This window comes from Saccopteryx bilineata, chromosome 3 (assembly GCF_036850765.1).
Source record: "Saccopteryx bilineata isolate mSacBil1 chromosome 3, mSacBil1_pri_phased_curated, whole genome shotgun sequence".
Taxonomy (NCBI): Eukaryota; Metazoa; Chordata; class Mammalia; order Chiroptera; family Emballonuridae; genus Saccopteryx; species Saccopteryx bilineata.
The window spans coordinates 308,586,463-308,715,974 of NC_089492.1; the positions used below are offsets into that span (position 1 = coordinate 308,586,463).

Consider the following 129,512-nt stretch of genomic DNA (forward strand, 5'->3'; position numbering starts at 1 on the left):
CAATCCTCAATAGTACATTCAAAGCAGGTAGACTTGTTTTTCTATGAATGACTTCTAGAAACAAGTATATTTCCCTTGTTGCTATATATTCTTCAACCTTTTAAAAATATAGAACCCCTTGCAGTGTGTGGAGGAGAGACTGCTCTATGCAGTGACGTCTGACCCGCCAAGGGGACTGGACCAGAGGAGAGATTGCTTATTGCAAATCTCCCTTGGAGACTGTCTGATTGTAATGGATGTCTATTCTGATGTAAACTAGCACCCTTCCCCTGCTTCCTGTCCCCATGCTGGTTCCTGGACAGTGTCCCGACCTGCTCAAACATGTAAAGTCATTTCCTGTCCCTGGTAGCTTTCATGTGCTGGTATCCGTGAAACCCGCCTCGCCCTCTGTAACTGGTTCCCCACTCTCGCAAAGCAGCACGGGATCCACTCCACCTTGCAGCCTCCAAGATGCACCTTCTGCATAAGTTTTCCTTCATAAACTCTATTACTTGCCAGACTGGAGCAGACAGCCTCTTTCTTTGGTCTCTCTCCACCCTCTGCTTACGGAGGTTGATATTCAGCCCTGGGGCCTTCCCCAGGGTCTGTGTGTCTTAGCCACACGGTTGTGACTTTCATATCCAATTTCTTTTTGGAACATATTTAAGTTGTCCCACCACTGCCACCACCACCACTGGTGCTCTGTGTTATAAGTAACACTTTGGGGGATAAAGTTTTTTTTTTCTAATTAGGTTTATTTCTATTTTTTTGGATTCCCAGATGTAAACCTCAAAGAAGAAAAGATCTTGACTTTGCTACCCAGAAGGAGGGGAGGATTACAGCAGCGCAGGAGGGATCCACCCCAGCCTCACCCACCAGCTCTGGGTCTTCTCGTTAACATTTTCCCCTGGTTGTTGACTTACTGGAATGACTTTGACTTCCTGTATAATGCAATGTCCTCCTGGAACTGTCACTGTGTCCCCTCTTCTATGTACTGTCTCTTCACATCTTTTGCCCACTTGCCTCCTGGGATCCAAGAGTGTGTTCCCTTTCTTGTCACTTTACATAATGAGATTATCAACGCTATTTCTGTCACATGAGGTACAATTTTTTTCAAGTCTATTCACTTTCAATTTGAGCGTGAGTTGTTTTTACACATAGATCTTTTAAATTTAAGGTTGTCAAGTCTGTATTCTTTTTTTTTTCTGAGGTTGGAAACGGGAGGTAGTCAGACAAATTCCTGCATGTGCCCGACTGGGATCCACCCGGCATGCCCACCAGGGGGCGATGCTCTGCCCATCTGGGGTGTTGCTCTGTTGCAACCAGAGCCATTCTAGTGCCTGAGGCAGAAGCCATAGAGCCATCCTCAGTGCCTGGGCCAAGTTTGCTCCAATGGAGCGTTGGCTGCGGGAGAGGAAGAGAAAGTCAGAGAGGAAGGAGAGGGGGAGGGGTGGAGAAGCAGATGGGGGCTTCTCCTGTGTGCCCTGGCTGGGAATCAAACCCGGGACTCCTGCACGCCAGGTGGACGCTCTATCACTGAGCCAACTGGCCAGGGCCAAGTCTGTATTCTTACTGTGGGGGGGGGGAGGAAAAAACTATTTTAAGTATTTTTAAAATTATGATGTTATCTGCATACAGAAGAATTCACCCTTTTCAGTGCATTTTTAGGATTCTGACAAATGCATATATTCTGTAACCACCACTCCAAAATTTCCTTGCAGTCTTTTTTACTTTAGGTATGTTAAATCATGAGAAAGCCTGACCAGGTGATTGTGCAGTGGACAGAGCGTTGGACTGGGATGTGGAGGATCCAAGTTCAAGACTCTGAGGTTGCCAGCTTGAGCATAGGCTCATCTGGTTTGAGCAAAAGCTCACCAGCTTGGACCCAAAGTCACTGGCTCAAGCAAGGGGTCACTCGCTCTGCTGTAGTGCCCCAGTCAAGGCACATGTGAGAAATCAATCAGTGAACAACTAATTGATGTTTCTCATCTCTCTTCCTTCCTGTCTGTCTGTCCCTATCTGTCCCTCTCTCTGACTCTCTCTGTCTCTGCCACAAAATAAATAAATAAATAAATAAATAAACCCGAGAAAGCTGAAAGGGTTGACATGCTGAATAGGCATTTTGTTTCCTCTAACTATCCTATGTTTTTAAATATTAAACCCAAATATAGAAAGTCTCTAGCAGAGACTGTTATTGTTATTGACACCATTAAGCAAACCAATATATACATCATGGAAGTACTGGGAGAGGAGAGAGAAAAGAACAGGAAAAAAATAAAGTAAGTAATGACTGAAAGCTTCCCAAGTTTATTACACTAACTTACACATCAAGGAAGCTCAATGAACTCAAATAGAGTAAACATAAAGAGACCCACAATCAGACACATTTTGTAAAAATGTTGAAAGTCAAAGACAAGGAGATAATCTTTTTTTTATTCTTTTTATTATTATTATTCATTTTAGAGGAGAGAGAAAGAGAGAAGGGGGGAGGAGCAGGAAGCTTCAACTCCCATATGTGCCTTGACCAGGCAAGCCCAGGGTTTTGAACCGGCGACCTCAGCATTCCAGGTCGAGGCTTTATCCACTGTGCCACCACAGGTCAGGCCAAGGAGATAATCTTGAAAACAGAAAGAGAAAGTGACTTTTCACTTGCAAAGAAACCTCAGTAAGATAGGATAGCTGACTTCTTAGCAAAAAAGATGGAGGCCAGGCCTGGCCAGGTAGCTCCATTTGTTAGAGCATTGTCCCAACACACCAACATTACAGGTTCAACTCCCAGGCAGGGCACATACAAGAATCAATAAATAAAAAAATAAAATAAAATAAAGAATGAAAGCCAGAAGGCAGTAGCATAACATATTCAAAGTGCTCAAAGAATAAAAGTGTCAACCAAGAATTCTGTATCCACCAAAGCTGTCTTACAAAAGTGAAGGCAAAATGAAGACATTCCCACATAATCAAAAATTGAGAAAATGTATTGCTAGCAAACCTGCCTTACACAAAATTGTAAAGGTAGTTCTTTAGGCTGAAAGCAATGTGATTCCAGACACTAATGCAAATCCACAGGAAAAGCTAGCAAAGATTATTACATCATTATAAAAGACAGTATGCAACAGTATGCATGCATAGTCTTTCTCCTTTATTCTTTTCATTGATTTCAAAAGCAACTGTAGAAAACAATATGTATATAATTTATTGTTAGGTCTACAAGATATAGAAGTATAATATATTTGTAATGTTTTTGCCCTTGACAACACAAAGAAGGTAAGTGATAGAAAAGCTGTATCGAGTTAAGAAAGTGACTACAGATGGTAAAGTTTTTTTTTCAGAGACAGAGAGAGAGTCAGAGAGAGGGATAGACAGGGACAGACAGACAGGAACAGAGAGATGAGAAGCATCAATCATTAGTTTTTTGTTGCATGTTGCAACACCTTAGTTGTTCATTGATTGCTTTCTCATATGTGCCTTGACCGCGGGCCTTCAGCAGACCGAGTAACCCCTTGCTTGAGCCAGCGACCTTGGGTTCAAGCTGGTAAGCTTTTGCTCAAACCAGATGAGCCTGCACTCAAGCTGGCGACCTCGGCGTCTCGAACCTGGGTCTTCCACATCCCAGTTCAACGCTCTATCCACTATACCACCGCCTGGTCAGGCCAGATGGTAAAGTATTAATGATAACACTGTATTGTTGGGTCTACAATATTAGTATGTATAACAATAACACCAGAGAAAGCAAGGAAAGGAAATAGAGCTGTATAGAAGTAACAATCCATTATCTCATTGGAATTAAGCTAGTATAAATCTGAACCTGATTCTGCTCAATTAAAATGTTTGTTATAAGCCCCAAGGAAACAACTAAAAGGCTAGAATATGTAAAGAACTCTGACAACTCAATAACAAAAAGACAACTCAATTTTGAAATGGAGAAAGAATTTGAATACATAGTTCCCAAAAAGTCCTGGGTTCAATTCCCAGTCAGGGCACACAGGAGACATAACCATCTGCTTCTCCAGTCCTTCCCCTCCCCCTTCTCTCTCTCTCCGCCCCTCCAGCAGCCATGACTCAAATGGTTCGAGCAATTTGGCCCAAACCCTGAGGACGGCTCCATTGCCTCAACTCAGGCTCTGATAACTTGGTTGCCAAGCAACAGAGCAGTGGCTCCAGATGGGCAGAGCATCACCTATAGGGGGCTAGCTGGGTGAATCCCAGTTGGGGCACATGCAGGAGTCTGTCTCTCTGCCTTCCTGCCTCTCACTTAATAATAATAATTTTTAAAAACATAGTTCCCAAAGAAGATACACAAATAGTAAAAAAAACATGAAAATTTTAACGCCATAAGTCATCAGGAAAATGTAAATCACAACTACAATGGGGAAGTAATTCACACTGGAATGACTAGAATAAAAAAATCAGATAGTAACAAGTGTTGGCGTGGACGTGGAGAAATCAACTCTTCAAACACAGCTGATAGGAATGTAAGACGTCGCAGCTGTTTTACAAAAGTCTGGCACTTCCTCAGACAGTTAAACAGAGTTACCATATGACTCAGCAATTCCGCTCCTATGTATATAACCAAGAGACACAAATACCAAGGTCCACAGAAAAGCTTGTAGACCTGTTCATAACAGCATTTTTCATAAAATCCCAGAAATGGACCCAACCCAATTTTAAACAACAAATGGATAAACAACATGTCGTATATCCATACAATGAAATGCTATTCAGCCTTAAAGAGGAACAAGGTACTAATATATGCTACAAACTAGATGAATCTTGAAGCCATGTTAAGTGAAAGAAGCCAGTCACAAAACACCACATATTATATAATTCCATGCAAATGAAATGTCCATAATAAGCAATTCTAGAGAGACAGAAAATATATTAGTGATTTCTTCGGTTGGGGGTCAGATGGGAAGATGGGATGGTGATAACTAAAGAATATAGGTTAATTTTTGAGATGGTAAAAATGTTTTAAATTTGACTGGTAACTGGCCCTGGCCGGTTGGCTCAGCGGTAGAGCGTCGGCCTGGCGTGCGGGGGACCCGGGTTCGATTCCCGGCCAGGGCACACAGGAGAAGCGCCCATTTGCTTCTCCACCTCCCCCCTCCTTCCTCTCTGTCTCTCTCTTCCCCTCCTGCAGCCAAGGCTCCATTGGAGCAAAGATGGCCCGGGTGCTGGGGATGGCTCCTTGGCCTCTGCCCCAGGTGCTGGAGTGGCTCTGGTCGCTACAGGGCGACGCCCCAGAGGGGCAGAGCATCGCCCCTGGTGGGCATGCTGGGTGGATCCCGGTCGGGCGCATGCGGGAGTCTGTCTGACTGTCTCTCCCCGTTTCCAGCTTCAGAAAAATACAAAAAAAAAAAAAAATTGACTGGTAACATTCTGGGTGGGGTAGCACCGTTAGTTGGCGTGTCATCCCAATGCACCAAGGCTGTGAGTTCCATCCCCGATCAGGGCACATGCAGAAGTCAACCAATGAGCGCATTAAAGGGTAGAACAACAAACCAATGTTTCCCTCTCTCTCTCCCCTCCTCTCTTTCTCTAAAAAATAAATAAATAAATAATTTTTAAATAAAAATTAATAAAATTGAGTGGTGAAGTTTGCACACATTTAAATATACAAAGAAACCTTGTATTGTACACTTTACTGTTAAAATAATCCAAATAGAAATTTGCTTGTTGGCCCTGGCTGGTTGGCTCAGTGGCAGAGTGTCAGCCTGGCGTGCAGAAGTCCTGGGTTCAATTCCCGGCCAAGGCAAACAGGAGAAGCACCCATCTGCTTCTCCACCCCTCCCCCTCTCCTTCCTCTCTGTCTCTCTCTTCCCCTCCCACAGCCAAGGCTCCATTGGAGCAAAAAGTTGGCCCAGGAGCTGATGATGGCTCCATGGCCTCTGCCTCAGGCGCTAGAATGACTCTGGTTGTAACAGAGCAACGCCCCAGATGGGCAGAGCATCGCCCCCTGGTGGGCATGCCGGGTGGATCCCGGTCGCACGCATGCGGAAGTCTGTCTGACTGCCTCCCCGTTTCCAACTTCAGAAAATAATAATAATAATAAAAAGAAATTTGCTTGCAATTGTATGGACTCTATAAATTATTTGTGAGGTATTGACATCTGTATAATATTTAATCACCCCAACCAAGAGCATAACCTGTTTTGCTTTATTCAGCTCATCTTAGAGGGCCTTCATTAGACTTTTTTTTGCAAAGAATTTTATACTTTCTCCTGACCTGTGGTAGCACAGCGGATAATGCATCGATCTGGAATACTCAGGTCATGAGTTCAAAACCCCGGACTTGCCGGGTCAAAGCACATATGGAAGTTGATGCTTCCTGCTCCTCCCCCCTTCTCTTTCTCTCTCCTCTCTAAAAAATAAATAAATAAATAAATAAATAAAAATTTTTAAAAACTCAAGCAAACTAGTTGATTGTCTTTTGTGTCCTGTCAGAGGAAAAATATATAAATATATATATATGAGCTATCAAGCCATGAAGAGGTATATTGCTAAGTGAACAAAGACCATCTGAAAAGGCTACATGCTGTATGATTCCAACTATGGGACACTCCGAAAAGGTAAAACTACAGGAACAGTAAAACGATGAGTGGTTGCCAGGGTCTGGGGGTAGGAGGGACAAGAGGCAGAGCAGAAAGGATGCTAAGGGCAGTGAAACTGCTCTGTATGATACTATAACGGCAGGTACTTGTCAGTAGACATTTTCCCAAACTCAGAATGTGCAACAGCAAGAGTGAGCCCTGATGTAAACTTTGAGTGATAATAATGTGTCAACATAGGTTCATCATGGTAACCAATGTGCTCCCTCTGTCGAGAGTGTTGACAATAGGGGACACTATGCATTTTGGGGGGCAGAGGGTATACGGGAAGTCTCTGTGTCTTCCTCTTCAGTTTGTTGTAAACCTAAAAATTACTCTTCAAAAATACTTTAATAGTAATAAGGATAGCTGCAGATGACATACAATAAGATGTGGAAGTGTCTCCTCTCAAATTTACGTGTTGAAAAGCCCTAAGCCCTAGGACCCTAGGATATGGCTGTATTTGTAAAGGAGGCCTTTAAAGAAATGGTTACGTTAAAACGAAGCCATTTATGGTGGGCCTTATTCCAAGGTGATTGGTGTTCTTATAAGAAGAGGGAATCTAGACACACAGAGAGACACCAGGAATGCCCAAGCACAGAAGAAGAGGACGCAGGGAGAGAGTGACCCTCTGCAAGCCAAGGACAGGGGCCCCAGAACCAACCCAGATGATACCTTCATCTCAGACTTCTGGCCTCCAAAAATGTAAGAAATACACTGCTCACAAAAATTAGGGGATCCCGGAACGTGCAGACACTCCAGTACTTTCGGCCTTTTGTATAGTGCCTTTTCACCAATGAAATAACGTTGGTTTTGCATCTCATTTGCATAATTGAACAACTTTCTTTGACTTATTGTTTGCTTTTCTGATGTTCTTGTTTACTAAAAAAAATCAAATGCTTCTTTTTTTTATCGCTTCATATTCATTTTGAAATATCCCCTAATTTTTTGTGAGCAGTATAATTCCTGTCGTTTAAACCACCCTGTCTGTGGTGCTTTGTTCTAACAGCCCTAGCAGGACCAGGGATGGAGGATGGGATAAGGAAGGGTGACTTAATAGTAATACCTTATTCTTAAATAGAGTTGTGGGCTAATGGGTGGTCTTTTCCTGCCTCAGTATTTACACATATTATTTCTTGTGCATCAGATATTACAAAATTGTCAAAACACTGGTTTTTAAGACAGAGCTGGTATTCTACTTCCTGTCACTCCTGTCCCCCAACCCCAGCAGCTTGACTTCTTGCCCACAAGACTTCCAGGAGTTGTGTTTGGGAAAAGAGGAAAGGAGGATTGAGAGGGGGCAGCTATTTGCCTCCCCACAGGAATTTCCAAAGCTCAACCTGCCAGCAGGCTTGCCGCATCTCTCACTGCTGGCTGCCTGGGGCTGCAGCAGACAAAGGCCATGAGGCTAGTACAGGAAAGACCTGGAGAATCAGGGAAGGAGTCGTGTTCAAGGTGAACCACTGACAATGGAAAAATCACTAACAAAATAAGCCATTCCATGCTTGACACATTTCATACCACTGACCTCAGCTCATATATCCTGGCAGAGAATGTATAACCCAGATCTAATCATTATGTGGAAATATCAAGTAAATTCAAGTGGGGAAATTTTATTTTTTTAAAAAGGGGAGGGCATGAGAGGGGGAATACTGTTTTTCCAAAATATCAATATCATAAAAATGGAAATGTTCGGGATTCAAGGAGACGTGACAACTACACGCAATACAGGGCTACAGGCTGGAACCTGAGCTGGGGGGAAAGTGCCGTGAGGACAAGATTTGGGTCAACTGACAAAACTGGAATATCACTCCTGGCCGGTGGCTCAGTTGGTTAGCGCGTCCTTCCCATACACCAAGGTTGTGGGTTTGATCCCTAGTCTGAGCATATACAGGAGTTAACCAATGAATACATAAGTAAGGGGAACAACAAACAAATCCATCTCTCTCTCTCTCTCTCAACAATCAATTAGGGGGTCAGTGACCCGCTAATTCCTGTCCTGGAACTTCATTTGACAAGACAGCTAGCAATCTGTTCATTTTACCTCTTTCTAACTCAGCAACTCTTGGGGAGTGTGAAAGGTGTAGGCGAGGGAGGGGGGCAAGCTCCAAACACTTATGCTCCTGCCCGTTGTAAATGCCACCACCGCCATGGGCCTCACCATCTCCTTCTCTATGCTCCTTCCTCTAGACAAGAAGCAAATACACATTTTGATGGCTGAATTGGATGCTGTTGGCAAGACAACCATTCTGTATAAACTGAAGTTAGGGGAGATGATTGCCACCGTTCCTACCATTGGCCTTAATGTGGGAACAGCAGAACATGAGAACATTTGTTTCACAGTATGGGATGTTGGTGGTCAAGATAAAATAAGAACTTATTATTCCAGAATATCCAGGATCTACTTTTTGTGGTAGATAGCAATGATCATCTTGAAAGAATTCAGGAAGGAGCTGAAGAGCTGGGGGGAAAAAAAATGCTTCAGGAAGATGAGTTGCAAGATGCAGTGTTGCCTGACCAAGTGGTGGCACAGTGGAAAGAGCACTGAACTGGGACACAGAGGACCCAGGTTCGAAACCCCGAGGTCACCAACTTGAGCGCAGGTTCACTAGCTTGAGCATGGGCTCACCTGCTTAAGCATGGGGTTGCTGGCGTGAGCGTGGGATCATAGACATGACCCCATGGTCACTGGCTTGAGCAAAGGGTCACTGGCTCGGCTGTAGTCCCCCGGTCAAAGCACATATGAAAAAGTAATCAATGAACAACTAAGATGCCACAATGAAGAATTGATGCTTCTCATCTCTCTACTTCCAGTCTGTCTGTCTCAATCTGTCCCTCTCTCTGTCTGTTTCTCTCTCTCTCTCTGTCTCTCTTACAAAATAAATAAATAAATAAAATAAAAAAAGATACAGTGTTGCTACTCTTTTGCAAACAAACAGGATTTTCCAATTCTAGGGCCATCAGTGAAACAACAGATAATTTAGATCCTCAGTCTCTTCATAACAGAACATGGTATGTTCAAGTCACTTATGCTACACAAGGAACTGGTCTGGATGAGGGACTTGACCAGCTGTCAAATGAACTTTTTTTTCGATTTTATTTATTCATTTTAGAGAGAGGAGACACTGATAGAGAGAGAGAGACAGAGAGAGAGAGAAAGGGGGAGGAGCAGGAAGCCTCAACTGTCATATATGCCTCTACCTGGCAAGCCAGCAACCTCAGCATTCCAGGTCAACGCTTTAACCACTGCGCCACCACAGGTCAGGCTGTCAAATGAACTTTTGAAACACAAAATAGCACTGGATATCTGACCAAAAACATGTTTGATCTAAGCTTGTTCCAACAAAATTAGTTTGCATCTTGGTTATTAAACAGTATCTGGGCTGATGTGGACAGAATATTACAGCATTTAAACTTATTTTGTTGCCAATTATTGTTTACCAAATAAAATGTTGCACTTTAGCAATATGTTTGTTTTTAAAGAAATTCTCAAGTTGAGGGGGGGTGTTCTTTTTAAATTTTACTTCTCTTAAGCCCAAATGCCTGAACTTGGGTATTGTGACACCTTTGAATCAATCCATTTTGAATGTTTTTTGAGCCTACAACAAATAATGTTTTAAAGTTATCCACTTGCTACTATACTGATACCTTTATCATTCCTGGGACAGTTTGCTGTTTTTTTTTCAAATGTTGTGTTTCAATTGTATTTTTTTCCCTTGCCAAAAAAGATTTTCTAATACTACTTGTACTAGCCAGGGAAATGCTCCAAAACACTACTGGAATCTGGTGCACTGAAGAAGTTATTAATTTCCCCCCAACACTCACAGACTGTCTTTTGTTATACTGTATCTTTTTGTGTGTTGCATGTTGCTTTTGGTATCAGCCTGACTCTGCTCAGTATACTGTAGTTCTGCTGATGTTTTACTGCTTATTGGCGAACATATCTTCATTAAGAGTTTTTGGAAAACCCGTCAAACTCAAATGAATAAGTTTTCTTCAAAACCCATTTGGACCTGTGGTGGCGCAGTGGATAAAGCGTCGACCTGGAATGCTGAGGTCGCCGATTCAAAACCCTGGGCTTACCTGGTCAAGGCACATATGAGAGTTGATGCTTCCTGCTCCTCCCTCCTCCTTCTCTCTCTCTCTCTCTCTCTCTCTCTCTTTCTCTCTCTCATTCTCTCTCCTCTCTAAAAATTAATAAAGGTAAAAAAAACCCGTTTGGAATTATTTCTAATAGAATGATAAAATTTGTAAACAAAGTCAATAAATAAAAAGTTTTAAAAAACTGGAATATCATCAGTAGATTAAAGAATTATGTAAATGTTACATTTGCTGAAGCCGATTACTGTGGTTACATAAGAGACTATCCCCACTCTTAGGAAATACACACTGAAGTATTTAGGGATAAAGAGCCATAATATGTATAAACCATTAAATGCTTTAAAGGGGGTGGGGTATGTATATATTGAGAAACAAAACCCACCTAAAACTGTGAAAAAATCTGCCTGCCATTCATCTCTGGACACAGATAAAGTTAGCTAGCTGCAAAGTCAACAGGAAACATCTCTCCCAGGAATAGGCTGTAAAGTGTTCTAACCCCCTTTAATGACCCCTGCTACCTTGCTCACTGAGAAACTCTGCTCTCTAAAATCATAGGCTTTTGGAAACTTTGCTGTTTGAAACTGTAGCCATAAGCATGAAGCATCCTACTCTTTGCCTGGAAGATCGAAGGCACTCTGACACAGACAAGAAGCTTCCATTTCCAGTCCCCATGCAGAGATAGGAACAACATACCACATTTACGATAACTTTGTAGTTTCCAAAGAAGCGAGATCCTGAGCTCACTTTGCAGTCTAGACCTGAGGTGGACTCATTTATACACATGCCTGCTTTGCTCTGAAGCTATCAAAAAACAATTTCACTTAAATTTCACCCAAGTTTCCCTCTTTCCCCAAATGCTCTATCTCCATCACAGCTCCTCCACTGGAGTGTGCTCTCCTCTATTGCAGTGGGTCAGTAAACCTGACTTGGTTTGTCCCTGGTGACTGGTTTATGATGGATGGGTGAGTGATGAATGGATGGTGGATGAATGAATGGATAAAGATAAAGCAATGAGAGTGAACTATTAACAATAGATAAATCTGGGTAAAGGATATATAAAATACAAAATATTATTTGTAGTTGTGCAAGTTATCTGTAAGTTTGAAATTACTTCCAAATAAAAAGTTTTGGGTTTTCTTCTCTCTCTCTTTTATTTATTTTTTCCATTAAAAGCTAAGTTGGTTTGGACCAGTGTTTAGCAAACTCTCTGCAGGCAAAGAAAAAAATGTTTGTTGTATTTTATGCTGTAATTTAGTACTTAGACACATTTTGATAACTATTTCCAACCATTTTCTATGAATGTATTTCACTTATTTTAAAATTGGCTATGCCCTATTTTAAAAAAGGTTATACCCTAGCCGAGTAGCTCAATTGCTTGGCGTGAGCTCCCCATGCACCAGGGTTTGGGGCTTGAACTCCTGTAGGGGCGCATGCAGGAGGAGTCAACCAAAGAATGTGCGGATGGGTGGGAAAGCAGGTCCATCTCTCTCTCTCTCTCTCTCTCTCTCTCTCTCTCTTCCTCTCTGAAATCAATGAGTTAAAAAAAAATTTTTTAATGGTTATGACCCACCCATGGAAATTCACCTGTAATTTGAAAAACTCTTGTCAGAAAGATCTGAGCGCCAGTTACAATATACAGGTAAATCTAAACGAGTATTAAATTCTGCGGCTTTGGGCAGGCGTGGGGGCGGGGGTGTTAACGGTTGACGCGTGACCGGACTACATTTCCCATAGTTCCTCGGGACGAGGGCCGCTGAGTTGGAGAGAAGGGGGGTCCGAACTCTGGAGACTGCTGGACTCAGTCGTTTTCGTGAAGGCCGTGGCCCTAAGCTTGCTGGGTAATGTAGGCAATGCCCACGTGGGGGCAGCTCCCCCCCCCCCCCCAACTTGCGACAGGACCTGTGTGAGGTACCTAATGGCTGCGGGACACGTGGTTCTGAGAAGGCTGTAGGGGGCCTGTCGCTCTGCCGCCTGGGATTTGTAGTCCTGACAAGCCCGTTTGGCTACCGGGTAGTTCTTCCCCAGGCTGGATCATTTCAGGCTTGCGCCATTGCTCCACCACTTCCGTGCAATCCATTAACATATCGACCCCAATCAGTTGCTGAGGCTTTCTCTGGTGCGAGTCCAAGGTGGAGAGCCGGCGGGGTTGGAGGGTGGGGAAAACATTGGCAAACAATGTTTTGGTAAGCCTGGGAGGGCTTCTTGGAGGAGGGGTAAGGGTTCATGTATGGCATGCAGACCTGAGTCAGGAATCAATCTAGAATGCTACGCATACAGGCAAGCTGACATGATGCATACCCAGTCCTTGTAAATGCCCTCCACTCGGACCTTTCTTTGGGTGTTCCCAAAGTGTTTGGGTGCCTCCAAAACTCTTTGTCCCTGGCCTGCTATGACAGACCTTAACCAGACAGCAGCATCTAGAGCACCCCCCAACCCCGGCTCTCCACCTTTTTATACCTACCGTCCACTTTTGTATCTCTGTTAGTAGTTAAATTTTCTAACCGCCCACCGGTTCCACAGTAATGGTGATTGATAAAGTAGGGAAGTAACTTTACTTTGTAAAATTTATAAAGCAGAGTTACAGCAAGTTAAAGCATATAAGAATAATTACTTACCAAGTACTTTATGTTGGATTTTTGCTAAGTTTGGCAGAATAAATCTTTATAAAACAACTTACTATAGTTAAATCTATCTTTTTATTTATACTTTGGTTGCTTCACTACCACCCACCATGAAAGCTGGAATGCCCACTTGTGGGCGGTAGGGACCAGGTTGACTACCACTGATCTAGAGTAATGAAAGGTGTGAAGAGGAAAGCCTTGAACTCTGTGGGAGCCCGAAGGAGGTTAGGGAGGAAGAGAAGCAGTTAGAGCCCTACCCTATAATGGTTTCCCAGTCTGACTGATCAGTTCAGGGTCAGGAGAGAAGCCTCATTCAAGTTTGCCCAGTAGAAAGTGGCCTAGGTGGGACTAGAACTTGGGGCATCTGGCTCCAGAGTCAAGGCATGTATAACCATTTAACTACCCAATTCACTTTCATTCCAGAACGTCAAGTTGGTGAGGGTGACCCCTGCTGGGCAATAGCAGATACTCATTAATGTCTGCCTAATCTGTCCTCTGGATGTCTATAACGTTCTGCTGCCCCACCCCTACCCTGGAAAGCAAGCTCAGGGGGAAGAATTTTGAGCAAGGTCTTCAGTCCCTTGATTGAAGTGTTCCAGACCAGAGGCCAACCCACTCTGCACTGTCAGCCTCTCATTAGGCACCTCCTATGGGAGCTGTGGGGCGGAGAAATGGGTCCTAAAGGTGTTAGAATCCATCCAAGTCCGAAAAGACTAGTGTGACAGGCTTTATTGAAAGGAAGAAAGGAACCCTGCCGGGCTGACTCGTAAGGAAGAGTCGCACGCCAGGCACAGCCTGGCACGTGCTTTTTAAGGGTTTTGGAGAGGGGGAGTAGGAAGGGCTGGGGGTTTTCAGTCATCCAGGACTTCTCGGCTTGTGATGTCAGACATTCCTTTGTGGTTGGTCATCTGCCACAAGCCTGAAACCAGACTTACTGGCAGGGTTAAAGAAATGAAACCTAAAAAAAAGGGAGGGAGCATGTGATGGTTCTCCTCCCCTTTTAGAGATGGCAGGGGTGACTGTCACTAGTTGATCCAATGGTGACACTTTAGGCTTTTGGAGCCACAGCTGAGGGAAGAAAAAGACAGGGTCACACTACGGTTTCTGGGTTCTATGATGATGTCAGGGTCAGGACCATGATGCCAGTATTGGGGGAGACACTGGGATGATTTCTGGGTGGCCTCACTGACCCAGGGAATAAAGGTATGAAAAAATGGTGGGGAAGGAAAGGTTTTATGCCGCTCATGTTCCACCATTTCCCAAATGTTCACATTCCTGGGCTCACATGAACATCCCAAGAGCCATACAAGATAGGGGTGATGTGCCTATGTTCTGATGAGGAAACGGGGCTCAAGGCAAGTTCAGGGCCTCATAGGCAGGGGGTAGAGAAGGGAACACTTGGAGGGAGCCCACACTTCCAGGCAGGATGGGTCTTCAAGTCTGTGTCTCAACACATGCTATTAGGGCTGGGGGAAGGAGAAGGGAGAGGGGTGGCGCCTGATGTTACATTTCAGTACCATCTGGTGAAACAAGTTTGCAACACAAAAAATTAAACGGGGTCTTTCTTGCAAGGCTTGTGAGAGCCTTTAGCTCCTTTGTGATTCCCAGATCTCTTCCATCAGAATCAAGTCCTGAGACAATGGGGGATGAAGGCATGAGCAGCGTGTGCACGTATGTACTCCTGACATGTGTGTGCAGCAGTGAAGGATCATGTGTACATATGCACAAGTGTTCTCCATCACTCTGATTCTGGGCCTCAAATAATACCCAAAAAAGAGGGGCAGGATAGACATCCAAAGGCCAGGTTCTTGCCTTTCCCAGCCTGCCACAGGGCGAGATAAATGTCAAAAGTGCTTCCATTGCCCGCTCAAGTCCGATTCCACAAGGCTTTATTGTCACTGGACCTAGCCTGATGCTCGCCACTCCCCCCAAAAACACAGGCAAGAATGGAGGGAGGGAGGGAGGGACGTTCTTGCACAGTGCACGGCTCTGGCAAAGGGTGGGTGGTGGGATGGAATGGAGAGGCAGGGGACCGGCCCCGCTAGAAAGGGAACTCGCAGACGTAGTAGAGACGCCGCTCGCAGTCGTGATCCCACCAGGAACCGTCGTCCGAGGCCTGCGCCACGCAGTTCTCCAGCGCGCCGCCGTTGGGCTGGTTGGGGCTGAGTGGGTGCAGCGCGGCACTGGGTTCGGTGCCAGGCTCGGGAAGGGGCGCGCGGTGCCAGGCGAAGAAGGACACGCGCTGGCCGTTCTCGAAGAGATAGAGGCCCTCGGCGCGTCGGTCGTGCACACCCAACCACACCGGCCAGTTGTAGGGAGCGAGCGCCGTGCGCAGGTAGCGAGTGAGCGCCTCCATCTGCTGGCGGTCTGCAGGCTGTGCGAGGCTCCCGCCCCGTGCCACGCACCGCGCCTGCGCCGCCGCCTGGGCCTCGAAGTCTCGCGAGAGCAGGAAGCACTTGTGGCCAAGGCGCAGCCCCTTCAGGCAGCCTGCGGGAGGGGTGAAGTTAAGTCCTCGGAGGGCGGGGTGGGGCGGGGTTAGGACCTCCGGGGGCGTGGAGAAGGCGGGGTAAGAGCCTTCGAGGTCGGGCTGGGAGGAGGCGGGGTCAGAATCCAGCAAGGAGGCGGAGTCAGGATCTCCGGGGTGGTGCCAGGCTGCGGGGACCAGATTGTAGGGGGCGTGGCGCGTGTAGCCGGGTCGGCTCTACAGCGTGGTGGGCAGTGTGCCTACCCCACCGCCCGCCTGCTCCTGGCACTCACCCTTCCCACTGCTCTAACCTCCTCATCAGCCAACACACCCCAAGTCTCCAGGAACCCCCTTGTCCGTGGTTCTCAGACCTCTCCGGGCGCCTTCCGCTCACCAGTCCCCCGCCTGACCCGGATCGTCCCGCTTTCCCCGCCCCGCACGGTGCGGACTCACCCTCTAAGCGGCCATGCTCGCGCTCCGCGCGGCTCTGCGCCTCTTGCAGGGTTTGCACAGCGTCGCGGGTGTCGCCCACCGCCTCCCGCAGTTGCCGCAGCCCCTTGGTCAGCTCAACCACGCGGGTGTCCAACACGTGCAGACGGACATGCAGCTGGTGCAGGCCTGCGTCCAGGCCGGCCAGACGGCCCACTGTGGACGGACAGGGCGCACCTTGGCTGGGGACCCTGAGGCGGGATCGGGAACCGGAGGACCTGGGGGGGACAGAGACCTAGGGCCTCTGGGAGCGGAGTTTGTGGAGTGGGAGGTCAGTGGCCCGGGGCTCCTGGGAGGCGAGGAGGGGACCCGGAGCTCATGGGAGTGTGGGCGCAATGGGCTGGACGGTGAGCAATTGATAGGTTCCTGGGCACTGAGAGTACAGTTCATTTCGGTGAAAATGATGGCTGAGGCCTGGGGGGTAGGATGGAGCTAATGATAACTCACGGATGTAAGTGATGGTGTCCTCCGGGGTGGGAGAAGGGCTGGGGCTGGGACTGGGGCTGGAGGAGGGGATTGGCGTTGCTTCCTCATCTTCCCCCTTATGGTCCTCATCAGTCTCCAAGACCCCTTTGTCTTCAGGGGTTCCCTCAGGGTTTTCATCCCCCCTGGCAGCAGGCAGCCCCAGGACCTCCTGTAAATGCTGAGGCCGGGGAGGGATGGTTACAGACAGCCTATCACCCCATTCTGACTCCCCAGATGCTCCAACCAACCCTCTCCAGCTGTAAGTTGGCTCACTGCCCTAACTCCCTTCTGTAAACCCAACACCCCCACCCTCTAAGCCTATCCAGTCACTCCTGCTTGCTCATTTCCCTAACCCAGGAATAACCACTCCCAAGCCCATAGTCACTGTGGCCTCCCCCCCACCAGTCCTAGCACCCTAACTCACCTTCAGCATCAGGGCCTCCCTCTCCTGCTCCTCCTCCTGGGCGCCTCCCCAGCCACCTTCCCACTCCCTCTCTCCCCGAGCCCCATGGCTGAAGCCCAGGAGCTGGGGGACCACCAGGGCCCCAAGGAGCCAGGCTGCCTGCATCGGGTGAGCTTATAGAACCCAAGGCTGCCAGACAAATGTCTCTGGGAAGAGGGTGTCTCTGGGGACTGGAATGTGTGCAGATCACCTCTCCCAGCTCCTCCCTGCCTGGTCCCTCTCCTCCCAACTCCTGGCTGTTCGTTGGTCTCCGTTCCTCGAAGTGCTTCTCTCCCCGCCTCTCTTGGCTCCCCTGAGGTCCTGCCTCTGTGGCCGGAAACCTCCAACGTTCCAAAGCCTGGATCCCGCCCTGGGTCTCCCCTCACACCCCCCTCTTCCCACTTTCCAGAGCTCGCTTCCGCCCTGTTCTTTCCTTCTGCCCAGGCCAAAAGTTCTGATGGTCAGGAAGAGCATGGAGCTAGCTCTCCAAGGGATCCTGGAGACACAGCCTCTGCCCAGGAATTCCCTCAGGGGGGTTTTGGGACTTGACCCTGCTCCCCTCTGTCTCCTGGCCACTCCTTAACAGGGGAGAAACTGCAGGGTCTCTCCACGGTTGTCATTACCCTATGGCCACCATTGCCCACACACCGTGCTGGAAGAGGCTTTCCCACAATTTCCATACTCTGGGGTGCCTTCTGCCCTGAGATCTTCCATCCTGCCCTCCATGCTCTTGCCCCAAGATGCAAGTGATTATGTGTGATACATATGAAGAGCATGCATATAACTGTGTGTGCAAACCCTAGGAGGCCAGGCTCTGGGATTCATTTGCCATACTTTTATGGAAGCCTGCAGGTTGAGCCTTTCATCAGATGACTGGGGACTCCAGACAGGCAGACAGATCATCTTACTGGGCGAGGGGCTAGTGCAGAGGAGAGAGAGGAGGATGGTTGAGTGGGGGGTTGGGTCAGGGAAGCTTTCTCCAGGAGGCGAAGTAGACTGATGCTGGGCTGGGTGCATACAGAGCTCTGAGCAGACAGCAAGGTTCATCTCCAGCCTGGACCACTGCAGTTGCCTCCTCCCCCTCTCCCCCCCTCCCTAGCCCCTCCAATCCATGCTGCTTGCCGCAGCCAGAGCAAAGCTTCCAAACTGTAAATCAGATCACGTCACTCCCCACTCCCCTGCTCCCCCAGCTTCCCATCACTGACTGAAGGGAAGCCAAACCCTGTCCTCTGCAAGGGCCAGGCCTGGCCTGGCCTGCAGGGGGCTGGGAAGGGTGGGCCCTTTGCATCTCTGCAAGCTCATCACCCCACTCCCCTGCCCACTAGGATGCAGCCATACTAGAGTGTGGGTAGCCTCTTGGCTATTTCTTGAATGCTGAGCTCCTTCCCACCTCATAGTTTTTGCATTAGTCTTTTTCTCCTTCAGAACAAGGGTCTGTGGCCCAGCCTCCTCTCTCCTTCCTGAAACCTCAGCTCAGATAGGCTTTCCCCCAATTCTCTTATCTAAAGTAGCTTTGCTTCCACAAGTTACTTTATTGAAACACCTCAGTTTTTCTTTTTTGGTTGTACACAAGACTGACATTGTCTTGTTTGTTTACTTGTTTGTGGTCTGTCTCTGGCCGGTGAAGGCAGGGATTCTTGTTCATTGCTGTATCCCCAGCGTTAGAACAGGAAACAGGACCAAACATAGTAGGTGCTCAGTCTGCTGATCGAGAAAGGAAATAGCTATTCATAGTGGGGTAACAGCTTAGCCGAAAGGCTGAAGGCTTGACTGTTGTGTTCAGGTGGCACCCTGAGTTCCTGAGGCAGAGGCATGGGGTGCAGCCTCTGCATTGTGGCAGCCAAGGTGGAGGTCGTGAGGGCAGTGGGAGAGAGGCTGCACTCAGGCGAGAGAAGCAAGAGGCCATGCCATGCCCACTCTATGCCAGACTCGTGACTCATGCAGGGCTTTCCTAGATTCGGCCTGACTGGTTGTGCCAGCCAGCATGGAACTCACGAGCCCGGGATGGCAGGGCCCCTCTTTAAGGGAGGAAACCAAGGCTCAGAGAGGGGACAGCATGGCCTGCTGGAGGTCACCAGAGGCAGCTAGCCAAGGCTTCTGGCTCCAAGCAAGAGCAGGGCATCTGCCCTCAGCTGTTGGGAGCCCCAGGAGTGGCCTTGGAAATCAATGTGCCCAGGCTTCCATTTTCCAAGAAAGCAGAGGACAGTGTGACCTTGGGCAGGCTGCTCACCACATCACAGTCTGGACCTGTCAGGTGCCCACTGGCATTCTGGGGACCGCACATCAGCAGCTAGAGGCCTCCAGACATAATACAGAGGCCTGGGAAGGCCTTGTAAACTGTAGAGGGGTGTACAGCTTCTCTCGCTGCTGGCACCAGCATGGGCAGCTGTTTTCTCTCAGGGCCCAGCTGCTCACCACCTGGACTGGTGGGTGTGCATCCAGAGGGGTCTCCTGGAGCTGGGCTGACATCTGTTCTAGCTCAGATGTACCCCAGAGCCTGCAGCTGGAGGGGCATTCCAGAGGCTACCTAGAACTGCCTTGTACAGGCACCTGTGCTCTGACTGGTGGCCCTGGAGGTGCTGTTGGATATGAGAGAAGGGTAGGAGCCTGGGCTATGGAGACACTGTCCCCGAGCACTATCTCAAGACCTGCCCTGTTTCTGTGGATGCTTCCATGGCACCAGCAAGCTGAGCTGGGAAGAAGGATATACAACCATGGTGTTCCCCATAGTGAACAAGAGCAGTATCAAGACTGAATTATCCTACCTGTCCCTGATCCCTGGTACCACCCGAGTGGCCTTAGACAAGTCGCTTAGCCTCTCTGAACCTCAGTTTCCCCCTCTGGAAAATGGGGGCGGTGAATGTTCTTATACAGCCAATGGGTTAGTGGAAGAAGTTGATGAGTAAATCCAGAACAGAGGATGGCACACAGGAAATGCTCAAGAAATGTCAGCAATAATTATCCTGTCGGGGAGCGATGGCCCCATGTTGTGCATCTAAATGGGCGTGTGCACACCTGGATGATGGACAATGAGGTGGGTGAGTGTAGTGGAGACACATGCACACATCTCCCTGCAGTGTGTGTCTTTCAGGGTTGTGTATGAGCGTGCACACTGGGGTGCGTGCTGTGTGTGGGGTTGCATAAGTATGTGTTCTGTGCTGCTCATATGTCTCATGCACAGGTGTGACATGTGCACGTTTTAGTTGAATGTGACTGTGGAAATGTACACTTAGGCATGTTAGTCCTGCATGCCGTGGGGAGTGCGTATATGTGGGGATGTCTGCACCTGCAGGGCCAGCTAGTGGCTATGCACCTGTGCCTTGGGGGAAGGGGTGTGTGTGTGTTGGGGGGACAGCACAGGAATCTATAGCTCTCAGAACCCAACTTGGGGATGCAGAGTTCAGCAACAAATACTTATTGTGCCCTACTGTGTGTAGGGAGGGTGGGAAGCGCTCTGGGAAGGGGCGGTCTTGGGTGTGAGAGTAGAAAGGGTACCCTTAAAGGGGCGGGGCCGCATCCTCGGGATTTGGGGGCAAGTAAGGGTGGAGTCCGAGTTGGGTTCTGGTGGCATAGAAGAGTGGTGGGGGAGGGCCAGGGGAAGGGGCGGAGCCGGCGGGGGGGGGATGGGCGAGTTTGGGGGCTCGGGGAGGGGCGATGTCTTCTCCGCCGGCTCTCGGAGGGAGGGGAGAGGGCGGAGGGAGGGGAGGGAGGGAGAGAGAGAGAGAGAGAGAGAGAGAGAAAGAGAGAGAGAGAGAGAGAGAGAGAGAGAGACAGGGTGAGGGAGAGACAGCGAGAGCGAGAGAGCGAGAAGGGAGACCGAGGAGGCGCGGAGCGGGCGGCGGCGGCGGCCTGAGGAAGAGGAGGAGGAAGAGCCAGCCGAGCCGCGGCGCCCGGAACCGGCCGGACCGAGCCCGGGGCAGGCTAGCCAGGAGGGGCGCGGCGGCCAAGGCTAAAGGGGGGCGCTCTGCGGATGGCCAGGCCCGGTCCGCGGGGGGGGTGAGGTCCTCGGCCCCCCCGCCCTCCCCCCCGGCCCCCGCCGGCCCCCTCCCCGGGCCCGCTCGCCCTCCGGGGCGGTGGGGCATGGCCTGAGGGTCCCCCGCTCCCGGGGGGGTGGGGGGTGGGGGGAGGGGGGAGGGGCTGCGGGCGCCGCCGACCGGGACTCAGCAGCCCCGCCAGGCAGGTAAGGGGGCCGAGAAGCCGGGGATTTGGGGGTGCCGCGGGGCCGGGGCTGCAGGAGGGGGCGGGGGCTCCCGGACGTCCTTGGCCGCGCGCCGGGCTCCGGGCCTGGGCGTGAGGTGGGGTGGGGGGTGGGGGGCCAGAAGGGGAGCGTTGCCCCGGGCGACGCCAAATTGGGTTATGCCCTGGTCTCCGATGCCCCGTCCCAGATCGCAGACTTGATGGCAGGATGCGCCCCCCTATTTTCTGCTAGCAGAACCCCCAGTCCGAATCCGCACCCGGCGCTTCACCGCCAAGGGCTCGGTCTCTGTACCCGCCTCCCGGCCCTGCCCGGCCACTCCCCCGCCTCGCCCACCTTGACCCACCGAGGCCCCTGGACCCCTTCTGCAACCACGCCGCGCGAGGCCCCTCCCCCAGGTCACCCCGGTGCCCAGTCCCCTCCAGCGGGGGTCTGGGCCTTGGCCTCCTCCGCCCCCTTCGACCCCCTTCAAGCTCCTGCTTCTCCTTTCTGGCTGCTCCAACCCGCTCCCACACCCTTCACAAGCTCCCCCCCATCTCCACCCTGTCGCCTCTCCCTTTTCCACCGGCCGGCGCGCCCCCTCGGCTCCCGCCCCCGAGTCCCGCTCCCGGGTGCCCCCGCCCCCTCTCCCGGCCCGGGGCTCTCCCCTGCCCCCCTCCAGCTCCTCCGCCCTAGGCTAGACTCCCTCTCCCCGCCTCTCTCCGCCTCCTTTCATTCTCCCGGGTCCGCTCTCAGCCACGCCAGCCGCCCCCCGTCCCCCCGCAGCCTCCCAGGGCACCCCCTTTCTTCCCTTCTCGCCCCCCCTTCGATTCCTCAGCCAGTCTCAGTGCCAGCTGCGTGCCAGCTATTCTTAGCTGCGGAGCGTTTGATTCATGCCGCCCCGGCGGAGTGTGCCCGCTCCCTCCTTCGGGCCGGAGGGGGAGGGGCCGAGCTGGTCCGCGGGGTTGGGGATAGCCGCCTGCGCGGGGGGCCCGGGCCAGCTTTGCTTCCATCCTAATGGCCCTTTAGTGCCTGATGTAGGCCGGGGGTCAGCCAGGGTCAGCCGAGGGGGAGTGGCTGTTGGCCCCACATTGTGAGGTGCGGTGTGGAGTCAAAGGGAGAGGAGGAGACCCGGTTTCCTCAAGGGCGAGGTGAGGCAGTGCTGCCCACTACCTGGAGGGGGAGGGGGCTTCGTAGCCCTGGGCCGGCATGGGGGAGGGGTGCGCCGGCGGTGGGCCGGTGGTGTTGCTGGCTCGCCCACAGCTCTTGGAAGTCTTCTCACACACACATTTTGCCTTCCCTCCCCCAACCCCCCAGTCTATCCCCACTCCCCCAAAGTCAGCAGTACCCTCCACTGCTTCCCATCTCCATGGCAACAGTGCAGGAGCTGGGCCTGGTGTGGGGGGGAGGGACCAGACCAGACCTTCTGGTTTCCGGTGCTGCGGTGGGAGTAGGGGAGAAGAGGAACCAGGCAGCCCCGTTTGGAACCCACCTTCCTAAGGCAGCCTCACTGAACAAGAGTGGGGATCCAGAGATGACTTCCCACCTTATTCCACCAGACCCTCACCCCACTTCTTGTCCCTCCCAGCCCCACAGTCTCCCTCAGAGTGGGACCACCAGTTCCCGGCCATGCTGATCCACCCACCCTCCAGGGCCGGTCCTCAAACATGCTCACAGGTCGTCTTTAGCCACCCCACACTGACACAGGTTACCACACTACTGTCACCTGGACAGCCCTCCCAGGGCCAGCCTCCCCAGCCACCTATACAACAACACACCCTCTTAAGATGCCCCTCACAACCTGCACAGGCCACCTCTTGTGGCTGCCTCAGGAACACCCTAGGCATGATGCTCTGACCCATGACACCACCATCCCAGTGCCTCGGCTCCCCTTAGGACACTGGGTTCTTGGCCCTCTGCACACACTGTCAGCCACGCTAAAGTGAAGTCACCAGCTCCACCCGCCCTGCTCCAGGCACCACATGGCCTCCTGCTCTTGCTGCCCCAGGCTCACGGCCCCTCCCTCTCCCTATTACTACATCTTACCCCCCCCTCCAGCTGTCCAGGAGGAGGAGGAAGAGAGGGCCTCCAGTGAGAGGCCAGGCTGGGGCCAGGAGGGCAGGGTGCCGGTGGGTCGTCCACCTGTCCGTCCTCAGCTAATTTTAGCTGCATTTTCCGTGGCTTGGCAAAGTGGGCCAGTAGCTCCCGCGGTGATTCTGCGGTTTCTGGGACACTGCCACGCTGGGTCAACGCAAAGTGGGGCGCAGGAGGGGCGGGGGCTGTGAGCAGGGCCAAGGGCAGGGAAGGAGACACGGTTGCCAGCAGCATTGCAGAGTTGGGGGTGTGTCCGTCCTCCTTCCTACCTGCCTCTGGCATCGTGGGGGCCGCTGCCCTTGACCACTGGGCCACTGAGTGTGCCTGTGGCCTTTGAGGGGTTGGATCTCCTAATCTGATAGCCTTCCTTGGCTCCGCTCAGCGACCTGTGATGCTGCCGTCCCCCATCGCCCCGTGGCCCCACGATGACCCACAGCCCCGCCTCAAGCGAGGACGAGGAACACCGCAGTGGCAGCGAGTGTCCCGAGGGGGGTTCAGAGTCCGACAGCTCCCCAGACGGGCCCGGGAGAGGCCTCCAGGGGACCCGGGGCCGGGGCAGCGGGGCACCTGGTAACCTGGCCTCTGCTGGAGGCCTCCAGGGTCGCTCCATGTCCGTCCCGGAGGACGCCCACTTCAGCATGATGGTCTTCAGGATTGGCATTCCGGACCTGCACCAGACAGTGAGTGGCCCTGTCACTGGACAGTGGGGGGACAGAGTCCCCAGCCCACACCAGGGACCTCTGCTGCTGTTGGTGTCCTCCTATGTGGCCCCCATTTCCAGACCCACACATGCTTCCCCAAATCCCCCCACCTACTCCCAGAATCACCCCCACCCCCTTCCCAAACCACCTCAGCTCCTCCCTGTCGCCTTGCCCCCCAGAAATGCCTGCGCTTCAATCCTGATGCCACCATCTGGACGGCCAAGCAGCAGGTGCTCTGTGCCCTGAGCGAGAGCCTGCAGGACGTGCTCAACTACGGCCTGTTCCAGCCCGCCACCTCAGGCCGTGATGCCAACTTCCTGGAGGAGGAGAGATTGCTAAGGGAGTACCCCCAGTCCTTCGAGAAGGGGGTGCCCTACCTGGAGGTGAGGCCCACAGCCTCCCCAGATGAAAGAAGGCGTGTCCCACCACACATTGGCCTCCTCCTGTTTTTTCTCCCAGCCAAGACCTTTCTTAGCAAGGATTCCGGATCTCTGGACCCCTAAGAACCACCTAAGAGTCAGAGAGGCCTGGCTTTAAATTACTGTCCATTCTCTGATCAGCAGTGTGGCCTTGGGAAGGCCACTTCCACACTCCAAGCTTCTCCTCATGTGTCAAATGGGAGAAGGATTCCTAGTAATAAGAAGTGTTCCAGAACATTCTCTAATGGAAGCCAGACTCCTTCACATGAGGGGTTACAGCCTGTACCCCCACAGCAGCCCTGCACCCCTCTGCCCACCCTGCCAAGGTTGGGGGCTGTTTCTACTCTGACCCTGAATCTCTACCTCTCCCCTGCCCCGCCCCTCGCCTCAGTTCCGGTACAAGACCCGAGTTTACAAACAGACCAACCTGGATGAGAAGCAGCTGGCCAAGCTGCACACGAAGGTGAGAGAGCCGTGCGGGCACCCACCCCTACATTGCACTGTCCCCCACTGGACACCCGCTCCCCAGCCTCTTCCCAACAGCCCTCCGTATTCCTCCACCCTTTCGATCCTCTGCCAGGGCCCCCATTTGGGGACATTTGAGATAACCCCAAGTGCCCCCCGCTCTCCCTGTCATAACCCCTCCTAACCTCCCTTTTTGTCCCACGTTCCTCAGCCCAAGTTCACACCGCTTCCTCCCAGCTCCCACTTTCTTCATCCTTGGACCCTCCTGTCCCCTCTCCTGGGTCCCGCAGAGCCACTCAGGGCCCTCTGCCCCCTTAGCCTAGACTCTGACATTCAGTGTCCCTCTGCCTGGGGCTGTTTCATAGCTACCCTGAAGTCCCCAATCCCATCGCCTAAATCTCTGTTGGATCCAACGGTGCCCCCACCCCAGCCACATACATCCTTCAGGCATCTGGCTTTCCAGGCCTGGGACCATGCGTCCCTGTGTCTCTCCTGGTCCTCTAAGAGCTAGGAGAAAGCCAGGGGAGCTGCTCTGGTCAGCAGTGAAGTGCAGGAGTCTTGTCACTTGGGAAAAAAAGGCCTCTTGGTCCCTCCTTCTCTCCCCCGACATGCATTGATCCTTGTCCTCCCCAAAATATTCCAACCCTTCAGACCTGTGCTGTCCACTGTGGGTGCCCCCGGCCACATACAGCTCCCGAGCACTTGCAGGGTGGCTGGTCCCCAAGTTTAGCCATGCTGTGGGTGTGAAATGCATGTCACATTTCAAAGACTTGGGATCCCTCCAAAAGCAAAATATCTCCTTAAGAAATTTCACATGGTTTACCTGTTGAAATGGTGGAGAGAGTGGGTTAAAAAGAGATAAAGTGAATTTCAACAGCATTGAGTGGCTACCAGGGACTTTCCATTGCCATGTGTGACTTGCTGTGTGTTTCACTGGACAGCGCGGCTCAAGACCCCAGCTTTTCCCCTTGCTCCCTAATCTGCCTGTCTTCTCTCTCTTGTCCATGGCTCAGACCGGGCTGAAGAAATTCCTAGAATATGTGCAGCTCGGAACATCCGACAAGGTGGCGCGGCTGCTGGACAAGGGGCTGGACCCCAATTATCATGACTCAGATTCAGGAGGTAGGGAGGAGGCCAGGGTCTTTGGGGGGGGCGCCCAGCATGTGGCCTGGGGCTGCATGTGACTGTCCTGTCTCGCCCCTCAGAGACCCCTCTGACGCTGGCTGCCCAGACGGAAGGCTCTGTAGATGTGATTCGAACCCTGTGCCTGGGTGGAGCCCACATCGACTTTCGAGCCCGGGATGGCATGACCGCCCTGCACAAGGCCGCATGTGCCCGACACTGCCTCGCTCTCACGGTGAGGCACCAGCTCTCCCGGACCCCCCACATACACAGATCAGAAACACCCCACATCACTGTTTCCCCACACAGACTGTGCTCTTCCTCCCTTCCATGGCTACTCCTCCCACTGACTCTGAGACCCCCTCGGACCCCTAGACGCAGCCATCCTCCCCAGCTCCTGATCAGCTACAGTTGATAGTCACACAGACCTTTCCCCGATGCCCAGGTAGATGACGTTACCCCTCAGGCAGCCAGATACCTAATGTCCCCCATTTCCTCTGACCCAGCTCAATGCCGACCCTACCACCATCTCTCTGAGGTGTAGACCCTTAAACTGCAAAGCTTCATGCTTTGCCCCCAGGTAGAGACCCTCCTCCATATACACCATGCAAACACCCCCCTCAACCTGTCTCCCCCAGACACTGGCCCGACGGCCCCCCATCTACCCTTCCCAACCTGGTGCTTACTCCCCCAACACTCCCCCTTCTCTCCCATGCAAATACACCCCCCTCTCCCAAACAGATGATCCTCGTGTACCCATAAAATGCATACACGGCGTCAGCTTGCAAAGTCTCATTTTAAAATACAATTCCCTTCTTTCCACCCCCTCCCAAAGGTACTGGATCCCTCTTCACACACAGGTCAGGATAGACTGCTCCCAAAGATATGTAGGTGTGGGTAAATACCCCAATTCACAGACACCCCAGCTTAACAAACCTTCCCTCCCTTCTCTTGAAGAATGTATTGCCAATGTATTGCCCTCCCCCTGACCCAGACCGGCACTGCTCAATCTCGTAGCCACTAACCCCCTGGGGATACATATATTTAAATTGCTTTAAATGAACTGATATAAAAACATGGGCTTCTCAGGCTCACAAGTCACCTCTGAGTGCTCAGTAGCACATGTGTCGCTGCCATGTTGGATGGTGCAGATGTGATGATGTCCATCGTCGCAGAACGTGCTGTTGGACAGTGCCACTACGGGCCATCGTCACGCAGGGCTGATGCCAGCACTGTTCTAATAGCACACGATGCCCCCAGTGTTCTGTGCCCGGAGCTGTTGGTTGAATGGGGCCACGCCCTGCCCCCAAGCCCCTGGCCCGTGAGGCTGGCCAAGCTTGCTCTTTCCCAGGCCTACTTCTGTGCTCCATTCTTGAGATCTTGGTCCCGCTCACACCTCCCACTTGGCCAGGGGCCTCCTGCAACCAGACTCAGTTCTGTCAGTTGTCCCCCCCAGCCATCTCACTGAGTAGGTGGCACTGAGTTTCCCTCAGTGGCTCATCCAGCATCAGCTGTGGGGGAGGGTGGGCTGACTGTCAGAGTGAAAGTGTCCTCTGCCATCTCTTCCCGATGCCCTCGCTGTCCAGAGGGGCTGGGCGAGGCCCGGACAGAGGAAGGGCCAGGCTCAAGGCAGCACAAGGGCATCAGGACAGAACTGAGACTGGCACTGGCTGCTGGAGGTCACCCAGTCCTCCCAGCCCCACCAGCTCTTCCGAAGGAGCCAGGGCTCCCGTGACTGTCCTCTGTCTTGTCTGACTTCCTAGGCACTCCTGGACCTTGGGGGCTCCCCCAACTACAAGGACCGCCGGGGGCTGACCCCTCTGTTCCACACGGCTATGGTGGGGGGCGACCCCCGCTGCTGTGAGCTGCTCCTATACAACAGGGCCCAGCTGGGCATCGCTGATGAGAACGGCTGGCAGGAGATCCACCAGGTGCTCCACCCTGGCCCGAAGGGTTTGGGGAGGGTGGGGGTGGGGGTGTATAAGGGGGCAGGGGGCAGTGACCCTGGTTCAACAGACTGGAGGGTATCACATAGGGTGGGGGTGAGGCTACATGGTCCCCAAAGAGGAAACGACGGGGCTGTCGACACTGAAACCCTGAGGGAACATGGGCTGGGGGGCTGCACTTCTTGGTCCCTGATGTGGGTGGCGATGGCCTCTTGAGGTTCTCGAGGGGCCTGGCCAGACACTGGCACCTTAGAATGACTTGTGAAACTGATGGCCGGGTCTTTTAAGAAGGAACGGGGGCTGCAAGGAGCAGGGCGGTAGGTGCAGGGCTCCCTGACCTCAAGGTGAAGGCCATAGACAGATGCCACTAGTGGAGGGTCTGACTGGCCCCCTCGGCTCCCTGTCCTCCCCAGGCCTGCCAGCGGGGTCACTCCCAGCACCTGGAACACCTGCTCTTCTACGGGGCTGAGCCCGGAGCCCAGAACGCCTCAGGAAACACAGCCCTGCACATCTGCGCCCTCTACAACAAGGTCTGCCCGGCCCTCCTCCTGCATCCCACACCCCAGCCTCCCTGTGCCTCCTGCTGATTCTGTTTCATTCATTCGTTCGTTCGTTCATTCATTTAACAAGTTACTGATCATCTTCCCTGTGCCAGGCCCGGAACTGGGCGCTGAGGACCAAGTAGTGAGCAAGCAAGACAGCCCCCCACACTGGGGGACATACCTGCTGAGTGCTCAGAGGGGGCTCCCAGGGAACACAGGTCCCTGCGGGAGCCCCCACGTGGGCTTGGGCTTGCGGCTGGGATGGAGGTGGCTCTGGAGGATGTGCCACCTGTGCTAAGGTGAGCAGGAGCCAGCTGCATAGAAAGAGGGGAGAAAGGGTGTTCCAGGCATGGGACATCCAAAGGGCAGTCGGGACCATTGCCTGACAGCAAAGTTGCTTTGAGGTTCTATCTCTCATGAGTCTCCATTCAGCTACCAGTGGAGCACCTGCTGGGCTGGGGATGGAGTGGTCACTGCAGGGGACACAGGAAAAGCCAAACCACAGCGCCCAAGGGGATAAGAATGTGTTGCAAGTTGTAGCAATTCAGCACCTCAGGAGTGGAGGTGGCCAGGACAGAGCTGGCTAGGGCCATCTCACGTTCCAACTCCAGCATTCTGTGGCGGCCAGTTGGGTTGGCAAGAGGTGGGACTTTCAGCCTGATGACCCCAGCCCCTTGCTGCATGTGTGACAGGCAATCCTCGGCAGGTCAGCGCACTCAGAGCTTCAGTCTCTCCGTTCACTTCCTGTCCTTGGAGGGGTACTGTGGGGACTTGGGGGGACAGGGCGTGGTCCACCACGGCTGGGCGTCAGCCCCTACTCCCCTCTTCCCTGTTCTGTCTTTCCGAACAGCCCCAGCCCCATCTGCCTCATCAGAACTTGCAGTGCTGGTGATGTGGCAGGTAGCCACATGCCGCCTCGTGGCAGCAAGCAGCCTGCCTGGCACCCGCAGGGGGAGAACTCAGTGTTTGTCAAACCCGACCAGTGATGGTGCCGTCACTGCTCCTCCATGCTTCTGTCTCTCCTGCTCCCCAGCACAGCCCTCGTGCCCCGAGTCTATGACTCTACCACCTACATGTGTGGCCTGTGGACAGCCCGGGGCCCCCCAAACAGGCCCTGTCCCCTCTCCGAGGCTCCATGCTCTCCCTGGAGTGGGAGTAACATCAACTGATTGAAGGGGATGAAAGATCATGTATATTAAGTGCTCATTCCTAGAAGGCAGCTATAATAATAATAATTACCATTATCATAACCACTATCAGCCAGGATCTCGTCAGGAGGTGGAAACCATACCATTAATTTGAACAGGGAAATTTTAATATGAAGAATTAATAACAAGAACAATTACTCTTAGCAAGTCAGATGAGCCAGTCCTTTCTTCTCCTTGAACTTCCCCTTTCTCGTCTGTGAAATGGGTCACCAACAAAGGACCAAGTAGGTGAATATTTGTTTGCTGTGGGCAAGGTGCTTAGCAAACAGATGCTTGATGCGTGAGACATCTTTTTCTACTTCTCTCATCTGCCCTCCCAGACTTTAAGTTTCCCAAGGCCCAGAACTAGGTCTGACATTTCCTCGCTCTCTGCCTCCGTGAGCTCCTGGCATGCCTGCCTAGCCCTGGTGGTGATGGTCAGGTCTGTGTCAAGGATGTGAGCCACTCAAGGCTGGAGGCTGAATCTGGTCAGTCCGCTGCCCCAAAGCCCCAACACGTGGTAAACCCAGAGGCATCTTTGTTGAGTGAGTGAGTGATGGGTTAGCCACCTTGGGACTTCCCCCATCCTGCCCGGCATCCAGCTCAGAACATTTAATAGATGTTTGCTTCTGGAGGGTTGAATGACTCAAGGAATGAATGAATGGATGACTTGAGTAAATCAATTTTGAATGATTCAGTGCCACATCCTTCATCTTCATCCTTTCCATAACTGTTTCCTGAGCATCTACTGTGCGCGGGGGATAGAGGATAAGTCAGGCACAGCATGGTGCCCGCCCAGAGAAAGGGGTCGGGAGTCACAGTCTGGCAAAGAGGCAGATGTGTAAACAAATAATTGCAGAGCTGAGAGGTTCAGTGCTAGGACACCAATAAACACAGGGTTCTCGGGGAGTAGGTTGGAGAGCTAGAGGAGCTGGTGCTGATGCTGTGACCGACCATGAGCTAGGCAGGCAAGGGGGTGGCTGGGGACATGCACACATGCAAAACACACCTGCCAGTGGTTAACAGTCCAGTTGGGGGACAGCATGTGCACACACAGGTACACACACTCACAAACATACCTAGGAGACTCACTGGGCTAATGTTGCTGTTCAGTGACTGACTTGGGCAATTGGAGTTGTGCCTTCACAAGAAATTGATAAGCACTAAGATTAGAAGACCAAGTTGGAGTCCTACCTGCTCCACTAAATGGCTGTGTGACTTTGGGCAAGTATTTGCCCTCTCTGTGCTTGTTCTGCAGGATGGACTCATACAAGCCTCCTTGCAGGATGTGTCATGTGGAGAGGGTCAGGCCAATGAGGTTCTTGGTGAATGCCAATTCAGTTGGTATCAGGAAAGCTAGAGAAGACTTGAGCCCGTGGTGGGAGCGGGGGCAGGTTGGGTTTGGGAAGACAAAAGGCAGACGGCCTTTCCTCATTCAGCACCTGTTTGTTGAACAGCTCCCATGGGCCTGGGACTATTCCGGGTGGTGAGTGCCACAGACAGAATCATGCCTTTATGAAACAGACAATGTAGTTGGGGAGGGAGGCTAAAGAAACAAATAACATAGACATGTAATTTCAGGGAGGCAGTGTTGTGAAGAAAATGAACTAATACTGGCTTAGAAGAATGCCAGGGACATGGCAGGTAGATAAATTGTAAAAAAAAAAAAAAAAAGAAAGCAAGGGAACAACAGCACAGGGGGTTATTTTTGACCAGGTGGTAAGAGAAGCCCTCACTGAAGAGGTAGCATTTGAGCAAAAGCCTGAGTGAAGTGAAAAATTGGGCTATGGGAAGATAGAGGAATGGAGAATTATAAGCAGCAGCAGCAGGTGCAAAGGCCCTGGGGCAGGGGTGTGCCTGTCAGACAAAGAAATCCACTGTGGCTGGAGCATGGGGAGCAAAGGGAGGTGGTAGAAAATTAATTTGGTGAGGCTGGGGGTAGTGGAGCAGCAGATCAGGTAGCACCTCCCAGGCCATGGGAAGGACCTTAGATTTGACCCAGAGTGAGTGACGCAGGTGAGGAATTGACTGGATGTGGGTGGCACTCCTACCCCACCAACCCGTCCTTCTGGCTCCAGCCAAGTGTCTGATTAAGAACATCAGCTCCAAAGGCAAGCAGACCTGGGTTTGAATGTAAACACTGGTGCACCAGCCCTGTGACCTTGATCTCCTTAGTTTCCTTGTCTAAAAAAATTGGAACAATAACTCCAATTTCATGTCATTGTTGGGCGAATCAATGAGCTGCCTCTAAAGTGCTGAATGCAGCATAGTAAGCCCTTCGTTAGGTTTAGATGGGCGGCTCTCAGCCAGGGCTCTTCTGCCCCCCAGGGGACATTTGTCACTGCTGACATTCTTGGGTGTCACGACTGGGATGGGACTGCTACTGGCATCTAGTGGTAGAGAGCAGGGATGCTGCTCCGGCCCCCTTCAGTGCTCACAGGATGGTGGAGAAAGTCCAGTGTAGGTTAGTGCCATCTAAGGCACAGGGGTAATTGTTAATGTCCCAGGAGCTATGTTTAATTTAAAAAAAAAGGCCTTGGCCGGTTGGCTCAGCGGTAGAGCGTCGGCCTGGCGTACGGGGGACCCGGGTTCGATTCCTGGCCAGGGCACATAGGAGAAGCGCCCATTTGCTTCTCCACCCCCCCCTCCTTCCTCTCTGTCTCTCTCTTCCCCTCCCGCAGCCAAGGCTCCATTGGAGCAAAGATGGCCTGGGCACTGGGGATGGCTCCTTGGCCTCTGCCCCAGGCGCTAGAGTGGCTCTGGTCACGGCAGAGCAACCCCCCAGAGGGGCAGAGCATCGCCCCCTGGTGGGCGTGCTGGGTGGATCCCGGTCGGGCGCATGCGGGAGTCTGTCTGACTGTCTCTCCCCGTTTCCAGCTTCAAAAAAATACAATAAATAAATAAAATTAAAAAAAAAGACAAAAGAAACAGGTGACATGAATTTTAATAGCACATTTTACTTAATGCACTGTATCCAAACTAGTATTATTTTGACATGTTATCAATGTAAGCATTATTAGAGATACTTATATTATTTCTTCATGCTAAGCGCCTGAAATCCCATGTGTGATTTCTTTTTGTATTTTTCTAAAGTGAGAAGGGAGGAAGCAGAGTCAGACTCCTGCACCCAGCATGCCCACCAGGGGGCGATGCTCTGCCCATCTGGGGCGTTGCTTCATTACAACTGGAGCCATTCTAGCACCTGAGGTGGAGGCCATCGAGCCATCCTCAGCACCGGGGCCAACTTTGCTCCAATGGAGCCTTAGTTGCGGGAGGAGAAGAGAGAGACAGAGAGGAAAGAGAGGGGGAAGGGTGGAGAAGCAGATGGGTGCTTCTCCTGTGTGCCCTGGTCGGGAATCAAACCTGGAACTTCCACACGCCAGGATGATGCTTTACCGCTGAGCCAACCAGCAAGGGCCCGTGTGTGTTGTAAGCACACAGCACATCTCGGGTTGGCCACACAGCGAGGGCTCAGGAGCCACCCTTGGCAAGAGTCCACTGTCGTGGGCAGGAAAGGCTGAGATCAGAGTGTTCCTGAAGTTCTGTTCATAATGCCTGTGTCCACTCATGGTGTCCTTGTTTTGTTTTGTTTTCTCTTTCATCCTATGTCACCCTCTGTGGCCCTCAGGAGACTTGTGCTAGGATCCTCCTGTATCGAGGGGCCAACAAGGACGTGAAGAACAACAACGGGCAGACGGCCTTCCAGGTCTGGGCTATCTGGGTGGTTGGGTCTGGTCAGGGAAGCGGGGAGGCGGCAAAGCACAGAGGGGTAAAGGAAGGCGGAGCAATTGTGTGTGGGAGAAAGGCAGGACCTGGGGGGACAGGGGTGGAGGGAACAGCCAGCCAGGGACCTCACAGGGCTTCCTGCCCCTCCCCCCATGCCTGGACCACCCCTCTCCCTGTTTCCCCTGCCCCCAGGTGGCAGTGATTGCTGGGAATTTTGAACTTGGAGAGCTGATCCGAAACCATCGAGAACAGGACGTGGGTGAGTGAATGAGGCGGGGCCCAGGGGAGAGCTGGGGTGCTTGGGGGGGGATTGGGGAGTCAGAGGATTTGATTTGGGGGCCAGGATGGGATTTAAAAAACCTTGGAGGACCTCGAATGTCTGAATAGTTGTAGGGGACGCAATGACAGGCCCCCACTCTGTCTTATCTCAGTCTCTCTCCCCTCTTGTCTCTCCCCACCATCTCTTGCCTGCATGCCCCCCCACCTGCCTCTGACTCCCCATCACTGTGTCCTCTCAGTGCCCTTCCAGGAGTCCCCCAAGTATGCGGCCCGGCGACGGGGACCCCCAAGTGCCGGGCTGACAGTGCCCCCTGCACTGCTGCGGGCCAACAGTGATACCAGCATGGCCCTGCCCGACTGGATGGTGTTTGCCGCCCCAGGGGCCTCATCCACTGGGGCCCCTGGCCCTACCTCAGTGCCCCAGGGCCAGTCACAGCCCTCGGCCCCCAGCACCAAGCTCAGCAGTGGGACCCTCCGAAGTGCCAGCAGCCCGCGAGGCGCCCGGGCTCGCTCCCCATCCCGAGGGAGGCACCCTGAGGAGGCCAAGAGGCAGCCCCGTGGACGGCCCAGGTAGAAGAGGGCTCAGCCCAGGTTCCACAAACAGAGCCCAATCCAGCCAGTCCCTTCCCCAGAGCCACAGCGCCTCAGGCCAGCTCAGCTGCCTACCACCCAACTTTCTGGTCCCCCGCTCCAGGCTTCCAGATCTCTCTCCTGACCCTCGAGGAAGGGAGGGTGTTGCTAGCCAGTCTCATACCTGTCCCAAGAGCACCAAAGTTCAACTGAGCTCCTGCTCCACGCCAGGGGTCTGGAAGTCACCCCAAAAGAAATGTTGGTTTTAACCCATGAGGACAGACAGAGAGACAGAGGTGGGGGGAGATATGAGGAGGCCAAACAGGGTGGGGGCCGCAAGGAACGTGGCGAAAGCTGTCCAAGCCTGAAGATGAAACCAGAGGAGAGGAGGCCGAGAGGGGAGCAGTGAGGCCTCTCAGAGCAGCGGGGAGGGTGGCAGGGGGCCTTCTGGGGTGAAGAGGCCAGGCTGGCTAAGGACAGGGAGAAGGGGAGCTGTGATCAGTGACAGCCAGTATGTCCTGAGGACCTGGGAGGGAGGAGGATCATGGGGAACTGGAAATGAGGTGGGGTGGGGGGACCAGGAGGAAGCTGGGAGTCACTGGAGGCTAGTGAGCAGAGGGGTGGTGAGGGCGGAGCCTAGCTTCAGGCAGCTGGGTCAGGTAGAGCAGTGGTCTTCAACCCCCGGGCGACAGACTGGTACCGGTCCGTAGGCCATTTGCTACCAGTCCACAGAGAAAGAATAAATAACTTACATTATTTTCATTTTACTTATATTTAAGTCTGAACGATGTTTTATTTTTAAAAAATGGCCTGACCTGTGGTGGCGCAGTGGATAAAGCGTCAACCTGGAAACGCTGAGGTTGCCGGTTCAAAACCCTGGGCTTGCCTGGTCAAGGCACATATGGGAGTTGATGCTTCCTGCTCCTCCCCCCTTCTCTCTCTCTCTCTCTCTCTCTCTCCCCTCTCTATAATGAATAAATAAAATCTTTAAAAAAAGAAAGAAAGAAAAAGAAAGCAAAGCTGATCACCGTACTCCTTTAAGCTTTGTTAAAAAAAAAAAAAAATGACCAGATTCCCTCTGTTACATCCATCTAAGATTCACTCTTGATGCTTGTCTCGGTCACATGATACATTTATCCATCCCACCCTAAAGGCCGGTCCGTAAAAATATTTTCTGACATTAAACCGGTCCGTGCCCAAAAAAGGTTGGGGACCACTGAGATAGAGTATGCAGGACTGTGGGCGGGCCGAGCTGGAAGCCAGGAAGCCAGAAGGGAGTTGGGGGGGGGCAGCAGCAGGCAGAGAGGGAGCCCCCAGATGTCCTCCTCCCTCAGGACTCTGAAGCTGGGAAACCCACTCAAACCCCCTCCCCTAACCCCAATGCTCCATCTCTTCCCCAACCTCCAAGGACCCCTGTTCCCCCAGAGGTGGCCCCTCCCTCCATTCCGCCCTGCCTCTCACACCCTCTGTGTATGCAGCTCCAGTGGGACGCCCCGAGAAGGGCCCACCGGAGGCACCGGGGGCTCAGGGGGGCCCGGGGGCTCCCTGGGCAGCCGCGGGAGGCGCAGGAAACTTTACTCAGCGGTGCCTGGACGCTCCTTCATGGCGGTGAAGTCTTACCAGGCTCAAGCGGAGGGGGAGATCTCCCTGAGCAAGGGCGAGAAGATCAAAGGTAAGAGGGTGAGCAGGGCATGCTGTGAGCCCGGCGGGAGGGCGGGCGGGTGAGCTGACCACTCAGGGAGAGGCAGTCGGGACCTACCGTTCTAGACTGTTCCGTGCACTCTGGAGGAGCGTAAGGTGTGACTGTGATGGTGCCACCAGGAGGCACAGGGACCCTGACACCGCACTAGGCATGGGAGCACTTTTGAGCATGGTGTCAAGTCATTCAGGGCCCCCTCTGCAGGAGGGTGTCATGACCCCACGCACAGCTGAAGGATCAGAGCCTCGGGCAGGTGGAGCCACTTGCCCGGGGTGCCCCAGCTGCGGCAGCCCGCAGTCTCTCCTGCCGCGTTGTGGGGAGCGCGAGGCCCAGCTGGCGCCTCCAGCTCCTGCCTCTGCTGGCTGGGTCCTCTCCATGAGAAACAGGCAGGACCTACGTTCTGGGCTCTGAGAGCTGGCCGATGTGGGAAGCCTAGCCCATGCTGAGGGCTCCTAAATGGGCACTGCTGTCCTAGGGGTTTGCCGCTCTTTGGTTTTCCTGTCTTTCTCTGGAGAATGGTGCCCGTAGCTGCCACAGGCAGACTTGATAGGCTGGTGACATATATTCTTGGACAGAGTGGCACTTTGGAGACAGGAAGCATGCTGTAGACATGGTCGTTAACACGAGGTGGGGGAGCAGTTCTTTGCCCAACTCTAAGCTACAGAGGAGCTGAGTAGAATATCAGTTGTGGGCCAGGGTGCTGGGGTTCAAATCCTGGCTCCACTGCCTAGTAGCTGAGTGACCTCAGACAAGGGAGTGGCTACCCTGGGCCTCAGTTTCCTTGCCTATAAAATGGGACCCCTGTGAAGATGAAAGGAATCACTTCACATAAAGCACTCAGAACAATGCTTCCCACATGACAAGCACAGCCATTGTTATCATAAGCAGACCCCCACTATGAGCACTTAGAGGAGAGAGACCCTAGCCACCTGGGGAAGCTGGGAGAGTCCTTCCATAGGAGACAGTTTGAGTGGGTCAGGGATCAGAGCATCAGGCAGCTTGCGTAATTGCATCTCTTAGTGGTCTGCCAATAGTCTGAGTTCCTGAAGGTCAGGTCACACGGCATTGGCCTCTGGGTCACCAGGGCCTAGTTTTGTTTTTTGTTTTGTTTTGTTTCTTGTTTATTTTATTTTATTTTATTTTTTGTATTTTTCTGAAGTTGGAAACGGGGAGGCAGTCAGACAGACTCCCACATGAGCCCGACCGGGATCCACCCGGCATGCCCACCAGGGGGTGATGCTCTGCCCATCTGGGGCGGTGCTCTGTTGCGACCAGAGCCATTCTAGCGCCTGAGGCAGAGGCCACGGAGCCATCCTCAGTGCCAGGGCAAACTATGCTCCAATGGAGCCTTGGCTGTGGGAGGGGAAGAGAGAGACAGAGAGGAAGGAGAGGGGGAGGGGTGGAGAAGCAGATGGGTGCTTCTCCTGTGTGCCCTGGCCAGGAATCGAACCCGGGACTCCTGCACGCCAGGCTGACGCTCTACCACTGAGCCAACCAGCCAGGGCCAATTTCTTGTTTATTTTGAGAGAGAGAAAGAGAGAGAGATAGAAACATTGAGCTGCTCCTGTATGTGCCCCAACTGGGGAATCGAACCAGCAACCTCTGCACTCTGGGATGACATTTCAGAGCTATCCAGCCAGGCTTTAACTTTTTTATTTTTAGAAAGACAGAGAGAAGAAGGGAGAGAGAGAGGAGAGGGAAGATAAACATTAGTTGTTCCACTCAGTCGTGCATTTTTTGGTTGCTTCCCATGTGTGCCCTGACGGGGGATTGAACCTGCAACCTTGTTGTTTCGGGATGACACTCTTAACCGACTGAACTAACCAGCCAGGGTAAATGAGGGCTCAGTTTAATGACAGAGCACACAGGAGGCCTCAAGACACATCTGCTGAGTGAATTAAAGAATGAATGAATGAATGACCAAATGCAAGAGCTAATGGTGGGGGCCACAGCAGTAGGCAGGGTGTGAGAGAGACAGACAGAAAGTGTGTGTGTGTGTGTGTGTGTGTGTGTGTGTGTGGATGCGGAGGATTTGGTCTGTGATTTAGAGGGTGAGAAAGAAGAAAGAGAGACTGAGGCCTGGGGTGAGGGACCTTCCAAACAGGCAGAGGGCCGTGAGATATCTTCCATTCATTTTTCTGAACTTCAAGCCCAATCCGTCTATGCAGGAAGAGGACACACTGCCCTGCCTTTAATATCCTTCCCTTTCATTAAAACAAACTTAATTGCCTCAAAGCACGCCCACATCTATGACAGCACTGAGTTTCGCCACATCCCAACAAGGTAGCAAGACTTTCTCTACTCTCAGGATCCAAGCCCAGTGCCTGAGCCTGGCCAATAAGACCCCCTCTCCCCTGCCCACCATCTACCCACCCACCCACCACATATCTTGCCACTTTTTCTTTACCCACAAGGTCCCAGGGACCACATCCTCCTCTCCATTCCTCAAATGCCCCAAGCCCTTTTCCAGCCAAGCTCTTTGCACATGCTGTTCCTTCTGTCTGGACAACCCTTCCTCCCTCTTATTGGATCCTAGGATCCTTCAGGTCTCAGCCTATAGGTCACATCCTCCAGGACGCTTCCTTGGTCCCCCTTAGCCATCCAATTTATATGCTTCCATCTGGCCTCTCTCTGATACCCTGCTTTTTTCCCTTGAGTACTAACCTCAATTTCCAATCATGAGGTCACTGGTAGACTTAGGCCTCTAGTGGGCACCAGTATGGAAGATCTGTGCGAGTAAGAACCACATCTGTTGTATCCAACAGCTCGGACTCATGACCAGCACTAAATAAATATTTGTTCAGTGAACAAATGACTGGTTCCAAGGCTACCCAGCTAGGCACGGCTGAGCCAGCCAAGAGCCCAGACTCCTTGTCATGGATGCTCCATGACCTTGAGCATCCCAGATCCTCTCAAGGCAGGTGGTTCATCGGATGGGCCCGACTCAAATCCTAGCATGACTCGAGCCATCTCTGGGCAAGGGACTTCTTGCTCTACTATAGCTTTAGCTTTCTCGCCTATAAAACGGGAAGTCGGTTGTTACCTATCAAGGTAGGCATGAGGATTGAGTGAGGGAGGTATGTGAGGGGCTGAGGGCGGACAGAGCTGTGAAAATGTTGGGGGACGGCAGACTGTGTGTTTGAACAAAGCGCTTGAACAAGGAGGCAGCAACCTTAGTGACTAAAAGCATGCACTCTAAAAATGGGCAGAACTGAATTCAAACTCAGGCTCTGTCGATTACAAGCGTATCACCTTAAGCAAATGACAGCAGATCTCCAGGCCTCGGTTTCCCCTCACTAAATTAGGGATAATAAAAGTCACTCCCTTGCCTGTCCAGGTGGTGGCGCGGTGGATAGAGAGTCAGACTGGGACACGGAGGACCCAGGTTTGAAACCCTGAGGTCGCCGGCTTGAGCTCAGGCTCATATGGTTTGAGCAAGGCTCACCAGCTTGAGCCCAGGGTTGCTGGCTTGAGCAAGGGGTCACTCACTCTGTTGTAGCCCCCCTCCCGTCAAGGCACATATAATAAAGCAATTAATGAACAACTAAGGTGCCGCAACAAAGAATTGATGCTTCTCATCTCTCTCCCTTCCAGTCTGTCTGTCCCTATCTGTCCCTCTCTCTGTCTCTGCCCCCCCCCAAAAAACAGGTTGCCCCTCTAAGGGCACTGGTCCAGAGTGAGAGCTGGATAAACAGGAGCTGTCCCTGCTGGCCATCTCTGAATGTCAGTGTCCCCAACACAGCAGCACCGAGCATGTCACAGGCTCTCACTAAACATGTGCTGATGGCTTAAGAGGTGGAGGTGGCAGGAAGGGTCCCCCAGTTATGTGTGGCCGAGAGAAGGAAAGAATTGATTCTAACCTCTTCTCCCTTCTAGAGCGTTGGTGGGGGGGAACAAAGAGAGGCTGAGGGTAGGGTCTGGGAGCAAATGACAAAAGATTAAGCAGCAAGGAGACCATGGGAGGTTATGGGGCAGTGCTGAGACTGCTCAGGAGGGTTTAGGGAAATTACAGAGCAATCCCCTGTCACTAGGGGAGATGAAGGTCAGTTGTGGATATGTCCCTAACCTGTGAGGCCTATGTCATGGAACACGGCCACCTTCTCCAGTGCCTCTGATGTCCCCACTGGATCCAAAAGACTAGAATGCAGGCATGATATGACTTGCTTCTTCCCCACCCCTCGCCCCTTCCTGGGACATGTCTGAAGGATACCCTGGGGCCAGGCCCTGTGCCAGGCTCAAGAATTGTGGAAAGTCTGTGCATCAGCGTGTTGGGAGCAGCGGCAGCGTGGAAACGTAGAAATGTTTCTGTGTTCCGGCTCCCCACCCAGTGCTTAGCATCGGGGAAGGAGGCTTCTGGGAAGGCCAGGTCAAAGGTCGCATTGGCTGGTTCCCCTCTGACTGCCTGGAAGAGGTGGCAAACCGCTCCCAGGAGGGAAAGCAAGGTAACGGGGAACTCGGACTATCTCCAGTTTACCCTAGGGTACTCACTCATGTCCTTGCCTTTCCCCCTCCCGATGGGGGTGAGGGGTGGGAGGAGGATGGGAAGGCTTGGGCCAGGGGTACTGGGAGGGGCTTGTGGTTTCCAGAGTGAGGGCCCAAGATCATCCCTTGTCCTCCTGCAGAAAGCCGCAGTGACAAGGCAAAGAGACTCTTCCGGCATTATACCGTGGGTTCCTACGACAGCTTTGATGCCCCAAGGTAAATGTCCTTACACACTCGGATGCCCCCCGCCTCCCTTTACACTCCACCTTTTAAATATTTCCACTACCTCTAAGCACCCTGTTACATCTGCCCCCTCTAAAGTTTGATCCAGGGGTTGGGGAAGGCAGACTTAGCTTCTGACCATACAGCCCAACCCCCAACCTGCCTTGGCAGTCTGTGAGACTGCTCAGCTCTGGGGTGGACAAGGCTGGGTAGGGGGGTGCCTGGGGGCCCCGGATCTCGTGTGTATGGCTGGCTGGAGGCCCTCGTCTCCTTCATGTGCCCATCTCTGTGCGGTCATGTGCAGTGGAAATGTATGCATCCCGGGCCTTGCACTGGGCGTGGGCAGAGCTGGGGCAGGCGGGGTGGGGGTGGGAAGAGGGGCACACTGACTCCTTTCCCCTCCCTGGCTGCTGGCTGACTTGCTTCTGAAGCTTGATGGATGGGATTGGCCCAGGGAGGTGAGAAGGGAGGGGAAGGGCGGGACGGGGTCAGGAATGGGAAGGAAGGGGTGCCTGGGGGTGTATAGATGTGTGCGTGTGCACGACCAGAACCGGTTTCCCATATGTGTGAACGTCTTACACAGGCGAGTGCCCTTGTATAGTTTCCCCGAGTGTGTTCTTGCCCATGTGTCTCTGTAGGTGCGCATGACACGTGTCCATGTGCATGTGTGACTGGAGGCCCTTAGATGTATAGCCCTGTGCAGATGCCTGTGACGGCCAGAGGGCCTGTCCTACTCTGTAAAGATAGGTGCATCTGTGGCTGTCATATACGGCTGCACGATAGTGGCTAATTGTGCAGCTGGCTCTGTACATCCATGTTTCCTTGAATCTGTATGTCTGAGAATGAGGGCAAGTGTTTCTTAGAGACAGCAGTGTGTCTGCTTACCGCATATGGACGGGTGGGTCTCTGCACACGTCTGTCACTCTCTATGCATGTCACTGTTTGTGCACATTAGCACATAAAATCATGTGCATGCATTTGCATCTGTCTGATTGATCTGGAATTTAGGAAGTGGGGTGTCGGGGGAAAGGGGGCACAAGAGGGGAGGACTCCAGGACTTGGGCTTCCAGAGGGCAAGGCTGTGGGGGAAGGGTGGTCATAACTGGGCATCAAAGATGACACCCTCCCCTGCTGCTCCTCCATCCAGGGAAGGGTCTCCTTGTTTGTAGCCTCCTTCCATTAAATGTGTCCAAACCTACGTGTCTGTGTTCTGGCCAGTGGGGATGGGTTGGGGTGGGGAGGAAGAGAAATGACAATGTGAGGAGGGTGGGGCGGGGGTGCCACCCTGCGCCCAGGTGTCCGAGGCGCTTGACCATTGTGCGTGTTCGCCTGGCACGTCTCGGCTCTGGGCACCGGGTGAGTACGGAGGTCCTCCCCACCCTGAATCTCCCCATCAGCCTTTGCTTCTTGTCTCTGACAATGTCTCTCTGGGGCTCTCCTTGGCCTTGGTCTGGGGGTCACTTGCTCCACCTGCTGTATGGATGGGGGTGGTCCCTCTGGCCCTCAGTTCTGTCCTGTCAAGTTCATATCCTCCCCTCCTTCTCCACGTCTTGTGCCCACTGGAATGTGCTTCGATGTATGTGGTGTGTCTGAGCTTCTCCTGCCTCACCCTTGCTCTGCCCGACCTTTCTGTGGCGGCCTGGCCTCTCCTGTGTTGTGCGTCTTGCATCCCTCCTGGCCTGCGCGGTACTGACACTTGTACCCCTCCCAGCCTGTACCGCCCTCTCGCCTCCTCTCCCGTGGCTCTCCAGTGAGTTGTACTGTGTGTATGTCCCTCTGCCTGGGGTGCTTTGGGGGGAGGGGTGTCTCTCTCTGAATGTCCTGGCTTTCCCTTTCCGGCCCTTCCAGATTATACTGGGGTGCTTTGTATGTCGGTCTGTGGTGGGGGGCTGTGTGTCCCCTCCTGGGGCCTCTCTCACCATGCTGTCCCTGCCCTAGAAGTGGGGCTCGGTCCGCGCGTGCCTGCACGCGGTTGCGAGGCATCTTGTGTGGTGTTGTGCGTCCCTCTCCCGCTCTCTCTTGCTCTGCACCTGCGCGGGAGGGCTTTAGAGGGGGGAGGGGGTTAAGGGGGGGCCCAGACCGGAAGTGCCTCCCCCTTCTCCTCCCCCCTGCGCCTCGCCCCTCCCCCTTCTCCCGCCAAGTGGGCCCCCGCGTTCCCCTCCCAGCCCCTCCCCCCTGCCCGGCCCCCTCCGCCGCCCGGCGCAGGACGCCAAGGGGTTAAGCCTCGCGCCCGCTGCCCGCCTCCGGAGCTGTCCGCGGTGCTGAAGCCGGCGCCGTCCGCGGTCCTTGCGCTCCCGCGGCGGCCCGACCCCGCGCCCCGCGCCCCGCTCCCCGCGCCTCCGCGCCCCCGCGCCCCCAGGCATGTGAGCCCCCTGCCCTGCCCTCCCTCCCGCGGGAGGGTGCGCGCCCCCTCCCCCTCCCGGCGCGGGTCAGCATGAGGCGGGGCCTGGGGGCCCGGACACGGGGGTTCGGCCGAGCGGGGACGGGGACGCGGCGGCGGCGGCGGGGGCGGCCGGCACCGGGACCCGGGCCGGGGCCGCGGCGGCGATGGCTTTGTCTGCGGTCGGCGGCGGCGGGGGTCTCGGGGGAGGCCCCAGTGGGGGCTCCCTGCCGCAGCCGCCCCCCGCGCTCTCCTCCAGCTGGCCGGCCCTGGGGCCCCGGCGGCGCAGCGTCTGGTACATCTACAGGTAACGGAGCGCGCCGCCCCTTTTCCCCACGGCCGGGCCTGGAGGCCCCGGCCGCTGTGACGACCCTTCCCGCCGTTGATCCCCCATCCCTGGGATTTCTCCCCATCCCCCACGCCGCTCCTTCCTCCACCCTTCTCCTCTATCCGGCTCTGAACGCTGAACCCCTTGTCAGGCCCCTCTCCCAGCCCTGCGCTCGTTCCTTTCCTCGGGCCCCGCTTCCCAGCAACCTCCCCCCACCCCAGCCCAGGAATCTTCACTCCTCGCAGGCCCTTCCGTGCCCCCTCAGCTCTTCCTCCAAGATCTTCCCTCCAGCGAGGCCCTCCAAATGGACCCCACCTTGGAGTTCGGAACCCATTCGCCCTTTCTGCCGTCCTTAGCGCCCCCACTCTGTGGAGCCCTCCCCTTGGGGAGGCACAGTGTCTCTCCCTCAGGCACCTACACCCGAGGCCCCTGCTCCTCTGATCCCGTATCCCCACGCCCCTTCACAGAGTTGGCAAGTCCCCCCATTCATACCCCTCTCTCCCATTCACAGTCATCCCCCCCCCCATCACACACGCATTCCGCCGCCCCCGGCCTCCTCTCCCCTCGCTTTTTCCGCTGCGTGTCACTGTGCGACTGTGCGTGTGTCGGTGTGGCTTGTAGATGTGCATGCGTGTGTGTGACTGCTTGCAGCTGTGTGTGTGTGGAAGAGAGAGAGAGAAACAGAGACAGAGAGAGAGAAGGATGGGGCAATGGTGGGCTCTCAGCCCACCTCCCAGCTGTGTCCATCTGTGTATCCCTGTTTGATGGTGTCTGTCTCTGTGTGTGACTTGGAGCCATAGAGAAGCTGTCTGGGGACTCGGTGTGTGCGTGTGTGCCTGTGTGTGTGTGTGTGTGTGTGTGTGTGTGTCCCAGGCACTGCGGCTGTTTCCCCACCCTCCCGTGCCAAGCCTGCCCCCTCCCCCACAGCCCCCTCACCGGTCCCTCTGTGTGTCTCTACTTCTATGTGCCCCTCTCCCTGCCCCCAGAGGTCTATGCCTGAGGGGCACGTGTGCTGAGCCATGGCTGAGCTCCTGCTTGGAGAGCTGCATCTGCTGTGTGTACCACTTCTCAGCATGGGAGGGGGCTGGCTTCCCGGCATGGGGGCCTCTGTGCCAGCCGTGGAGATGCCCGTGGAGATGGATACATAGGGAGGGGCTGAGTACTGGAGGGGGCGCCCTGTGCAGCAGCAGGCTCTGGGCTATGGGATCCTGGGTGTGTGAGAAGGACCTTCGGGTGGGGGTGGGAGGAGTGGACGCTGCTGCAGTCTCCGCATGTGGGATCTGGTGAACAAGAGCTGGCTGCTGAGCTCGGCAGCTGCTCAGGGTCACTGAGGGATGGCCTGGGGGGCAGCATTGTGTGTGTTCCTTCAGGGCAGGTAGTGGGCAGCACGGAGTGTGAATGGGGTGCTGCGTGGGTAGCAAGACTGAAGCAGGGGGTGGGGTTAGAGGGTCTGGGTGGGAGGGCGTCAGGATGAGAATGGAACCGGGGAGAGCGGGACATACTGGAGTGAGGGAAGATGAAGAACACCGGAGCATGGAGGGCGCGTGGAGTGTGCAAAGCAATGGGGTAAGGAGAGAATGCAGGAGAAGAAGCGAAGGAGATTTGGGGGTGGGGATTTAAGCCGTATGGACAGAGGGTGCAGGAAATGTAAATGAAATGCAGCTGCGATTAACAGAAAGCAGAAAGGGGTGTGATGAAGTGAGTTGAGGATGCAGAAGGAGAAAAGGGCTTTCACTGATGATGGGTGGGGGAAACCAGGGAGTATGGAGAGAACCTGGTGCTGTAGGGGACACAGTAGCATTCATGCACAGGTGCAGGAGGATGTGGACAGGATGTGCAAGGGAGGAGGTAGAGGTGGCATGAGAGAGGGAAGAGGTCACGGAAGTCTGAGGAGGACACTTTGGGAAAGGAGGTGTAGGGTGTGCCTACAAGAGCCAAGTGGGCAATCGGTGGCTTAGCCCCATGGTGTGATGAGGGCTTTAGGAAGTGAGGGCTGATGGTGGTGGCTTAGGGCAAAGTGGAGCTTCCAGATGACATGAAAGAGCAGGGAGCAAGGTGCAGAGAGGGGAGGGGACACACAAGTGAGGGAAAGGGAGAATAGAGTCGTAGGAAGCTGTGAGAGCAAGAGTGCAGGTGAGAAGCTCTAGGAGAGTGTGGTGTGATGAGGGAGACAGCACGTGTAGCTGGGGAGTAGGTGACAAAGTCACAGGGTGAGGAGGAGAAAGGAATGTGTACATGATGGGGACACTCGAGAAGAAGGGATGGGGTGCTGCGATGACCTGGGATGTTTGGACAGTATTGGGGTATATCGGTTGCCTGTGGGGGATTTAAATCTTAGCTTTGACGCTATTCTAGCTGGTGTGATTTTGAGCAAGTTATTTCTCTATGCCTCAGTTTCCTCATCTTTAAAATGGGAAAATAGCAGTCAACCCTTACCGCCCAGGGGTGTTGTGAGGACTTAATGAATAAATAAATGTAAAGTGGCTCAGTAAGTGTGACTCGTTGTTGTGGGGCTCTTGACATAACCTGAGATCAGTCTACGAACTGGAGGGTACTCATGGTGCTGGGTTTGGGGAGGTGCATATGTATTTGAGGTATTTAGATGCTGTGGAGTGAGTGGAGGGTGTTACTGCTGCAGTTGCCTAGGTATTTTCTTGGGGGTTGTTGAAGACTGTTATTCGCTCTGTGGCCTCAAGCAAATTGCTTAACTTTTCGGGGCCTCCATTTCCTGACTTGTAACGTGGAAACAGTACTCATACCTACTTCAGAGGCTGGCGGTGGAGACAGTTGAGTTACTTGGCTGTGAAGGCTTCAAGTACTGCTTCGCACATAGCAAGTGCTTCTTCTTGGCATGTAATGGATATGAGAGTTCTCCTGAATCATACTGGAGGATGGGGTACTTGGGGAAGGCTTCTTATTGGAGCGTAGGAATAATGTGGGGATAAAGAAGAGATTCCAGGGGCCGGAGGGAGATGTGGGGAAGGTAGGGGTTTATGGCATGAACTGAGGAAAGCGAACTCCTGTAAATGAGGAATAAAGGAGAACTGAAGGGCAATGCTGGCCGCTGGGGGCCCTAGAGACTTGGAAGGGACATCCGGATGACAAGGGCGAGAGGGCTTAGAGCAGGTTGTCAGGGTGTGCGTGCGCACCAGGGCGTCACAGAGTGCGTGGTCAGGAGCAGGCAGCTCTGACCTCTCAACCAGTTTCTGTTGGCCCTGTCCACTCACTGTTCAAGCCTTCTCGGCCTCCTTTTCCCCCTCCTATCCTGTTCTCTCTCACCTTCCACACTCCTTTCTACCTCTCCTTCCTCTTCACCACACCCCGTCTACCCAGCTACAAAGGTGGCTGGTCCCTGGGCTGAGCACAGTAAGATCAGGAAGACATGGTGGGTATGGTGTGGACATGCTTGCTGGACATGGTGCACTTTGAGCAAAGGCAGGTGCTGGGGTGAGTCTGCGTGTACACACGCATGCTGTTGAGCACACAGGTTACAATAAGGGGGGTGGGGCAGGGCTCACGTGCCCATGCATGCACAGAACACTGTCACCATGGTACAGCGGATGGATTTGATGGTGGAAGTCATGGGGGGTCATGGGAGTGTATAGGGTACTGTGTGGTGGGCCAGGAGAGGGGTGCCGAAATACAGTAGAAGCACGTTCGGTATTGTTGGCGTGTGCTGAGGGGTGACAGGGAGCCATGCTATGGGAATATACTGAGATCAAAGTAAGGGGGAGTTATTATTATAGGAGCATTCTGGGATGTGTGGGGCTGTTACTGAAACATGCTGGAGTATTTGTGGAGGGCTGTTTTGCCGAATCCGCGGGGGCAGGTAACTGGAGTGCACAGGGAGCACACGCGCTATTACCGGAGTCTGTTGGGACCAGTGGAGATTAGAGGAGTATGCTGAGGGGGGGTGCATGTGCGCTGGGGGTCGAGCACGTGACTACAGGGGGCTGGGTTGCAGCCGGCCATGCATTCTGCTTGTCTCGGTGTTCTTCGGTATTCTGTAGGGAGTGGGGCTGGAGCTAGGGTGCATGGATATTCCTGTTGCATACTGGGGTGCCTGCAATGGAACGCCTGCATAACATTGAGGAACACAGAGGTGATGTCAAGGTTTGGAGGCTGCAACTGAGCGAGCCCCAGCCGGTGGTGAGATATGTGGAATATGTTTGAGTTTACTGGGTATATGAGCATTACGTACATGTGCTAGCTGCCTTTTGTGGCCTTACTGAGAACCATTTCACTAGAACCATAGGATGCAGGAGATACACCAGGGAGTACAGAGGTCAGCACCGCCCACTAGACCTTTCAGCAGTGATGAAGTGTTCTGCATCTGTGCTGTCCAGCATGGTAGCCACTAGCCTCATGTGGCTACTGGGCATTTTGAAATGTAGCTAGTGGAACAGAGGGACTGAAATTTTTCCATTTAATTTTAAATAATTTGCATATAAATAGCCACATGCAGCTAGTGGCCACCATATTGGACAGTGCCGAATAAGCAATGCTACAATATGGTTGGGGACCTGGGGATGTGTTGCTGTAGTATATATATAGTCAAGGAGTTGAGAGGAGTATCCCTGAAGTGCATTGTTTCCTCGACTAGAAAGTTGACTGGAGACAGCAAAGGAATTCTCCTGAGTGCCTATGATGTGCCAGGCACTGTGCTGAATACTATAAGTACTTTGTTACCACAGCAACCTGTCAGGTAGAGCCTGCTATTAAAGATGAGAAAGCTGAGGAAGCTGAGACCCAAAAGGTTAAAGTCGTGGACTCAAGGTCAGAGATAGAAAGTGGTTAGCAGAGAGAGGTTCAAGCCAGGCTGTCTTGTGATCTAACAGTGTACCTCCCCGTCCCTCGAATGGTGCCTGGTGCACAGTGGGCTTGGTAACTGCTGCCTGAATGGATGGGTGGATGGATGCTCAAATGGATGAATGAGGAAAGAGTGAGTGGGAGAGCAGGCACTCCTGGCTCTGTGGGGGAGGCCTGTCAGGGCTGCTGTGAGCGAATGCTCGCTCTCGGAGTGGGTGAGGTAGATCCTAGGTGGGATGAATGGTCCTGGAGCAGGAGCTCAGGCCACTGGGGTGCCGGTGGGCCTGGCTCCATGTCTCATGATCCCTTCTCCACCTGCCCCGCCCCCACCCCTCCCTCCCCTCCCCGCCAGCGATTACATCATTAAAGAGAAGACAGTTCTGCTGCAGAAGAAGGACAGTGAGGGGTTTGGGTTCGTGCTCCGGGGGGCCAAGGGTGAGTGTCGGCCAGGTGGGGATGGGAGAATGGCTTTCTAACCCAGGGGGATGGATGGACAGGGAAAGGGACCCCAGCCCGCCCACCACCTCAACCCCAGGGTGCTGGTCCCTCAGCTATGATGAGGCCTCTGTGACTTGGGTCTGAGCCCCATCCCCTGCTCGGCCTCTCCACCCCCTCCCCTCCGACCCCGCCGGCTCCTCCCATCTGCAGCGCAGACCCCCATCGAGGAGTTCACCCCCACCCCAGCCTTCCCGGCGCTGCAGTATCTGGAGTCGGTGGACGAGGGTGGCGTGGCATGGCGCGCTGGCCTGCGCATGGGAGACTTCCTCATCGAGGTGAGACCTGGCCCCCAGCCCCAGGGGCCTCTCCAAGCTGCAACCTCCAGCCCACCTGCCACAGACACACCTCTCTGCCCTAGGGCCCTGGTGACAGGTCCCAAGGCCCCTTGTGATCCATGCCAGGATCCGGCTGCCCAAGTGGGAGGGAGGAGTAGCCCACAGTGCCCCTGACAGGGGACTCTGAAGCTGAAAGCACCCTCCCCTCACCTACGGGGTATGGTGTGGGGGTGTCTGTGCCACAGGTGAATGGGCAAAACGTGGTGAAGGTCGGCCACCGGCAAGTGGTGAACATGATCCGACAAGGGGGCAACACACTGATGGTCAAGGTGGTGATGGTCACCAGACACCCGGACATGGATGAGGCTGTCCATAAGAAAGGTGACCCACCTCCTACTGTGTGGCTAGGCCTAGCACATCATTGCTGCCAGAGCAAGACTCTTAGGAGCCCTCCCCACCACTGGCTTTCCTTTCCTCAAGACTGCTTGTCTGTGACTCTTCTGAGGAGAAACTGAGGCAGGGAGGGTTCACATGCCAGTGGTGGCCATTCTCTGAGTTCTGGGAGCATTGTGGTGGTCGTGGTGGGGAGGGGGGGTCATGGGGCTTTTCCCCATGTGCTGATGCTCGACCCCTACTGTGCCCTTGTCAGCACCCCAGCAAGCTAAGCGGCTCCCGCCCCCTGCCATCTCCCTGCGTTCCAAGTCCATGACCTCAGAGCTGGAGGAGATGGGTGAGCTTGTGGGGCTGCCGGGGCCCAGGCACGGAGATGGAGAGGGGCCGAGGGGGTGGGACCATCCTTGAGTTTGTTAGTGTTGTTAGTGACCAGGGGTCCTCGTCCTCATCCTGTCCCTGGTCCACGGGCCAGACCCTGGCCCACATGTGTGTTGCTGGGAAGGGGCGTCTGAGAGTCGGCTTTCCTCTGTCCTCTTGTGTTTGTTTCTCTGTCGGGGTCTCTCCGGTTCTGTATGTCCCCCTCTGCAGGTCCATTCACTTTCCAGCCCCTCTCCATCTGTCCCACCCCCTATTCTCCATCACCCACCACCAGCTCCCCCCAGCCCCACTAACAGAAAGGAAGGCCAACTCCCCCCCCCCTCCAGACAGAGTGGACCTGGGGGGTCAGGCAGCTGACCCTCCCTACCACCGGGCCATGGGGCAGGCGGGCGTTCCAGACAGGGGGACCCTCGCCTCCCCCTGAAGTCCTAACTCTTGGCTCCTCTACTGCCTCTCCCCCGGGCTAGTCTCCCCCTGGAAGAAGAAGAGTGGTGAGTGGGCACAGGACTGGAGGGAGGGCCCCTGTCCCAATCCCGCCGTTGGACTCATCCCTCCCTGCCCTGGCCCCTCACTCCCTGACTCACCCCTGCACACGCCCGCTGACCACGCCCACGGGCCACGCCCACGGGCCTAGCCCTCTCCACCTTGCCCGCAGGGGGCGCCCCTGGGCTACAACCTAATCCTTTGCCCACAGAGTATGATCAGCAGCCTGCGCCGGTGCCCAGCATGGAGAAAAAGCGGACCGTGTATCAGATGGCGCTCAGTAAGATGGCCCACCCCTGCTCCCCCGGCTGCCCAGGGCCCCTAACTCTACACCCCCTGCGGTGCCTGCCTCCTTCACTCTGTCCCTCTTCCTGGCTGCTCATCACCTCCTGTCCAGCGATGCCCCAGCCCGCAAATCTGAGCTCCCACCTCTTATGGACAGCTGTCCCATTCGCTGTCCTCACTCCTTCCCATCTCCGGGTCCTGCCTGTTGGGCTGGAGACTGTGTCTGGGTCTCCAGACCTGTGTCTGGGTGGGAAGGGATGGAGACAGGGGTGTCGTTCTCCGGTTCTCATGAACCAGCTGTGGGCTCCTGGCAGCTCTGTCTCTGCTCGGGCTGAGGCAGTCTTCATCTCACGGTGTCTCCGCCCCTCCCCTGCCCCCTCCCAGACAAACTGGACGAAATTCTGGCAGCCGCTCAGCAGACCATCAGTGCAAGCGAGAGTCCTGGGCCTGGGGGCCTGGCGTCCCTGGGCAAACACCGACCCAAAGGCTTCTTTGCCACTGAGGTAGGCAGCCCAGCCTGAGGAGCTGGGGTCCTGGAGAGGGAAACGTGCAGGGCGTGCACACCCACCTGGGGCCGCAATCCTATTTCTTGCACACCTTTCCGAGCTCCTGTGTTTCAGGCGGGTCATGGAGGGCACCACGCTTCTCGGGGTCTGCTCCTTTCCCCCCACTCTGGGGCCTCCTTTCCTCCTTGCCCCCCCCCACCAGATGTGTCTCTCTCTCCCCTCACTTTACTCTTCATTCCTGCTCCTCATGCTCGCTTAGTTTCTGTCTGTCTCTGCCCCGCCTCAAAGGCCTCGGGAAAGATAACCCTGAGTCAGGCTGGAGATCCCTGGCACAGGCCCTGCACATCATAATGGGTGCTCAACAAGTGGCAGTTACTGAAATATTAATTATGATCTCTGTCTCGGCCCTGCCTGCCTCTCCCTACGACAGAGGCTCACTGTAGCTGCTGTTGGTCATGTGTTAGACACTACATTTTATGTGGGTTATGCCCTTCATTTCTTAGAATCATCCTGTGAGGTACACAAGGCAGCCCACTGACAGAGGGGAAACTGAGGCACAGAGAGTGCACCAGGATTTCAACCCTGGATTCACTGTCCTGCCACAGCCCAGGTTTTTCTGGTGTGGCTGCTCCCTGGCTGTCATCCTCGCTGGGCTGGGCTCCTTCTTAGGGCTCCCAGCCCATTCAGCACCTTCTCTTCCGCCACCCTCCAGGGGTCGCACTCTGCCCTCCCTCTCTCTTAGCACTTCTTTCTCTGCGCAGGCCAAGCTCTCTCACCTCCAAACCCCTCTTCTCACAGGCAGTACCCACCACCTGGTGGCCAAAGGGCCATTTACTCTAAAACTATGTTCTTTGGTTTTTGGGGTGGCCATGGACCCCTTTGGCAGGTTAGCATGTTGCAGAGAATTATGCTTATAAAAGCATACAATTAAAAACATAAACAGAAAAAACTAGTTACAATGAAATGCAGTTATCAAAATATTTTTATAATTTTTATTGATTTTTCAAGAGAGAGAGGGAAGGGGAGAGAGAGAGAGAGAGAGAGAAACATTGATTTGCTGTTTCACTTATTTATGTATCCATTGGTTGATTCTTGTAAGTGCCCTGACCAGGGATCAAACCCACAATCTTGGTGTGTTAGGACAATGCTCTAACCGACTGAGCTACCCAGCAGGGTTAAAAAAATTTTTTTTTATTTATGATATAGTAATATCAGTGCCTTTTTGCCAACACATAACCAGCAAGATCTGGTGGTGGATCTTAAGTACTCTCATTTCAAAAACAGAAGCAGCATAAAACACTATTTTGAGAAATTGCAACTGCTGTGCTGGATGGGATATGGAAATATCTGTGATTTCTGTCACAGATATAGTCACAGGTCTTGCTAACACTAGCATGGTTTGTGGCCTACATTTTCAGTGAGGAAGTGTTGCATTTTAGTTGGAGGATAATGAAAATAAAGATGTAATTTTTCTCCTGTCCAAGTACACAGCTCCCTGAACTCTGTCCACCACTCCCCTAAAGGTTTGACTGCCTTACTCTATAGGGTCTAGTACTTTTACAAGAACCAGATGCAGGGGGGACATTTAGTATCCAGACTGCTAGAATTTCTTTCAGATTTAGAGGCGGAGGGTCCTTGGCCCCTTGTCAGGGCTTGCCAAAGTGCCCTCCATGCAGTAGGTCCTCACTTCACACCTGTTTTGGGTTGCTCAAGGAATTTGAAGTCCTTGAGGGTATAAGGGTCACTTTTCATGCCCACCTCCCCACCGAAGTCAGTGTAAAAATCACAGCATGGGGCCTGACCTGTGGTGGCGCAGTGGATAAAGCGTCAACCTGGAAATGCTGAGGTCGCCGGTTTGAAACCCTGGGCTTGCCTGATCAAGGCACATATGGAAGTTGATGCTTCCAGCTCCTCCCCCCTTCTCTCTCTCTGTCTCTCTCTCCTCTCTGTCCCTCTCTGTCTCTCTCCTCTCTAAAAATGAATAAATAAAATTAAAAAAAAAATTTTTTTTAAATCACAGCATGGGGCACTGTAGAACCACACAAACCTGCCTTCAAACCCCAACTTCTAACTTACTTGGACCACGGTACTTAATTTCTCTGCACCTCAGTTTTCTGTTCTGTAAAATGGGTCTAAAGCCAGTCCTGCTGGGTCTTATGAGGATTGCACGAGATCAATTCCTACCACAGTAGGCTCTTGACAGATGTGACCCCCCCCCAGGTCACAAAATAATAAACTGGAGACCACACTGTGACACATGCACCCCAGAGACTCCAAAGTAGCATCTCAGGCTCAGTCTCCAATAACAGATAAGGGCATTTATTTAGTGACTGTCTGGAGCACTGATGAAGTCCCAGGCAGCCAGGGTGCCAGCCCCTCCTCTGCATGAACCATGGTTACAGGATAGGCAAGATCCTGGTCTCCATAGAATTCACTATCTGAGCTCCAAAGACACCTGAAGATGAGCACAAGCACCAGCCAATAACAACACCAGCTGCCCGCCTGCCGCCACTCATCTGAGGTCTTCCTTGGGACCTCCCTCTCCTCCCAGTCCTGGAGGCCAGCCAGCATCCCCCCCTTGGACCTTCCCTGTCCTTCTCTCCCCCCTTGGGCCTGTCCCCGGCCTTCCCAGAATTCTCCCTCTTGTGTTGGGGCTCTCTCTTTCCTTTACCACCAGCCATCCTGACCTCTCTCACCCTGAGTCCTGACGTTTCTGCATCTTCTCTCCGTGCCTCTCCCCTTGGTGTGTGGTCTTGTCCTCTGCGTCTCCCTCTCCCACTTATCCCCTCTTCAGTCTCCAACTTGGACCCCCTGCACTAGACCAGAGGGGCAAGTGGGACGTGTGGGGGCTCAGTATGGCCCTGAGGCCTCTTTTCTCAGACCTGCACAGCAATGAACAAGGGAAAATATTGTATAAGACACCCCTGTTTAAGGAAGACAAACAATGAAGAAAAAATAAATAAAAAAACAGACACTACTGCTTATAAACCTAGAAATTGGGAAATATCAGCCCTCCCTAAATGACACACCTGTGCATAAAATCTACAGGGTTGAGGGGGACCCGCTAATGCCAACAGAGGGGCACAGACCTCAGGCCAATTTGCTGCAGACCAGGGCGCCTCCCAGGGCTCTGCTGTCCATCCATCTGTCCTCCCCTCTGCGTGGCTTTAGCTTTCTAGACAACTGTCTCTGCTCCCTGATCACTGACCCCCCCTCAGGGGTCCCCTGCCCATCTTCTCTCCCCCTCCCTTGTCTTTGTATGGGGACAGGTTTCAGCCTTTCTCTGGACTCAGTTTCTCTCTCTCTCTCTCTCTCTCTCTCTCTCTCTCTCTGGTTATTTTTATCTTTTTATCACACCTTCTTGGTTGCATTCACTGCCTCTGTCTTACCCAGCCCTCTCCATTTCAGGGCCTCTCAGGACCAACTTCCTCTCCTTGCTTCATCGAGTTCCTTCTCCTTCCCACCGAGGTCTCATTTCCCCTCCTGTCTCTCAATCTCTGTCTCTCCCCTCTCTGGATCTGCCTCTCTTTTTCAAACCCTTCTCTCGCTTTGTCTGTCTCTGTCTCTCCATCTGTTTCCCTCTCTGGTCTCTCTTCCCTGACCCCTTTCCAGGGGCTGTCTCTGCGCGAATTTCCCAGCCCATGGTCGGCCTCCAGCCCGTGTTCAGCACCAGGGCACATACTCTGTCACTGAGGCACCAGATCCACAGACAAACCCTCGAGGTAGCACAGGATGGGGCTGGACCTCCGGCCGGCTCGCTGGGGAGGAGTCTGCCTGGCAGCTGGTGACGTCACGCTCAACTGGCGCACCCTGAATGGCTGCCCCCTCCGCGCGCGGGAGTTGGTGCGGCCCGTTTGTTGATGGAGGTCAGCCTGCCCCACCTTGAGTCAGTCCGCCCCTCAGACAGTCACTTCGCGTCCTCCGTCAGTCTGACATCTCCTCTACCATTCTGACCCCTCACGAAGTCAAGCTAACTCATTATTTGATCTCTCTGACCCCTTTCCTGCCACTCCGACTCTCATCCTGTCAGTCTTAGACCTCCCCTGTCCCTCTGACTTCTCATACGATACAACCCCTCCCCCTCCATCCCCACGCCCCACTCAGGATGCTTCCTGCACCTTCTTTTCCTTCCCAGCTATCCTCTTGCCCGTCCTCCCCAACCTGGGCTCTACCCAGTCTCTTCTCCAGCTTCTGCCCCTCACTGGTCCCCACATCCTTCCTGGTGGTCACACCCCTTTTCTTAGCTCTTCATAATTCTTCTCCTTTCCTCTTACTTAACCTTAGCATTTCCTAGTCGCTCCGATCTGTTTCCAACAACTTCTTTGTAACCTCCTCCTTACTGACTGGCTGATCTAAGGTACTACCCTTCTCCTCTGACCCACAGCTGCTTTCTCCATCATCAAAATCAGTATAGCCCACCCTAACGCACAAGGGGGAGGATGCACAAGGACTTAGCACTGAAGACAGCAAAGCGGCCTGCACAGAAATGGTTCCCCACACTTTCCCTTTCTCACACTGCATCAGCACACCATCTCCCCTCTCTTGCAGGGTTCAGCTCCCTGATCCCACACAGGCCATGACAAGCTGCAGGACAGGGTGGAAAACCAAGCAGGATGTTCAGCTGAGGCTTAGGGAGAGAGGGCTTCAGGAGGATGTTTGAGAAAAGCATGCAGCAAAGTCGAGGAGAGTTGGCAGGCTGAGAATTCTGCTTGGAGATCAGAATGGGGGAGACCAGTCAAAATAGGCGTGCCTTCAGGAGACACTTCCTGCCGCCTTTGTGAGGCTGACCCCGGGCTCTTTCATGAGGATGTTCAGAGGGACAGGACCGGGCTTTTGCCTTCAGGATGCCCCCCGCCCCATCTTTTCGTGAGCTTGTATTACTTCCAATCCATCCTTCATTGTACAAGTATTTATTGAATTTATTGAATTTACTATATGCTATACCTGCTGCTGGGACCTGGGGGTGTAGGAGTGAGCCAGTCAAACAAAGTCGCTTCTGTGGAATTGGGTTCTGCTGTATATAAGAGAAACTTCCAAATAACAATGCTTGATGGCTCTTTCTGAGTCTTTCATTAATTTGACATGAGCTTTTAGAGCATCAGGCCCAGTTAAGGGACTGGAGACCCAGCAGGGAATAAGGCCAACAAAGTCACTCTCCTCAAGCAGTCATTCGTAACTCTCATGGGCCACTGGCAATTTTGCCTTCATGAGCCCCTAGCTCTTAAAGAAAAAAAGTTTATAAATCTATATTTTATTACTTTGTTGGCACAAAGATAAGTATTATCCAGATTGATTATGTTTTCCCCTTCTGTTTGTTTTTTTAATCAAGTGAGAGGCAGGGAGACAGATTCCTGCATGTACCCCCACTGGGATCCACCCAGCAACCCCTGTCTGGGACTGATGTTCTGCCCATCTGGGGCTGCTGCTCCGTTGCTTGGCAATTGAGCTATTTTAGCACCTGAGGCGAGACCATGGAACCATCCTGAGAACCCATGGCCAACTTGCTCATTCCAGTCATGGCTGCGGGAGGAGAAGAGAGAAGGGGAAGGAAGGGTGGAGAAACAGATGGTCGCTTCTCCTGTGTGCCCTGACCGGGAATCGAACCTGGGACTTCCACGTGCTCTACTTCTGAGCCAACCATCCAGGGCCTCCCCTTCTGATTTTAAAAGATTATTAAAACATTTTCCTTAAAGTATCATGGGCCCTCGACACTGTAGCCATGTTCCCTGGGACGGTAACATAGTGCCTTCAGGAACCTGACATCCTGGGCAAAGAGACAGATAATAAGCAAGTAAATGAGATGATTTCAGATGGAGAAATGTGCCAGGAAGAAAATAGGACAGAGACATGCAGTAGACAGTGACCAGCAGTGGATGGTGGAGTGGAGACCTTACAGATGAAAAGCACCTGTGATGATTAGGAGGAAAACATTGCTGGAGGTGTGCTGTAAGGGGGCTCCGGCGGGGACGTGGACCCAGGGAAAAAGACCCAGGACTTGCAAGTCTTCTAAAGCAGAGGTGGACCTTGGGAATTGGTACAGGGCAGGGAGACATGGTGGGACCAGAGTGGGCAAGAAGAAGATGCAGACTGGACTAGATCATACAGGGCATCTGAGCCTTGGTCCCTGTAATTGGTGCCTGAGATAGGGATCTTATGCCAACTAAGGAAGACCCTGTAATGGGGGGAGGGAGGGAGGATGGGCTGCAGAGGACAGCAAGCCTGGTCCTCACGGGAGTCCACCTTCAGCCTGATCCCTCAGCAAGCTCTGGAGTGTGAATCACAGTAGGGAGTTGATCCTGCCCTGGACCTCCATGTTGGCCAGTCATTGGCTGCAGGTGACTTCTAGAAATGGGGACATGTAGCTGCTTGGGCATGTCAGCTTTTTGGGGTGAGGATAATTCTACAGAGCAAAGGGCAGGTGACATACAGCAGCTGGGCATGGGCACAGCATCCCAGCCAAGGGGACATAGTGAGCAGCGGCAGTGTCCACCATGGTACAGCTTGAATACCAGAGTTGGGAATTCAGATGCCTTCCTAACTGATGTGGGATGTGGCTGCAGAATTTCAAGCAGGGCATTAGCATGACCTGAATTACTTTTTGAAAAGATCCCTTTGACCCTTGTGTGGGAAGCAGACCAGAAGTGGGTGGGGGGACAAGGGTGGCAGCAGGGAGACAAGGGAAGAGGCTACTGCAGCCATAACCTTTCCCTCTGAAGAATTCCCTTCCCCCTCCTCCAGGCACCTCTTTCTTCCTACAAAGGTTTGGAGGACTGGGGGCCGGCCATGTATAGAAGCCATGAATCTTCCTGCCCTGACTGTTCTTTCTCTGCTATCTTTTCTCTCTCCTCCCTGGCCACCACCCCAAAGTCGAGCTTCGATCCCCACCACCGCTCACAGCCAAGTTATGAACGTCCTTCTTATCTGCCACCAGGACCTGGGCTCATGCTCCGGCAAAAATCTATCGGTATGTCACTGGAAGAGTGGGTATAAGGGATGCCGGCTGGAAGGATGATAGTTTACAACAGAAACAAGGGGGCCTGGAACTGTTCCTTTCTACTTCCTTATGTGACCACAGTTCCATGAAGTCGGGCAAAGTGTTCAGGCTTTGCTCCTGGGCAAACATGGGTTTGAATCTTGGCTCGAGTTCATCCCAGCTGTGCGACCTGGGGCAGGTGGCTTTACTTCTCTGGTCCTAGGGCTCTGTGTCTAGAAAAGGGAGAGATTATTAGCCTTGCCCAGATGAAGTGAGTCGCCCCCACCACAGACCATTTCCTTCTCTCTTTACTGGACTCCATTCACTCATTGATGCATGCATTCATTCTACAAATGTTTATTGAGCTCTATCATATGCCAGGTTAGACTGTGGGGATATGTCAGTGAACAAAGCAGACTAAAGGGTCCTGTCCTCATGGAGCTTACATGAGGGGAAGACAGGCAATATAAGGATAAGAAACAAGAAAATTATACAGTATCGATAAATGTGGTAAGTGCTATGGAAAAAAATAGAGTGGGATAAGAGAGATCGCAAGTGCTAGGGGGCAGGTTTGGACTGAAACCTGGAGGTAAGGCATTCCAGACAGCAGAAGCAGCTGGTGCAAATGTCCTGAGGTAGGACTGAGCTGCCATTAGGTAAGATGGGGGAGTCCAAGAGCAGGAGGAGATCTGGAGCTCATTTGGGGGCCTGTTGAGTTTGAGATGCCAGTGAACCACTAAGTGGAGCTCGGGCGAGAGGACTGGGCCCGAGACAAGGGTGGGAGTCTTCAGCAGAGAAGGAAAGAATGAAGTCTGACACTGGTCAGGGGAGAGAGAGTAGCCAGAGGCTTGAGAAGAGTCAGGGACTGAGCCCTGACAGTTGATAAGTAGGCAAAAGACCACTCCTCCAATCTTCTCTGAGTCGTTTTGCTAATTGAATCTAGCTTTCCCTCAATTTCCAGTGTCCACAGTCTACTGGTGTGTGTCTTGCATCTGTGAGGTCTACCTGTACCTCGTCATTTGCCTAATGTCAGCCACCTATAAATCTAGATAACATTGCATACTTATCAATCAGCTCCCTCTCTTAAACATTTTAGCCTCAGCTTGAGCAGTTCTATGTGTGAAATCAGAGGCTCGATGTGCTAATTGCATTTCGTTTCTGCCTATACATGGAAAGAACTCTATAACTATGTGCATACACATGGTATCTCTTCCCTGCTCAAGCCACTTTTGCTCACTCCAAGCCACAGCTACAAGCCTGTACTGTGCCTCTGTGTGAATTAGAAATGGCGCCCCCTCCTGGCCTGGGGTGTAAGTTCAGCAGAATTTCTCCCCGGTCGGCTTTTCTCCCTTTGCTGTTTGCTGTTATGCAGTGCACACACAGCCTGTATTACGTATGAAGCTGATTTGGATTTACCATAACCACCGGGAAAGCTCTAGACTAATGCCCGTGAAGGTCTTCTTACATACATGGGTGCCATTATTACTATTATTATTTTACCGATATGTACTTTTATGGGATAGGGGAACAAGGAGAGCCCCCTCTCACTCCCACCCATCCCATTCCTGGATTTTCTGTGTCTCCCCAGGGGCTGCAGAAGATGATAGACCCTACCTAGCACCCCCAACCATGAAGTTCAGCCGCAGCCTGTCTGTGCCTGGCTCGGAGGACATTCCCCCACCTCCCACCACGTCCCCGCCGGAGCCCCCTTACAGCACACCTCCAGCGCCTTCCATCTCCGGCCGCCTCACCCCCTCCCCCCGGGGAGGGCACTACAACCCCGGCGGCCCCCTCCCCGCCTCCTCCCCCGCCTCCTTCGATGGGCCCACCCCTCCCGACACCCGGATAGGGGGCCGGGAGAAGAGCCTGTACCACAGCGGACCCCTGCCCCCGGCCCACCACCACCCGCCCCACCACCACCACCATCACGCCCCGCCCCCCCAGCCCCACCACCACCACGCCCACCCCCCTCACCCGCCGGAGATGGAGACGGGCGGCTCCCCCGACGACCCCCCACCCCGACTGGCTCTGGGGCCCCAGCCGAGCCTGCGCGGCTGGCGGGGCGGCGGGCCCAGCCCGACCCCGGGGGCCCCGTCCCCGTCGCACCACGGCAGCGTGGGCGGGGGCCCCTCCCAGGCCCCGGCGCTGCGCTACTTCCAGCTGCCCCCGCGGGCGGCCAGCGCGGCCATGTACGTGCCCGCCCGCTCCGGCCGCGGCCGCAAGGGCCCGCTGGTCAAGCAGACCAAAGTGGAAGGCGAGCCTCAGAAGGGCGGCGCGCTCTCGGCCGCGGCCTCGCCCACGTCGCCCGCCTCCCCGCAGCCGCCGCCCGCCGCGGCCGCCCCGGCGGAGAAGAACTCCATCCCCATCCCCACGATCATCATCAAGGCTCCGTCCACCAGTAGCAGCGGCCGCAGCAGCCAGGGCAGCAGCACCGAGGCCGAGCCCCCGCCCCAGCCCGAGGCCGCGGCCGGCTCCTCGGCGCCCAGCCCCGCGACGGCCATGTCGCCGGTGCCGCCGTCCCCGTCGCCGGTGCCCGCCCACAGCTCGCCCAGCGGCCCGGCCACCCTCGACTTCACCAGCCAGTTCGGGGCGGCCCTGGTGGGGGCGGCGCGCAGGGAAGGGGGCTGGCAGAACGAAGCCCGCCGGCGCTCCACGCTCTTCCTCTCCACCGACGCGGGGGACGAGGAGGGCGGCGACGGCGTGCTGGGCGCGGGGGCGCCCCCGGGCCCCCGGCTGCGACACTCCAAATCCATCGACGAGGGCATGTTCTCCGCCGAGCCCTACCTGCGGCTGGAGTCGGCCGGCGCCGGGAGCGGCGCCTACGGCGGCTACGGGGCCGCCGGCCGCGCCTACGGGAGCAGCGGGGGCAGCAGCGCCTTCACCAGCTTCCTGCCGCCGCGGCCCCTGGTCCACCCGCTGACCGGCAAGGCCCTGGACCCCGCCTCCCCGCTGGGGCTGGCGCTGGCGGCCCGCGAGCGCGCGCTGAAGGAGTCCTCGGAGGGCGGGGTCGCCCCGCAGCCCCCTCCCCGGCCCCCGTCGCCCCGCTACGAGGTCCCGCCGCCCACCCCGCACCACCACGAGCCGGTGCTGCGCCTCTGGGGGGCCGCCCCCCCGGACCCCGCCCGCCGCGAGCTGGGGTACCGGGCAGGGCTGGGCAGCCAGGAGAAGTCCCTGCCCGCCAGCCCGCCGGCCGCCCGGCGCTCCCTGCTGCACCGCCTGCCGCCGGCGGCTCCCGGGGTCGGGCCCCTCCTCCTGCAGCTGGGGCCGGAGCCGCCGGCCCCGCACCCCGGGGTGAGCAAGGCCTGGAGGGCCGGAGCCCCGGAGGAGCCCGAGCGGCTGCCCTTACACGTGCGGTTCCTCGAGAACTGCCAGCCCCGGGCCAGTGCGGCCGCCGGGAGGCCCCCGCCCGCCGAGGACGGCCCCGGGGTCCCGCCGCCCAGCCCGCGCCGGTCGGTGCCCCCCTCGCCCACCTCCCCGCGGGGCAGCGAGGAGAACGGCCTCCCTCTGCTGGTCCTGCCGCCCCCGGCCCCCTCGGTGGACGTGGAAGACGGCGAGTTCCTCTTCGTGGAGCCGCTGCCCCCACCCCTGGAGTTCTCCAACAGCTTCGAGAAGCCGGAGTCGCCCGTCACGCCGGGGCCCCCGCACCCGCTGCCGGACCCCCCGGCCCCGGCCGCCCCGCTGCCCCCTGTGCCGCCCCCCGCCGTTGCTGCCGCCCCGCCCACCCTGGACTCCACCGCATCCAGCTTGACTTCCTACGACAGCGAGGTGGCCACGCTGACCCAGGGGGCCCCCGCGGCTCCTGGGGACGCCCCGACGCCGGGCCCGCCGGCCCCGGCTGTCCCAGCTCCCCCCGCCCCGCAGCCTGGGCCAGACCCTCCGCCTGGCACGGACTCTGGTATTGAGGAGGTGGACAGTCGGAGCAGCAGTGACCACCCTCTGGAGACCATTAGCAGCGCATCCACGCTGAGCAGCCTGTCTGCCGAAGGTGGTGGCAGCGCAGGGGGTGGGGGCGCCGGGGGTGGGGGTGGGGCCGGGGCTGGGGCCAGTGTAGCCAGTGGGCCGGAGCTTCTGGACACGTATGTGGCCTACCTGGACGGCCAGGCCTTCGGTGGGAGCGGTACTACGGGCCCACCATACCCCCCACAGCTCATGACTCCTTCTAAGCTCCGGGGCCGGGCCCTGGGGGCCAGTGGAGGCCTGCGGCCCAGCCCTGGCGGGGGACTCCGCGACCCTGCTACGCCCACAAGCCCCACTGTCTCAGTGACGGGAGCGGGAACCGATGGGCTGTTGGCCCTGAGTGGTTGTTCAGGACCCTCGGCGGCAGGTGTGTCTGGGGGTCCAGTAGCTGTAGAGCCAGAAGGCCCACCAGTGCCCTTGCCGTCGGCTGCCTCCCTGCCTCGGAAGCTGCTGCCCTGGGAGGAGGGCCCGGGCCCACCGCCACCACCCCTGCCCGGGCCCCTGGCCCAGCCTCAGGCCTCAGCCTTGGCCACAGTAAAAGCCAGCATCATCAGTGAACTCAGCTCCAAGCTCCAACAGTTTGGGGGCTCCTCGGCAGCTGGTGGCGCTCTGCCCTGGGCCCGGGGAGGCAGCGGGGGAAGCGGGGACAGCCACCACGGGGGAGCCAGCTACGTCCCCGAGAGGACCTCCTCCCTGCAGCGGCAGAGGTGAGCAGGGGTGGGTGGTTGGCAGTGAAGACCAGAGGGACCATTGTTGTGGGCTGTGGGTACCGGAGTCGACCTTCCCCATAGCTGTGTCCCTTGAGGGTCCCAGGTGGTAGAAAGAAAACAGAAACCAGGCTGGCTTGGTGAAGTTTGCCCTAAAAGAAACATGTTTTCACAGATGCTTTTAACTTCCCTTTATCTCAGTAGCTTCTGTGGTCTCTTCCTATCACCATGACAACCCACATTCCATGATGAACAAAAAGAGTTATTAACAAAGGAGAGTGGAGCACAACTTGCTGATGTCTGTTTCCTTGGTGGGTTGTCAGTTCCCACGATCCCTGAAATCTGCAAATCCCTTGAACCCACTGTGGCTCAAGACAAGATGCTTTAGGGCACAGTGGTTAGGTGCATGCCTGGTTCTGGAGCCAGGCTTCTTGTGTTTCTGGTCCCAGCTCTCTCTGCACTTTCTAACTGGATGAACTTAGGCAGAAGAGTCCACCTCTCTGTAGAAGGGGGACAGCATAGTACCCACCTAAAAGGGTTTTTGAGGCCACTGTTGTAACATTAGCTGGGGAAATACGGTATGATGCTGAAATTTTCCAAAGTGGTTAGCTAGCCAGGAGCGCCAGAGAGTTCAAGTTCATTCAAGACCGAGTCTTAGGAAAAGTAGAGTCACATTCCAAGAGGATTTTTAATCCCCTTGTCCATCTGCAGAGCTCTAATTCTGATGTCCTTATAGCTGATATTCGAGTGTGGTTTTATCAGGCCTTTGAGATCTTATGGCAACTCGTTGAGTATTTTTAAGTATTCTGGGTAGCGAAAAGGATGCTGAATTTAGGCGACAGCTGAATCAAGGATTGATTTACCACCTACTGTGTGCTAGGTGCCCTTATGTTTCATAGGGGTCCCACAGTGGACAAGAGAGGCAAAACTTTGCCCTCAAAGAACTCATAGCCTAATGAGACCGAGGTAGAGGCCAGACAACAAAATAATTGCAGCTGTCCTAGGAAAAATACACCATAACAGGATGGTTAGAGAATATCTATCAACGACAAGATGCATGGAAATTGGAGGAGGGGAGAAAGGAAATCACGGAACTACTTGGGGGAATAGTGAGCTAGGCAGAGGGAACAGCCAGTTCAAAGGCCCTGAGGCTGAACTGTTCTGGAGGGAGCTAAAGGGATGAGGGGAACCTTTTTCTCCCCTTGTTTCTTCTCTCTTTCATCTCCCTCTCCTCATCTCTCTCTCTCTCTCTGTTCCCTGTCCCCTTCCATCTCTCTCCCCTGAACGCTCACCCTCTTTTTGTTCCTCTCCCACCGTCTCCCTGTCTTCCACTCTGCTGTGACTGGCCATAACCCAAAAGGCAGTATAGAATAGTGGTTAAGAGCTCAGACTTCGGTGCCATATAACCGGGCTCTGCCACTTCCTGGCTGTGTGTCCTTAGGCAAGTTACTTAACCTCTCTGTGCTGATGATGATGATGATGATGATAATAATAGTAACCTGCATCAGGGCTGTCATGGGGATTAAATTGAAATGCAATATGTAAAGCACTTAAAACAATGCCTGGCACACGTGAGCATCAGTAAGTGGTGGCAAATATTATTATTATCACTTAATGTCTCTTTTTCTTTCATCTCTCTTGACTGTCAACCCTCTCCCTGTCCTCTCATTTTTTGCTCCCTTCATTTCTGTTCTGACATCCATCTTACCCCTCCTCACTCCTCTCTCCCCATCTCTCTTCTCCATCTCTCTACCCCGGTCCCTGTCTTTCTTCCTCTCTCCTTATATCTTGACCTCTTCCTCTTTCTCACCCTGCCCTTGACTCCCAAACCCCTCTCCTCCACCCGGCCCCCTTGTCACATTCCAGACTCTCGGAAGACTCCCAGTCCTCGCTCCTCTCCAAACCCGTCAGCAGCCTGTTTCAGAACTGGTCCAAACCACCTCTGCCGCCACTCCCCACAGGAACTGGGGTCCCCCCTTCAGCTGCTGCGGCCCCAGGGGCCACTTCACCCTCAGCCTCCTCCTCCACGTCTACACGCCACCTCCAGGGTGTGGAGTTTGAGATGCGGCCACCTCTGCTCCGCAGGGCCCCCAGCCCCTCGCTGCTGCCCGCCTCGGAGCACAAGGTCAGCCCTGCGCCCCGGCCCTCGTCCCTGCCCATTCTGCCTTCTGGACCCCTCTATCCGGGCCTCTTTGACATCCGCAGCTCTCCCACTGGAGGGGCAGGAGGCTCTGCTGATCCCTTCGCCCCTGTCTTTGTGCCGCCACACCCGGGGATGTCCGGGGGGCTTGGTGGAGCCTTGTCAGGGGCCTCCCGCTCCCTCTCACCAACCCGCCTGCTTTCGCTGCCCCCGGACAAGCCGTTCGGAGCTAAACCTCTGGGGTTCTGGACCAAGTTCGACGTGGCTGATTGGCTGGAGTGGCTGGGCTTGGCTGAACACCGAGCCCGGTTCCTGGACCACGAGATCGATGGATCCCACCTGCCCGCCTTGACCAAGGAGGACTACGTCGATCTGGGTGTAACCAGGGTGGGCCACCGCATGAACATCGACCGGGCTCTCAAATTTTTCCTGGAGAGGTGATGGCTGGCTTGGACGGACCAGCCCGTCCACAGAACCCTTGAGCCCGCTGGCCTCTGGACCTCTGACCCCTGACCGTTATTCTCTTCCTGGGCCAGGGACTCTGCTGAAACTGCGCCCTGCCCTCATCTTCCAAGGCTGGAGGTCACCAGGTGGCCTGATCCCAGCCAGACATTTGCACCTCACAGGAGGGGGCAGCTAATACAAGACTGTGTGGAGCGGGAGGGGTGGGGTGGGATGGAAGAAATCGCAGAGGGGGACGGAGAAGGAGGGAAGGGTCGATTCTGGGGAAGGGGGAGACAGACAGAGCCATAGAGGGCCAGCCCGGAGCCTGACTGGACGGGGGTCATCCCCCAGGCCACAGGGGAAGGGGGTGCCCTTAGATTCCACCACCTGCCACCCTCTAACAACCCTTTCCCCCCTCTCCAGGCCCCTCTGTTCGCCCTGCCTTCCCCTCTCCCTAGCACACACAGCAGCACCCCCAGCCTCTTGCACGCTCCTTTGCACGCCTGCTTGCCTCTCTCCCCTTCCTGGGCTACAATTTTGCACAAATTTGCCCTCTCGCTGTCTTGCACACTCCGCCTTCGTTTCTGTCCCACGAGGCACTCTCAGCTCTGTTTCCCTTGCACACATCACATTTCTTTTCCCATGCTCCATGCCCCTTGCTCTCTCCAGCTCTTGCACACTCTTCCCCTGGTGTCCTCCCTGACACACCTCATTTCTGAAAATCTCTGGGCCCTTGCTGCAGACACACTTGGGACACCCTTTCCCTCACCCACTCACAGGCTCTGTGCACACATTTATTCTCTGGAATACCCTTGTCTTTGTTCAACCCTTGCACATCCACTATCCTGTGCACCTCCCTGACACACTTGCCTCTTTTTTAAGCACTTTCCCCTCTTACTCTTGAACCCCCACTTTCTTACTCTACCCACCTCTCTGTCAGTGACACTTCGTCCCCTCCTTACCCCACCCCCTCACTGTTACTTCTTATCACACTTGCTTCCCAGGAACTGTTTCTCAGATGCCCATTCCTCTCCTCTTTGCCAGGCTCCCACACTCTTACCCCCTCCTTTTCCAAATCTTTGTCCATCTCCATCACTCTTTGTGGACCTTCTTGCACACTCACTCTTGCACATGCATTCTCCTCAGCATGTCCACTGCTTTTTTGGAGCCTTTTTCTTTTAACGATGTTCTTGCACACGTGGCTTTGCTGCTCACTGATTCTTTAATTTGCTTGCTCTTGTCAGCTCCTGGGTGGCTTTCTCCATCTCCCGTGGGGAACTCTACTGCCTCTTGCCTCTTGCACACTCGGTTCACTGCATACTCTTGGCCTGGATTATTGTCTCTTTTCCTGGCAGCCGTGTTTTTGTCCCTGTGAAGGAACAGCTCTTGCAGCTGCTCTCACTCCGCCTGTTCTCATGTCTTTCCGCTCTTTTCTCTTTCTGGCAAGAGAAGACCCTATGCACACTCACTCCTTCCTCACCATGCTTCCTCCTCTCTTCCTAGTCCTTCCTTGGCCGTTTGTCCTTCCATTTTGCACGAAGACCCTCCCCCCCCCCCACACACACACACAACCCTTCAGTCTCTCCAAGAAACTCCTCCCTCCAGCATGGCTGTTCCTTCCTGCACGCTTCCTCCCTTCCTTTATTCCTGGGGCTTGGGAATTTTGAATCACCCCTTCCCCTGGGAAAGCCCCCTCCCCTACTGTGGGAAAAGGGGGGAGGGCATTGCCCTCAGGTCCCCCCATGTTCAGCTGCCAAAGAAGGGAGCTCCCCCTCCTTCCCCCAAGCCCATTCCCCCTCTGCTGCCCCCACCCCAAGGGGGGGGGCTCCGTCCATGGGGGGAGGGTGCTTGCAGCCCTCTCCCCTCACCACGTCAGGGATCTGCGGGGAACCTCGTGGGAGGGTCGTGGGAGGAGGGAGGGGTGGCAAGGAGGGGGCGGAGGTCGCGCTGGGCCCCTCCCCGCCCCCTCCCCCTTGTCGGATGCCCCCAGTCCGCAAGGGGCCTGCACGGCGCCTGTCTATCAAGGGCTTGTTCATTCCGGATGGGTGCCGCGGGGTTGGGGAGGGTGTAGGGGGTGGGAAGGGGGGGAGGAGAGGTCGGGTGGGAAGGGGGAAGGAACTAGATGGGGTTGCAGCGCGGGGCGGAGAGGAGAGACAAAGCAAAAAGAGTTACAATAGCAAAAGAAAAGACAAAAAAGAAAAAAAAAGAACCCTAACCACACACACACACACACAAATTCCAGGAAAAAAAAAAAAAAAACACCTGAAATAAAAGCCCGGAGAATTGTCTTCCAAGGGGGGTGGGAGGAGGAAGAGGAGGGGGACGGGTCAGGACGTCTGGTTCTCGTCGAGACGGGGATCGGCACGCGTTGAAAGCCCCGGTGCCCAGGTCTTCCCTCTCGCGGGCCTCAGTTCGTCCCTCAAGGAATTGGGACCCAGGCGTCCATTTGCAGGGATCGGGGTAAGATTAGGAAGGCGGGATTATATTATGGGGGTTTGTCCCATACCCCCTATCATCTCCCCTGACTCCCCACCAAGATTTTGCAGAGAGAAATGGCTTTTGTACCAGGTCATTCTTTATAATTAAACTCACAGTATCCACCCCCTCGAGCCGGCCCGCCTCCTTTCTGGGGAGGCAACCCCCCCTTTCCTCCCGGGTTGCGGGTGAGTTGCTTGAACCAGCTGGGCGGTGCGCAAGCGCAGCCGGAGCCCGTCCCTACTTGTCTTCCTCGGTCGGCTCCGCCCCCAGAGCCTCGAGCATGCGCCGTCGGACCAGGGAGCGGCGCAGGTGCAAGCGGTAATCGCCCAGCATCAGGTTGTCGTAGCGCACTAGGGGGTGCACGAGACCGCGGAGGCGGAGTCCGGAGCGCAGCAGGCGAGAGCGGGTCTGGAAGTCCTTGACCGTGATGAGCCACCTGCGAAGGGGCGGGACCATGAAGAGGGGGGTTGAAGACGGAAGTGTCCCTTCCCGCACGCTTCGCCCCTCCCTTTATTCCTGGGGCTTGAGAATTTTAAATTACCTCTTCCCCTGATGGTCCCAGTCTAGTCCCTGTTTGTTTACCGACTCTGGTCCTTCAAACTGTCACTCTGTCCCTAACCCCCTCTCCAGCCCAGCCCTCTCCCCGAGGTCAACCTGTACTTCGACCTTCCACTGGGTCATTCTAGGACTCGTCTCTCTCAGCCTGGTTTTGTCCTCTAATCGAGGTCTGTCCTTTCAAACCGCAGCTCCATGACCAGACCTTCACCCAGCAATTCCACATTCCCTCCCTTTCCAACTCTCTCCTTTTAGTGTGGCTATCAGGCCTGTATCTTGATCTCCGCCCCTCCTAGACCCTTCCTCAACTACACACCTATCATCTGAGCCCCGCCCCTACAATGCGCTCAGCCTAGGCTCCGCCCCCACACTTTGTTCTAGCCTGTCCCCGTCACCACCTGAGTCGCTCCAAGTCCCTTCACTCCAGCTCCTGCCTACTCTCTGATCTCACCTGGCCCTCCCCCCTTACCTCGCCCACTCTCGACTCCGCCCCTTTCCTGTTCCCATTCTCAGCCGCGTCATCCCGCCCTTACACCAACTGGTCCTTCAGGCCCCGCCCCCCACTACCTGAACTTCCCGGACCGGCCCACTTAGCCCCTCCTTCCTGACTCCGCCTCCTCCCCCTGCTCTCGCTAGACCCCACCCCTCATCACCCTCAGTCCCAGCCCCACCTCCGCCCCGTCCCTCTAGTCACTCAGGCTCCTCCCATTTTGGTCCCTCTAGGCCCCGCCCCGGCTTTCCGTCGCCTCACCCCTTCTGGTTGCTGCAGGTCCCACCCCCCGCCGCGGGCTCACCGGTTCTTGCGCCCCGCGGTCCCACAGATGACGTTCATGTTCTCAAAGCGGATGCTGCTCACGCGGCCGTTGTCCATGGCCTCGGGTAATTCGGCCTCCAAAGCCTCCAGCAGCTCCAGATGGGTAAGGTCCTCCTCAGGCTGGGGTAGTCCGAGAGAGAGCCTCAGCCCGTGACACCGGATTCACTCCAGGTTCACCGTAAACCCCACTTGCAGAACTTGCCTGAGTCCCAACTGGCATTTGAGAGGCAAGGATCACACCTGATCGAAGGGCCCTACCCCTCTTGTTAGAGCGGGGAGGACAGGTATCTCTCAGGTAGAAAAGCATCTACTCTCATTCAAGGCCATTCTCCAAAAATATCAATTCTCTACAGGCTAATATGTCAAAAATCAATGAACAGTGGGCTGAATGATTCACCAATTTGGCTGTTTTCCCAATCTACTGAAAACTTTTCCAGCAACTTGCATTGGATGGCAAGTTTTAGCAGCTCTTGAAGATCTAAGTCACACGCTTCTTTTATATTCATTTTAGGGCAGTGGTCCCCAACTCCCAGGTCCCGGACCCTTATCTGTCCGTGGGCCATTTGCTACCAGTCCGCAGAGAAAGAATAAATAACTTACCTTATTTCCATTTTATTTACATTTAAGTCTGAACGATGTTTTATTTTTTTTAAATGACCAGATTCCCTGTTACATTACATCTAAGACTCACTCTTGACGCTTGTCTCGGTCATGTGATACATTTATCCGTCCCACCCTAAAGGCTGGTCCGTGAAAATATTTTCTGACATTAAACCGGTCAGTGGCCCAAAAAAGGTTGGGGACCACTGTTTTAGGGGAATGTTCATTTGTCAAAAACTGAGGGTCACGGGGGTTGACTTTCTGTGAATCATTTAACATTCAGAGATATATAGTAATCACTATCATATTTTAGTGTATAAAATTGCTAAGTACCTAAAATGAGATCATAAAATTGGTCTTCTACAGAAGGCAAGCCTTCTATGTGTATAGGAGGGGAGGTTCCATGTTCAAAGCCATTAACATGAGGAGCCAATTGGGTGGAGATTTGTCCCTAAACAAAGATAGCAATCCTGTGTTAGGATAAAGTCACCCAGATCAGCTGAGGGAGAGCCTCTGAGCCCTGTGCCTGGCACGCAGTAAATGTCGCATTAATATCTACTCTTCTCACTTAACTTTTGCATGAGTGAGATCCTAATAGATACCTCCTCTGACTGGCTAGGGATCGCCAAATTATATGTATACTGAGTGACCAGTTAACTGAATTTATTAAAAACATGGGCTATTTCTTATGTTTTTGCTATATCTGTAAACTTGACAGAATTTCACAGTAGATGGATTAGCAGAACTCCCTTGTCCTCAGTCTCCCTTCTCTCTATTCCTCTGGGATCAGCAGTGATACACTTGATGAGTGACTATTTGACAAATTCACAATCAATATTCAGCAACCTGTCCTGGTGCCAAGCCCACAGCTAGTAAGCCCCAGGACCTGGATTTAGACTCTGTCCACCTGGCTCTGTGCCTGTGCCCTTTCCACCACCATACCCAATGCCACAGGGGTGGGGGCTACTCACCGAGGCCTCCATGCACAGGCAGAGGGGCTGGGCAGTGGGTGGCTTGGGAAATTTCCGGATGCATGGGAGCTCTCGGTCCAGCGCCTCATATTCCACAATGACCTGGCGCAGGTACTGCTTCCTGGGGAGAGAACGAGTGGGCAAGGACCTCCAAGGCCAGGGGTCACTGTCATTACCCTCCTGGGGCTGAAGTCGGAAATCATGGGGCCAAGGACTACTCACGAGGGTTTGCTGGGCCTGCCGAGGCTCCAAGCCTGAGTCTCTTCTAAGGTCTTGAGGTCCACAAGGAGGGCTCCTGGGGACAGAGAACCGGTGTCAGCTGCCCTGAGCACTCTTCACACATTATTCTGCCTAAATGGGCATCACCAAGTGCTATCCATGCCATCCCCAAAATAGCTCTTGTTATTAAGCTAACATCACTCAGCTCCAAACTCCACCCTTCTACACTGGGCTCTACCAACCCCATCTCAGCTCTGACAGCTCAGTTGCTATTAGAGTCCTATTAGGCTCTGCCTAAAGGTGGTGCTAGAGGGAGACAGCAAGGCAAGAGGAAGAGGAAGAAACTTGATTCTTTGCTTCCCAATGCAGTCGCCCTAGCCTCGCTTCTCTCAGCGTCAGCTCACTCCAGCAGCAGCACTTGAATCCAGTCTGTGGGTTTTGTCAACACTCTCAGAAACAGCCTCCTAATTGGAACTTGACTGATCCCAGCTCTCAAATCTGGCTGCTTCTAGACAACCCCACAGTTGGCTAACTGGTTCTTTATGATCAGCTGCTAATTGCCACACATAATCCATTTTTCCCTTCCTCTACAGTCCTAGAGTTTTACTTGCACATGGCTGCCCAGCTAGAGACAACAGTTCCCAGGCTCCCGTGCAGCAAGGTGTGGCCATATGACCAAGTTCTCACCCATAATGTTAGAGGGAGTGAGGGTGCATCTTTGGAGTCATTTGCTTAAAAAAGGGTTGTCTAGATGGGTTGCGGCCCTGGCCAGTTGGCTCAGTGGATAGAGCACCAGCCCTGCGTGAGGACATCCAGGTTTGATTTCCAGTCAGGGAACACATAAGAAGTGACCATCTTCTTCTCTTTCCCTCTCTCTCCCCCTTCTCTCTCTCTTCCTCTTTCACAGCCAATGGCTCAGTTGACTCAAGCATCGGCCCCAGACGAGGGTTGCCGAATGGATCCCGGTCGGGACACATGTGGGAGTCTGTACTCTATCTCCCTTCCTCTCACTTAAAAAAATATAGTTAGATAGATAGATAAACCGACAGACTGATTACCCCTTCCCTTTGCCCAGAATGTGGATGTGACAATAAACCATCTTCAACTATGCTAAAGATGGTCAGAGCCACAATACGAGGGAACCTTGGTCCCTGAGTCATCTCCTGTGGTGAGAGGTCCCATTGATCTGAAACACCTGCTTCCCATTACAAAGAGAAATAAACCATCTTAATGCCATTGTGTTGGGGGGTCTCTTTGTTACAGCAGCTGAACAGAGCGGAACACAGCCCCGGACAGCCAGGAGCTGGCTTAGCATCCTGCTGGAGTGCTGTCCTGTGGACAGAAACAATTTCACAGAACACCCTCACCAGCCAGGGCCACTCTGTGACCAAGATGGACCAAGATAAAAGTAAAACTACTCCAGAATCATGTCTCAACACAACAAAACGCGAACACTGCCCAGATCACAAAAATGACCAAATATCCCCCTCTTGGCCCAGAGCTGCTGCTGCTGCTTTTCCATCGCGTCAGCTCTATTCATTCCTCCTGCCTCGGGAAGTTGCCCTCACTTCCTGCCAGCATCTGATCCAGAGCAAAGCCCTGCTTCCTGGAACCCCCCGGCCCCCGAAGTCACCCAGCTCCTATAAAAAGTCCTCTCTGATATCCTCTTCCTCAGAAGTTGCACGTGTTACTGTCTCCCTCCTTACAAGTCAATAAATTCAGCAGCGTGCCTCTCTCTCTCTCTCTCTTTCCTCCTCTCTCTCCCCCCACCTCTCACACACAGACACAGAGATTGCAGCATTTGCCAGTTTTCATAGTGTTAGTACTCCCACTATGGCTAATTTCATGCTACCCACAGTTTTAACAACCAGTTTGCAAAACTCAACCATGGGCTGTGGGACGGTACAAGCTGTCTCCAGCACTCGGCTGCCACAACCATGCTCCCGGGGATCTCGGACTTCAGGGCACTGACATAGTTCCCAGGGGGTAGTTGTACGTCTCAGCATCCCATACTTACAAGCCATCAGAGGCTTCCTTATGCCTTCAGGATCGAGTCTCGCTGTTTGAAACACAACATTGCAGGGTCCACCCCAGACCCACTGGACCAGAATCTGCATTTTAACAAGATCCCCTGTGAGAAGTACCTATGCTGTGTGTGGTCACCCCTCCTGACCTCTCTGATCCATCTCCTCCAGCCTTGCTGGCCTCCCTTCCATCCCTTCAATACAATCATCTCCTCCTAGAATCCATCCACTTCACAATAATAATGACCACATGTTTACAGTTCCTTTTTAAAAACCAAACATTTTCAAAAATGCTTTCCATTGCATCCTCGCAACAACTTTCTGAGATAGTGTAGTGTAACAAATGATGGAATGAAAGCCCAAAGAGGTTAATTGGCTTATCCAAGGTCACAAAGCCCAAAGTGATAGAACCCGGATAAAAATCTAGGTGTCCGTATCCAAAGTCTGTGTTCCCAACCCCTCTGTGTGCTGCTGTGCTTCTCACCCCACTCTTGTCTAACCAACAGCTTCCTAACCTCTCTTTCTAGTCACACAATCAACAGAGCATATTGAAATATAGATCTGATCATATCGATGACTTCCTCCCAAGACTTCTCAATTGGAGCATCCCAATTATCTTTGAGGTAAATTAAGTCCCAAGTTCTCCCTGCAGCTCACAAAACCACACATAATCAACCCTACTATTGTCATAAATCTGACTGCGCATGGCTGCCCTCATTTGCTGTATTTCAGAACCACTGCCCTTCCGTGACTGGAACTCTCCATATCCCCTCCTGCTTCAGGACCTTGGTCTTAAAGCAAAAGAGAATATAGTCATCTGCAGAAGCTTCCCAGAATTATCTTCAACCCTAAGACTCAAGAGCACTTACGGCCACTGTAGGTTATTAATTATTTGTGAGATGACGTGTTTTGTGTCTGCCCTCCCTGCCGAAGAGCAGGCTCTGTCATTTCATTCATTAGCTCCCCAGGCAAAATGCTTGGGAGCTATAGACTTCCTAATGGACTAGGCCAAAGTTTGCAACCTGATAAACTAAAAAGGTTATTGGTTTCAAAATACCACAATGAAAACAGCAAAACTGAAAATGAACAAATGTTGATCTACAAAGCCAGCCAACTGGTCAACTCAATGCACTCAGCTTTTCTGGAGCTCTATACAGATTATATTGATGAAGTAAATGCCTCAGTCTAGTTAAAGATGGTGTCAGGTGAGGTCTTTAAAAGAAAGAATCCTTCACCCCGACCAGGTAGCTCTGTTGGCTGGAGCATTGTCCAGAAGCACAGAGGTTGTCGGTTTGGTTCCCAGTCAGGGCACATACAGGAACAAATCGATGCTCCTCTCTCTCTCTCTGTCTCTCTCTCAAATCAATAAAATAAGCATTAAAAAATAAATAGGAAACTTTTTTTTAAAGAGTCCTTCAAAGACACTAAATGAGAACTGAGGACAGAGACATGGTGTCTGTTTTGCCACTGGCCGTTTGTTATGCCTAGCATAGCACCTGGCACAAAGCAGGTGCCTACAGCAGACACCCAGTGGGAGGCCCCTTCAACCATTCCTATCTTTCTTCCCTCATTTGAGGGGATGGGGGTCCACTCTTCACCCATGCGACTCAAGGGAGATTCACTGAGCTCCAGTTTCCCTCCCGAAAATTCTATCCAGTTTAAATCAGTGCCTTCCAACCTCACTGTTCATCATAATTACCTGGTAAACATTAAAAATATACAGATGCTGAGAACCCAGTCCATGAGATTCAGGTTAAATTGGATCTGAAGCAGGATTAGGTGTAAATTTATAAAAATCTTTCCACCTTGGCTCAGTGGATAAAGCGTCAACCTGGCACATCAGAGGTCACAGCTTTGACCCTTGATCGGGACACATACAAGAAACAATCAATGAGCCTGACCTGTGGTGGCGCAGTGGATAAAGCGTCAACCTGGAAACACTGAGGTTGCCGGTTCAAAACCCTGGGCTTGCCTGGTCAAGGCACATATAGGAGTTGGTGCTTCCAGCTCCTCCCCCCTTCTCTCTCTCTGTCTCTTCTCTCTCTCTCTGTCCCTCCCTCTCCTCTCTAAAAATAAATAAATTAATTAATTAATTAAAAAAATTAAAAGAAACAATCAATGAATGCACAACTAAATGCAACAACTAAGTGGAACAAGTTGATGCCTCTCTCTCCCTCAAATCAATGGGGAAAATTTTTTTAATCCTCCCACCTGATGCGTAGTTGGGGTTGAGGACCACTGACTAAAATAATCATGATAATTTCTTTTCTTTTGCCAGCAATTGTGACAAGAGTGAGCACGTGACTGAGTGCTTGTCAATGAAATATGAGAAGATATCATTTGGGAGTTCTTAAGATGCAGATCTCTGGATGTAATGCCTGGAACTGTGGCAGCCATCCTGTGACCATGAGGTTAGCCAGTGTAAGGTTGGCCGAAGGAGGACACCCAAGTTCACGCTAAAAAAAGTTTATTAGGGGGTCATCTGCCAGGCTGACTCCTAAGGCAGAGGTCAGCACCTGGTTCTCTAACAGGTAGAGTTCAATAGGGGATTCAAGGGTGGGGGCTGGTAGTCATTAAGGAAAAATGTAGCTTTCAGCGATTTATGTAAGATTAACCGTAAGTAAGCTAGTTAATTTCCACACCCGGATTAGTCATCCTGATGCCCAGAGGGTAGTGACCTGAAACATCCAGTTTGTCATTGTCCCTTTGTCCACTTAAGGGAGGAGGGGCTCATGGCCCCCACCTGCAACCCTATCAGGCAGCAGGCAGAGGGAATATATCCTGAACCAAAAAGCATGAAAATAGAAACTGAGTTCTCAGTGACATCATTGAGTTGCTGACTCAACCAAACCCAAACCCCACCCCACCTGTGGCTTTCTTTTTGAATGAAATAATGAATGTCTTATTCTTTACACTACACTAAGTCTAGTTTTCTATGACCTGCTAGCCAAACACATTCTTACCAAGACATTATTCCATAAATGTTGAATGTGTGGATGAATGAATGCACTGTGCTAAAGTAGAATGCAAGCAGGGAGCCCTGGAGCATGAACCTGACGTTGTTGTCAGCAGGTGTCAGGACACAGAGGACCTCCAACACCAGGCTGAGCCTCTGGGACTCTATTTTTTGGGGTGATGAGGAATGAGGGAGAGCTGTGAGCAGGGGAGAGACAGAATCAGCGCTGTTGTCAGAAAGACTCCTCTGAAGCCATGTAGGAGATGGCTGGAGGGGAGAAACTGGAGACCGGGGAGTCAGGTGGAGAAAGGGTCCATATGGAAGAGGACAAGACCTAAAGTGGAGCTGTGAGGATGGAGAAGCAGGGGTAGGGCAGAGAGAGTGGGCAGGAAGATGGGGACTGATGGCTGTGGGAGGGAATTAGGGGTGCAGCACCTGGAATCTAGCCCAGTGGTTGGGTTGGCAGCAGGGCCACTAGAAGATGGGAAGCAGGGAGGAGGAGTGGCTTTGGGGGAAGATACTGAGCTCAGTGTGGGAGACAAAAAGGGTGTGAAGGACCAAGGCAAGGCATTTAGGGAGATAATGGCCTCAGAAGAGTAGTTAAGGCCCCAGAGGTTCATGGGAAATGTGGTTCTGGACCTGGAACATTGGCCAGGGGACTGCAGAGGCTCATGGGAAATGTAGTGTGAGGTCAAATGGTACTGTTCAGGAATCTGGTTAGCCTAAGAGTCTGGGTGGTTCTCTCTTAAGAAGGCCAGTGACTCATTTGAGGCTACAGTGGCACTCACTTGAGGACAGGGCTATGACACAATGCATGAAGACAATTTTCACACACATACACACAAACATACAGATGTACAGGGTTTATTACCTGCTTCCCTGTGCATAGCGGGGGTGCCCACGATGGAGCAGCACAGAGGCTCCACCTCTTGCTGCATCCTGGGAAGGCGGGTGGGGGTTGTCTCAGGAGGATGGGAAGAAGAGCTCTGCCTGGGCCACCCAACGCAGTTCCTTCCCCCCCCCTGCTGCCTCTTCTTCCTTGTTGAAGCCCAGGGGAACACACACGGGAAAACTAGGGCGCTTAGACCACGCTGAGGCCCAGGCCCCCCTAACCTCGGGGAACCTCTGTGTGCCCCGATTCCTTCTTTCCCACTTTCCTGTTTCTCCCTCCCTCTCTCCCTGTCTCTTTGAGTCTCTGTCCTCACCCCCCTCTCTCCCTCTCTCTTCCTCATCAGCTCCCTGTCTCTCTGGCCCCCTCCCTCTCTCCCTCTCTCTCAGTCTTGTTCCCCTGAGTTCTCCTAATCTCTCTCCCCATCGCTCCTCCATTCTTTCCCTTGATTTCTCTGCCCGCTTCCTCCCCACTTCTTTCCCCTTCCCTGGTTCCATCTCCCCAGTCTTCTCCCCTATCATTTTCCCCAGTATCCCTCTCCACCCCCATACCTCCCTCCACTCATAGTTGTCTGCCTCCCTCAAACCCCCTCACCCTCTCTCCCCATCTCCCCCCATTTTTCCTCTCTCATGGCTGCCTCTGCCCTGCCTCTTGGCTCCCCTCCCCTCGATCATCCCCTTTCTGTTCCCACTTGCCCTCCACTCATCCTGGTCTCCCACAGGAACTGGTTAGACACAGTCAAGATTCAAACGGAAACTGGATTCTCTATGGGGGAGGGAAAAGTGAGAAGGGGGTTTGGTTGCCATGGTTCCTATGGAAGGAGGGGGAGGGGCAGGGGACTCTGACTTCTGGGTCTGAGATTCTTGGGTCTGGATGGGAAGGACATGGGGTTTCTGAGCTCCAAATGAAGGAGTTTAGGGCTCTAACCACACAGTTGCCTGCTAGGCATCTTTTTATTATTATTATTTTTTAAATTTAATTTATTTATTTATTTTTGTATTTTTCTGAAGTAAGAAGCCAGGAGGCAGAGAGACAGACTCCTGCATGCGCCTGACCAAGATCCACCCAGCATGCCCACCAGGGGGCAATGCTCTGCCCATCTGGGGCGTTGCTCCGTTGCAACCAGCCCCATTCTAGCGCCTGAGGTCGAGGCCATAGAGCTATTCTCAGCAGCCAGGTCAACTCTGCTCCAATGGAGCCTTGACTGCTGGAGGGTAAGAGAGAGAGACTGTGTGTGATAGAGAGAGAAAGGAGAGGCGAAGGGGTAGGGAAGCAGATGGATATTTCTGCTGTGTGCCCTGGCCGAGAATTGAACCCTGGACTTCCACACACTGGGCCAACCTTCTACCACTGAGGCAGCCAACCAGGGCTAGGCACCCCTTTTTGTGTGTGTCTGCAAAGATCTTAGTGGGAAATGTGCCAGAGGAGGCTAGACTTTCTTTTATTTTTATTTTATTATTATTATTTTTTTTTGTATTTTTCTGAAGTTGGAAACGGGGAGGCAGACAGACTCCTGTATGCACCCGACCAAGATCTACCCAGCATGCCCACCAGGGGGCGATGCTCTGCCCATCTGGGACATTGCTCTGTTGCAACCAGAGCCATTCTAGTGCCTGAGGCAGAGGCCATAGAGCCATCCTCAGTGCCCGGTCCAACTTTGCTCCAATGAACCCTTGGCTGCGGGAGGGGAAGAGAGAGACAGAGAGGAAGGAGAGGGGAAGGGGTGGAGAAGCAGATGGGCGCTTCTCTTGTGTTCCCTGGCCAGGAATCGAACCCGGGACTCCTGCACACCAGGCCAACGCTCTACCACTGAGCCAACCGGCCAGGGCTGGACTTTCTTAGTTATCCTGTCTGTCCTCTCGGTATGTCTCTGTACCTGTATCTCTGGTTCTCTTTTCTCCACTTCCAGATGGTCACTGTCATGAACTGTCCATTATTTCTGCTTGACAAGCATCAGTTGCCTGCGCTCTAGGTAGTAGCACCCTGATTTTCAGAGTGATTTATTCAGGGGTGAGCTTAAAAATCAAGGAAACAGAGTCAACCCCTGGACTTCTGCTGAATTTGTTATTAAAGATCTTTATTTTCCCCCTGAGGTTGCCAGGCTGGTCAGAGTCTCAGTTAGAGTTGGGGGGGGGGGGGGCATCATGTTGCCATATGGTGAGACAACCTGCCTAAAAGCAAAGACCAAAGGAAAGCAGACACCAAAGACACAGTCAGATTCCTGATGATGATTGGAGTACCTGGGTCCAGCCATGCCTGAAACCCTCATCTACACAATTAGTTCCCCCTATGCTTACCTCATTTCTGTTTTTGTCATTGGCAATGAAAACAGTCTACATTTATGAATAAACTCATGTCCAGATTCAGTTCCTCTGTGGCCCTGGCTTCTTTTCTGCCTCTCCAAGTCTTTGTCTCCCATTAGGCTGTCCTCTGTTTCCAGTTGCCAAGTTTATCCCTATGGGACGGGGACCATCCTTCATTCCCATGACCACAGGCACATCTAGCCCCCAGAGCCCATCGTCAGTCCCCAGGCTCAATTCCTTCTGCCTCATGACTGCTTTACCTCCTCTTCAATTCTGTAGCCAGGACAGCCACTCAGGCTTTGTTCTCTCTGGCCTGAACCCTCTCCCCAGCCTCCCTCTTGCCCTCCCACCCCCATTCCTTTCCCCCACAGGGGGCTTTCTTCACCCAGAGCTGCCCCTGCCCCTCCCCTGCTTGCAGGCCTCCCATGGCTCCCCAGCGTTGCTGAACAACATTTCTGCCCCTCCACTCTTAGCTGTCTGAGACCTGCATGATCTGGCCCCGCCCTCCTCTCCCCTCTCACCCCTTCTAAAATTCTCTAGTCACCTTTTATGAATTATTTTATTTAACGAGTGTCTTCCAGCCATTCCTGTCTTTACTGCCCACATGCTGTGCCTTCCAGAATACCCTTCTATACTCTCCCTTTCCCACATCCTTTAATAAAAAGCTCCCTCCTCCAGCAAGCCTTCTCTAACTTCTCCCAAGTTGTGTTTTCTGTAATTTTCTCTGCATGTTCTTTATCTGTTCCTTTCCCAGACATCTGAATATTGTCCCCTCCGTGTGTCTTGTTCAGGGATTCGAACCTCTGCCTGCCTCCCCCACCAGACCACCAGCTCCTAACCTTCTCTGACTCTCCAGCATCACTCCCCTCAGGGAGGTGCAAAATGGTTAGGTTGAGTGAATAAATGAGTGACTATTTCCTTCTATCAATGTGACCCACACTCAGCAGCTCCAACCCTGTCGTTCTGTCCCTTTTGGTCCTCCAAGACAACACAGGGTGAAGAAGAGAACACGGGCCCTGGAGCCAAACAGACCAGCATTGAATGTCACGTCCAGGTTGCGCAGCCTTGGGCAAATGCCATCCCTTCTCTGAGCCTAGATTTAGTTGCCTTTTCTAAAGCTCTCTCCTTCTTCCCTCCTTGGAGGGGCCCTCCCTCCATCCCTCTCTTTTTCTCCTTCTAAAGTCTGCATCTCTATGTTTCCCTCTGTCTGTCTCCACTTCTCTCTGTGTCTTTGTTTTTCTTCCACTCTCTACCTGTCTGTCTTTGGAACCCAGCCTCATCTCGCTCTGTGTCTTAATTTGAATTTCTGTTTCATGGATCTCTAGTTTATGTCTTCCTTTGCCTGTTTCTTTCCCTATCTGCTCGTCTCTGTCCCTCTCTGTGTTCGTCTCCATGGCCCTCGTTCACCATCTCTGTTTCTTTCTCTATGTCTATCTCCTTCCCTGTCCCTCTGCCATAGCCCCACCAGCCTCCCTCTGTCACTTACCCCATCTCTCTCAGGCCATATCTGTCCCACTCCCTGGCCTGGCACTCAGCCTGGAACACAGATCCCTGAATCAGCATTTTCCTCCTATTCCAGAAATTATGTCAGCACCACAGTGGGGGGTGGGGCTGGTCGTAGCCCAGTCAGAGGCTGTGCCTCCTTACATCCTCATCCTCACAGGCCCTGGCCAACCTGGCCTACCTCTCTTCCCCATGTTTGTTCTCTCCAAGAGGAGCACCAGAAGGGAACCTGTGTTTATACACATATGTGCACGTATCTGCATTTATTTCCAGGTGCATCTGTGTATGGATCTATAGGTATCTGTGCAAACTCCTTCATTCACTCATGCATCTATGCATGTATGCATGCATTCGTCCATCCATCCATCCATCCTGCCATCTGTCTAGCCATCCATTCATCCACCCATCCATTTATTTGCCCATCTGTTCATCCATTCTTCCATCCATTCATCTATCTGCTCATTCATCCACTAATCCATTCATTCTTCCATCCACCCAACCATCCATCCATCCATCTGCCCACCCATCCTTCCATTCGTCCACTCATCCATCTCTCCATCCATCCTTTCATCCTTTTCTTTATCCATACATATCCACTCACCTAGCCAGCCAGTCAACTACTATCCACTCATCTATCCATCCATCTAAACTTCCATTCATCCAACCATCTACTCTTCCTTTCTTCTTTTCATCTATCCATTCCTACATCTTTCTCTCCATCCATCCATCCATCTATTCTTCCTTCCATCTGTCCACTTGTTTATCTATCCATTCATTCATCCATCCACTCCTCTATTTATCCATCCACCCATTCATCCATCCATTCACCCATCCATCTATTTATCCACTTACCTGTTCACTCATTTATTCATTAAACAAACCAATATTTATTCAGTGCCAACTGTGTGCCAGGCACCGCATCAGGCAGAGGGGACACAGCAGCAAACAAAACAAAGTGCTGCCCCCTAAAGCTCATGTGCTTGGCTGTCCCCTTCAGTGAGCCAAACTCCCTCCTCCCACAGGCCGTTCCTTCCCCCTGTAGCTGTTCACCTTCTTTCCCCCATCTTCACCTGGCTCATGTCTACTCACCTTTCTGAGTTCAGTGTAAATGTCACTTGCTCTGTGACCTCCTTCTCACACTCCCTGCACATGGCACTTCCCATTATGTCCCTTGTCCCAAGGCTGGGAATTTTGTCTGCCTTGTTCCCAGCTGCATCCCTGCTGCCTAGAACACTAACTGGCATATAGTAGATGCTCAGTAAGTATTTATCAAATGGCTGTGTGAATTGACTTGAATGAATATGGAAGACTCTCTCTGTCTCCTGGTTCCTTGTCCAGGGCTGTTCGCTACTCTACATTCCCAGTGGCGATGACAGGCAAGGTCCTCAAACTTCCTAGATGCAAACAATGTAATGACTGAATGGCAAGACTCTAGGTCCAGACCCATGTGGCTTTGAATCTCCACTTTGATGCTTCCCAGTTGTGTGACCTTTGGCAGGGCACTTTCCTTCTCTGAGCCTCGGTTTCCTTACTTGTAAAATGCAGTTAAAGAATACATAAGCAGGCCCTGGCCGGTTGGCTCAGTGGTAGAGCGTCGGCCTGGCGTGCAGGGGTCCCAGATTTGATTCCCGGCCAGGGCACACAGGAGAGGCGCCCATCTGCTTCTCCACCCCTCCCCCTCTCCTTCCTTTCTGTCTCTCTCTTCCCTTCCCGCAGCCGAGGCTCCATTGGAGCAAAGATGGCCTGGGCGCTGGGGATGGCTCTGTGGCCTCTGCCTCAGGCGCTAGAATGGCTCTGGATGCAACAGAGCGACGCCCCAGATGGGCAGAACATCGCCCCCTGGTGGGCATGCCGGGTGGATCCCGGTCGGGCGCATGCGGGAGTCTGTCTGACTGCCTCCCCGTTTCCAGCTTTGGAAAAATAGAAAGAAAAAAAGAAGAAGAATACATAAGCAAATGCAAATAATTGTGACAATACTACTAAATACTAACCATTTTTTACCTTGTATAAATTTAATTTAATCTTCAAAATAACTTAATGTCATAGAATCTGGGTTTTTAAAATATTATCCTCATTCATAACTTGGTGAGTTCAATTGTCAGCCTCAGGTGCTGAAGATAGCTCAGTTGATTCGAGCATCGACCCCAGACAGGGGTTGCCGGGTGGATCCCAGTCAGGGCACATGCAGGAGTCTGTCTCTCTATCTCTCCTTCTCTCACTTAAAAAAAAATCATTCTTGTTCACAATTAAGGAAACTGAGGCATTAAGAATATAAGTAATTCATCCAAGGCAATGCAGTGATGCCAGAACAGAGCTGGAATTTGAAATCTGGTGCTCTGCCCCCAAAGTCACACACATTGACTAAAGCTGCCCCTCTCGATGCTCGGACAGCCTTAGATTCTGAGTGTCTGGGAATGTACCACGGCGATCCAGCAAACCCATTTGTGCCCGTGTCTCTGAGTTCATGCATTGCGGCACACCTCCTTCCGTGTGTCTCTCCCTGTAGGACGGGGCTGCCTGTGGAAGCTGGGTGGGCCCCAGCTGGCTGCCAGGGTTGGGCTCTGAGCGTGGCATTTGGGGTGCCTGGACTGGTGTGTACACATTTGTGACTATCAGCTCCGGACCTCATTCATTTGTCTCCTCTGTGAAATGAGAATAACAGAACTGCACCCCGTCCTAGGGCCACAGTAAAGATTAAATGAGAAAACCCTTTTGTCGTACTTAGCCCAGTACCCAGAACAGTGAGTGGCGATTATCATTAACTGCTATTAATACACCAGTAACTGTTTCTTGCTGCTTTTAAGAAAGATTCATTAAGCACTTACTTGGTGCCAATGCTTTATTTATATTGACGGTTGTGTTCAAATCTCTGGATCCCTTAGGAAACAGGTTGATTGTCTATATTTTGTTGATGTGGAAAGTGGAGCTTATAGCAAAAGCGCAAAATGACAAAGGCACGAGCCAGCCCAGGCAGGATTCAAACCCAGGTCCCTGCCGGCACCTCCATACCGGGCTGAGACTCCCCGCCAGCGCTGAGGCTCCGCCTCCCCTCCCACCGCCAGCCCGCAGAGCTCCTTAGGTGGGAGGACTTGAAGTCCCGAGCCCTACGGAGAAGGGGGCTTGGCGGGCTGCGACTCCAGGGTCCTGGAGTCGGAGGGGGCGAGAGGGGTGGATTCCTGGGTCTGAGATAGGAGATTGGGTGGGAGCTCCGTATCCTAGGTCCTGAGAGATGGGGTCCTGGACTTCTCTGTTTGAGAGAAGAGGGGCTGAGGGCTGGCACCCCTGGATCCTAGGGGAGCAGAAGGTCGCGATGCCAGGTCTCTGGATCCTCTGAGGAAGCGCACTGGGTCTCTGACGCCTCGGTCTGGAGAAGTCTCTCTCCTTCCTCCCAGCGGCCGCGCGATTTCGGCTCTCAAGCCGCAGGTTCGGAGGGGAAGCGGGGGGGGGGGGGGGGGGGGGTGCAGGGGAGGAGCGGCGGACCTGCGCCAGGGGCGGGGGGAGGGGCCGAGCTGGCACCGCGGCGGGCGTGCGGGGCTGCTGCGGCGGCCGCGGTGGCGGCTCCGGTGAGTCCGCCCCCCTACCCCTCTGCCCCAGTCCCCGCCCCAGCCCGATCCAGGGGGGCAGCCCGGGCGCGTGGGGGCGGGGGGAGGTGCAGAGGCGCGCGGATCTCCCGCGGGGGAGTGGGAATGCTGCAGCGGAGGAGGGGCACGTGGTCCTGGAAGGGGGGTCCCGAAACACCTGGATGTACCCCAACCTCGCCCACCCATCCTCTGGGCGTGGGGATCGTTTACCCACTGCACAGCCCTTAAGGACTTGGGACGCTGCAGCCGCTCTGGGTACTAGACTTTATTCCTGTCCCCTGCAGTGCTTTGGGACCCCGGCATCCCCTAAACTGCCCCCCCCTCCGAAAAAATTCCCATCCTCTCTGCAGCCGGGAGAGGCACTAAGGACTTCAATTCCCAGTAGACCCTGCAGCGCCGGGCCTATAAAATCGGTGCAGTGCGAGCGCAAGGCCTGCCGGGAATTGTAGTCTCTAAGCTCAATGGGAGGTGGGGGCCCGAGGGTGGGAGGAGGTGGCTGGGCCTCCCCGGGGTCGCCTGGGGTCGAGCAGCTGGCCAGAGTAAGACTAGATGTGAGGTTCAGACTGAGGTTTTTCTCCTGGCCACGGTCCTCAGATCCGGCACCCCCTCTCACCACCTGGCGCGCGCGTGGGGACGGGTCCACAGCCCCTTGTCTGCCCTCCAACCCCCATGGGCTGCCGCCAGCCGCCGCCTCGGCTGCCACCCAGGACACGGCAAAGATAAGCGCAGGTGAGTCTGATCGTGCCTGTCTCAGAGTCCTGGCCTTCTGAAGACCCCCCACGACACCTGTCCATCTGTGAGCCCAGGGTTGTCTGTCCGTGGTTTTCCCTGCACTCTCCTTCTAGTCCATCTCTGATGTCTGGCTCCAACCATGTGTCGCTATTTCCCGTTTCCCCACCTCTTTCTTCTCATTCCTTTTATTTATGTTTCCCCCCTCCAACCTTCCTTCTAGACCCATGCCTGTCTGCCCAGCCCTCCTGTGTATCCATTTGTCCCTCTGTGCTCTCTGCCCATTATCTGTCTCTCTATTATTTCTGCACCCATCCATTCTCCTGTTTGCTGTTTCTGTCTCGGAGATATTGCTGCCCACAATTTGCCTGGCCCTCATCACTGCCCTTCTGTCTGCCCATCTCCCACACTCCTGTGAATTACACACCAGCCTATTCTCTCTTTTTATTTCACACCAGCCTGTTCTTTATAGCTGGCCATCCCAAGTCTCAGTCCGACTTCTGTCTGTCTCTTTATTCTTCCCTCTCTTCTGAGCCCAGTTTGCTCTTCCCATTATCTCCATCTCCCCTTCCCTTGTCTCTCCCTCCCTCAACTTGGTCTCTGTCCCTGCATCCTGCAGCTCCATTCATCCCCAGCCACCGCCACACATAACCACATCTCTTCTCTCTCTACTTCCATCTATCCCTCTCTTTTAGTCCCTCTCCCTGTCTATGTCGATCTGGCCTCCTCTCCATCGTTTGGACCTGCCAAGCCCTTTCCCATCCTGGGCCGTTGCTCATGCTGTTCCTGATGCTTTTAATGCTTTTCCCGACTCCAGCCCCCCTGGGCAGCTCCATCTCACCCTTCAGGTCTCTGAGATCCCCCACACACACCCCATGACCTGCTGCCTCTCGGTTCCTTTGTGGCACACCCTCCCACTATTTTTTAAAGCACTGCTCACAGTCTGAGAGTGTTTTGTTGTTTATGTGTTTGCGGATCTGTCTACTCTTTGTCCCTCTTGGTGGATTGTGACACCAGGAAGTTAGGGAATGCATGGGGTTCATTCCCTACTGGGGCTGCTGCAGCTGGCATAGCCCTTGGCATGGAGTTGGCGCTCAGTGAATATTGGCTGAAAGCATGAATGATGAATGACTGTCCCTTTGTCCATCCCTAAATTCGGTCTGTTCACCTCTGCACCCCTAATCTTTGTCTCCTTGTCTGTTCACCCCTTTATTTGTGCATCCTTAATGTGTGCTCCCTGTGGCCTTCCTAGTCTCTCCCTCCTGGTCCATTTGTCCCTATTCTCTGTCCTCTTATCTATTCACCACATCCCTGTCCCCTTGTTTGTCCAATCCCTGTTACTGTCTTCCTGTTTGTCCACCCCTAATTCCAGTCCTCTTATCCATCTGCCCCCAATTTCTTTTTCCTTGTTCATCCCTTCTTAATCTTTGTCCCCTTGTCCACAAACTCCCAATACCTGTCCCCCTGCCCATCCTTCCTTTTCTCTTTCTCTTTCTACACTTTATCCATTCTCTCTCCCCCATCTTGTTCCCCATCTGGACCCTTGCCTGACCCTTCCCATGCGCAGGGCCCTCCGGTCACCATGTCGGGAGACTACGAGGATGACCTCTGTCGACGGGCACTCATCCTGGTCTCAGACCTCTGTGCCCGGGTTCGAGACACTGACACCAGCGACAGGTGCCAGGAATTCAACGACCTGCGAATTCGAGGCTATCCCCGGGGCCCAGATGCAGGTCAGCACCCCCAGCTGTCTCGGCCAGCCCCCTGCGCCCTCTACAGCCAGGACAGAGATTCAGAACAAACCCGCCCAGCTTTCTGCTCCCTGTGGGACCGGTCCCTCCTAGAGTCTTGCCTCCATCTTACCTGCTGCTGCTCCTCCAAAATTCTGACCTAAGGAAAAGGAGTTGTGTGGTCCATTTGCCCCTACCTTTTGGATTTTTGCCCTGTGAAGCCTCCTCCACCACTCCCCCATACCGCTACCACACATTCTCCACAGACATCTTTGTGATTCTCACATAGTGCTTAGAAGCTCAGGCTCTTGAGTCAGACTGACTTGTCTGGGTTCAAATCCCATCTCCCCTACCTACTAGTTGGATGGCTTTAGGCAGTGACTCTTCTGTGCCTCAGTTTCTTCATCTGGACAATGGAGATAATGAAAGTGACTACCTCGTGGGACAGCTGAGAGACTCAAATGATATAACACATGGGAAGAGCTTAGAATAAGCCAGGCACACAGTGGGCATTTCATAAATGTTGGGATGTACTTATTAAGCACCAACTGTGTACCAGGCCACATGCAAGGTCCTCCACCTGTTTCATTGACAACTCATAGGAACCCTTGTGGTACATATTATCCCCATTTGCAGTGAGGGAAACTGAGGCTCAGAAGGGTGAGTTAACTTGCCCAAGGTCACCCAGCTAGGAAGCAGCAGGGTTCTAAGAGTGAGGCAGTATTGTGAGTGTCACTGTCCAGATGAGGAACCTTGCAGAAGCATGTGCTGGGAAGTTGGATGACAGTCACACTTGCTGAGCACTGGGCAGGGCTTGGCATCTCATGTGCAGGATGTCTAGGGGACAGGAATAAGGAGTGAGGCCCAGAGGACTGTGGTACCTTACTCAGGGTCTTACAGCCTGTAGGCAGAAAAGCCAGAACATGACCTCAGGAAGGCAAAACTACCTTCAGGGCCAATGACTTCCTAGAAGGATTCACAGAATTCAGAAAAGCAGTTATAGTCGCCGTTACAGTTTATTACAGCAAAAGCCCAAAGATTAAAATCAGTAAGGGGAAGCCTGACCTGTGGTGGTGCAGTGGATAAAGCATGACCTGGAAATGCTGAAGTCGCCGGTTTGAAATCCCGGGCTTGCCTGGTCAAGGCACATATAGGAGTTGATACTTTTCGCTCCTTTCCCCTTCTCTGTCTCTTGTCCCCCCCCCCCCAAAGTGAATAAAGGCTTTAAAGTTTTTTTTTTTTAATCAGGAAGGGGAATAGACACATTGGGTAGGGTCCAGGAGAGACCAGGCCTGAGCTCCTAATTTTCCTCTCCTGGTGTAGTCACACGGACAGCACTTAATTCTCCCTGCAGTGATTTGTGACAACACACAGATTATTACCCACTACGATGCTCACCCAAGTCTTGGTGTCCAGGGTTTTTACTTGAGGCTCATTCATGTAGACATGGCTGACTGCCCATGTGGCTAACCTTGTTCTCCAGCCCAACCAGGGGTCAGCTGATACCACGTGGCCCAAGGACCCCACCATCCATCACATTGTTACACGGACTACCTGGTGTGACTCAGAGTTTCTCAGGTGAACAAAAACACTCAGGCACGATGTTCCAAAGGCTTAGAGGGTCCCTCAAAGGCCAACCTTTCTCTGGGCAAGGTGAATCTTACAGAATACCCTAAGGGGGGGTAAGACTCTCAGGGTTCTGCCCCTCCCTGCTGGATGACCCTGCGGAGTCACTTGCTCTCTTTTAAAGCCTCAGTTTCTTCATCTGTGAAACAGGATAAATCATCTGTAGGTTACACAGTGTAGTGAGGATGAACGCTGTGGGCTGCTGACTTATGTAGAGTCATTGGGCAATTCAGGACTGACAGGAATTCCCTCGCCACTAGGAGTCCCCTGAAGTGACACGACATTGCCATTGCACTCAGCGATCCTTGCTGCCAGGGCCTTGGTTACTTGCTCCCCTTGCCCCTTGATCCTCAGTCAGTGTGGATTAGGAATTTCCCCTCTGTTCTACCTCGATGAGACCCAAGATTCAATGTCAAATAAACGCCCAAAGACATTCCTTGAAGGTTTTTTCTGACAACATTACTCCTGGCACCAATTACAGAATGGGTTAGAACCTTTGGATCAAGAACTGTACTTTGTCTGAAAGGCACATCAGCACATAGTTGGCATTCAGAATGCGGTGGCGGTGGTGGTGGAAACACGTTTGAACTACCATTTACTGGGACATGTTGAGGTGTGGTAGCATAATGGTGGAAACAGCGGCTCTGGAGCCAGGCACCCCAGAGAGGCAGGACTGGATTTTCCTATCTGGCAAATGGCAAATGGAAGGCTCAGAGTGGTTAAGATATCTTCCCGAGGCCACACGACAAGCTAGGATTTGAACCCTGACCAGCCTAACGGTGCCATGCACTCTTCTTTCTTTAACCATCTCTAAGCATGTTGGGGGACTTTGGTCCTATTTCAGATGGTGTATCCTCTTATAGAGAGACGTTTTGTGCTAGCAGAAAAGAGAATAAAATCTGGAGACAGACAGCTGAGTTCAAATCCCAGACCTGTCACTTATTACCTATGCAGCTTTATACAAGACCCTCAGCCCCTCTGTGCCTCAGTTTCCTCATCTTTCAAATGGCTATATAGAAATACCCACTTCATAGGGTCATGGAGTTTAAATAATATATGTAAACCGCTTTGGGCAAGGCATGGCAAAAGCTAAGGATTATTTTTTAAATTATTTTTAAAAGCTTAGCTCTTCAGTTTCTTCATCTGTGAAACAGGATAAATCATCTGTAGGTTACACAGTGTAGTGAGGATGAACGCTGTGGGCTGCTGACTTATGTAGAGTCATTGGGCAATTCAGGACTGACAGGAATTTCCTCGCCACTGGGAGTCCCCTGAAGTGACACGACATAGCCAGCAGTGGGAGGGTAAATTGTGACCCTCCACCCCTGACCTCTGTCTTCACTCCCTCCAGACATCTCTGTGAGCCTGCTGTCAGTCATCGTGACATTCTGTGGCATCGTCCTCCTGGGTGTCTCCCTCTTCGTGTCCTGGAAGCTGTGCTGGGTGCCCTGGCGGGACAAGGGAGGCTCGGCAGTGGGCGGTGGCCCCCTGCGCAAAGACCTAGGCCCTGGGGTTGGGCTGGCAGGCTTGGTGGGCGGTGGTGGGCACCACCTGGGGGCTGGCCTGGGCGGCCATCCTCTGCTGGGGGGCCCACATCACCATGCCCACACTGCCCACCACCCGCCCTTCGCGGAGCTGCTGGAGCCAGGCAGCCTGGGGGGCTCGGACCCCCCTGAGCCCTCCTACTTGGACATGGACTCGTATCCAGAGGCTGCGGCAGCTGCAGTAGCTGCTGGGGTCAAACCGAGCCAGACATCTCCTGAGCTGCCCTCTGAGGGAGGGGCAGGCTCTGGACTGCTTCTGCTGCCCCCCAGTGGTGGGGGTTTGCCCAGTGCCCAGTCACATCAGCAGGTCACAAGCCTGGCACCCACCACCAGGTGAGACAGGCTGCTGGGCTAGGGTTCACTCTGAACACCTGCTACTCCTCTGTGTCTGTTTCCCCTCTATGGTTCTCCTCAGCTCTGGAGGAGGAAGAGTCCTGAGTCCTGGGGCAGTGGGGGGCTTAGGGTGTGGACCCCGTGGATCCTGGGGATAAAAGAAGCTGGGGTTCCAGACACCTAGGTCTGAAAGAGGAGGAGGAGGAGACTAGAGTCCTTGGACCTAAGGAAGGAGGAGGCTGGAGGTCTGTGCTCCTGGATCCAGAGGAAAATGGAGGCTGGAAACAGGACTCCAGAGTCAGGGAGGTGGAATGAGGGTTAGGCCACCCAGGCCCTGAGGCAAAAGGCGGTTTACAAAGCCTGACTGCTGGAAACAGAGATGAGCAGGCAGACCCTCTACCTTCATGTCACTCACAGTCTAAGGGAAGCAGGTCCCCAAATCAGCCACCTCGGTCCAGCCAGCCGGGCCAGTGCTGCGTAAAGCAGCTTAGAGAACTGCGCTGCAGGATGTGATGTATCATACTGATTGACTTGTGGGTGTTGAATCATCGTTGCATCCTTGGGGTGACTCCCACTTGGTCATGGTGTATAATTTTTTTTAATGTATGTTGAATCTGGTTTGCTAATGGTTTTTTTTTTTTGTTTTTTTTTTGAGAATTTCTGTATCTGCATTCATCAAGGATGTTGACCTGTAATTTTCTTTTCTTTCTTTTTATTTTTTTGACAAAAAAGAAAAGACAAGTTAGGGAGATCTGGAGGAGAGATAAGGGTTGAGGAGGTCTGGGCAGTGGGCTCCCCAGGGGTCCACAAGGAAGTTATTCTGAGTGACCAGCTTGAGTTTCAGAGAAGGTGCCTGGAGGCTGCTGCCCAAGCAGGGCTGGGATGGAGCTAGCTTAGCGAAGGCAATAACCCCTTCCCCAATACGGCCGGGGAAACGGAGGCTCACAGGGTACAAATGGTTTGCTCCAGGTCACAGTGAGCAAAGGTGGGAGTTTGGGGCCCCCTGGCTGTGGGGTTTGGGGAAGAGAGGGGGAGCCATCCACCACAGCTAGGTCTTCCCCACCCCCTGCAGGTACCCAGCTCTGCCCCGGCCTCTCACCCAGCAGACCCTGACCCCCCAGCCGGACCCAGGCAGTGAGGAGCGGCCCCCTGCCCTACCCTTACCCCTTCCGGGCGGCGAAGAGAAGGCCAAGCTCATTGGACAGATCAAACCAGAGCTGTACCAGGGGACTGGACCCGGCAGCTGGCGGGGCAGCGGGGCCCCGGGCTCTGGAGACGGGGGCACGGGAGCGCCCTGTGGCCGCATCAGCTTTGCCCTGCGGTACCTCTATGGCTCCGACCAGCTGGTGGTGCGGATCCTGCAGGCCCTGGACCTCCCTGCCAAGGACTCCAACGGTTTCTCCGACCCCTATGTCAAGATCTACCTGCTGCCTGACCGCAAGAAAAAATTTCAGACCAAGGTCTGGGACAGCGGGCTGGACACTGGGTCCCCTGGAGGAGAGGTTGGGAGTCTGGGCCCCCGGGGCTGAGGGAGGGAGGGTCCTGGATTGTTGGGACAGGGGGCTAGCTGTCAAGGCTCCTCAGTCCTGGGGAGGAAGGGACGATGGGCATGGTGTCTGTCTCTCTCCCCCGCCCCCTCTCTCAGGTGCACAGGAAGACCCTGAACCCTGTGTTCAATGAGACGTTTCAGTTCTCGGTGCCCCTGGCAGAGCTGGCCCAGCGCAAGCTGCACTTCAGCGTCTATGACTTCGACCGCTTCTCTCGGCACGACCTCATCGGCCAGGTGGTGCTGGACAACCTCCTGGAGCTGGCCGAGCAGCCCCCGGACCGCCCGCTGTGGCGGGACATCATGGAGGGCGGCTCGGTCAGTGGGGCCTGCACCCCTCTTGGTTTGCAACCTCCTTGCCTTTGGGATTCATCACCTTCTCACTTCTGGGCCCCCCGAGTTTTCTTTTGAATTTTATTTGATTGCAAAATATTACAAGTGAGCAAGAAAGAATAGAGAACAGACCCCCAGGGCTATCACACTTTGTCAAAACAGTAACATCAGGCCTGGGCCCCAGGTTTCCTCAGTGCTGACCCCCTTGACGTCTGATGCTAACAGACAAGAAAGCTGTAATGGACAACCATGTACCCACCAGGCAGCTTTATCAGAACTTCGTGCCGTGACCCTGTGGCTTCTGCCCTCTGACCCCGGGCCCCTGACCCTCCAACGTCCTGACCTTAGAGTTCTGGCTTCTGTTTTTCCGACTTTCCTCCCCTTCCGACTTCCTGACTTGCCGCTTCCCAGACCTCCCGAACCTCCAGGCCCGCTGGTCTCGGACATGTTACATTTCCAACCTTGAGCTTCGAACTCTCTCATGTAATATCATCCTGTCTCTTCACAGTCTCCCCCTGAATCCTGACAGCCGGATCCCCCAGGCCTTAGACACTCTGGGACCCTCATGTCCTGACACCCCCAATTCCCCAAGATTCAGATGGTAGGGCCCCCACGTGCCCCACTGCCCCCCTTCCTCATTTCTCATGCTCCTCACCTTCTGGAATCTCACTCTCCTGTATGCCAACCACCCCCCAGCCCCGCTTTTAGGTCCTTGTTGGGTATCTTGACCTGAACCTCAGCCCTCTGCTCCAACCTAGGGATTTCCAACATCGCAGCCCTGCCAATCCGGGGAAAGCCGCGTGTGTCGGGGGCTGGGGGGGGGGTGAGCTTGTCCGCCTACCAGGAGAGGGCTGGCTGCCCACATGATGGTCATGGTCGAGGTCCTTTCTTTCTCTGAGCCTCAGTTTCCCAATATGTACCAGGACACAGTTGCCCCGGTGGCCGTGGCTCTGCCTGAGGTCCCCTTTGTGGGGCTCTTCGTGGTCCACTTGCTCGGTCCAAGCCCAGCCTCTGAGAACCGAGTGCCTGATTCTCGGGTCCTTGTTCCCAGGGCCGCCCTCTGTCCCGCCGGCCCTCGCTCCTCGTCATAACCTGAGGCAGCCCACATGAAAGCCCTCTCCCCGCATCCCTCTTTGTCTCCTAAGTCTGTCACCCGTCATTTTCTCTCCTTGTTATTACCCCGGGCCTTGGCTCATTCATCTATTCATTTATCCCTTCAACCACTGAGTTCTCTCTGCAGGATTGGTACCGGGGGACCCCAGACTGCCCTCGGGAGCCCCAGGTCTAGGCGGTCACACAGTTCACTGTCGGGGGCCAGCAGTAGGAGGGACGGAAGGAGCATCCGCTCAGGGCTGCGGGGGATCTGGGGGCTTGTGGGAGGAGGTGAAGGCTGATCGAGGCTTGAAGATTAAGAGGAGAGGAGAGTCTGGGGCAAGGCCTGGAGGGGGTGAGTGCGGAGTCCAGGACCAAGGCCCACGCCGGCGTGGTTGGGAGGCCAGGGGCCCAGAAGAGGCCACAGGGATGGGCAGGGCCGGCCACTGTCCTGGCTGTCTCCGGCCACTGCCCTGTCTGTGTGTCAGCACGGAAGGCTCTGTCTCCTGGGTCTGGCTGTGTCCCTTGCCCGCCCCAAAGCTGACTTCTCTGGGTCTCTTCTTGGTCTCTGTCTTACTGTCTCTGGATCCCTGTCCCTTTCTCTGGGTAGGTCTCTCTCTCTCTCTCTCTCTCTCTCTCTCTCTCTCTGGGGTTGGCACCTCCTCACCAAGTCTCTGTCCCTTTCTCCCCTGCTCAGGACTCTGTATTCGCCCTATGCAGTCTCTGCTCCCCCCTCTGGTTCTAGGCCTCTGACACTCTCCGGGACTCCATCTTTCCGAGCCTCTGTTCTTCTCACTTTAGAACTCTGTGGGTCTGTCTTTCTAACTGTCTCAGTGTTTTGGTCTCTGTCTCAGTCTATTTTTCACAGTAATCTTTTTCTCTCTGTGTCCCTCTCCTGCTCTCCCCCCCACCCCCCACTCTCGCCTCTTCCCGTCTTTCCTGCAGAACAAACAGGCTTTGACGGTGGCAGGCAGCTGTGGCTGGGGAGTTACCAGGTTTGGCCCAGAGTCAGATTGTTAAGTGGATCAGAAACCTGAGTCCTGGATGTTGGGGAGGAGCACGCTGGAGGCTCTGGGTGGGAAAGAAGTCAGAGAGAGATGGGGAGACTGAGGCAGGGTGTCGCTGAGCCCCTGTCCCCAACTGCAGGAAAAGGCAGATCTTGGGGAGCTCAATTTCTCACTCTGCTACCTCCCCACGGCCGGGCGCCTCACCGTGACCATCATCAAAGCCTCTAACCTCAAAGCCATGGACCTCACTGGCTTCTCGGGTGGGTCCTGAGAAGGCGCTGAGATCTGAGGGTGGAGGGGACTGGGGGAGAAAAGGCTGGGGACCCAGATCCTTGGGGGAGGACAGGGGAGAGGGGTCCAAGGGAGGAAGTCGTGGTTCAGTGCTGTCCATGCCCACCCCTAGACCCTTATGTGAAGGCCTCTCTAATCAGCGAGGGACGGCGTCTCAAGAAGCGGAAAACCTCCATCAAAAAGAATACGCTGAACCCCACCTACAACGAGGCTCTGGTGTTCGACGTGGCCCCAGAGAGCGTGGAGAACGTGGGGCTCAGCATCGCCGTGGTAGACTACGATTGGTGAGAGGCGAGGCCTGGGCGCATGGGCAGGAGGATGGTGGGGGGGCGCACCGGGTTCGCCCCCGCCCTACCAAGATGATCATAGCCCACCCCACCCCCAGCATCGGGCACAACGAGGTGATCGGCGTATGCCGCGTGGGCCCTGATGCTGCCGACCCCCACGGCCGCGAGCACTGGGCAGAGATGCTGGCCAACCCCCGCAAGCCCGTGGAGCACTGGCATCAGCTGGTGGAGGTGAGTGGAAGGCGGGGCCACCCAATGCCACTCCCTCCACCCTTCCCCCACCCTCCTTTTCACCCCTGCTTCACCGGATGGACATATCACGTCCTGTTGGGCTTCAGAATAATATTGTCTAGATTCGAATCCCTGTTCTACCAACTTCCGCTGCGTGGCTGAACCAGTTATTTAACCTCTCTGTGCCTCAATATTCTTTACTGGAAAGCGGGGTTGTTAATAACATCTACCGTTAGCATAGATGTGAAGATTCAGTGAGTTAATGCAGGATTAAGAGTCTGCCTCCTAGTAAGGGTTTTCAGCAAATGGTCAGCTACTGTTCTTACTATTTCTCATAATGCTAAATCCAAAATAAAGGAGAAAAATTGAATGCAGCAGGGTTGGGGGTTTATTTTTTTGTTGTTGTTTTCTTTTAAGTGGAGTGTGAAATTTTGTAGATTGTGGTTTACTGGATGGGAATCAACAATTTTTTCTCCATTGATTTGAGAGAGAGAGAGAGAGAGAGAGAGAAGCATCAGCTCGTTTCACTTAGTTGTTCTATTTAGTTGTGCACTCATTGATTGCTTCTCATATGTGCCCTAAGGTTTTATCCACTGAGCCACCCAGCCAGGACCTCAACAATTTTTTTTAATGAATAAGAAAATAAAGTAAAATAGAACAGAAAATTTCACAGAGAAGTACCCATTGTAAGGACCGTGATGTGGATATTTTCCCCCATTGCTGTGGATTGTGATCCAAAATGTTTGGTTGTCTGGAAAGAAGAAGGAATGCGGATGGAGAGTGGGGCTGCCCCTTAGGGGGTCTGGGAGGGCCTCTAGGTGGAGGTGACATAGCAGAGGCCGAGAGGATGAGAGTGGATGGGCTCAGGTGAAGATTTGAAGGAGAAGGCTGCAGGAAGCTGCGCCTGGTATCCTCAGAAGCAGGGGTGCAGGCGGGTGAGCCCAGAACAGAGAGGGAAGGGGGCAGAGCGGATCAAATGAGGCCTTGGGGGTCACGCGAGAACCGGCGTGACAATTTTTTTAAATTAAAAATCATTTAAGGTCGTCACATGGTCCAGAGAAATTTGCAAACATGGCCACTCTCTCATTTGAAACCAAGAAAAACAAAGGAGTCGATTTTGAAATATTGTTGAGTTTGCTGCCTTTAAAACCAAAAAAGTAAAATTACACTGAATTCTGTTTAGGGTATAAATAAAACATTTGAACTGAAAATTATATAACTTTTAATACAGTTACTCTTCATTTTTTCAATATTTTCCAATTCTTTTCATATTCCAGAAGAAAAACAACCATAAAAAGGACGTAAAAATTGGGGTGTATTTTTTGTTTGTTTCAGGTTCTGATATGTCATGGGACTGGCCTTTATTAAATTTCATATTTTGCTCAGCATAGATCTTTTTGGGTTAATTTTGATTTTTAAAAAATATTTCATTCCCATAGTATTTATCCTGACTGCTAGTTTGGGCGCACCTTAAATTTTGCACCCTGGGTGAATTCCTCACTAGACTCGCTCTAGTCCAACCCAGCTCTGGGCTTTTTTCCAGGGGAGGGAGGGATTAAAGCAGCTGATCATGGAACTCAGCTCTGAGTTTTCAAAAGATTGTGAATCTACTTAGACCAACAGATGGCGGCTCCTTCTGGCATTCACTGTTCTCCTAATTCATTCACTCATTCATTCCATAGGCTTCTTCGGAAGCTTCCGTGGGCTGTACTCATACTGGGCAACGCTAGGGGCACAGGGAGAAGCTGAACCCTGGCTGAGTCTGGCCTTGACCCTGACTTTCAGCCGATGTTGTCCCAGAAGGTTTTCCATCCCTGGAGCTGACCCTGCCCCCTCCCTCTGCTCACAGCCCTCGGCAGTGACTCCCTAGAGCCCCCAGGCAGTCTGCCCCCCTCACCCCTGCAGCCTCATAGCTCCTCACATTTCCAGTGACTTTATTTTTTGTGCCTCAGCTTTCCCATCCATAGAATAGGACTATAATTCCGCTTGCCCCATCACTTCAGAATAGAGTGAAGAAGAGCCCTGTGAATGAGGAAAACAGGATTGGTGTCTTATTATGTTGACTGTTAGTGATTGTTTTGCCTCTGTCCCCACTCCTGAACCTTCTGGATTTTCCTCTTTAGGAAAAGACTTTGACCAGCTTCACAAAAGGCGGCAAAGGATTGTCAGAGAAAGAGAACTCAGAGTGAGGGGTAAGGAACTCAGATGAGAGGGAGGGGTGGGGGCCTGGATTCCTGGGTCTGAGGGAGGAGGGAAATGGGAACGGGATTTCTGGGTTCCTTGGGTGTGATGAAGCTATAGCAGGTCATGGGCCCCTTCTCTGCCATCACTGATGTCTCCTCCCTGCCCGGTCCTGCAGGTCTGGCCTAGGCACGGGATCAGACCAGGCCCCCTCAGGACCCCCATCCCTTCCTGCCCGGACTGTGAATTCATCTCCTTGAAGCCATAACGTCCGAGCTGCGTGGTGCGGGGCGGCCCCAGGCCTGCCCATACTTCAACCCCTAGAGCCGTGAGGGTGGGAGACAGGAGGGCCCAGCTCCCTGTTTCCGGGCAGGAGGCATTCAGTCTCCACTGTGTCTGTCTATCCTTCCCTGGGCTCCTCTTCCAAGCGAGGGGCCGTGCATGTCTGGGGGACCCTAACCCCCAAAACCCTCCGTCTGTCTATCTCTTTGCTGTTTGTTCAAGACTTGGTGTCCTGACCCTCATTTTCACCGTGAATGTCAATAGACCGATCCTCCGTGTTCCCTCAGACACACACACACCTGTGTCTACCCCTCCGTTCGCCACACCCGCGTCTGGCCGATCCCCCTGTGCTGCTGCTATTAATGCCAGAATAAACACACGCGTGGGTCTCACTCCACCATGGCTCCTGTCCTCTCTGGGACGGGAGAGCTGGATTGGAACATCCTGGCTCAGCATTCAGACAAATGTTTTAATCACAGGATGGGTGACCTTTGGCTACCTAATTGATCTCTTTGGGCCTTAGTTTGTAAAGGTTAAATTGGCCAGGACCACCATTATTATAGGACACAAGATGCAACCCAACCTACCATAACCACAAGCAGAACTGGAATACTTCTGTGTATGGCAAGTCTGAGGACAGAAGGTATGGTTGGATCCAGATGTTCAAGCAACCGCTTAGCTCTTTACTGGCTTTATTCTCAAGCAAGTCTTTGCAATGCTAATAAGATGGCTGCTTGAAGCTCCAAGTTTATCCTGCTGCATCTGTTAGGATGCCTTCAGCTGCATTTTCAGTGGGAAAAGCTGTAATGATAAAGATATCTTTTTACTCAAATAACAAATCTTGCAAAGACACAGAGTCCCAGGGTTAGTTCTGCTACGGTGGGTTCGCATCTCTGAGATTCGGTCCACCTTCCCCTCGTGAATACAAACCGTCTGCCGCAGCGCCATGCGCATTCTCACACGGTAGCATAGAAAGTGAGAAATGTGGACAGGGGCCTCCCGTAGATATTCGTCTCTTTTTTATCCCTATCCGCAGAAATGGATTCGAGAGCCACCCTGAGTTGCAAAGCAGCCTGGGAAAGTGAACAGCTGCCATCATGGTGTGGGTTTTGTCAGTGAAGAAGCATAGAGGCCCTGGCTGGTTGGCTCAGTGGTAGAGCATCGGCCTGGCATGCAGGAGTCCCGGGTTTGATTCCCGGCCAGGGCACACAGGAGAAGCACCCATCTGCTTCTCCACCCCTCCACCTTTCCTTCCTCTCTATCTCTCTCTTCCCCTCCCGCAGCCAAGGCTCCATTGAAGCAAAGTTGGCCCAGGCACTGAGGATGGCTCCATGGCCTCTGCCTCAGGCGCTAGAATGGCTCTGGTTGCAACAGAGCAACACCCCAGATGGGCAGAGCATCGCCCCCTGGTGGGCATGCCAGGTGGATCCCGGTCGGGTGCATGCAGGAGTCTGTCTGATTGCCTCCCTGTTTCCAACTTCAGAAAAATACAAAAAAAGAAGAAGAAGAAGCACAGAGAGGGGAACGGAATGGTTGTTGGGCAGGAAATTCACAGGACCTGCTGTAAGCACCCGCAGAGCAGATAATTTCAGAAGAAACAAAATCAGGGTCTCTCTCTCTCTCCCTCTCTCTCTCTCTCTTTCTCTCTCTCTCTCTCTCTCTCACACACACACACACACATACACACACACTCAGGAAAAAGATTATGATTGGTCGCTTCTGGTCTTCAATGACTATCTCAAACCAATCTGGTGTCCAATTAGCAAGCTTGCTCTTGGGCCCCCCCTGCCGTGGCTGACTTCTCCTCCCCTGCCTATCTCATCTGGGATTGGCTCAGCCCCCTCAGGACCCCACCCTTTCTTGCCCAGCTGAGAATTCATTTATTGAAATCATAACCATTGGTTAGTAGAGAATATAAGGGTTCCTTGATTGGCAGCTCCAACAGAATCACATGGCACTGAACAGGGGACAGTCTTTCAAAGTAGTAAATGCCCCAGTATGTTCCGCTTTTGGCTCCTTGGCATTAATTCACACCTACTTGCCTATAAACACCATTTCAAGAAAATAATTGTACCATGAAAAATGGTACAACCACTGCATTAGATTACTAGGGCCTGTCGTTACAAATGACCACAATCCGGCTGGCTGAAAACAACAAATTTATTCTTTCATAGTTCTGGAGGGCAGGAGTGCGAAGTCAAGGTGTCCACATGGTTGGTTCTTTCTGAGGCTCTGAGACAGCATCCAGCCCATGCCTCTCTCCCAGCATCTTGTGGCTGCGGGCAATCTTTGGCGGTTCTTAGCTTATAGATGTAACATCCAACCTCTGCTTCCATCATCACATCGCCCTATCTCAAATCTCAAATACTAATGTTTTTAAATTTATTTACTGACCTTAGAGAGAGAGGAAAGGAGAGAGAGAGAGAGAGAGAGAGAGAGAGAGAAAAAACACCTACCTGTTTCTGTATGTGCCCTGGCCGGGATTGAACCGGCCACCTTTGCATATTCTGATGATGCTCTCCCCGAGCTATTCAGCCAGGACATTAATTGCACTCTAACTAAGAGGACATTTACTCTCTTTTCTCAAGGAGCAAGCTGAATTTTTCAAACTATAATGAATGGCAAAGTTATAAAGCAGGGGTCGGGAACCTATGGCTCGCGAGCCAGGTGTGGCTCTTTTGATGGCTGCATCTGGCTCTCAGACAAATCCTTAATAAAAAAATAATAATGTTAAAAATATAAAACATTCTCATGTATTACAATCCATTCATTTCCTACTGCTCATGTTCATTGCTGTGGGTGGCTGGAGCCAATCACAGCTGTCCTCCGGGACAACACCAAATTTTTATTGGATAATGTGTAATGTACATGGGCTGTTGTATGGCTCTAACGGAATTACATTTTAAAATATGTGGCGTTCATGGCTTTCTCAGCCAAAAAGATTCCCGACCTCTGTTATAAAGGTACAATATTATTTGTAAAGTTTACCTTAAGAGTAAACAGGGCAGCCTATTAGCATTTACAAGAATTGCAAGTTGCCCTGCCCAGATAGCTCAGTTGATTAGAGCGTCATCCAGGAGTACTTGGTTCAATCCCTGTGTCAGCGCAAATACAGAAACAGATGAATGTTCCTGTCTCATGCACACACTCGCTCTCTCTCGAAAATAAATAAATACATTTTTTTTTCATTTTTCTGAAGCTGGAAACAGGGAGAGACAGTCAGACAGACTCCCGCATGCGCCTGACCGGGATCCACCCGGCACGCCCACCATGGGGCGATGCTCTGCCCACCAGGGGGCGATGCTCTGCCCATCCTGGACGTCGCCATGTTGCGACCAGAGCCACTCTAGCGCCTGAGGCAGAGGCCTCAGAGCCATCCCTAGCGCCTGGGCCATCTTTGTTCCAATGGAGCCTCGGCTGCGGGAGGGGAAGAGAGAGACAGAGAGGAAAGCGCGGCGGAGGGGTGGAGAAGCAAATGGGCGCTTCTCCTGTGTGCCCTGGCCGGGAATCGAACCCGGGTCCTCTGCACGCTAGGCCGACGCTCTACAATACATTTCTTAAAAACCTAAAACACCCTGACCAGGTAGTGGCACAGTGGATAGAGCGTAGGACTGGGAAGCAGAGGACCCAGGTTCAAAACCCCGAGGTTGCTGGCTTGAGCATGGGATCATAGACATAACCCCATGGTCACTGGCTTGAGCCCAAAGGTCACTGGCTTGAATTCAAGGTCACGGGCTTGAGCAAGGGTTCACTGGCTCTGCTGTAGCCTCCTCCCCTCCCCCCTGGTCAAGGCACATATGACAAAGCAGTCAATGAACAACTAAGGCGCTGCAACAAAATATTGATGCTTCTCATTTCTCTCCCTTCTTGTCTGTCTGTTTCTATCTGTCTCTCTCTCTGTCTCTGTCAAAAAAAACGACTAAAACAAACAAACAAACAAAGAACTGCAAGTTAAGTTTAACATAATAAATATCTTGAGCCCTGGCCGGATAGCCTAGTCCTGATACGCAAAGGTTGTCAGTTTGATCCCAGGTTAGGTAGGGCATATAGAGGAACAGATCGATGTTTCTCTCTCTCTTCTCCTCTCTCTCTCTCAAATCAATAAATAAATTTTAAAAAGAAAATAAATACATATCTTGAAAATAGACATAAGAAGGCATTCCATCATGCTAAAGAAATGTATCCTTTAAATTAATGTCAAAATCAATTGGGTATCTATGGCAGGCTGCTAGATTACCCTTTGTAATCTATGATGGTGCCCTATCTTCAGTGAGATAGTGCAAATAAGCTTTGAAGTCAGACAGCCTAGATTCAAATTCCTCCTCCCCACATGTCAGCTCTATGAGTTTGAGCAAAGTTTATAACCCCTCTATGCCCAGTTTTTTTTAACTGTAAGAGAAAATGATAATGCCTACATCATAAGAATGTGATGAACATTAAATACAATGTGCAATGAGACATTTAGCACAGTAGTTGGCATATAGTAACATTACTCAAAAGTTATTAATATTGATAATAATAGTGATTGTAACTGCCAATGATTACCATATATTATTAGAATATGTTTGGGCCTTACGGGTCTTTGTAAGCATTTTAATATTGACTGACTCCATATGTAAGCCTCAGCTGTTCCAGAAGGGATGAAGATGTTCCAGCAGGGAATGGAAGCAGGACAACTTTTCACGGCCAGTTTGTTTTGAATAGACTTATGTTGGCTCTAATCATTCCAGTGTGTCCTTTTTAAAAATATTTTTCTGTCTTTGTCTTATAAGGACACCTGTCATTGGATTTAAGGACCACTCTGAATCCAGGATGATCTTAACCAGAGATCCTCAACTTAATTATATTTGCAAAGACCCTTTTCCAAATCAGGTCACATTCACAGGTGCTGGTGGGTTAGGACATGGACATATCTTTTTGGGGCCACCAGTCAACCCACCACACTCCCCTTGAAAAATGGTTTATCATTAACATAAATTTAAAATTAAATATAAATGTATCGTGTGAGTCAGCAATTCCACTCTTGAGTATTTACCCATAAGAAAAACATATGTCCACGCAAATATCTATAGCAGCCTTGTTCATAAGAGCTCCAATCTGGAAAACTGGAAATGACTGAAATGTGCATCAACAAGAACGGGTAACCAGTCATGGTACGTCTATAGGATGGAGTACTACTCAGCCACAAAAAGAACTACCTTTTGATGAGCCTAGTACCATGGATAAATCCCCAAACAGTGTGACTTGTGAAAGGATCCAGACACAAAAGATTACAAATTATATGACTCCAGTTATGTGAAATTGTAAACGAGGGCACAGTAAACTATAGGGACAGAAATCAGATCAGGGCTGCCTGGGGTTGAGGTGTAAGAATGCAGGCATGATTGTGGAGGTGGTCACACACTGTAGATAATTGTCAAAAGTCACTAAAGTCCTGGCCAGATAGCTCAGTTGGTTAGGCCCTAACCGTTAGGGCATTGTCCCATATGCCAAGGTTAAGGATTTGATTCCCAGTCAGGGCACACACAAGAATCAACCAATGACTACTGTATGGCCAGTATCCATGGCCACCAGACAGTATCACAGCTGCCTGGCCCGTGCAGGTTCGCATTGGATTCGGACAGACGGTAATGAAACAACAGAGCCCCGAACTGGTGAGTCATTATCTTTAATCCTAGCTTGCACCCAGTGGGCAAGTAAAAACACACACTGGGCTCCAAAACCCACTCATTCAGTGTTCACAAAGCTACTGACTTATCCGAGTTTCCTAGAATCAAAGGTTTCTAGCTCACCAGCCTCATTCTCCTTTGTTCCCCATCTCCTTCTCTCTGCACAAACTCTGCCCTAACTGGCTTCTCTTTCAGCACTCTGCCATCTTGGCTGCCTCTCCTCTCCTTCACATGGCCTTACTGTGCTCTCCAACCTGCTCTCTGCTCTAACGCTAATCTCAGGAACTGAGAGAGAGCAAGCTTCCAGTCTGCCCCACTTTGTAGTGTAGAAATCCAGACCTTTAATCCAATATACAAACAAGGAAGTCTCTGATACAAAGTCACTTATCTGAGGCATAATGGGATTCCTCATGAGAGTGCATCACCCACATCAAAAAGGGTGGGAAAGGCTTAGTCCTAAAACCAAGCCCCAAGATACAAAGATCCTGCCTGCCCACAGCCCACCCCCAACACACATTAATATAATCACACCCATCCCAAGCAATCACCTGGGTGACGGGCTTCCACGTGGGCAGTGCCATCTTTAACAAAGTGAGAATAATATATTTTATCTGCCCAACAAATACATAAATATATGGAACAAAAAATTGATTAAAAAAAAAGAATAAGAAGTCTTAAAGAGTACACTTCAAATTGGTACATTTAATTTATTATTTATTTATTTACTAGCTGTACCCAGCCACGCGTTGCTGTGGCTCAGTCTGGTTAAATGGAAAAGAAAAAAAAGAGAAAGCACACATTTCTAATATGTTTAATTTCACAATACTTGCGGGTATACAATATTTTTTGTTGTTGCATTGTCTGTGCAGATACAGAGATTGTCTAGTTTGCCGACTCTAGAACACGCAACATATAATTGTCCATGTGAGAAGCAATCCATGTTTAGATCTAAACCACACAATTCTAAAGATTGGCCCTGAGCTTTGCTGATGGTGATTGCAAACGCCAATCGAATTGGAAATTGCAATCTCTTAAATTGAAATGGCATATCCATTGGAATCATAGGAATGCGAGGAATGAGGGCATCTTCACCTTTGAAAGGTCCTGTCAAAATTGTTGCTTCTACAACGTTGCTCATTAATTTTTTTTACTGCAAGCCGCATGCCGTTGCAAAACTTTGATTCGTTGATATTTCGCAACTTGATAATTGGCAAGCCGATTTTCAATTGCAGTACATGCGGTGGCATCCCTGGCAGATCTAGTGAATTCAAAAATTCTGTTGGATAATTAACTGCTTCATCTGCTTCCACAACAGTGTCGACGGACTTGTATGTGACTGCCTCACTTTGAATGTTAGACTGAATAATATTGTTAAGTTCAAAGACGTCTTTGTTCTTGGCCGCAAGAATAGCTCGTTCACTCAGCCAATCATGATTCTTATCACTGGTTTGAATATTGAGAAATACTTTTTCAACCAATTCTTCTTTTGACGTCACTAAATTGCAGAAGTTATGAGGCAATGAAATTCGTTCTGAGGTCAGATCAACCGGCACCTTTCCGTTCCCAATTTCCAGCAATTGATGTGAGAATATCTCAGCTGATCGATCGTTTTGCAGCTGGACACGCATATTTGTAGGTAATTTTAACGTCTTTATGTGTTGCCACAAAATGGAGTTTTTCAAGCAAGCATTTATTTCACCCACTGGTGTCGATCGAGGAATTACAGGTAATGTTTGCCTGAAATCTCCTGTAAGCAATATTAATGCATTCTTTTTTTTTTTTTTTTTTTTGCATTTTTCTGAAGCTGGAAACAGGGAGAGACAGTCAGACAGACTCCCGCATGCGCCCGACCGGGATCCACCCGGCAGGCCCACCAGGGGGCGACGCTCTGCCCACCAGGGGGCGATGCTCTGCCCATCCTGGGCGTCGCCATGTTGCGACCCTCCTGGGCGTCGCCATGTTGCGACCAGAGCCACTCTAGCGCCTGGGGCAGAGGCCACAAAGCCATCCCCAGTTCCCAGGCCATCTTTGCTCCAATGGAGCCTTGGCTGCGGGAGGGGAAGAGAGAGACAGAGAGGAAGGCGCGGCGGAGGGGTGGAGAAGCAAATGGGCGCTTCTCCTATGTGCCCTGGCCGGGAATCGAACCTGGGTCCTCCGCATGCTAGGCCGACGCTCTACCGCTGAGCCAACCGGCCAGGGCCTATTAATGCATTCTTAAATGGTCTGATGTTTCCACGCAAATCTTGCAATGATCGATCAAGAGTCTCAAGTGACTTTTTGTGCGCCATTGGGCATTCTTCCCAAACAATAAGTTTGCATTTCTGCAATACTTTTCCCATACCTGATGCTTTGGAAATGTTGCACATGGGAGTTTCAATGAATTGCATGTTCAATGGCAATTTCAAAGCGGAACAAGCAGTTCTTCCACCTGGTAGCAATGTCGCAGCTATTCCGGACGACGCAAGAGCTAAGGCTTTGTCATTTTGGGATCGAATTACTGCCAGAATCATTCTAATTAGTAACGTTTTATCAGTTCCTCCTGGGGCATCTAAGATTTCTCCAACCCTGTTATTGACAGTTTGCATTATTATTTGATCATAAATGCCTTTTTGCTCAAGCTTTAGCTTAGGAATATTTGATTGTACATACGACAAAAGATCACCTGTGTTGTAATTTTGTTCACGACACAATTCTACATTGAACAAAGCAGCAGCAAATCGATTCAGTGATGGCATTCCCAAATGATTGAGAACTTTGTTTGCAATATCTAAGCACAAATCTTCAATCATTATCAATGCTTCATTGTAGATTTCTGCTGTGAAATCCATGTTCATATTTAAATTTTCCTTGCGTATTTGACAGAAAATATCTTCAGCCATGTGCGATGTGTGATTTATATTTCTCCCATAACATTGAAATGGAATCATAAAATATTTAGTATAGCATGTGTTGCTTTTATGTCCAACAAATGGCACTGTTTTTTTTTTTAAAAAAAAGCATGTTTTTACCTGTCACAGGTGTGACATCTATATAATAGTAGGTATATAAGAACATAAAAACATGTGCGTATTTGAATGCAACGTTGTGTCAAAATTTCAAAGCAATTGGTGAAGAACTTTCGAAGATTTAAGATTTTGAACAAATGAACATTTACATTTTTATTTATATAGATTTATTTTTTGTATTTTTCTGAAGTTAGAAGCAGAGAGGCAGTAAGACAGACTCTCTCATGTACCCAACTGGGATCCACCCAGCATGCCCACCAGGAGGCAATGCTCTGCCCATCTGGGGTGCCACTACATTGGGGCCGGAGCCATTCTAGCGCCTGAGGGGGACAGAGGCCATGGGGCTGTCCTCAGTGTCCGGGCTAACTTTGCTCCAATGGAGCCCGGCTGCTGAGGGGAAGAGAGAGACAGAGAGGAAGGAGAGAGGAAAGGCTGGAGAAGCATATGGGCACTTCTCCTGTGTGCCCTGACCAGGAATCAAACCTGGGACTTCCACACACCGGGCTGACACTCTACCACTGAGCCAACCGGCCAGGGCCAACATTTTTTAAATTGTGGAAAATACACACAACATAAAACTTACCATCTTAATCCATTTTAAGTGTACAGTTCAGTAGTGGTAAATAACATGCACATTGTTGTGCAGCCAATCTTTAGAACTCTTTTCATCTTGAAAAATGGAAACAACTCCCTAATCTTTCTTCCTCACAGCCCCTGAAAACCACCATTCTACCTTCTGTCTCTGTTAATTTGACTGCTTTAGGTATCTCAGATAAGTGGGATCATATAGTATTGTCTTTAATTGTAACAAATGTACCACACTAATGCAAAATGTTACTAATAGGAAGAATTAGGACACAAGGATTCATTATGCCATAGACCCCACTGCAGTATATGGAAATCATCTGTACTTTTTGCTCAATACTTTCTGTAAACCTAAAACTGCTAAAAGAAAAGTATGTAAAAAATAATTTAATCCTGGCCTGTTGGCTTAGTGATAGAGCATTGGCCCAACGTGTAGATGTCTTAGGTTCAATTTCCGGCCAGGGAACACAGGAAAAGTCCATCTGCTTCTCCACCCCTCCCCCTCTCACTTCTCTCTCTCTCTCTCTCTCTCTCTCTCTTTTTCTCTCTCTCTCTTCTTCTCCTGCAGCCATGGCTCAATTGGAGCAAGTTGGTCCGGGGCGCTGAGGATGGCTCCATGGCCTCCACCTCAGGCGCTAAGAAGAGTTCGGTTGCTCAGCAATGGAGCAACAGCCTTAGATGGGCAAAGCATCACCCTAGTGGCTTGCTGGGTGGATCCTGGTCGGGGCACATGTTGTAGTCTGTCTCTGCCTCCCCTCCTCTCACTAAATTAAAAAAAAATTAAGTCATGGATAACAGATGTCAGTCAAACAAACAACAGGTGTCCATTGCATGGGTCCATAGCTCTAGCAGGTTTTTTCTCTAATGATAGTTTGCACGTCTGGGAGTGATTATGGAGATTAGAAGAGATAATAAAGGTGTATTCCCTTTGCGTATTTCAGCATTTGAAACCAAGGTCATACATTACTTCTGGGCACACAGTTTCTTTTTTCTTCCCTCCTATGATACAGTCCTCTAAGGCTTCCCTTATGACTTTGCCAGCGCAGAGAAATGTAGCCAATCAAGAATGGTTGGCCAGTGACGTCATCAGTCACCAAGACCTCCAAGGGACCAGCATACTGTGTCGCCCTCTGGCGGAGTACAGGGAGGCTGTACCTGAAAGAACCCGTCTGGTCAACCGCTACCGGCTGAATTGCAGTGCCCCTGTACAACACCCTTCACATCCCCCTGGAGACTCAAGTCACTTTCCATTGCCAGTGCTTGTGGGAGACATCCCTCCAGAGGAAAGAAGTGCCGGGAAGGGAAGATCAAAATTCTCTGGCATTCGATCAGATACAGGCGTTTACTCGACAAATATCCAGTGAGATTAATGTATCCAACCAAACAGCTCAGGTATCCTGTTAGTGTACAGTTGCCATGACGACACGCGTCTCTATAAGGTATGCCGGGTCTGCTAGCTCAGGACCTGAGCGCCACCTGGTGCTTGGCAACGCTTTACTCTAGCAACCGCCCGCTGGTTGAGGCCTCCAAGGAGGCGGGAATAAAGCCCCGTGGCGTCACCAGTTGCTTAGCCAGCCGCCGGAGCGCGTGAGCTCGCGCGCGAGTTCGCTTGAGCTGCCGCGAGCCCGCAGGCGGGTCGCGCGCACTTTCTCGAGTGCGGTGGTTGATGCGCCTTGAGGTTCCTTTTAGCGTGAGGGGCGACTGAGGGCGGGAAAGGGGGTGAGGAAAAGAAGCGTGAGGCGAGAGGCACGGAGCGGTGGGGAAGCAGCCAGGCCGACAGACTGATGGGCGGAGGTGGGCCCCGCTGCCCCGGAAAAGGCCTGGGAGAGGACGTGGCGCCATAAAATTGTTGGCGAGGGGCAGAACCCTGAAGAGTAACATCCGGAGACGGATTGGAGAAACAGCGCCAAAGGGCCAGAGCCCCCCACATATGCAAACCCCCAGGAACAGAAGACGGTGGGAGGCGGGCAGAGAGCAGCAGCCAGGGAGACGCAGAATGGGGCAGAGGAAGAGGAGGACGCCGCAAGGGCCCAGAGACCGGGCGACAGGGACCTGGGCGGGACCAGAGGAAGGTTGCTATAGAGACGGAGGAGGCAGCAGTGGGGCCCCGTCACGGTGGAAGACCCGAAGGCAATGGGACCAAAGCCTAGCGTCGGGGACAGCAGCAGAGACCCGGAGTTAGAGAAGGCCACCGAGGGGCCTGGGTTAGAAGAGGCTACGGAAATCCCTTGACAAATGGAATAAAGGAAACGGAGACAAACTAATTAAACAAGGCCAAGTCATTTACGCAAGTTACAACCAGCTAATGAATTGCAAAGTTTTCTCTTCCCTAACCAAAGACACTTAGGAGCAAATGGTTTACACATTTCAGACCGTCCAGGGGCAGACTGGTCTTGGTCCTGGTCCTTATTTTTAATTATTTTATTTAATTTTTTTATAGAGAGAATGGTGGGGAGGAATGGGAAGCATCAACTTGCAGTAGTTGCTTCCCTTGTCAGGGATCGGGAACCTTTTTGGCTGAGAGAGCCATGAACGCCACATATTTTAAAATGTAATTCAGTGAGAGCCATACAATGACCCGTGTACGTTAGGCATTATCCAATAAAAGTTTGGTGGTGTCCCGGAGGACAGCTGTGATTGGCTCCAGCCACCCGCAACCATGAACATGAGCGGTAGGAAATGAGTGGATTGTAATACATGAGACTGTTTTATATTTTTAACGTTATTATTTTTTTATTAAAGATTTGTCTGCAAGCCAGATGCAGCCATCAAAAGAGCCACATCTGGCTCACAAGCCATAGGTTCCCGACCCCTGCCTTATGTGCCTTGTCCAGGGTTTAACAGACGACCTCAGCATTCCAGGTCGAAGCTTTATCCATTGGTCAGGCCTCTTTTTAATTTTTTTTAAAAGATCTCTCTTTTTTTAATTGATAGATTTGAGAGAGAGAGTAAAGAAGAGAAAGAGAGAGAGCATTCATTTATTGGTTGCTTCCCATATGTGCCCTGACCAGGATTGGGGATCAAACCCATAACTTTGGTGTTTCTGGACAATGCTCTAACTGACTGAACTAACCAGCCAGGGTCCTGATTCATTCTTTTAAAAATGAAACCAACCAGCCTGAACTGTGGTGGCGCAGCAGATAAAGCGTCTAACTGGAACACTGAGGTCCCCAGTTCAAAACCCCTGGGCTTGCCTGGTCAAAGCACATATGGGAGTTGATACTTCCTGCTCCCCCCACTTCTCTCTCTGTGTCTTTCTGTCTCTCTCTCTCTCCCCTCTCTAAAATGAATAAATAAAAATTGTTTTAATTAAACTGACCAGAAAATAACCCTGCCACCTCTTTATGCACATTTTAATGAATTATCATAGTAAAGGACACCCCTGGAAAGCTAATATATTCTACTGAAACCCTCCCCCAAAACCTCCCCTAAGGTTCCCAGCGGCTAAAGAAAGATAAGCCTGGAGACCAAGGACCCAGCCAGCAGGCTGTCTCTGGAGCATGCCCATACTTTTCTCTCTTACTCTAAAGGTCCCCACAAGACTTGCAACCCAGGAAGCAGTGGGCAGTGGCAGCTCGTCCCGGGTTTACCCCCAAACCTGTCTCCAAGGCCCCTTTTCTCCGATTTCTCAGGGAGCCACAGCAGCCCCACCTCGGCTCTCTCCTTTTGTTTCTTCTATTTTAAGCCCTTCCTTCCTTGCAGCATCCCCAGCTGTTATAAACATCCTCTCAAAATCACCTGGACTCGTGTAGTGAACTCTTTCTGTACACATTGCCAGCTGTCCCAAGACAGGCCCATTCTGGGCCCAGTCCGCATCTGGTAACAGAATTGACTCTGACAAAGAGGTCAAAATCAAAGGGGAAAGTATCAGAGACAGAGAAGATGGTGAGTCAGAGATGAACGTTGCTGAGGAGACAGGAAGTCAGAGACAAGGAACTGAGACAGAGACCCTAGGCATCCTGGACAGAGTCCACAGGGTCTAAGAAAGAAGGGAGAGAGACCAAGAGGACAGTAATAGAGCAAAGCAGTGACATGAAGAGAGAAAGAGGACAGTGACAGAAGGGACAAGGACCAAGGGGACAATTATAGGAAAAAAAAGGGGGAGAGTGGCAGATATAGAGGTGACAATCATAAAGACAAAAGACAGAGGTACAAAAGACAGAGACTCAGAGGACAGTAACAGAACAGCAAACAGAAGTAATAGAGGGGAAAGTGATAAAAATTAAGGAGAAAGTGCCAGAAATAAAATTGGAGGCAACAGTGACAGAGGCAAAGGGACATAAAGGTAACAATGTTAGAGATGCAGGAAACAACATTAGATGAGGAGTGGACCGGTTTTCAGAGGGTACAGAGAAAGAATGGGGAGTGGCAGACGGAACAATGGAGGGAACAGAAATAGAGGGGTCAGAGATGGAGGGTTCAGAGTTGGGGGAGGCAGAGGAGACAGATTCAGAGGGAACAGCAACACTGCACACACTTAGAGTGAAGAGTAACAGTGGTGACCGTACTGGGTGGGAGTAACAGAGCACATCCAATGACACAGTGACAGGTGAAGAAATAAAGGCAGAGGAGCTGGCAACAGAAGGGACAGTGATAAAGGTGATAGAACAGAAACGGAGTGTAGAAAAAGAAAAGGCACAAAGACAAGAAATGGGGTGGGGCAGAGATAGAGAGATTGGTGACCAGGGTGGACGTTGGCTTGGCAAACATCCTAGAGATAAAGCTAGGGAACAGAGGTGCAGACGGAGTCAGAACCGTTGGAACTGTGTCTTACAGAGGAGGGAAGAGAAGGACACAACAAAGGAAGACAGGGACATAAAAACAGAGACCGACATAGAGATGAATACAGAGAGACAAGAGCAAAGCGAAAGGAAATAAGAGAGTCACAGACACCTGAGATTCAGTGAAAGGTAAGGATGACAGATAAAAGCAGAGATGAGTGAGAAAGGAAACAAAGTCCCAGAGAGAGTAAAAGGGACACACATGGATATCAACTGCAACCCACAGCCCAGACTAATACCTGATCCTGGGAAGTACCGAAACCAGCGAGGCTGTGCATACTTCTTCATGCCACTTTGCTAAGTTGTGACCTTGATTTGAGACTGTGCTTTAAAAGGTCTTCCCATAGATTCCTGATTTGTAACCATGTTTCTGAATCCCCCCGTGGTCTTGCTTTCCGGTTGTAGCCACAGCACAAAGAGGTTGCAAACTTGCTCTTTTTTTTTCACTCATTCATTCAACAAACACTGAGTAGTCACTATGTGCCAGCCTCTATTCTGGGTGCTAGGGAACAGCAGTGAGCAAAACAAAGCATAGGTACCCATGAAGCTTTCGACCTATTTTTGTGGACAAATAAATATACAATGTCAAGTAGTGTTAAGTGCTAAGAAGAAAAATTACGCAAAGCTAAGAGGCCAAAGTAATTGAAGTTGTTGATCATGGCAGGCTAGGTTATTCACATAAACCCTCCCACTGAAACAACTAAAAATGCTGGATGAAAAAAAATTTTTTCAGTCTTAAAAGCACTGAAGGTCTCACAAGATTTATCAGGCCATAACTGAAGGGAAATTGAGAAGCCAGAGAAGTAATCAGAGTACTTCAGCCCTGAAGAAATTTTACAGTCCTGGCAAATTTAAACTTTTACTTTGATGGCTTCTCAGATAAGAGAAATAAAAAAAGCTCAGGGCCTACCCAAGGTGAGGAGTCCACATTAAACTGGGAAAGCGCTGGCTATACCTTCAGGGTAAGGGAAGCTAGAAGGAAATTTGTGAATTTCCAACCCATTTTCACGGGTGGTCCAATGAACCAGATTGTGAATTTAGTTTAGTCTCACACTGGTAGTGTTTCTAAGCTTCGACAATACATACACAAAAAGTATTCTCTGGGGGAAAGACACTTCATTAAAAGACAATGTGTTCCCTTAAACATATTGTCAAGGAAAAGTGAGTAGCACACAGATACAACCAAATAGACAACATGCCAGGAACAAGAACTAGCAGAAATAAGAGACGCTAGAAACAGATGTACTAAATACCTATGACTTTAGAATTATTAGACAAGAACAATTTACTTTGTTTATATAAAATGTAAGGTTGCCATTTTTTTTGCAGGAATTGAGGAACTATAAAAAATAATCAAGATGCTTTGATAATGACAAAACTAGTAGAAACTGAACACTTTGTGAATAAGTTTAAAGTTAAAAGCAGCAGCTGAATAGAGAGATAGTGAACTGTGACATAGGTCAAAGGAAATTATTCACAATGCACCATGAAGAGACAGGGCAGAAAACATATTTTAAAAATTGAGGAACATGAAGAATGGAGGTGAGAAGGTCTTACCTATATTCATTCTGAGTTCCCAGAAGAGTGAGAATGTGGCAAAGGAATATTTAAAGAAATAATGGTGGATTTTCAAATTTTTCAAAATTGATGAGAAGCTAACCCAAAGATTCAAGAAGCCCAATGAATCAAATATAAAGAAATTCACACCTAGAAACATTACTGTATGTTTGAAGAATACCAAAAGCAAAGAGATCTCAGTAACAGAAAAGAGATGCTCTTCAAAAGACCAGTAGTCAGTTAGCAACTGACTCCTCAACAATAACCATGAAAGCCAGAATAAGATCAATGTGTTGATAGAAACTAATTGCCAATTTTATAACCAGTGAAAAATAAATTTCAAAAATAAAATAAAAATACATTTTTGGATTTTAAAAAAATGAAGAGAGTTTACCACTAGCAGCAAATCTTAGTAAAAGTTTAAAGCAGGGGTCTCAAACTCAACTCAGTATGTGGGCCGCAGAGCAAGATCACAGCCTTTCGGCAGGCCGCACTAGGTCTACAAAAGGCAACTGTTACGCAACACTTTTCTCACTGCAGTTGAAAACAAAAAAAAAATCAGTACAACAAGCACAATCGTACATGCAGTTAATTCAGTGTCACAAAACGACCAGAAACTGTATTTCGCATCACGACTGCTGTTAACTAAGCTAATATCTAGCTAGGATGCTAGAGAAATGAAAAATACAAGTAGGCCCCTAGGCTTACTTAATTTTATCCAAAATATTTTGAACTTCGTGGATTAGTCTGCGGGCCGCACAAAATTGTTCGGCGGGCCGCAAGTTTGAGACCCCTGGTTTAAAGGATATAATTTAGGCAGAAAAACAAAGTGATCCCAGATGAAATATTTGAGATGCAAAAAGAAATAAAAAGCAAAGAAAGTGAAAAATGTGTGAATAAATATGAACAAATTTTGGTTGTGTAAAACAATAGCAACAACCATGATATCTTATATGTTAAAGAAGGGATTTAAACACACAACAATAAAAACATAGGTTAGGAAGGGTAATATGGTTGAAAGTATTCTAAAGTCTTTGTATTGTCTAAGTAGAGTTGTTGATTAATTATGTTTTATTGTTAGAGATTTGATTTCTTAGACAAACACTAAAAGAAACAGAATTTATTATTTAAAAACTAGTATATACTGCCCTGGCCGGTTGGCTCAGCGGTAGAGCATCGGCCTAGCGTGCGGAGGACCCGGGTTCGATTCCCGGCCAAGGCACATAGGAGAAGCGCCCATTTGCTTCTCCACCCCCACCCCCTCCTTCCTCTCTATCTCTCTCTTCCCCTCCTGCAGCCAAGGCTCCATTGGAGCAAAGATGGCCCGGGCGCTGGGGATGGCTCCTTGGCTTCTGCCCCAGGCGCTAGAGTGGCTCTGGTCGCGGCAGAGCGACGCCCCAGAGGGGCAGAGCATCGCCCCCTGGTGGGCAGAGCATCGCCCCTGGTGGGCGTGCCGGGTGGATCCCGGTCGGGCACATGCGGGAGTCTGTCTGACTGTCTCTCCTGTTTCCAGCTTCAGAAAAATACAAAACAACAACAACAACAAAAAAAAACCCAGGCTTGCCTGGTCAAGGTGCATATGAGAACCACCTTCAAGTTGATGCTTCCCATTCCTCCTCCCCCTCACCTTTCTCTAAAATCAATAAATAAAATCTTTTTTAAAGAATTCACCTTAAGCCCTAGCCAGTTGGCTCAGTGGTAGAGCGTCAGCCCAGCGTGTGGAAGTCTTGGGTTTGATTCCCAGTCAGGGCACACAGGAGAAGCACCCATCTGCTTCTCCACCCTTTCCTCTCTCCTTTCTCTCTGTCTCTCCCTCCTGCAGTCAAGGCTCCATTGGAGCAAAGTTGGCCCGGGCACTGAGGATGGCTCCGATTGCAGTGGAGCAATGCCCAAGATGGGCCGAGCATCACCCCCTGGTGGGCATGCTGGGTGGATACTGGTTGGGGACATGTGGGAGTCTGTCTGTCTGTCTCCCCACTTCTCACTTCAGAAAAATACAAAAAAAATTCAACTCAGCCTGACCAGGCGGTGCTGCAGTTGATAGAGAATCGAATTGGGACGCGGAGAACCCAGGTTCAAAACCCTGAGGTCGCCAGCTTGAGCACAGACTCATATGATTTGAGCAAGGCTCACCAATTTGAGCCCAAGGTCGCTGGCTTGAGCAAGGGGTCATTCGGTCTGCTGTAGCCCCCTGGTCAAAGCACGTATGAGAAAGCAATCAATGAGAAACTAAGGTGCCACAACGAAGAATTGATGCTTCTCATCTCTCTCCCTTCCTGTCTGTCCCTATCTGTCCCTCTCTCTGTCTCTCTATCTCTATCACAAAAAAAAATAAGAAATTCAACTCAGATGTAACAGTAATTTCATTACATGTATATATATGGACTAAATACTTATGTTAAAAGATTGCGGAGTGACCTGACCAGGCAGTGGCGCAGTGGATATAACATTGGCTTGGGACACAGAGGACCCAGGTTCAAGGTTCTGAAGTTGCTGGCTTGATCATGGGTTCATCCGGCTTGAACATGGGCTCACCAGTTTGAGTACAGTGTTGCTGGCTTGAGCATGGGCTCATAGACATGACCCCATGGTCACTGGCATGAGCCCAAAGGCTACTGGCTGGAAGCCCAATGTTGCTGGCTTGAGCCCAGGGTCCCTGGTTAGCAAGGGGTCACTGGCACAACTAGAGCCCCCCTAACCCAGTCAAGGCACATATGAGAAAGCAATCAGTGAACAACTAAGGTGCTGCAATGAAGAGTTGATGCTTCTCATCTCTCTCTCTTTCTCTCTCTCTCTCTCTCTCTCTCTCTCTCTGTCTCCCTCACTAAAAAGATTGCAGAGTGGATTTTCAAAATTTCAACTATGAATATTTACAAGATACATTTAAGACCTAAGAATATAAGAAAGCTGTGCCTGTGGTGGCACGATGGATAAAGCGTTGACTTGGAATACTGAAGTCGCTGGTTCAAAACCCTGCTCTTGCCTGGTCCAGGCACATATAACAAGCAATCAATGAACAACTAAAGTGAAGCAACTATGAGTTAAAACTTCATGCTCTATCCCTTGTTTCTCTTTCTCTCTGTAAAATCAATAAAGAAAATCTACAAAAAAAAAAAAAATATATATATATATATATAGGAAAGCTGACAATAAAACAATAGAAAGAGAAAGGGATATATAATACAAATACCAAAATAAAGTTGGCATAGCTGTATTAGATAAAACATAATTTAAGGCAAAAAATTACTAGAGATAGAGATATTTTAATGATAAAAAGTCTGATGCACCAGAAAATTCTTAAAAGCCTAAATTTAGGCCCTGGCTGGTTGGCTCAGCGGTAGAGCGTCGGCCTAGCATGCGGAGGACCCGGGTTCGATTCCCGGCCAGGGCAAACAGGAGAAGCGCCCATTTGCTTCTCCACCCCTCCGCCGCGCCTTCCTCTCTGTCTCTCTCTTCCCCTCCCGCAGCCAAGGCTCCATTGGAGCAAAGATGGCCCGGGCGCTGGGGATGGCTCCTTGGCCTTTGCCTCAGGCGCTAGAGTGGCTCTGGTCGCAATATGGCGACGCCCAGGATGGGCAGAGCATCGCCCCTGGTGGGCGTGCCGGGTGGATCCCGGTCGGGCGCATGCGGGAGTCTGTCTGACTATCTCTCCCTATTTCCAGCTTCAGAAAAAAAAAAAAAAAAGCCTAAATTTATATGCTCCTAACAACATAACCTCAAAATACATAAAGTAAAAATTGACAAGGAAGGAGGGAGTTAGGGGGAGAGGAGCAAAGCGGGTATAAAAAGGGACACAGGGGTGGGGTGAGGGAGCTATATTCAGTGGGACACTTGAATCCATGTAAACACAATAAATTAAAAATTAATTTAAAAATTTTAAAAATAAATAAAATAAAAATTGACAAAAATTTGAAGAGAACTAGATAAATAAACAATCATAGTAAGATTTAAACCCACTTATCAATGTATGATAGAGCCAACAGAAAAAAAATTATTAAGGTTATAGAATATTTGAAAAACAAAAATTTGACCTCATGGACATGTATGGTATACTGTAATCACCAACTTCAGAATACACATTCCAATCAAGCACAGTCAGCACGCTCACAACAACTAACCTCATTCTCAGCCATAAAGCAAGTATCAGCAAGTTCAAATGTTTGAAATCAAAGAGAATATGTTCTTTGCCACAATAAAATTAAGTTATAACTTAATAACAAAAAATATAACTTAAAATCCTTACTTATAAATCAAGAACTACTCTTTGCCCTTTCGGCTCTCTGAGCAGCACCATGGCAGTGGGCAAGAACAAGAGTCTTGCAAAAGGCGGCAAAAAGAGAGCCAAGAAAAAAGTGGTTGGTCCATTTTCTAAGAAAGATTGGTGTGGTGTGAAAGCACCAGCTATGTTCAATATAAGATATATTGGGAGCCTGACCAGGCGATGGAGCAGTGGATAGAGCTTTGAACTGGGACACGGAGGACCCAGGTTTGTAACCCCGAGTTTGCTAGCTTGAGCGCGGGCTCATCTGGTTTGAGCCAGGCTCACCAGCTTGGACCCAAGGTCGCTGGCTTGAGCAAGGGGTCACTTGCTCTGCTCTAGGCCCCGGTCAAGCACATATGAGAATCATATGCAATCAATGAACAATTAAGCTGCCGCACCAAAGAACTAATGCTTCTCATCTCTCTTCTTTTCTGTCTGTCTGTCCTTCTCTCTGTCTCTGTCACTAAAGAAAAAAAAAAAGAAATATTGGGAAAACACTGGTCACAAGAACTTAAGGAACCAAAATTGCATCTGATAGTCTCAAGGGTCGTGTTTTTGAAGCGAGCCTGGCTAACCTGCAGAATGATCAAGTTGCATTTAGAAAATACAAGCTAATCAACAAAGATGTTCAAGGTAAAAACTGCCTGACTAATTTTCATGGCATGGATCTTTCCCATGACAAAATGTGCTCCATGGTCAAAAAATGGTAGACCATGACTGAAGCTTATGTCAATGTCAAGACTACCGATGGTGGTGTGCTTCGTCTATTTTGTGTTGATTTTACTAAAAAAAACCATAACAATCAGATTCAAAAGACCTCTTATGCTCAGCATCAACAGGTCCGCCAAATCTGGAAGAAAGTGACAGAATCATGACCTGAGAGGTGCAGACAAATGACCTGAAAGAAGTGGTCAATGAAATGATTCCAGATAGCATTGGAAAAGACGTAGAAAAGCTTGCCAATCGATTTATCTGCTCCTTGATGTGTTTGTTAGAAAAGTCAAAATGCTGAAGAAGCCCAAGTTTGAATTGGGAAAACTCATGGAGCTCATGGTGAAGGTAGCAGTTCCAGGAAAGCTACTGGAGATGAGATAGGTGCTGATGTTAAACAAGCTGATGGATATAAACCCCCAGTCCAAGAATCTCTTTAAAATTCAGACATTTAATGGTGACAAATATAAAGTCCAATTTGTGAGAGAAAAAAACCCTACTCTTTAAAATAGCCCCGCCTGACCTGTGGTGGCGCAGTGGATAAAGCGTTGACCTGGAAATGCTGAGGTCGCCGGTTCAAAACCCTGGGCTTGCCTGGTCAAGGCACATATGGGAGTTGATGCTTCCAGCTCCTCCCTACCTTCTCTCTCTGTCTCTCTCTCCCTCTCTGTCTCTGTCTCTCCCTTTCTCTCTCCTCTCTAAAATGAATAAAAAAAAAAAAAAAAAAAAAGAAATCTTATAAAAAAAAAATAAAAAAAAAAAAAATAAAAATAAAAAATAAAATAGCCCCTGGCCCTGGCTGGTTGGCTCAGTGGTAGAGCGTCAGCCTGGCGTGCAGGAGTCTTGGGTTCGATTCCCGGCCAGGGCACACAGGAGAAGCGCCCATCTGCTTCCCCACCCTTCCCCCTTTCCTTCCTCTCTGTCTCTCTCTTCCCTTCCCACAGCCAAGGCTCCATTGGAGCAAAGTTGGCCCGGGCGCTGAGGATGGCTCTGTGGCCTCTGCCTCAGGCACTAGAATGGCTCTGGTTGCCACAGAGCAATGCCCCAGATGGGCAGAGCATCGCCCCCTGGTGGGCGTGCCGGGTGGATCCCGGTCAGGCGCATGCGGGAGTCTGATTGTCTCCCCGTTTCCAACTTCAGAAAAATACAAAAATAAATTAAAATAAAATAAAATAGCCCCTGGATCAATGAAGAAGTCTTAATGGCAATTAGGAAACATTTTGATCTGCATGATAGTGAAATACTATCTATTAGAACTCTGTGATGCAGTGATGCAGTACTTAGATGGTAATTTTTTACACCAGCATGGTCGCTGGTTTGAGCCTAAAAGTAGCCGGCTTGAGCAAGAGGTCACTGGCTCAGCTGGAGCTCTCGGTCAAGGCCCATATGAGAAAACAATCAGTGAACAACTAGGATGCTGCAACTATGAGTTGATGCTTCTCATCTCTCTCCCTTTCTGTCTGTCCCTGTCTGCCCCTCCCCCACTAATGAATGAATGAACGAATGGGAATCCATGTTCTGGATTTTTCCATAACGGCTTGTTGCCAATATTAAATCCCCCCCACACCTCAAATTATGGAAAGCCTTTACTTTGCTGGTCCTTGAACATGTACTTGGTCTGCCTCTTGGTTTATCCAATTTTGTTTGGCGCATTTGAAGAACAGAAAGCTGATATAGCTGGAGGGAGTATGAGGAATGAGAGGAAAAAGATCTCAAAAGAGAGGCAGGGACCAAAGTGTATAGGGCTGCTGGCAACAATGAGGTGTTGTTTTATTTCTTTTCTTTTTTCCTTTCCTTCTTTTTTCTTTCTTTCTTTCTTTCTTTCTTTCTTTCTTTCTTTCTTTCTTTCTTTCTTTTGTTTGTTCGTTCGTTCTTTCTTTCTTTTTACTTTAAGAGGAAAGTGAAGCCATGAAAGGACTCCTAATATGTAAACAAGATAACTAGGTCAGACTTCAAAATCTTCACACATTTGCTGTGTGTGTCTTGGGCAACTCACTGTGCCTCTCTGATTTTTAGTTGTCGCAAGTGTAATAAGAGATAAAAGAGAGAGAAATAATCAAGGAAGAAGGTTCAAGAAATCCTGAATTTTCCCTCATCTTATACCTTCCCTCCAGTATATTCCAAAAGAGCTAAAAGATTTCCCTAATAGTAGCTAAAAGAGACGCAATGCCCAAAGATGCTTTTTGTTAGTGGTGTTTTTTATTTATTGGTTTTAAAGAAAGAGAGGAAGAGAGAGCAAGAAAGAGAAAGATAAGCATTCATTTATTATTCCAGTTCGTTGTGTATTCATTGGTTGACTTGTTTTTGTTTTTTGCAAGAGAGAGACAGACAGACAGACAGGGTCAAACAGGCAGGAAAGGAGAGAGATGAGAAGCATCAATTCTACATTGTGGCACCTTAGTTATTCATTGATTGCTTTCTCATATGTGCCTTGATGGGGCCAGCCAAGCTACTGACCCCTTGCTCAAACCAGTGACCTTGGGCTCAAGTCAATTACCACGAGTCATGTCTATGATCCCACACTCAAGGTGGACCCCACACTCAAGCCAGTGACCTTGGAGTTTTGAACGTGGGTCCTCAGCATCCCAGATCGATGCTCTATTCACTGCACCACCACTTGGTCAGGGCATTGGTTGATTTTTTTTTCCTAGTGAGAAGGTGGGGAGTCAGAGACAGACTCCCGCATATGCCCAACTGTGATCCACCCTGCAAGCCCACTAGGGGACAATGCTCTGCCCATCTGGGCCATTGCTCCATTGCAACCGGAGCCATTTTAGCACCTGAAGCAGATGCCATGGAGCCATCTTCAGCACCCAGGCCAACTTTGCTCCAATGGAGCCTTGGCTATGGGAGGGGAGGAGAGAGAAAGAGAGAGAAAGGAGAAGGGGGAAGGGTTGAGAAGCAGATGGGCACTTCTCCTGTGTGCCCCGGCTGGGAATCGAACCCAGGACTTCCACACACCGGGCTAACACTCTACCACTGAGCCAACCGGCCAGGGCCCCATTGGTTGATTCTTGTACGTGCCATGACAGGACATTGAACCTGCAACCTTGGTATATGAGGACGATGCTCTAATCAACTGAGCTACATGGCTAGAGCCCAAAGACACTTTTGCACCTTTCACAGAGAGTGCTGACCTTTAATTCCCTGGTCCAATTAATTGTCTATGACCCAAACCAAAGCTCCTCTGCAGGAGTGGAGGGAGAGATCCCGGATTCCCTAAAGACAATCTCTCTTCTCTCTGTCTCTTTGATGCCTTGTGACACATTTGGAACAGAGCAGGACTTCATAACCTAAGGCCCGACTTCAGCGGGGGGTCAGGCGTTTCCCTGAAATTGTATGCAAAGATTTGTCTGCATGGGTTTTTCTCTAGGGAAAGGACTTGTAGTTCATCAGCGTCTCAAAGGCTTGTTTCACTTGCAAAGGACAAAACTCCAATTCAGATTGGAGCAGTGGAGATTTATTGCCTCGTTTAAATAAAAAGTCGTGGCTAGCCCAGAACTCCAAGCATGGACCCAGTGGCCCATATAATGTTATCAGGAAGGTGTCTCTTTACACTTCTGAGCCCTGACCTCCTCAGATTGGCTTCATCATCATGTAGGCTCTCCCTTCCGGATGGAAATATGACCTTATGGTCACACTGCCCCCCCCCCAAAAATCCAAGCTACTCTATTTTAAAGCTGGCTCATTAGCACGCTTAATTCTCTTTTACTGTCTAACCTGACATACTCACAGGTTCTAAGGATTAGGACATCTCTGGGGAGCCATTAGTCTCCCTACCAGAGAGGGGGTAAAAGCTGAGGAGGCATCTACAAGGTGGCCATCACAAGCTGACTGCTGGGTTAGAAGCAAGGTTAGAGTTAGGAGGGGATGCAAGAGGGGCCCAGGAATGGGAGGGAAGGGAAGGGAATTAGCATTTAATTGGATGTGTAGTGCCTACTTACAAGACAGTTCTGGAAACTTTGCATACCTTATTATTTCATTTTTATGACCATCCTATTTAATGCACATGAGTATCGCCATTTTACATATGAGAAAACAGAAGTTCAGAGTGATAGAGTGACTTGTGTCACAGTTGCTAAGGAGGCATGTTTTGAATTCAGGCCTATTTGCCTCTAAAGGACATTTAAAATAGAATCTTAGGCCCTGGCCATGAACCTGATCAGGGCACATACAGAAGAAGATGGATGTTCTTGTCACTCATTCTCTCTCTCTCTCTCTCTCTCTTTCCCTCTCTCTTTCTCTCTCTCTCTCTCTCTCTCTCTCTCTCATAGTCTGCCTCCCTTTCTCTCTCACTAAAATCAATTTAAAAAATTAACATATAAGCCCTGGCCAGTTGGCTCAGTGGTAGAGTGTTGGCCCCGGGTGTGGAAGTCCCGGGTTCAATTCCCAGTCAGAGTGCACAGGGGAAGCACCCATCTGCTTCTCCACCTTTCCCTCTCTGTCTCTCTCTCCCCCTCCTGCAGCCAAGGCTTCATTGGAGCAAGGTTGGCCCGGGCACTGAAGATGGCTCCATGGCCTCCACCTCAGGCGTTAGAATAGCTCCAGTTGCAATGGAGCACGCCCCAGATGGGCAGAGCATCGCTCCTTGGTGGGCATGTCGGGTGGATCCTGGTCGGGTGCATGCAGGAGTCTGTCTCTGCCTCTCTGCTTCTCATTTCAGAAAAATACAAAAAATAAATAAATAACATATATATATGTAGTATGTATGTATATATGTTCATTATATTTTCCTTTGAGAAAATTAATGTCCAAATTGTACAAGTAACATATGGATCGATTGTTTTTTCTTTTTTAAAAATAGTATTACAGATAAAGCTAACGTCTCCTTTTATCACCTCTTCCCAATCTAGGTCTCTGACCTGTAACCATGGTTTTCAGCCTGCATTGGGTCCTTCCAGATCTTCATCTGAGGGTGTGCATATATATATCTCGGAATACTATGTATGCAGAGTACTGACTGTACAGTAAATGAGTACTGTTGTTTTGAGCGAGCGTGTGAGTATGTTTTAACATAAATTGCATCGCACTGTACATATTGTTCTGCAGTTGGCTGTTTTAACTCAATAGTATGTCTCAGAAATCTATCCAGCTTTATTTAAATCACTCTGCACTGTTTCTTTTAAGAGCTGCAATGATATTCCAGAAAACTTGTGTTTCTTTATCCATCCTCCGGTTGCTGGACAGTTAAGCTATTTTTGGTTTCTTTGCTCTTACAAACGATGTTGCTGTGGACATTTTTACACACGCTTCCTTGGGCATGTGCATGTTTCTGTAGGGTCAGTCAGGAGAGACGGAATCATCAGGTCGTGTGAGCGTATTTATTTTCATTTTAATAAGCACTTCCTATAACTTTCAACGAGTGCTATATAATGAATATCAGAAACTCAGCAACGTCAAATAATAACCACGTGTCGCTGTTCGTGTGCCCGCTGACCTAGACCAACTTGTCCAGGGCTGCTGTGCTGTCAGCTGTGGGTGGCGCTGGCTCGGGGACACTCCAGTGGCCCATTGGGGAGCCCGGGCCAAGGGCAGGTCAGCTACAACAGAAAGCTTCTCAGCCCAGAAAGACCCAGGACTAACGACAACACATAAGGCCTCTTAAGTCCCAGACTCAGAATTAACACCCTGTCGTTTCCACCAACATACCGTTGTCCCGAGCAGTTGAGCGACCAAGCCCAGAGTTAAGCAGCCCCTGCACATGATGAAACCAAAACAAGAGTGTGGCGGGAGGGGACGCATCTCAGTTTTTCCTCGTGGGAGTGATGGGAAAAGCGCTCGGCTTCTCCACATCCTCAGCAACACCTGACTCACCAGTCAGCTTAGTTGTTGCTACGAGGAAGATATACGTTGACATTTTTTCACCCTAAAAATATGTTTTTATGGCTGTTATTAGCCAAGAGGCAGCACAAGTGGGAAAACATGAGTGGAAATCAGACAAGCCTGCCCCTAATTACTCCTCCCGCGGTTCCCTGTTTTAAAGCTGCTTTGTCTATGAAGATCAGCACGTACCTACCTGTCAATGGAACACGGGACATGGAGCCATGGAACGCAAGTTCCAAACCCCAGCGGCATTGGGACAAATCACTTAATCGCTCCCGACTGCCGTTATTTCAGTGGCAGCATGGGTCAATAGACTCTGCCTTCCCTACTTCGTGTAGCAAATAAGAGGCACTGCTGATTCAACCCTTTCATTTCAGGGCTAAGTAACCTGGCAGCCCACAAGGAGGAGCTGGAGGGTGCTGGGTGGGGGGAGGAGACGAGTCAGCAGGCAGGCCCTCACCGGGCCAGTCCGTTCTGGGCACCTGCAGCAACAGAACCTCACTGGAAACTGGTTTAAGAAAGAAATAAAGAAGGAAAGGAAGGAAAGGAAGGAAGGAAGGAAGGAAGGAAGGAAGGAAGGAAGGAAGGAAGGAAGGAAGGAAGGAAGGAAGGAAGGGGTTCGTGTAACTGTAATTGAAAAGGTCACGAAGAGAGTTCGCATCAGGAATGGCTGGATCAAGCACGCAAACATTCCTGTCAAGAACTCCTCTTTCTGTTTCTTCAGTGTGCTTTCCTCTGTCTTCCCTTCGTTCTCAGGCAGCCTCTACTATGGCAGAGTCATCAGCTGCCTTAAGGGAAAATGATAACAACTAAAAAAGAAGAAGAAGAAGACAGCCGAGGAGAAGGAGGAGAAGGAGGAGGAGGAGGAGGAGGAGGAGGAGGAGGAGGAGGAGGAGGAGGAGGAGGAGGAGGAGGAGGAGAAGTCACCCCTAGGATGGGCAAATTACAAAAGCCACCGCCTCTGGGTGCATAAATTTCCTAAAGGCAGCCTGTCGGCCCCGCCCTGGCACAGCGATGCTTGTGGGATGTCAGGTTGGGCAGAAGGAGCGCGAGCAGAATTGGTGCAGGCACAGCCGGTCGGAATGTGTGCAGCAGGAGGCGCATAGCAAGGTGGCCACGGACAGCTCGGCGTCTCACGGCTTCCATCTAACCGAGCCCAGTATGGAGGTAACTCCAGAAAAGGTCCCAAGATGGGTTCTCATCAGTCAGGAGAAGAACCTTCTCCGAATGCCTAGGACTGGGTTAGCACCCCTGGAATAGCATACAACGAAAGTAGGACAGGGAGGGTCCCCAGAGGACAGGATCGTGCCATCACCTGAAAGAGAAGGAAACACCTACATGAGAGGCCAACAAGACAATGGATCACCCGCTACTCCCGCACAAAGATTCAGTCTAATGAGGGGGAGCACTTAGAAGTTGGATTTGGAAGGGCACAGATGGTGGCCCAAAGCCTGTCTTTTTCTTTTCTTTTTTTTTTTTTTAGGAGTTTGTCCTCAGTCTAATTAATCATTTAGGACTAATTATTTGTGTGTGTGTGTGTGTGTCTGTGTGTGGCAGAGACAGAGAGAGTCAGAGAGAGGGACAGACAGAGAGGAAGGGAGAGAGATGAGATACATCAATTCTTTGTTGTGGTTCCTTAGTTGTTCATTGATTGATTTCTCATATGTGCCTTGACCCGGGGGGCTACAGCAGACTGAGTGACCCCTTGCTAGGGCCAGCGACCTTGGGCTCAAGCTGGTTAGTCTTGCTCAAACCAGATGAGCTCGTGCTCAAGCTGGCGACCTCGGGGTCTCGAACCTGGGTCCTCCGTATCCCAGTCCAATGCTCTATCCACTGCACAACCACCTGGTCAGTCTCATTTATTTTTAAAAGGAATTTATTTTGGCTTTTGTCACATAGCTCAGTTAGTTAGAACATTGTCTTGATATACCAAGGTTGGGGGTTCAATCCCGGTCAGGGCACATACAAGAATCAACCAATGCGTAAATAAAGTGGGACAACAAATTGGTATCCCCCCCCTCTCTCTTCCTCTCTTTCAAATCAATCAAATAAAAAATTTTAAATGTTTAATGAATTTATTTTTACTGAGATATAATTGACACACAACATTACATTAGTTTCATGTGTATAACATAATGATTCCATATTTGTATATTTTCAGAAATGGCCACTGCAATAAGCCTATGTAACACCTGTTACTGTCCAAAGTCACAGAATTTGTTTCCTGGGATGAGAACTTTTAAGATCTATTCTCTTAGCAGCTCTCTAATATGCCACACAGCATTATTGCCTTACTGTACCTTCCATCCCCAGGATGTATTTATTTTATGAGTGGAAATTTGTACCTGTTGCCTTCCTTCACCACCACCACCACCCCACCCCTGGCAACTACCAGTTTGTTCTGTATATCTATACACTTGGGTTTTTTGTTTCTTTTTGTTTGTTTGTCCAACTCCCCATTTTAAAAGATGGAAACCTGAGGTGAAGTGATCCTTCCGCGAGGCAACAATAATCATTATAAGCTTCACAAGGGCAGCTTTATATTCCCGGCTGTTTTGTCCATCACTACATCTACAGCTGCCAGCAGAGAGCTTAAGCCATATATAAGATTAATGAATGAAAGAATGAGCAAATGAATAAATAAGAAATAGATAAGGCAAGAGTAATTAGAAATAAAAACAACAGGCTGCCATTACAGTGACTTCCCCAAGATCACACCTACTCTGAATTTTTAACATTGAATTTGTTTTCGAATTAGCCATTACAAAGGATACCCTCATATACAACATTGAGTGCATCTTTGCATCTACCACTCTGATTATTTCCTTAGTGTAAGCTCCTAGAAGTTGAACGACCAGGTCATTAACAAAACTCTGCAGTGAAAGCTAAAGCGATTTTCACGTTAACCATTTTGTTTGGTTCCTTTTGACTAAGCCTATCGGCACAGCATTCAAGCAGTTCAGTGGTTCTTTTTTCTGCCCATCAAATGAGCAACAAACGTTTTCAGGTTCTACTCAACGCTGGGGAGAGCACAGCAAAACAGACTTTCATGCTCGTACAGCATCAGAATGTAAATTGCTGCACCCTGTTGGAAAGCAATTTGGCAACGGATGTCAAGTGCAAGAAATATGTTCATGCTCTTAAAGCCTGGGAATCTACCTGAAAGCCAAGCAGAGGCTTATATACAAAGAGGTACACCATGATGCACTTATACAAGTTTTCTGTTTGTTTACTTGCTTGTTTGTTTGTTTTTTGAAAGAGTCAGGGAGAGAGAGACAGGAACATCGAGCTGCTCCTGTGTGCACCCTGATGAGGACATCGAACCGGCAACCTCCTTGCTCTGGGATGACACTCCACCCAACCAAGCTATTTGGCCAAGGCTTAATTTTTGTATTTATTGATTGATTTTTAGAGAGACAGAGAGAGGAAAGGGAGAGAAAGGGGAGGGGGAAGGGAAGCATTCATTTGTTGTTTCATTCAGTCATGCATTTAATTTTTTTTATTATTTTTTTTCCCAAAGTTAGAAGCAGGGAGGCATTCAGACAGATTCCTGCATGCGCCCGTCCGGGATCCACCCAGCATGCCCACCACGGGGCAATGCTCTGCCCATCTGGGATGTTGCTTCATTGCAACCGGAGCCATTCTAGCTCCTGAAGTGGAGGCTACAGAGCCATCCTCAGTGCCCAGGCCAACTTTGCTCCAATGGAGCCTTGGCTGAGGGAGGAGAAAAGAGAGAGAAAAGAATGAGAAGGGGAAGGGTGGAGAAGCAGATGGGCACTTCTCCTGTGTGCCCTGACCTAGAATCAAACCTGGGACTTCCACACGCTGGATTGACGCTCTACTGCTGAGCCAACTGGCCAGAGCCAGTCATGCTTTTATTGGCTGCTTCCTGTATGTGCCATGACTGGGGATCAAACCTACAACCTTATCATTTTGAGATGACATTCTTAACCGACTAAGCAAGCCGGTTAGGGCTATATGAGTTATTTTTTAATAAAGTGACTAGGGCATCCAACTAGAAGGAAATGGTTAAGTTAACAAACTCAATAGAATATTACTCAGCCATTTAAAGTGACATTTTGAAAAGTATATCTCAGCACGGAAATTCCAGTGAGGTCATGCTTAATGACAACAGCAGAATGCACATGTTTTCTATGACGTATGAATGCAACTAGGCTTTTAAAGACCAAGTAGAAATGTACCAAACTGTTCAGGAGTGATTGTATTCGGGGGGTGAGACTATGGAAATTTTTTTTCTACTTTTCTCTGTTTTCCACCTGTTCTTTCATGATCATTGTAGCAGTTTATTCTGCCTACATCTAATCCCCGGAACCTGTAAATCTGTTGATTTACATGGCAAAAGGGAGTTTACGGATGTGATTAAATTAAGGGTTTTAAAATGGAAAGATTATCCTGGATTATCTGGGGAGCAGAGTGTAATTCGAAGGGTCCTTATAAGAGGGAGACAGAAGGATCAGAGGCAGAGAAAATGATATGACGGTAGAAACAGACATCACTGGAGTGACGGGCGGCTACAGCCAAGAAATGTGGGTGGCCTTTTAGAGTCTCCAGAAAGAACACACCTTGGTGTAAGGTCAGTGGGATGGACTTTGGACTTCTGACCTCCATAATTCTAAAATACTAAACCTGTGTAGTTTTAAGCTACTAAATTTATGGTCATTTGACATAACGGCAACACAAAACTAATACATTTATGAGTTACTTTACTTTAACAGGTAAACCTTCGGCCCTGGCCAGATGGCTCAGTGGATAAAGCATCAACCTGGAGCACCAGAGGTCATGGGTTTGACCCCCAGCCAGGGCACATATGAGAAGCAACCAATGAGTGCACAACTAAATGGAACGGCTTAGTGAAACACCAGGTTAATGCTTCTCTCTCTCTTCCCTTTCCCTCTCCCAAATCAATTTTAAAAATGTTTACTTAAAAGAGTATACCTTTTTTTTTTTCCAGAGAGGCAGGGAAAGAGAGACAGGAACCTCAAGCTGTTCCTGTATGAGCCCTGGCCGGAGAATCGAACCAGCAACCTTGTTGTTTCAGGACGACACTCTTACCCAACTGAGCTAACCGGTCAGGGCAAAAAGTAAAACTTTTCTAAAAAATACATAATAAGCACAGAGAAAACTACACAAATTATAAGTGTCCAGCTCAGTAAATTTCTATCACGTGAACACGCTCCTGCAGTCAGCAGCCAGGCCAAGATGCAGAACATCCCAGCTTCCCAGAAGCACTTTCACAGGCTCTTCCGGCCACGCGCTCCCTCACAGGTGCTAACTTGTCTACCCTCAGACCCCATACTGAGTTTTGCCTCTTCTGTGATCTGATCGTCTTCTTTTTTTGTTCAATACAATGTTTGTCAGATTCATCTGTTTTGTTGCATTGACTGTAGGTCATTTACTCTCTTTGCTCATGAGATGTGACTACACCACAATTTACTCACTTATTCTATTGTTGATGCACATTTGGGTTGTGTTGGAGGGTTGGCTATTATGACGGATGCCGTGCTACTATGAAAGTCTTTGTATGTGTCTCTGGGTGTACACCTGAATGCATTTCTGGTGGGCATGTACCTGAATCCCAGGGTACGCAGATGGTTAGTGTTGGTGAACTCCACAAAGCAGCTTCCTGGAGTGGTCATACCCGTCTACACTCCCACCAGCAGTGTGAC

General features: G+C 51.5%; 4 protein-coding genes and 1 pseudogene across 8 annotated transcripts; 3 read left to right on the plus strand and 2 right to left on the minus strand.

The window, feature by feature from the left end:
* Positions 1-14,999: 14,999 nt before the first annotated feature.
* On the minus strand, positions 15,000-17,374 carry CLEC11A (C-type lectin domain containing 11A). Its single transcript, XM_066271422.1, has 4 exons — positions 17,127-17,374; positions 16,685-16,880; positions 16,202-16,393; positions 15,000-15,771 (listed from the first exon to the last, which is right to left on the minus strand). Exons 1-4 carry the CDS (start codon positions 17,268-17,270, stop codon positions 15,326-15,328), a joined length of 978 nt encoding a protein of 325 aa, XP_066127519.1. The 5' UTR covers positions 17,271-17,374; the 3' UTR covers positions 15,000-15,325.
* A 3,886-nt stretch (positions 17,375-21,260) lies between these two features.
* SHANK1 (SH3 and multiple ankyrin repeat domains 1) lies at positions 21,261-65,535 on the plus strand. Of its 3 annotated transcripts, XM_066271405.1 has the most exons (25): positions 21,261-21,324; positions 23,795-24,092; positions 24,293-24,496; positions 24,924-24,995; positions 26,011-26,119; positions 26,203-26,354; positions 27,883-28,050; positions 28,479-28,595; positions 33,423-33,500; positions 33,713-33,779; positions 34,039-34,369; positions 35,848-36,041; positions 40,397-40,510; positions 40,691-40,766; positions 41,204-41,230; positions 48,642-48,724; positions 48,938-49,062; positions 49,308-49,443; positions 49,712-49,792; positions 50,301-50,324; positions 50,528-50,596; positions 50,986-51,104; positions 57,975-58,071; positions 59,669-62,744; positions 64,611-65,535. In XM_066271405.1, exons 2-25 carry the CDS (start codon positions 23,838-23,840, stop codon positions 65,323-65,325), a joined length of 6,489 nt encoding a protein of 2,162 aa, XP_066127502.1. In that variant the 5' UTR covers positions 21,261-21,324; positions 23,795-23,837; the 3' UTR covers positions 65,326-65,535. The 3 variants fall into 3 exon arrangements, with proteins under 3 accessions (XP_066127502.1, XP_066127503.1, XP_066127505.1); XM_066271406.1 differs by lacking the exon at positions 50,301-50,324; XM_066271408.1 differs by lacking the exon at positions 41,204-41,230.
* Positions 65,536-67,468: 1,933 nt separating this feature from the next.
* On the minus strand, positions 67,469-81,803 carry C3H19orf81 (chromosome 3 C19orf81 homolog). The gene is made up of 6 exons (XM_066266676.1): positions 81,730-81,803; positions 76,817-76,884; positions 70,969-71,041; positions 70,747-70,867; positions 69,156-69,295; positions 67,469-68,242 (listed from the first exon to the last, which is right to left on the minus strand). The coding sequence occupies exons 1-6, from the start codon at positions 81,801-81,803 to the stop codon at positions 68,044-68,046; spliced, it is 675 nt and encodes a 224-aa protein (XP_066122773.1). The 3' UTR covers positions 67,469-68,043.
* A 2,212-nt stretch (positions 81,804-84,015) lies between these two features.
* Positions 84,016-97,830, plus strand: SYT3 (synaptotagmin 3). 3 transcript variants are annotated; one of them, XM_066271412.1, is made up of 11 exons: positions 84,016-84,063; positions 84,816-84,950; positions 86,518-86,683; positions 89,658-90,183; positions 91,256-91,643; positions 91,829-92,047; positions 94,301-94,421; positions 94,565-94,736; positions 94,838-94,970; positions 97,094-97,162; positions 97,330-97,830. In XM_066271412.1, exons 3-10 carry the CDS (start codon positions 86,533-86,535, stop codon positions 97,157-97,159), a joined length of 1,776 nt encoding a protein of 591 aa, XP_066127509.1. In that variant the 5' UTR covers positions 84,016-84,063; positions 84,816-84,950; positions 86,518-86,532; the 3' UTR covers positions 97,160-97,162; positions 97,330-97,830. The 3 variants fall into 3 exon arrangements, with proteins under 3 accessions (XP_066127509.1, XP_066127511.1, XP_066127510.1); XM_066271414.1 differs by lacking the exon at positions 84,016-84,063 and adding an exon at positions 84,164-84,203; XM_066271413.1 differs by lacking the exon at positions 84,016-84,063 and having other exon boundaries at positions 84,755-84,950.
* A 19,492-nt stretch (positions 97,831-117,322) lies between these two features.
* LOC136332130 (small ribosomal subunit protein eS1-like) lies at positions 117,323-118,442 on the plus strand (annotated as a pseudogene).
* Positions 118,443-129,512: the final 11,070 nt, after the last annotated feature.

What these genes read in the sequence shown, in the direction of transcription:
- SHANK1 (XM_066271405.1), top strand. Translation starts at nt 23,838, where the DNA reads ATGACCCACAGCCCCGCCTCAAGCGAGGACGAGGAACACCGCAGTGGC. An exon ending in GCTGGCAGGAGATCCACCAG is followed by an intron (nt 28,051 to 28,478) that starts GTGCTCCACCCT and finishes TGTCCTCCCCAG; the next exon opens with GCCTGCCAGCGGGGTCACTC. An exon ending in TCTGCGCCCTCTACAACAAG is followed by an intron (nt 28,596 to 33,422) that starts GTCTGCCCGGCC and finishes TGTGGCCCTCAG; the next exon opens with GAGACTTGTGCTAGGATCCT.
- CLEC11A (XM_066271422.1), bottom strand. Translation starts at nt 17,270, where the DNA reads ATGCAGGCAGCCTGGCTCCTTGGGGCCCTGGTGGTCCCCCAGCTCCTG. An exon ending in GGACACCATCACTTACATCC is followed by an intron (nt 16,394 to 16,684) that starts GTGAGTTATCAT and finishes GTCCGTCCACAG; the next exon opens with TGGGCCGTCTGGCCGGCCTG. An exon ending in CGAGCATGGCCGCTTAGAGG is followed by an intron (nt 15,772 to 16,201) that starts GTGAGTCCGCAC and finishes CCCCTCCCGCAG; the next exon opens with GCTGCCTGAAGGGGCTGCGC.
- C3H19orf81 (XM_066266676.1), bottom strand. Translation starts at nt 81,803, where the DNA reads ATGGGAAGTGCCATGTGCAGGGAGTGTGAGAAGGAGGTCACAGAGCAA. An exon ending in CGCTATGCACAGGGAAGCAG is followed by an intron (nt 71,042 to 76,816) that starts GTAATAAACCCT and finishes CTCTGTCCCCAG; the next exon opens with GAGCCCTCCTTGTGGACCTC. An exon ending in GCCTGTGCATGGAGGCCTCG is followed by an intron (nt 69,296 to 70,746) that starts GTGAGTAGCCCC and finishes GGACTACCCCAG; the next exon opens with CCTGAGGAGGACCTTACCCA.
- SYT3 (XM_066271412.1), top strand. Translation starts at nt 86,533, where the DNA reads ATGTCGGGAGACTACGAGGATGACCTCTGTCGACGGGCACTCATCCTG. An exon ending in TCCCCGGGGCCCAGATGCAG is followed by an intron (nt 86,684 to 89,657) that starts GTCAGCACCCCC and finishes CACTCCCTCCAG; the next exon opens with ACATCTCTGTGAGCCTGCTG. An exon ending in GCCGTGGTAGACTACGATTG is followed by an intron (nt 94,737 to 94,837) that starts GTGAGAGGCGAG and finishes CCCCACCCCCAG; the next exon opens with CATCGGGCACAACGAGGTGA.